The sequence below is a fragment of the Siniperca chuatsi genome, linkage group LG18 (genome assembly GCF_020085105.1).
Source record: "Siniperca chuatsi isolate FFG_IHB_CAS linkage group LG18, ASM2008510v1, whole genome shotgun sequence".
Taxonomy (NCBI): Eukaryota; Metazoa; Chordata; class Actinopteri; order Centrarchiformes; family Sinipercidae; genus Siniperca; species Siniperca chuatsi.
The window spans coordinates 7919446-8041341 of record NC_058059.1 but is presented as its reverse complement, the minus strand read 5'-3'; the positions used below and the strand labels follow the sequence as shown (position 1 = coordinate 8041341).

At 40.6% G+C, this 121896-nt stretch overlaps 4 protein-coding genes and 1 long non-coding RNA gene across 7 annotated transcripts in view; 2 read left to right on the top strand and 3 right to left on the bottom strand.

Annotated features, from left to right (window-relative positions):
- Positions 1–968: 968 nt before the first annotated feature.
- On the bottom strand, positions 969–15767 carry lrrc8aa (leucine rich repeat containing 8 VRAC subunit Aa). 3 transcript variants are annotated; one of them, XM_044174473.1, is made up of 4 exons: positions 15611–15767; positions 13778–13894; positions 7362–9489; positions 969–5570 (listed from the first exon to the last, which is right to left on the bottom strand). In XM_044174473.1, the coding sequence occupies exons 3-4, from the start codon at positions 9477–9479 to the stop codon at positions 5295–5297; spliced, it is 2394 nt and encodes a 797-aa protein (XP_044030408.1). In that variant the 5' UTR covers positions 9480–9489; positions 13778–13894; positions 15611–15767; the 3' UTR covers positions 969–5294. The 3 variants fall into 3 exon arrangements, with proteins under 3 accessions (XP_044030408.1, XP_044030409.1, XP_044030407.1); XM_044174474.1 differs by having other exon boundaries at positions 13778–13888; positions 15611–15766; XM_044174472.1 differs by lacking the exon at positions 13778–13894.
- Positions 15768–19877: 4110 nt separating this feature from the next.
- On the top strand, positions 19878–21918 carry dnlz (DNL-type zinc finger). Its single transcript, XM_044174479.1, has 3 exons — positions 19878–20291; positions 20472–20611; positions 21705–21918. Exons 1-3 carry the CDS (start codon positions 19974–19976, stop codon positions 21847–21849), a joined length of 603 nt encoding a protein of 200 aa, XP_044030414.1. The 5' UTR covers positions 19878–19973; the 3' UTR covers positions 21850–21918.
- A 349-nt stretch (positions 21919–22267) lies between these two features.
- uck1 (uridine-cytidine kinase 1) lies at positions 22268–25999 on the top strand. The gene is made up of 7 exons (XM_044174478.1): positions 22268–22461; positions 22915–23074; positions 23888–23984; positions 24102–24244; positions 24321–24415; positions 24540–24588; positions 24673–25999. The coding sequence occupies exons 1-7, from the start codon at positions 22372–22374 to the stop codon at positions 24864–24866; spliced, it is 828 nt and encodes a 275-aa protein (XP_044030413.1). The 5' UTR covers positions 22268–22371; the 3' UTR covers positions 24867–25999.
- A 58-nt stretch (positions 26000–26057) lies between these two features.
- On the bottom strand, positions 26058–65248 carry rapgef1b (Rap guanine nucleotide exchange factor (GEF) 1b). Its single transcript, XM_044174470.1, is given in 28 exon segments — positions 26058–27261; positions 27518–27646; positions 27738–27835; positions 27994–28095; positions 28185–28263; positions 28379–28473; positions 28587–28671; positions 29380–29565; positions 30415–30507; positions 31848–31932; positions 32322–32397; positions 33119–33224; positions 33471–33556; positions 34571–34663; positions 35172–35318; positions 37171–37332; positions 39896–40098; positions 41075–41599; positions 42678–42864; positions 42971–43085; positions 43634–43684; positions 44517–44543; positions 44545–44673; positions 44764–44852; positions 44965–45121; positions 47152–47330; positions 47923–48068; positions 65126–65248. Coding segments are annotated over 28 exon segments (3663 nt in total). The 5' UTR covers positions 65208–65248; the 3' UTR covers positions 26058–27110.
- A 54196-nt stretch (positions 65249–119444) lies between these two features.
- LOC122865641 overlaps positions 119445–121896 on the bottom strand; it is a 117624-nt gene continuing 115172 nt past the window's right edge. Inside the window, exons 2-3 of the long non-coding RNA XR_006375511.1 lie at positions 121285–121333; positions 119445–120408 (exon numbers count right to left, since the gene is read on the bottom strand). This is a non-coding gene — a long non-coding RNA (uncharacterized LOC122865641). The remainder of the gene's footprint in view (positions 120409–121284; positions 121334–121896) is intronic.

The following is a 121896-nucleotide window of genomic DNA, read 5'->3' as shown; positions in this document are numbered from 1 at the left end:
TACTTTAAGTACATTTCGCTAATCTTACTCATACTTTTACTTAAATGACATTCTCAATACAGACTTTTAGTTGCAAATGTAGTAATGAGTACTCTTATATTGCAGCAGATGTATAGATGTATAATAGAACCAGCCCTGGTTAGGATTAATAACATGCTAATTTCAGTCATTTAAGTAGAGTTAATTTTTTTTAGAAACTTTTTTTTCATTCTGACCCTCTAAGTATCTGACCACCAGGTACCAGTTACACTCTGGAGACAGCCTTTTAGAGATATGTATTATAAAGTGAATAAGTAGTAAAACTATTACCCATTGATTTCTTATTAAATAGAAGAAAGCATAATCGTAAACTGAGTTATACATCAGTGGTTCCCAAACGGGGTCAGGATAACTCTAAAGTGTCACAAGGTGATTAACAGGACAGGAAAGTAGAAACAAATCATATTGCTTCTATACAATATTATGTTTAGAAACTTTGCTCTATTCTTTGCTTTTTTCTTGCAAATTACTATGAATTTAACCTTTACAATTTATTCAAAAAACAATCACAACAGGGAAAATCACCATTCAGTTGAATTGGTCACGCCCTGTAGATGTAGACGAACTGTGAGGAGGGGTCCCGAATAAGTGCCAGCTCAACCTCTCTTAGATTTTGTACACGAAGACTTGAGTACACAAGGTGGAGGGTCCAGAATTTCACACTAAGAAACTTGTGCACTCTCATAATAACACTGTGCTGGTGAGAAACAGAAAAATAATTTGCCATCATTTGGATACCCTGACTGTTTCTGAGGAGGAAGAGTGTAATCAATACATCTCCTGTGAGAAAGAAATAATGCTACAGATCTATTTTACAGCAGACATTTTGATATTAATAACATAACGACTGGATAAAAATTAGGCATGCCTAATTTCCCTGAAAGGAGAACCATCCACAAGATGAGGAATTAACACTCTTTGCAACAGTGTTTAGTGTTAAGTGTTTATTTTATTATCATGTCAGAATGGTACAAAAAATTAGGAAATCGAAGTTCAGTTGTCCATTGTTACAGACATCCTGCTTAAAAAGCCAGTGTTCAGTCTACTTGGCAACAATTCATTAATAAAGGCCTTGTCACAACACAGACGGTGCTGATTAAAACAAGTCTGTCCATCCAGTTTACAGTTTATATTCATATATTCAACAATGACTGTTGCTAGGGGGTTAAGTGGGCGGCTTTCCATATGGCTATAATGCACATAAGTTCAGCATCAACAAACTTATGCTGCAAGATGTAATGGATGTGAACCCTGAAAAAAGGAAACCAACAAACTGTTCATATATCCCTGATCTACAGGCACCAGAATACAGAGATGATTTAATTGTACTTAGTAAATACAATCATGTTTTTAAAAAAAGTTTTATACATAGGTAGAGATTAGATGTCAATGCAAGCATGGTGGTTTTTTGATTAATGTTAGTTTTGGGTTCAAGTGAAATGGTATGTGACCGTCCAAAAATGTTCACACTTCAGAAATATTGCAGATATTAACAGATTATGTGTAGTGTTACACACAATGCCCACACTGGAGGGTGAGCTCACCTCCATTTACAGTATGTTAGATTGTCAAGAGTTGAAATGCTGTTTTGCTTTTGGGGAAAATGAGCCAAAGTGTCCAAAGAAATCAGAAAACTCACTGTCTGCTGAGAAAACCCTCTGTGGATCCAAATGAGTTAATTCTGTGTAAGAATAAACTGATCAATCATGCGGTTTCACACAACTTAAGGCATACATAACATACAAACAGAAGCACATTTTATATATTTCATACTTTAACATAAATTCAGGAGAGAGAACAAAAAAGTTAAAAACAAAACTATTTTGGCGTATTTGCACAGAACGAAAAAAAAAAAAGCTTTAAAATGTATTGATTGAAGTTATTTAACGTGTTTAGATGAGAACGGCCGCTTCTTACAGTAATTTAAGCGCTGGCATAAGTGTTTTCACGTAACCAAGGGGAATTATATTAGTCACTAAAACTTCCTCCTTTTGGTGCTCCACAAATGGCTGACTGACTCTTCTCAGACCACTAACACTGGTGTGCAGGAAAGGGAGTGGGGCTTCAAATTAAATGTGCTCATCTTGTGACTCAGAGGGAAGTGACTGTTGAGGACTGTATGGCCGTAGTCACAGCTCCGGAGGTCAGAAAAAATGACTGAGGCGATTCCTGGCCAAAATATTTGTGGATATAAATGGTAATGTTAGCAGGAAAAAGTGAGACCTAGAAACATTTGGCTGACTACAGATGTGTCATGATGCTGACGTAGACTGACCATGACAAAGCTGAAATGGAGAAAGGCCAGATATATGAATATATCACTGAGAACTTGAACTTCAAAAGTAATATAGACTACAACTGCTGTATCAAGAATGAATTTAGAGTTAGATAAAACGTCAGAACTTTTTTATGAAAAAAGTATATTTAGCTGCGACTATCCAAACTCTAATGACATGACCACCAAGTCAAGGCAAAAACACACTTAATAACAGACATTGTTTGAACATCCTAATTTGACACTGTGGTGCACTGCAGGAGGGAGATTTTTAGCGTCAGCAACTGCACTGCACCACTATAATGAACCATGTTACTCTATCAAATTTACTTTGGAGTGACGTTGTCCTACAATTTGTCCCTGTATCTATGGCCAGCTACTGCACTATAAGATATATATTCTTTGCAGTTGCCTATTTGCATTTGTTTATTGGCATCCAACAGGTCAACGGTCACTTCCTACAAAATGTAGTGAAAAAACTTGTTTTAGCTGTTACTTGGCACCACAAAAATTTAACCAGAGCAAACATAACAAAGTGGACATGCCACTTAACACAATTTTTATGTTTAAAAACGTTATACATGCTGAGATTTCCTTTGACTTACTGCCTTCTCTGGTGTCATCTGTTCTTTTTTACTCTCATCTTTGTCTGTGACCTTTGCTTCCAGTTTTAAAACTGGTTGCTAGTCAACACATTTAAGACTGAGGCTCTTCTTTCAGAACAGGACTGTGTAGGAGCACTTTACTAATGACCCCTCGAAGGGCATTTGGATTTAGCCAAGGCCTCAGTGAAACAAAATTTACTGTGAACAAAGGTGCAATTGTATTATTACAGTGAAACTTCCCTTAAATCTCTTAAAAAGCTAAAATCAAAAAGAAACAGCTGGTAACAATTAGACCACGTACCTTATGACCGATATGTATGAAACAAAAGACGTTAAACATTTCAGCTATACATTTTACAACACATGAAAAAACATGAACATGAACGTGATGTTTGTGATCATTAACAGGGCATACAGCTTGTAAAAGATAAGGCCATATTAGCAACGAGATGCCTGGCTGGAGCAAACATAGCAGGGTTACTCCAAATTATGCTATTAAATCCAAGGTCTTAACAAGAAAAGTGTTTCAAGCAGACAAAGCACGTTGCACTAATTTGGACCATGGATGTGGAAATCACATATTCTGCATACTCTCTCGGCGAATAAATGTTCCCCTTGTGTAGGTCGGTCAAAACCAGTTTCCTTCACTCTGTAATTTCCTGTTTGTCCTCATTTTGCTCTTGAATGGATAAACAATGCGCTGACAAATGTACAGTTTTCCCTGGAGTAAACTGAGCATTATAAATAGAAGGCCTAGCATACAAACAGCTGGGCACTTGAGTCACCAACAACACTTTTCTTTTAGAGACTGGCAGTACACCTGGCAGCTAGTTAAGATGCTCCTGACTAACATCCACTTGGAGGTGCCATATAGGTAATAATCACCTAAGATCTCATAATTGCTTGCATATGTTTTAATTTAATAAAGACAAAGAAATCAACTGTGACCAGGGGTTTTCTGAGTGTTTGTGACCCTGTAACTTTAATACAGAGACAGCAAACTTCACGTTAGAGGAGGGGGACACCTTGTGTCATTGCAATCTAGTCAGTGAAGCAACATACAATATATCAGTCTTCAGCTGAACAAAGGTCACTTAAGATCTTTGACTACTGGTTCCATAAGAAGCTTAAAATAAATCAATGTCTGTGTAGAATGGGCATTCAGTCACTCACTGGATTTTGAGTACATATTACTTGAATCACAATACAGCCGGTTTCACAGGCCCAAACATACCAATGTATGGTAGCATTTGACAAGTACCAAATTATCTTGACCTTGTTTCAAGAGGCCAATCACAATCAATCTCACATACCTTAATCAGACACACCAGTAATGCATGTGATGTTTAGTCATGCAAAATAAGGTAAATCCTGTTTCACATGCCTAATTAAGACATGTTTAGTGAAGCAAAATGAAGAGTAGAATGGTGCATTTCTCCACCACAGCTCCCATACAGCTCAGAAATCTCCTGCCACACAGGCTGACGTTATAAATAACCAACTGCAGGGTATTTAGACATTGTACTGTAGAGTTTGTTCCCATTTGTTTCCGGTGAATATTTGACAGCTTTTCTTTGATGTTGTTTAATCAGTCCTCTGCATTAAGGCTTAAGCTGTGGGATGATCTGTTGATCTTCATCACAGTCATGTTGTTCACATAAAAAGATGCCTCCAAGCATGTTGAGAGTACAAGGAGCCTGAAGAAAACAACAGGACCAAACCTTCTTGCCTCAACATGCTGTCAGTTGCACTATAATTAATTTTTCTGCCAGTTTTCTGAGCCACAGTACACCGCAACTGAATATGTAACTGTAAAAATTTAAAAAGTAAAATTCTGAGTCTCAAGGCCAGAGGAAGGTCAGGCAAACACTGCTTTGAGCATGTTCAATTTGTGCATGTATCCCATGATCAGCAAAGAAGTGAGAGTCAGCACATTTAGCTCACTGGCAAGGCTGAATCGTGCAAAGTGTTTCCTGTTTTTTTATGTTTGGCTCTCTCTAATTAAACAGGTTTTCTTTAGCAAGGTCCTACTGTGGCATGCATATTCAACATCACCTGCTTGCATCCTTGCAGCTTTTTATTCAGGATGATATTACAGAAAAGCCACATTACTGAACCCCCTTTCATCATCACCAAGCTTGGTTATGAGATTTTTCCTTGGCGACCATGAAACTAGTGATTTCCAAAAAGACATCCTTGGAGGTCTTGAAATTTGACATCCATGCTTTTACAGGTCCTGCCAGCGAAGCCCCAAGCACCAACGAAACAAGCTCACTTTTCTGAGCCCATATGGCCAACACTGCTGCCAACTCCTCAAGGTTCGCCTGCCTTTATGAACAAAATCATCTTGTTTATTTCTCAAATCAAACTTTGGTTCAAGCTTGCTCCTTATCAGCCCTCCAAAGCTGCTCTTTGACTTCCGTTGGCAGCGTGTTGAACAGGTCCTCCTCCACCACCAGACTGCTCCTCTTCAAGAGCCGACACTCACCGAGCTCCACTGGGAGACACTCCAGACGGTTCCCTCTCAGCTCCAGCTGGGTCAACCCGGTGAGCTCTCCAAAGCGCGATGGCAGCGTCTGCAGGCAGTTGTTTCCCAGATTCAGAGTACGCAGCTTCTTGCACTTGAACAGCTCTGGGGGCAAAGTCTCGATCTGAAGTGGAGAGGATAAAAGGCAGAATAATGAGGGGTGTAAGTTAACAGTAAACAGAAAAGCTGAGTTGTTCAATTTTTAATCCATATGCCTTGGCCAGATGAAGCAGGGATCTGAGATGTGAGCAAAGGGTATTAAGAAAATGAGGAAGCTGTTTCCACTGTAGTGACTGGAGTCTGGTTTAGTTCTAGATCCTGTTTATTTCAGATGTTACCCAATTAAACGACTAACACGACTCAGACCTCAGCACAGGAAACAAATCAAAATAAGATTAAAGGGCACTCAAAATTTGCTGTCAGACTTTAGGTATAAAGTCTCATAATATATTTAGGATACTGAAAAAAGAAAATTCTGGGGAAAAAATGGCTTCAAAAGGTGTCAACGAATAATTTAAAACCAACAACCAGTTATATACTCTTGTAGTCTGTGTGCTTATGTTCCATGAACTCCTCGTCCTATTTGTAATTCCTCGTTTGTCTAAAAACAAAATTTCTATTCACTGATGTCCACAGAAATCACATTCTAATAAAACACCTACATGGACACAATATTCACAATTACACAACTCATTTGAAATGATAATGTGCCAGTAATGTGCCTGTAAAGAGGATTTAGGCAAGAGAGGACTTAAAAACACGAGACACCAGAAGGGTCCCATTTAATGGAGCTATTTTTAGCTGTATACAAACCTGCTGGAACCTATTTTCAGTGTGCAACCACACAAGCAAACACGGCAGTAATAGTAGCCTTTACTGAAAACACATGATCCTATACGCTATTTTTTGTGTGAAAAAGCCTTTTCAGGAGGACGCTGTTGTTCTAATTTCTCACAGTGAACAGAATGAAATTCCTACATCACAAATCAAATAAACAGCAAGACTGAAATTATCTACTTCAACCAAAGCCAAATGGACTAACCCAGCCATGACTGTAATGGCAGGATTTGGCACGGCCCTCAAAGAATTTAAGTTAATGATCTTTGCAACTGAAATAAACAACATCCTGAATAAAGACCATTTGTGATTGTTTACTTGAAAAGTAATAGTTTACTTCTCAGGAAGTATACAGGAGGCGGACATTTTTTATCAGCCATTTTCTCTTATGAAGGGGAGGGGCTGGATTACACTGTGAAAATGGCAAGGAGTACATCATACTCAAAGAATCATAATGTGATCTGTTTGTGTTTTTACACCGTAAATGTGACTAAGATTTGAAATCCCTAATTGTTGCTATTTATTATTTATTAAAGAAGAAAAGAAATGGACCTGGCAGTAAAAACCTGGGCTTCATTACAGACAGGAGAATTTTTATCTAACATGCCTGACAGCAGTTAGCACAAATTTGAATGCTGTGTACAGAACAGGACGGCATTTACAACATCCCACTGACTCACATCTTGTCAGCACTGGAAAATGGATAAACAGGCCAAGATTATATCAGTGTTTTCAACCTTTTTGGACTTGACTTCTACATGGACCTAAAATCTGAACTTCTAAGGACACTTTTAAAACTTGGGAATATAAATTAACGTATCTGTTGACAATACACAACTGCAAAACTGCCAAAGCCTCAGTCATGTGGTTATCTTTTGAACCATAATTCCCAACCTGTCTATGAATATCTTGGAATTTATAAGTGTTGACCTTTGTAAATACCTTATCTGGCCTTTGAGCTAATCTTAGATAGAGGGGTGGAGACAGATTACCTTTCTAAGAACATAGGAATAGAGACAACCTTTCAGTAAAACGAAAACATGGACTGGACAAGTTTATGGGAATTTTTGCCTCTCACCCTGTTGGCTGTCACAGCGAAGTACTGCAGATTCTGGAGGAAGCCTACATCAGCGTGAATGCTGATCAGATTGTTGTGACTTAGGTCTAAGAAGCGCAGCTTGCGGCAGAAGAAAAGCTGGCTGGGGATTTTCTCTATCTTGTTCCTGTTTAGATACAGCCTCTCCAGGTTGGTAAGTGTTCCGATCTGAATGGGGATGTATGCGATCTGGTTGTACCACAGCTTCAAGCACACGAGCCGGTGCAGGTGCTGGAAGCTGATGATCTCCTCTATTGTCTTCAGATTGTTGTCTTTCAGGTCAATCTCCTGCAGGTTGTGCAAACTAAAGATGGAGTGTGGAATGCGTTCGAGATCGCAGCGAACAAGCTCAAGCTCTGTCAGGTTGACCATTTTCTTCAGGCTGTTGAGCACCATCAGCTTGGTACCCTCGTTATTGATGGAGAGCTTCTGGAGGTGCACGCCCACATCCGTCACCACCTGCGGCAGCTTGGTCAGGTTGCTTTTCAGACGTAGCACTTTGAGCCTTTTGAGCTCCCGAAGCCCATCGATGACGATGTAACGATTGTTCTCAGCACTCAGGTTCCCGGTTAGGTGCAGCTCACTGAGGTTCTTCAGGCTGTAGATCCACAGTGGGATCTCCTTGATGTCTGTGAACTTGATGTGGAGAGACTTCAGGTTCTCTCTCAGGAAAGCAAGAGCTGGAGCCTCAATCTTAGCTGGTGTGTGATAGAGCCACATCTCCCTCAGATTGGAAAGCTGGGCGATGATTGGTGGGATAGTTACATCGGGGATAAGCTCCAGCTTGAGCACTTCCAGCTCAATCAGATCAAACACCGTGTCTGGGATCCCACTGAGCATGAACAGATGCAGCTCCAGCTTATCCTGGGAGTTCTTGGTGATGCGCTGCCTCAGCTTCTCCAACGTCCACTCGTTGTTCAGGTTCAGCTGCCTCAGCTTGTTCTCGCTCACCTCTGACAGAAATACAGCAAAGCGCTTGGAGTAGAGAGGGTCATACTGATCTATCATGTGTAACATGAAGGCAAAGTCGTTCTTCAAGTCAGGGATGTCACTATAGCTGCTTTCCTCGCGGATTGATTCAAAGGAGTATCGTTTGAGGGAGCGGCTGAGCATCCAACAAAGAGTGTACATGCAGATAAGACCATAAACCACCACCAAGCTTATGTAAAAACAGGCCAAAATCTTGAAAAGAGTTGCTAATGGGTGAGCACAATAGTACGTGCTGTAGCCTGTTAATTTCTGAATGTTTACTGAGCACACTACACTGAACCTGATGTAGCGTACATAGTAGGCTGTGTAGCTAATTATCAGTATAAACTTGATTACTTTGATGATGGTCTGACGTATGTAAAGACTGTACACTATATCACCCTCCTCTACATGAATCCTGAACTTCTTCACCTTCTCAAAAAGAGCCTTGGCCTGCTCCCCTTCCTTTTTATCTAAAACCCCAGTTTCAGAGCGATCAACAATTCCTTGTTCAATTCTGGACTTCGTTGTTCGTTGAAGCATGGGCACACTAGCCTCAACATCCTCGCTCACACATGAGGCCTTCTTGTCCATCGAACCGTTCATTTTTCCCAGAGGCTTGGGGTCGCTCTCCTCCACCACGGTCTCAGACAAAGCCCTTGTTGTCCACGGGGAGTCAAAGCACTTGAGGAGGATGGAGACAAAGTGTTCCAGTTTAGAGCTTGTGCGGGGGAACTTGAACCAGAAGTTGCTGCAGGCCAGGAAGATAAGGGTGTGGAGTAGCACCAGATAGGGGAAATATTTGGCAAACCAGTGTAGTTTGTTCTCATAGCACACAGCATCGACATAGTTATACTGATGACGGTCAAGATCATACTGAATGCCTTTGGGTTCCGGTGCATGGATGGTGGTCACATTTGGGACAGGCATGGTCTCGCATGACTTGTTGACCACCCACTTGCAAGGCAGGCAGATCATCTTGTCCTGTGTGACCTGCAGTGTACCACCGAACACCGCAATCATCAGCATGACGATTGAGATGTAGTCGGTGAAAACGTCCCACCATGGCTTCAGGATACGGTATGCTGGCTGGGTGTCAGCAAAGTACCGGAGCTCTGTGATGGGAATCATGATGGTTTATCTAAAAAGACAGAGAAAACAGGGAGTTAGCTAGAGTCAAGATGAGTCAAGTTTAAAAAAATAATGGACTGTATTTTGGAAACCTTAATGTGTTGGGGTAAATCTTAGCATATCATAATGTTATTAAACAGTGGAGAAACCTGCTGTATGGTTGCATTGCATTCATTTGTTGATTCTGGCTCCTCAAATGTGAATATTTTCTGTTTTTTTAGTCCTCTGTGATAGTAAACTGAATATCTTTGGGGCTGTTGGATTGTTGGTCAGACAAAAAGCATTTGTGCATTTATGCGGGTATTTTAATCACACAACTTGAGATGCAACTCATTTTAAGATTATTTTCATTATCAATTAATCAGATTTTTTCTCAATTAAATCGATTGTTTTGTCCATAAAATGCCAGAATAGTGAAAAATCCCCATCAAAATTTCCCAGAGCCCAAGGTGACATCTTCAAATTACTTGTTTGGCCTGACCAACACTCCAACATTTTAAGATATTCAATTTACAGTTATATAAAACAGAGAAACACAGCAAAACATCACAGTTGAGAAGCTGAAACAGGCAAATGTTTTAAGTTTTTGCTTGAAAAATGACTCAAACTATTAGCCTAATTGATTGTCAAAATAGCTGCCAATTACTTTTCTTATGATTGACTAATCGACACCCAACACCCTAGTATATCACCAGCCTCTTTATGTATAGAGCAACAATGCAAAACTACATTTCCCACGGGATCCAAACAATCTTACCTTTGTGTCCAATATAACATCACAAGTCACACTTTTTACTGTAGAGTTTCAAATGTGTTTAAGTATCGTATAGTTACCTCTAAACTTATGACTAACTACAAATGGATACCATATCAATATCACCATTTCATGCCCAAGTAGAAAGACATTCCCTCTTCTGTTCTTTGGTTCAGGCAAATCAATAAATCCTCTTTACAATCAGGGACTGAACTCCAATTCAGTTATCATCATCATCATCATCATACATGCAGCCCCGTCGGCATGTTTGAGGCCAAGTGTGGAGGATACCTGACTGTAGCACATAAAGAGTAGCAGTCATTATATTTGCTGTAGAGTCTGCTGTGCATCAGGGTTATACTGGGCATCATGCATGTGCCGACAGCACACTGTGTTCAGAGACTGCAGAGCAAGCCAGAAGCAAAAGGACCACAGATCTTGACACAGCACACATGTTCACACAAGTCTTTGTTCCTCCTCTCCTGATGTGCGGCGAATTCTCAGCACAAACACGTTCACAGCAAGATGAAGTTTTAACAGCGTCTTTAGGATAATGGTTGTAAGTTTAATCTTTAGCAGCTAGGTGTCAAATCACACCTAAACAAAAAAAACAAAAAACATGAATGACTACTTCTAATTTCCTGATGTTAGTTCTTGCAGCGCTTTGAGTAGTCAGAAAGACTAGAAAGGCACTATATAAGTACAGTCCATTTACCATGAGCTTTGTCAAATTGGTTGTTCTATTATCAGAATGAGTGGGGATATTGAAATCAAGTCAAGAACAACAACTTGAACTTTGACTGGAAAACTCTCTCAGCAAAATGTAAGCGATACCAAGTGAGATTGGTTTGCTGACCACGTAACAAATAAACCCCCAAACCAAAAGACTCTCCCAGGCGTCCATTTACACTTGAGTGTATCTGTTCAACCACAACTAGGCTACTTCCTCACAGTAAATGTGTGAGTAATGCAAGACAAAGAGCAATCTAAGCAGTTTTTTCTTATTCAAATTGTTTCAAAGCTTCACGTTAACCCTAGACTAAGCTGTTAGATGGAATAAAAGTTTGGTGCGGACAAGCACCAGCTTGCAGTATATCTAAGAGAATATCCAAATATCATGATCTTAACACTTCTGATTCCTATTTTAATAGTTGGGAGGAATTGATCCACAATTGTATCTCCCTGTCCGCTCAACTTGGCCTTTACTTAAAGGAAAAGGGTGAAAGAGGATAGCTTGTCAAGCAGTCACATAAAAAAGCCTTGTTTTATCCAGCTCAAACCAGAATGGCAGTACAGTCGTTGTGGGCCTCCTCTGTTAGGTTGCTGCTTTACTTCAACTCAGAAATTACAGCACACACAGTGACCCCAACAGCTGCCAAAACACCTCTAATTGTGATAGTTCACATGGTATTAAACATAACAAGAGGCAATCTTTAATCTGTTTTCCATTCCACTGTATGGCAACAGATTCATTACACATCCAAAACCAGAAATGTACATTAAATATATTTAGGCTGAAAGTGTGACATATGAAAATCATGGTTTTACAACACAAAGAACAAAAATCTGCTCACTTTCACTGTTTCCTGTTGCAAAACACAGATGGCAGCGAAACTTGGAAACCGTAGGCGCGTTCCCTAATTCAAACTATAGATAATGGCCTGTCACATGACTGCAATGATAAGGTCAAAAGTAAAATAAACTGTAACAACAAAGATTAATGTAGCAAGTCTTAAATAAAGAGCTTCACTCTAGCATCCAATTCCAGATCCAGTAAACTCACAGTGTGACATAATCACAGTCACTGATATCTTTAGTTTAAAAGAACATCCAAGATTTGTTTCACATTATTCTGGCACAGGAAAATAAGCAAGAGTCTGCAAGCAGCTTATCTTGTCTATGTATCACACTGCCCGTCTTCCCAAACCACTCCTCCAGAATTTCAACCAAGGACTTCTCCTTTGAGGAACTGAAGCTATCTGATCACTCTCACCACCATAAACAGGACCAGAGCAATATGTTGTCCTAATCCTAAAATCAAAACTGTATTAAAAAAGAAAAGGTAAAGACTAGATTATATAGCGATTCTGCTCTTGGCTGTTTGTAGCCTTACCCCAGTGCATTTTTCCTGAATTTGTTCCTGGAACAGAGCTGCTTTTGTGTAAGCAGTCTTTGTCAATGAGGCTCTGACACAAGGGCTAAGAGAGGTACAGGTGAACCTGGCCGATGTGAGAGCCAATGTATTACATATCCAACTCAAGGACACTAGTGCCTCTCAACTGAAGCTACAGTCAAACAGAAAAATAAGAGAAAGAAAATCTAATATGTCTCTTTGCAATTTATACTGTATCTCAGTCTGAAAAGAATGTAAAGTGAACCTGAGGTTGATTGTCTTTAAACTGAATTATTTGTATTTGACAGCAAACATTAACAAACTGAATTTATAAATGACAGATAAACACCTCAGAGGAAGAAGGTCCAGGTTCTGAATCTGGCAGCCAGCTGAGGTCTTTCTATGCGGAGTCTGAATTTTCTCTTCATGTACACACGTGGGTTCCCTTTGGGTCTAAAGCATAGATTGTATAAAACATGGACGTAGTTTCTGTGACGTCACCCATAGGTCTCAGAAGAGCCATTGTGAAGCTCAAAGTGGGCGGCTCCCGGCAGCCCCAGCCATTGCCATCTTGGCAGTCCCTGGCTAATCCAAAAATGGGCAAAGAGGTGGAGCTGCGGCAGGCCGAATGAAGCCTGGTTGCTGAACCACCTAGCGGCAAGCCACCTGATAGGGCACACACCTGTCACTCAAAGTGGCCACGTCCTTAATTATGCTTAACTTTAAGCTTTAATATAATTTTAATAATAATTTAATTTAATTTAATTATAAATTAAACGGGTGAGTTATAACCCCCCTCCCCTCACAGTTGTCATGAAGGGGAAAATTAGCTATAGAGACCAAAACCGTTTTTTGTACCAGGCTGTAATTGGGGATTGACTCGAGTCAATCCCCACGGAGGAGGCCTCAAGTGGCCATTCGAGGAACTGCAGTTTTTGGCACGTGTTGGCTTCATTTTTCTACACCAGAGGTTTCTGCTTGGTCTAAAGACATGCAGGTTAGGTAGATTTAAAACTCAAGTTTAGCCATGCTAGCGCCATGGCTCTGGGGATGGCAATGTCGGTCAGTTAGTCCACCACTTGGTCCAGACTGGAATTAAACTGACATGAAATTTTGTATAGAGATTCATGATTCCCAGACGATGTATCCTAATAACTTGGTGATCCCCTGTTCACATCTAGCACCATCATCAGGTGATTTTTTTTAAATTGTCCAATACTTTGGTTTATGACAAACTACCAGCAAAACTAATGACATTCCCATCAGCTTCAGTTGGACTTTGTGTTTAGTGCTAATTAGCAAATGTTAATATGCTAAACTAAGATGATGAGCATGGTAAACATTACACTTGCTAAACATCACCATTTTAGGATTGTCATTTTGCGCATGTTAGCATGCTGACGTTAGCATTTAGCTCAAAGCCCCACTTGCCTGGCGGTTGACTCTTATGCTGGCAGTAGGCTTCATCAGAAGTGCTTGTCAGATAGACGACCCCCCACACCTTTCAGACGTCGGAATTGGGGGGGCTGTGTCCGGCCATTTCTGTAACTTTCAGAAAACGACAATCCAACATTCACACCCACTTCACATCCTGGCCAACCGTGCGGAGGTGAGGAAAGAGTCAAGGTTTGAACTCTCTCTAGCTCTCTTTCTTCATTCTTGTTGCAACTATTTGTGTCACTTTTCATGCGAGTGCATCACCCTGGATGTCTTCCAGGAGAGACTGTGCGGCATTATCCCCATATTCAAACGATATTGCCTCTCCCTCCTCTCTATAACAGTTGCTTGTGTTAGACTGGCAACCTGTCCTGGGTGTACACCGCCTCTCACCCAACCCATGCTGGGATAGAACCCAGCCCCAGATAAGTGCTTTAGGAAATAGATGAAGCATTATTATCACTAATAGTTGGCTTGAACTTTTATTACATTCCATTAGATTGATAAGCGCATTTTGTGTTTGATATATCTCTCAATATTATCCCTGAAACATCTTCACGAATTTCCATCTCAGGACTAGAATACACCCAAAGGACCTTCAAAGTCCTAGCAACAGAGAGCCTCACACATTTACTGACTTCTTCTCTTTGCTTTACACATACTGGACTAGATGTAAGTCCAGCATGTGTTGATACGTGATCCTGAAACCCTTTTATACCTACAGTACACTTTTAACATCCACACCTCAAAAAATACACCCAATCAGAATGGGCTTTAGCTAAACCCAACAACAGGCAGAAGAATAAAAATCACAGACACCCACAGATCCTTCCAAAACATGAGATTTTTCTTATTGCTCAAAAACTAAATCATTCTTGTCGGGCAGCTGTTAATGCAGCTTCTGTTCTCAATCCATCTGGCTGACCATGGCAATGGTAGACTTGCGACATCAAGAGATGGAGCAGACAGGGCAGTGTTTTCAGTCCTAACCGGGTCTAACTGGTTCTTGTTCAGAAAAAGCTACTTTCCTTTGCATGACAGCACCGGTGTGTCATATTCACACATACATGCCCACAACACACATCTAAGACAAGGGCCATTGAAAACCATTTTGTAAAAAGCACATGTTGATGATATAATTTGAGTAATGTGACTAGTTATTTAGCCAATATTGCACAGCCAGCCTTACCAGAAAGGACTACAATATTGCCATAAAAGATCTTACACGGACATAATACAAATATCACAACCATATAAGCTCTTACATGCATGTTACAGTGACACTACCTCCTGTAGTATCACTGCAATATTCGTGTCATAGTGACAACACCGCGAGGCAAGATTAATTCACTATGAACTCAACAATATACCACAAAAACACTGTACTTCACAATGGAAATACTACAGAAAAGACATTGTATTGTTTTTCAGGGCCTACAGTTACAGACATAGATCAGAATTTATATGAAAATTCAAATAGTTTACAACCTCAGTGTTTAATCGGCAATATCGTTTGTGCCATAACACCAGAATAACGGTAACGGTAACGTTCTGATCCTCAACTGCTGATTAGACGTTTCTCATATGATCGATAATATTTAATTGGCTATTAATCTGGGATTAAGAGTCTGATTGTAATGTAGTCTGATGAAATAACATGTAATCTAACCCAGAGAGCAACCTTTCATTAGGTGGGCTTCTCCTCAACTGCAGTCAGTCGAGCGACGACGGGAAACGATGCCCATTTAGCAAACTGCGGCAGTGAAAACACTCTGACCCACACAGCTAGCTAGTTAAAACACATTAGAAAATTAAGAAAATACTCACCTGTTTTATTAAATCTGGTGTCTCTCGCCACCTCTGCACACGGGTGACACATTTCTCAAACGTTTCTCAGCTGCTGTTGCTGGTCTGATACCGGACCGGAGCCCCGTACGTTAATGACGGAGGAGAAAACCACACGAGACTGGCGGAAGTACTTGGCGGAAGTACTAACACACAGCCGCTATCAAGATAAAAGCACAGCGGTAGTTCGACAAATTATATATATATATGTGTGTGTGTTTGTGTGTATATATATGTGAATATATACATATGTATATATATGTACACACACATATATATATATATATATACACACACATACATACATACATACACCGATCAGCCATAACGTTATGACCACCTGCCTAATATTGTATAGGTCCCCCTTTTACAGCCAAAACAGCCCTGACCCGTCGAGGCATGGATTCCACTAGACCTCTCAAGGTGTGGTATCTGGCACCAAGACGTTAGCAGCAGATCCTGTAAGTCCTGTAAGTTGCGAGGTGGGGCCTCCATGGATCGGACTTGTTTGTCCAGCACATCCCACAGATGCTCGGTTGGATTGAGATCTGGGGAATTTTGGAGGCCAAGTCAACACCTTGAACTCGTTGTGTGTTCTTCAAAGCATTCCTGAACCATGTTTGCTTTGTGGCAGGGTGCATTATCCTGCTGAAAGAGACCAATGCCATCAGGGAATACCGTTTCCATAAAAGGGTGTACATAGTCTGCAACAATGCTTAAGTAGGTGGTACGTGTCAAGTAACACATGAATGGCAGGACCCAAGGTTTCCCAGCAGACAGTGCCCAAAGCATCATACTGCCTCCGCCGGCTTGCCATCATCCCATAGTGCATCCTGTTGCCATGTGTTCCTCAGATAAATGACACACACGCACCATCCACATGCTGTAAAAGAAAACGTGATTCATCAGATCAGGCCACCTTCTTCAACTGCTCCGTGATGCAGTTCTGATGGCCCATTATAGGCTTTTGGCAGTGGACAGGGAACAACATACACATTAATGTAGCAGTAATAATAATGCAAAAACATTATATATAATAGTAAAACACTGACAGGGAGCATATGCAGAATGAGTTCTTTTACTTTTGACACTTTAAAGTAAACTTTTCTGATGATACCTCAAAACTTTTACTTTAGGAAGGTTTTGAATGCAGGACTTTTACTCATTGTGGAGTATTTTTACACTGTCGTATTGCTACTTTTACTTAAGTAAAGAACCTGACTACTTCTTCCACCACCAGGAAGTACAATGAAGTATTGTGAGGTCACTTACAGTTTAAAAACTAAATTGGCAAATATGTGTCTGCACGTAATACCAGCAAATAAGAATTTGGCTATTAATAGGTTTACTTGTTAGACAAATGAAATACAGTTTCAAAGAAAAGTCTCCCACACTGCAAATTAATTCCAGCACTCATAATAGTTACTGAAACAGTCAATCTGTTTAGACAACATTAGCATAAGCACAAGAGAAAACGTGCAACAAGGTAATGAAGCTAGCACATGGGTCGTAAGTGGTGACTAGGGAAACAACATTAACAAACAAAATATGGAAATTGATAAGTGGATTGTTCAAAAGGTAAGTGGGCTAGGCTTCAAGATTAATGACTACTGACAGGTATGCCATGTACCCACACACTGAGGCAGGAGAAACGTCTGCACTCAGCTACAGCAATTAACCACTGTGTGCAGCAGTGACTGATTGGTTCTGACCTACTTACCAGTTAAGGGGCTGCAGCACAGGCTTTCATACACCTTTGTTTTCAGTGTTTTCTTTTCTTTCTTTCCTTCTTTTTCAGTGATGTGGGGGTTGTTTTGTTTTTGGATTAATGTCTTGCTACACTACAGTTTTTTTATTTAATGTTGCAGCTCAGTTTTATGCAATGGTTATAGTGTTACACCTGATGTTTGGTTATACTGCAATTCCATAAATTGCTGTACAGTCGCGGTTTATAAAAAGTATATTTTCAAGACTTGCTCATGGTGGGATTTGTTGGGCCTCTGTAATTAATATTATAAAGAGTATGGTCTAGACCTGCTCTATAGGAAAAGCGCAATGAGATAACGTCTATTATGAATTGGCGCTATATAAATAAAATTGAATTGAATTGAATTGAAGACTGTATTTGAGTGCCGTTGTATTGACTTCATACTGGCCTTATAGCTACTTGACATCTGTAAATATTTTACTGTTAATCAAATTAAATGAGCTATATTGGCATGACCATAAATCAGTACCGTATTGATATATCAGAATGTAAGAAAAAAAGCTTAAATCTTGAATCTCTGTGATTTCACTGAATTAAACCAACACAAGGTGTCTGATATTAACACTCTAAATCATAATCTGAAATAAATATACATATTATTGAGATAATTGAGGAGACTGTAAGTCAAAAGCCACACAGGGCATGGAATGAAGTGAAAAATAGCCAAACTTTAACTCCCCAGCTATTTCAAAAACACATTTCAAAAAGTTCATCCTCATGACCAAAAGTATTGTGGCAAAATTGTGTGAAACTTCATTTCAAACATCATATGCCCACGTCTGAACATATGCATATCAAAAAGCCAACACTCAAACTTTCAGAGAGGACTGTTCCTATTAAATAATACATGTTGGCTTAAAGTGAGGTCTTATAAATAAGAAATGAAAGCTTGCTGTAAAAATGAGTTGCGCACAATATCAGATAGCAAGTAGTGTGATATTAAACCAGCGGCATTTGGGGATCATGTTTTTTAAGGTAGACAACCCCACCTCTTGTCATTTGTGATTAGGCTCTTGTATAAAGAAATGGATATTTATTCTGTCCTGGTTTTATCATAAGTGATACATGTTAACGTGAGATCCCTTTTTTCAGGTTGTAAGGATTTGTTTTCAGTCAGTAACAGAGGAAAATAGCACACAAAAACGGCACGTGGACTGGCCACAGAGGCAGTGTCTCAGCACTGGGAGGCCTCCCAGTTTCAGACTGACTGCAGTTTCCTCCAAACAAGCTCCCCCTTCCTTTCCAAGCAGGATTAAGCAACACAACCCTTCAGTCCCCACCAGCTCACTAAATTTGTCATTTGGGAACATCAGCTGTACGCTCCTGGAGCAGCCTTGGCCTTAGCCAGGGACAATGGCAAACATTCTTTTGTTATAAATGCATAATATGCCCATACTTCTCCTTTTCCCTCTAAAGCATTGGCAAACAATGAGGTGATGATAACTGTCCCTGATTTGGACCACACTGGCCTTCCCAGAAGTATTTTGGAGATTGGAAGGAAAATCTGAATCTGAGAGGTGATATCAAAGTCTTTATGTTACCCTCTGGTGGTTGTGTTCAAAGAAATGACTTGACTTCTCCACACTAGGATGTGTACTTAACCAAAACTTAAATTGGATTTTGTCTTTGAATTTAAATTGAAAGATTTCAGATGCACTGATGGGGGACAGTCTGAAAATAACAATGGCCAATGAGCATGAACAAGACTGTCACTCGTAATAGCACAGTTGCATATTAACAATATACATCACTCCTTAAAATGGCTCTTCACTACAATGCCTAAAAATCATGTGTATTGCAAGCCTGGTGATATGAACATAAGATGAAGACTTTTTAACTATCATTATTTAACCGTAATTTGAATATTGAGGCAGATACAGGATTAGCTGTACTGTTTCCTCTTCTTCCCTTTGCATCGCCTTTTTTCCCTTCGTTTGGTGGCCTTAATTCTGGCCACACATGCTTTCTGTGGCTCGTCCTTTTGGCATTTTATGAACCTGTGAGTAGGTTTGTGTAACATTTGGCTTTAATGCATTTAGTACATCTGATGGAGCTTGTTTTACCTAATTAAATGTACATAAGTAATATCAGTAAAATCAACTTAAAGTATTAAAAGTAAAAGTACTCACAAGCCAGATGGCCCCTTTCAAACTTAATATTATATTGTATCACAGGATTACTTTTATTGGTGATGCCTGAATGTGTAAGCAGCATTTTAAGGTAAAGAGTGCCTCAAAATTGTACTTAATTACAGTACTTGACTGAAATATTTCTCACCTATTGGTAATACTACATTCACAGAAACTTTATCACACTTAATTTCACTTCCAAGTTGATTAATCTATAACAAATCTATTTCAAATTCATGTAATGCTCGTTTTTCCTTTTATTTGTCTGATATTGATATTAGTTTGCTGAAATATCATGTCAATGCTAATCACTTTTGATTTGTTGTAAAACAATTTGATAATAAAGTTTGGTTTGAAAATGCCGATGTGATGTCATCAGACCGCGACAAACCAAACGTTGATGAAATCACTTGTAACGTTTATGTCCTTAAATACTTAATCACTTGTCATGTTGGTTTTACATACATGTTTTGCTATTTTACGTTCACCAGATTCTTCAAGGACGATGCTGACTGTCAGCCGGTTGTTCCGGTGTTATCACAGTGGTGGACTCCGTGCTGTGTTTTACTGTCGTCCTCAAGGACCAGCGACGACCACAGCCGGGACGGGGCATCTCACCTCACAGGACCAGCGCAGTTTTCATATTTTGTTACCTGCTGACAGATGTGAAGCTCGTCTTAGAGGATTCTCAACTTCACCCAGTATCAGAAGTGACGATATTGGAAAGATCCAGTCAAAACATTATCAACTCATTTACACATGCAAGGTACCAGTACCAGTGTTGGGACATTACTTCTGCTGTTGATTTATTTAATCAGATGTTAAAAGTTTTTCATCTTGAAATCCCCAAACATTTTCTTGGTCTAATTTTTTTTTGTGTGTTGTGACCTGTGTCTGAGTTTTTAAAATTAATTTATGTGACATGCAGGCTGTATCATGTTTGCAGGTTTGCTCTACCAGGTCCACGCAGAAGATCTCCAAGCAGGCTTATCACAAAGGTGTTGTGATAGTGACATGTCCAGGATGTAAGAACCACCATATCATCGCTGATAACCTCAACTGGTTCTCTGACCTGGAAGGAAAGAGGTTGGTGGTGCTTTGGTCTTCTGAGCATAACCCAGCAGTGGTGGAATGTAACTAAGTACATTTACCCAAGTGCTGTACTTAAGTACAATTTTGAGGTATTTGTACTATCTTGAATATTTTATGCTATTTTATACTTCTACTCCACTACATTTTAGCGGCAAATATTGTACTTTTTACTCTACCACATTTATGTGACAGCTTTAGTTACTAGTTACTTTGCACATTTAGATTATTAATACTAAATATATGTCAACTCAAAATGTATGCTATATTATAGGTTAAGTATATAAAGTAATAAAAATTATCCCCAGCTCTACCAGCTGCAACATTAAAGTGATGTACACATTAATGCATTAATAATTATAATCCAGTGATATACAGGGTTCCCACGGGTCCTTGAAATCCTTGAAAGTTTGTGAATTTGAGGGGGGGGAGACAAGGGCTTTAAAGTATTTGAAAAAAGACATGGGTCATTGCAAGTGCTTGAATTTATATATTTTGTGCAAGAATAGAAATTTAAGTTCTTTTGATATTTTTTTTACTTATAGTAACATCACTGTAACACAGCACAACTGAGCAGTGTTCACACATTCAAGCCTCTCTCTCTTTTTAATTGTTGTCTGTGAGCTTCTATAAAGCCTGCTAGTTCTCATAAAAAAAATGATCAGTGTTGTAACAGTAATTAACCTTGATCCGTGTCTCAACTATGCTGTGTTAGGTCCTTGAATTTGAGGGAATCTGGCCTGGAAAGTCCTTGAATTTGATGTTTAGGAAGGTGTGGGAACCATGAATATAATAGACATTATTTAGAAATGGGCCATTCTACATAATGAGTACTTTTACTTTTTGTACTTAAGGTATATTTTGATGCTAATACTTTTACTTAAGTAAGATTTTGAATGCAATACTTTTACTTGTAACAGTATTTTTACACTTTAGTATTGCTACTTTTACTCAAGTAAAATATCTGAATACTTCTTCCACCTCTGTAAACCAGAATGTCACGGATTCATAACAACATCCAAACCATAACCATTAAAAGTGGTGTAGTTGCATTTCTGAATGACTTGTGCTGTGTTGCTTTACACTTTAGAAACATCGAGGAAATCCTTGCTGCCAAAGGAGAGACTGTGAAGAGGATTGAAGGAAGTGCTGCTTTTGAGATAGTGGTGGATGAATCCAAGTCACAATGTGAGGAAGACACAGAGAAATCAGACAATGACCCAGAAAAACAATAATGCTGTGTTTATACTGTATATGTATATTGTATATTTAATTCCATAATAAACAAAAATCTTTTTTTATTACTGATGTATTTTTCGTCATGTATCCTGAGCAAGTAATAGGGAAATGAGTGAGACTAGCTTTTAATAGCAGGGGCTAGAATTATAATCCCAGCTAACTGGTTGCAAATGAAACAGTAAAAGGCATGGATTCAATTAAAACTATCAATACTAAAATTTTAACTAACCCCAACCAAAGGTATTTAGAAACATTAGATAGTATATGTAAATTACGATAATGTATACAGGTAGTAATTTAACATATTTTAGCTAAATATTTAATGCAGTTCCGCTGCAAATATGTATAGGTAGTGATTAATCTTATTTTATGTAAATACAGAATTCAATTCCGCTCCGAACTGTCCTGTGAGCGTTAGTTCTCGCGAGAACAGCACGTTGTTGTTGCTACAGATAGCATAGCTAGCACTCAGCCAAGCTATCTAGATTTCTGCAGTTTTTCTTAACTGTTGGACTGCGATGGATGCTCTAGGAGCCCTAGACGAGGCAGAGAGGCCACGGAATAGCCCTTTCCTAATAGGGGTCAGCGGAGGAACCGCCAGTGGCAAGGTCAGTCCCTTTTTCAGCAAAAGGAACTCCCGACGACGGAAATTAGCATCCCGAGTACCTTAGCTTAGTTTGCTAGCAGCGCCGACATTAGCATCAGGCAAACTGTCAAACCAGCTGGCACGCCCCCTTGCTCAGTTTATATTTTCCTTATATTTTTTCATTAACATGCTAGAAAAGCCATTACATGCTAGAATAGCCATTACATGCTCTGTTCATTTTTATTACTAGCCGCTGTAATAAATTTGTCAATTCCCTCGCAATGCCTGACCGAGAGTCAGCTGATAAACTACATTGAGAAGGTCAATGATACACTTCATTTCATACTTACGGACTTACGGACTTTGCTCCCTCTATTCCTCAGGACACTGCGACAAACTTGCTATTTTAACCTAATAAAGCATTATGACAGGTCATAAATAACAGTAGTTGACTGAAAGAAGTTTTCTGCTACAGTCAACAGTTTGCGCCAAAATCATGGAGCTCCTGGGCCAGAACAAGGTGGACCACCGTCAGAGGAAGGTGGCTATTATAAGCCAGGACAGCTTCTACAGAGTCCTTACTCCGGAGCAAAAGGGGAAAGCGCTGAAGGGCCAGTACAACTTTGATCACCCAGGTAGGCCCAGGCTAACAGAGTGGCCTTTTTCCTGTCCAGTTTCAGTTTTATACACTCTATGGTTTCTTCACAACAGCACACGCCTCACTGCCTCTATTCAAAAGTCAGTACCTGATAGGGGTGCACTGCTATATTTTTAAACTTATAACAATACCAGTATTTTCCCACCTGTAATGTTCAACCATCACCAATCCTAATGTGGATTTATTTGTGTTTTGCATGCTGTTATAATGTAACTGTGTCTACTTTTTTAAAGGTTATTCTGTTGTGGATTAAACATTTTTATTACACACCTGGAATAAGAGATCACAAAATCAGCTGCAAAAATTATATTGGACTGGACTAACTTGCTTTGATAAACTGATACTGGCCAATAGAGATGTTATACTCCAGACCCTGAAATGGTGCCCAGTTTTCCCCTCCCATCAGTGTTAAACTGCAACAAGAGTTTTATGTACAGTCTGTGGTATATAATCAAACTGTCACATATTTTTAGCAAGGAACCTGCAATTTTGGTTGTCAAATCGCAGTGACAAAGATATTTCACGACAGGGAATTCTGCAGTTAAAAAATGTGTTCTTAACAGACTCTGCACTAACATCTATTTAGCTGTTATGTGCTACTCTACTTCTAAATTATGTACTGTATATGTATTTATTTATGAATTAATTTATTTTTTCCTCATATGCACCAGCATGTGAGATAAGCCTGCATCGGCTGATTATATTGGCTTTCTTATATGGTATATTGTTTACATGCTGCATTATTTGCCTTGATTTTAAAATTCTACTGTGTCTGTTTAATGTCTTGCAGAGGCTTTTGACAATGAGTTAATGTACAAAACCTTGAAGGACATTGTGGAGGGAAGGGTGGTTGAAGTGCCAACATATGACTTTGTCACCCATTCCAGGTATGAAGCAAGCATTTCTCAGATTCAGCCCTAATGAGAAATCTTTTATCAGTTTTTTCACAGAACTAATAGTTGTCATCTCATGCCTCTACATAAAAACTGTGTGCATATTTCCAGGTTGGAAGACAGGATCACAGTTTACCCAGCAGATGTGGTCCTCTTTGAGGGGATCCTGGTCTTCTACCCCCAGAAAGTGCGTGATATGTTTCACATGAAACTCTTTGTGGACACAGATTCAGATGTCAGGCTGTCTCGCAGAGGTATTGATGTCTCCCTCACACAATATTCCAGATGTTGCCACAGTATGTCAGTAGTTTGACCTAATTTTCCCTGTAGTTCTGCGAGACATGAGCAGAGGGAGAGACCTGGAGCAGATTCTCACTCAGTATACAACATTTGTCAAGCCTGCTTTTGAAGAGTTTTGTTTGCCTGTAAGTATAATAGTTATCACTGATTGTGTGCGTATTTTCCACTGTGTTATTCTGTCAACAAACCTTGTTTGAGCAGCCACTATCAAGCATTACCTCATTTTATTTCTAAATATCTCGCTCTCAGACAAAGAAGTATGCAGATGTCATCATTCCAAGGGGAGTTGACAATATGGGTAAGTGTGTTTTTTTCAAATAAGGATGCTTTTCCGCAAATTCCTCCAGCATGAATGTTTAACAAATCATCTGTCTGTCACCAGTGGCCATCAACCTCATCGTACAGCACATCCAAGACATACTGAACGGTGACATCTGCAAATGGCACCGCGGGTCCATTAACGGCCATGGGCGGGGCTTCAAAAGGGCCAATCCTGAGCAGGGTGATCTGCAGAACGGAGCCGCTAATCCTGCAGGAAAGAGGGTCCTGCTGGAGCCCAGTTGTCGGCCTCACTGAGACTGTGTGGATGCATGGGGTGGACGGATGTGTCCAGACTGTGAATATGAGCTTTGAATTGGGATTGCTGCTACTGATTTGTGCTGGATGGGTCAGCAACTGTGATGCCAGTCTCACCCTGTGCAGCCTAAAAAAAAAAAAAAAAAAAAAAAAAAAAAAAAAAATTCTCCACAATCCCACGGCACTTGACACCTCTTCATAATTTTACAGTAATTATTGGTGCATGACCAATATGCTAATAGATTATGCTTTTCACATGTAACAGTCTTCCATGATACAGTTAGATTTTTCATTGTTTACTGTGGTAAGATGACCTGTCACTGATATGGATACAGTTAGGAACAGGGTAGGAAGTGTTATTTAAATGGTTTAATTTCAGTCATGCTTTTGCACTGAGTTTGATCTTATACCTGCTTCTTTGTTGCTTTAATTGAGATTATATTTAAATTATATTAATACTTATCAGTTGTAGATGTCTTGTTGCTTTCCCTGTTTGTTTTAACTTATTTAAAGATCCCCTCCACTAAAAAAAAAAAAAGTTTTTCTTGTTCCTACAGTTGAATGTTTGTTTCACTGTGCAGAATTATGTATGTGCAGAGTTTAGAAGGATGTTTTCACATTTATCTGCTGAAAGTGGAAAGTTTCTATGTGCTCATTGAAAATCTCATTTTCAGCAAGTGGGCCTACAAGCATGATTTGTGACATCACAAATAGTTCGGAAGCCAATCCTGGTCCAAAAATGTTATGTGGAAACTTGAAGCCTCCAGCGCACACACCCTGAGAATGGACTTTACAATGAAGTAGGAAACACCTGTTGTCCAGCAGTTCAACTTATATTTATAGATTCTGGACTTTTAATGAAGGGGAAGGAGTAGATGTAATTTCAAAGATTTTAACTTAAAGATAAGTGAACTTTTTTTCTGAAAAGTAGAGCAATTTTTATACCATGTTATAACATGTCTGAAGGGGATCTTTAAATCAAGTTATGCCAGATAGCTGTGTGGTTTAGTAGTGTCACACTTAGATTGGTAATGAGTGCTTCCTTCTGATTATTTAAAGTTGAATATATGCCTTAATTTTCCACTGACCATTCTGTACAACGATAAATGGAAATTCTATTGTGAAGTTTTAAAGTGTTAGTCTTATTTGAATTTTGACAATGAAAATGAGGCTTCTGGCCAACACAGTGTGTATAGAAACAGAGCTGTTTGTTTTATTGGAGTTTGATAGCACAGTGTGATGTGTTGGTTTTGACCATTATCCCAAAAAGGAATCAAAATGATTTACCACAGCACATTTTTGAAATGACAAACACACAAGTCACGGAGGACTTCAGTCACACACAAACACTCTTTCACGCAACGACATGACTGGGACATGATTGTGATTGCCTGATGGTTCTCTACACCTGAACACGGCACACAATGATTCAGTATGACACATAGATCACAGCATCTTTAGTAATTTATCTTTTTGTGTTTTTGCTTTGCTTTTTTTAGTGCACATATGTATGGCACTTGGGAGAAGCTAAGCTCTTCTCATAAGCATAAACATCCTTTTTAAGAACAAAAGGAGCACTGTATATAATACATTTCATAACCATACATGATTCTTACACAAAATGTTTCAAAACAAACTCAGTCTCTAATAGTCATCCTCTCACATCCCCCAACAGATTCTCAGGTCTGCAGCCTGCATGTTTATGTCATAGTTCAGGGCAGGCAGCTCTCGAGGTTCTGCCGTTTGAGGGCAACTCATGAGTCAAGGAGAGGGTTGTTGCAGAAGATGACCAGCAAATGGCACATACATATAGGAAGAGGAAGGAGCAACTCGGAGAGCAATGGACCATTCAGCTCAATCTCACGCACACGCAACAGCTCCACTCTAAAACAGAGAGTCCAGGAAGCAGACTTTGGTTAATTCCGTAGCGTCTCCCTGTCCGCTCTGTGTGATTCTTCACTCCTCCTTGGCATCAGGCTTCCTCCCATTTCATCATAGTCACTGAATCTCTCCCCGTCCAAACGCCAGAGCAACAGTAATCCCAATTATAATCTCCCAGAGCAGCAGAGCTCTTTGTAAACCTCGGCCACGCTTTAGTTGTCTGTAGTTTGTTTTGCATTCCCCACAATGAGTCTCCCATTAGCTCCAGCGGATAGCTTCCATTCGTCTTTCTTTCAGTCTGTAGTAAAGTGGAGTTAGTGTCACGAAGCACAGTTGGAGGTCAGTCTCGGAGGCCAACAAGCCCTAGGTCTTCTCCTCGCGGTCCGTCTTGCGCCTGGTGATGTTCCTGGGCTTGATCTTCAGCGACAGCTCCCACAGAGCCTCCTCTGCCAGGTGGTCACTGAAGTCGTTGAAGAAAGAGACGATGTCTTCATTGCGCTTCAGCTCGTAATGCCTGAGATGAGAAGTGGTCGAGGTTTTGATTAATGCAGTGATTCATTAGTGAGAGAACAAATAGCCCGTGTGGAGATGATAGCAATGTTTTATGATATTAAAATTTAATGAAAAACAAAGTAGGCATACATTGTATTTCCTGCCAGTGGCAAAGAAATGATGACATTTATTACTGTGATGGATGTTTACAAGGTTCTAATAATATATCAAGGTTACGTGCAGTTTTTCATCCTATAACTTCATCCCAGTGTACTTACACTTGCTGGAAGCGCCGCATGCTGTCCAGGATGTTGAACTGCTGCCAGCGTTTGGAGAAGTTGACCTTCCCGTCAATGAGGTCAGGGTTCCCCAGGTGGACGAAAGTCAAGTCCTGGAGAATGAGACCCCTGGACGAGAGGAGGAGTCATGTCAAGTTCTGACTCAGCTAAAAAAAAAAGTTATGAGTTCAAACGTGCGCGTAAACATTCATTCACTTACAGGTACGGGATGCATGGTGGCTCCACTTCAGCCAGAGCAGCTCTGTATGCTCTGAAGGAGGAGGAGCTGTCAATCAACGTGCAATACTCCTCCAATCCCTGAGAGAAGAACAAGGAGGAAGTGTTATATGAGAGCAAAGTGACAAACATCATAAGACAGAGATCTTGACAACTACACCATCTTTGGACATGACACCTCTCTTTTTTTAACATGCTGATACGTAACTCCTCTCATCGTAACCTCACAATCCTCTCACCTCCGACGTCTGTTTCTGCCACTCCAATCTCCTGATGGGGGCAGAGTCTAGGGCGGACAATATCGCCAGGTAGGAGTTGAAATTATTCAACTTTCTTAAGTGCTGTAAGAAGAAATTTGTATAAATATTATAGTGTTGAACAACAAGGAAATTACATGACAAATAGGATATTTAAGTCTATGGTGATTAACCTTCATTATTTTGATGAACTTGAGAAGCAGCTTCTCTCTGTCTTGGGCTTTCTCCTGCTGGATTATCAAAGAGCGGACCCTGTGTGGTGTCAACATTTATGAGAGCAAGATGGTATAAGAGGAAAGCCGGGAATACCAATGACAGACAGCTGTGACACATGTGAGGGCATGAAGTTTGTAGTTTTTGGTCTTACCAATAGCTCATGTTGTTAAAGTGCTCTGTGAACTGAGTCAGGTTTGGACTCTTCTCCTCATTCTGCTCCTTGGCCCAAAGCAGCACCTCGGGAATCTGAAGGAAAATGGGAAGAGTAAAAGCTGGGGTTGACTCTGTGGAGCTCAGTGTCAAAACACAATCAATGTCAACAAATGCTGAGAGGATTAACACAAAAGACGCCACTGTACCTCAATTTTATAGAAGAGCTCAGCATCAAGAAGAGTGAGCTGATCGGCAATCTCGTGACTGCGAAAGTCATGGAGAGTTCCAGGCCTGTTAGGACACACAAACTATTAGGTGATGTTTTCAGCTTTAACTTTTACATTGCAAATGGGTTGTAGCCACAGGACTGAAAAGAATACAAATGAGTCTTTCCAGTCTATCATGGTAATTCCTTGTGGTGCAGCTAACTTGCTTTACATATAGTCTGGTCATGTTGTAAAAGGAAAATGAACCTCAGAGTTTGAAGCTCATTTTGTTATGGAATACAAACTAAGTTAAACTGTTTTTAAACTAAATTAGTTATCCATAAATATTAAGAGATGGAAATTATTTGAGAATTCTTTCTTTTGAAAAATTTGGTTAAGAGTGTGCAAAATGTGCTGCTTTGTAATGAAAAATGGCGATTCAACCCTTTAAAAAGGCACAAAACCGGAAACAACCTCAGACAGACACCGCCCTGATGAAGGCAAGAAAGCTAAAAATGTTCGCAAGCATGTGTACTAGAGAAGAGTTATGCAGTGTGTCTCAATATTGGAAACATCATCAAACATTTGAGGGGAGCCATTATATGAGTCTCATCTGGGATCACAATCAATTTAAGTAATCTTGTGGTTTCTGATTGTCATAAACAATACACTGCCTGGTATCCTTAAGGCTACTGAGCCATAAGAATGGCTTAAGAGTAGCGTTACACTGCATTTACTGTCAACACATCCCATACCAGTCTCAGATAAAGTTGACCCCTGACCCCCACAGTACCTTGCAGAGACCCCTCGGGCAGCGAGCGGCTTGAGGGAGTTTGTGTAGCGCAGCAGCTTCTTCTGCTCCACCTTATCCAGAATGTTCTTGCGGAGCACACGGGCGAGGCTGAGCTCGCCATTGCACACGAGCGTGAACACCAGGTCCATCAGCTGTTTCAAGATGTCCTCTGTCAGCTCCACCAAGCTGGAGGACAGAGGAAGAGAATAAGGAAATGATTAAAATTTGTGAGCCGAAAGAAGAAAGTAATTCAATTGGTTGTTGATGATCGGATGTGCATGTTTATGACCATAAGAGCTCTCCGGATGCTCTTGCTGAATAAGGGACATATTTTCTGATTATAGCTGTCAGCAGAACAATAAATTAAGCTCTTAGGATGACTGAGTTCGAATAAACATTATATGAGGCTGCAATTCATCGTTAGTAGCGTAATATGACTGAGGAATTACTTTTATTGTTATATCCCAGCATCAAATCAATCATTCATGAGTTTACATGATGTAGTTTGCCTACAGGTGTCAATAACCAGCTTCTCTTAGTACGCTGGTTCCCAACATTTTTGTCCCAACATGAACATTTAAAGCGAAGCAACCCCTTTTTTAGAAGTCTAACTTTAAGAGTGTCGTTTGAATTATTTTTATAGACCTGAAGAAGTAGTACTATCAACTGTTTCACAATTAAAGCAAAATTAGACTATGTTTATTTTTCTGACCATGTGTGCAACAGGGGGATCCTGAACCCCAGGTTGAGAACCATGGTCTTGGTAGATACTAGTAGATAGTGTGGTCATAGAGTACATTTCTTTACAAACCTTGCTTACATGCAAAACCAGAATAATGCCATACACAGTCCTATTTAAAGTACCAGCAATATCCATGCATCGAAACGTACACATGCTTTTATTCATTAATTCACTAAGAGACAAATTTTCCATAGTCCACATCTATTTGGAAACATGTTTCCCTATGGAGGTGCAGCACACACTATGAAAAGGTCTTCCCCAGATTCAGGACAAAAATAACGAGTCCTACTCACCACAGCTCATCCACCACACGAACCAGCACAAAGAATGTGTTCTTGCTGACTCGCTTCTTGAAGGTGTCCGGACTGTGGCAGAACCTGGTGTATGTGCTTTGTGGTCAAGGACAATGTAAATAATATATGTGGATTAAAAAGTACAATAACGTTTAGCTAACAGTTTACAAACTCTTGCATGTTTGTGATGCTTCATCAAGTGATGAGACAAGATGTGTGAAGTTTGGCTCTTTTAAAATACATACAGACATTTTGTGGTTCTACAAATCAATTCAATAATTATTTACCTTTTATCCCAACAAATGTACTTATTTTCAATATTATTTTAGGGTATAAAATATACTCCAATTTAGGGAACAAAACACACAAAAACTGTGGTTTCTTGTAAACAATCTAGTTCTACATACATCATTACATAGCAATCATTGCATAACAAGACTAAGAGTCTACAGCCAGGCTAGCTGCTCTGTGAGGCTGTACTTACAGCGCTGCTTTGAGCGTAATGCTAACATGCTCACTTCTGTCATTGTGAGCATGTTAGCATGCTGATGTTTAGCAGGTATAATGTTAACCATGTTCATCATCTTAGTTTAGCGTATCACCATCCTAACATTTGCTAGAACAATTATTTTCTGAAATTTTGAGATGTATAGTCAGAGGTCACCAAAGTGATTAAAATTCATCCTGGAGGGGATGCAAATGTCTGAACCAAATTTCATGGCAATCCATTCAACAGTTGTTGAGACATTTCACTTAAATGTCAACTTCATGGTGGCGCTGGAGGATAGGTCAGGGGATCAAGTAATTAGTATACACTGTCTGGGCACCATGGATATCTGTACCAAATTTTGTGCCAATTCATCTTGTAGATATTGAGATATTTCACAGGTTAAGTAAAAACTTTGACCTGCTGGTGGCGCTAGAAGAAACTTCAGGGGATTACCAAAGTCATTCATACTCTGAGCACCATGAATGTCTGTACCAAGTTTCATGGCAATCCATCTAGTTGTTGAGACCGACCAAGCCACTTCTAGAGCTATGCTGCTAGCATGGCTAACAACAGTGACAAAACATTACACCTGGAAGTTGGCTAATGGAGAGCCAGCTTTTTAGATCATATCAGGGAAAATCTTGGAGGGAAAAGTTCACTTGCTCTCTTGAGGTGCCATTTAAGCAAGGCACACAATCACAAAAAGTCCCAATATTTTCAGTAGTAATTCAGACTTCAGTATCCATCAGGAGAGGATTACGGTTGTTCTTGAGGTCTCCATCTATGAATGCTTGTAATTGAAAGAGCTGAATGAGAGCAAACAAGAAAAAAAAAGTCTGTCCTTGATAAATAAGGATTTTTTAAAAAATCACTTGGCAAGAAAAACAGTCTTCTGCCAACAAAACAGCTCAGAGTGACACGTTGAGTGATCTGAAAAGGATATCTGTAGTGTAGTTTCTTAATGAGGTCCTCTGGGGTTATAAAAGTCCTATATGTAGTCAGAAAGGCTTCACAGTACAAAACAAGATCTGTCAAGAAAAAACAGAGGAAAAAAGCAGTATATTTCAGTTGAAGTGCAGCCAGAGTTCCCAATTAACTAACTAAAGCTGAAAACGCATCGTCAAACGTGAAGGCTACATACCCAGACTGACACATCACAAATTACTGAACCAGAGAGAGACTGAGGCTATTTAAAATGCTACTCAGATGAGGAGAGTATTAACACATCAGTCAAACTAAAGAATCACACTTTACTAGAATAAAAATAAATCGATTTAATTTAATATAAAAATGATTGCAGGTCTGACAAGCTAGTAAAACAAAGCTGTACCAGTGACCCCGAAGCCCAGTAACACACTGTACTATACATAACAAATGTATGAGGTGAGTAAGAGTCTTAATGTGTTCTGTACTGTACCTTTGCGGTCTGTTTCTGTAGCGTGGACTAATAGAATATCTCCTGATCCAGCACGAACGTCTGGCCCATCATCATTCTGGGATAATTAAGGAGAGCAAGCGATGCGCAAAGAATAAGAGAAAATGAACAATAGAGAGAAAGATGGAGAGAGAGTGGATGAGATTGAAAGCAGGAGAGGAAAAGAGTGGTTAGAGTTGATGTGGAGTGATGCAGGCTAGCCCAAAATGTAGCTTGCACCTTTTCTTCTTCTGCCTGTTTTTTTTTTTTTGCTTCCACCCCTCTGAAAGGCCCCCACCTCTCCCTGTCCTGCACCAGCCCCTCTGATGACGAAGAAAAAGTCAGACATGTATATGATAAAAGCACCACCACTGCAATATGTCTTCTGTAACAGCTGTATATGTCATCTCAGGCTATGAATCTTTCCTCCTTCCATTTCTGATCTCCCCCTATTTCCTTCTGTAAATCATTTCTGTCACATTGCCCCTAACCTTGCAGAGTGGCGAGCAGCATTTTCACACATCTGTCTATCACACTGCACCACACAGGACAAAGGAGGAGGCGGCGTAGGAAGAGGGCGGTTTGTCAATTTCAGCTCTGCAATTTCAGAGACTTAACTCCAGAGGGCAGCAATGGCTATCAGTGGTGCATCTCAGGATTTGATTTCACATCTGAGTGACTCAGAGTGACCTTTAGCCTGCGCTGGACTAACAGGATAAAATGTGTTTTGTATGCTGGTGCTGCACAGTTCTATCACAGCAGATTCCTAAAAACAGCATCAGCAATGGTGGTTGTCTTACTTCTTGTTTTAGTGTTATCCTGTTCATTATCTCCTTGTGGTCTATGAGGGAGAGCTCGTCCACGTCTTCCTCATCACTGCCAGCCGACTCTGTTGACTTCTGCCTCCTAAAACAAAAAACACACACATGACTTTCATACGCACAGAAACACACAACTTTCTGAGACACCAATGACTTTATCTGTGTCCCTAAGCTGTACTGCTTACTCAAGCAAAAATGGAACACATTCGTTGGTTTCAGCTTCTCAAATGTGAGGATTTAATGTTTTTCTTTCACAAATTTCCAACATTTTAGAGAAAAAAACAATTAATCAATTATTTCAATTATAGGATGTTGACATTATGACCCTTACCTTTCCTTGTCCAAAGCCTCTTTGCTGTTGGTGGATGCCATCTGAGGGGTGGGGTCTTGAAGTACATCGTCAGCTGTGATTGTTTCCTAATCAGTTGATGGAAAAGCAATAATCAACGCCTGTGCTGTGGGTTACATGGAACATCACTGATGAATGGTTTTATGCAGTGACAGAAGGCTGGCTATTGATGAGATCGTATGAACCACCAATGCATGCACCACTTTTGGTGGAGGGGAGGATGGATGCTTTGTACAAATGCCTACATCACTAAGTTTACAAAAGGATGTTATCCCTATTAATGTTTAGTTGGATTAGGTTTAAAGCTTTTCTTCAGTATGAACAGGAAAAACCCAACAGATGAGACCCAAAACAGAAAGACACCAGGATGGTAGAACTCATACACACTGAAACTGCACCAAATGTAAAACTACAAATACAGTCGCACATCCATACATTATCTCTTTTTCTGTCACTCTCACTTACATTTACACACACGCACACAACCCAAACATGCCTGAAATACACCTCGAACGCACACGCTGGCCCAAGGGAATACAAACACAACCACACACACACACACACACACACACAAACGTACGCTGTCACACATGCACAGGTGCACATAAGCTGTTATGGGGAATGTTATTGGAAAATTGAAAAACGGTGAACCACTAAGAATCCCTTTTGGAGCAGCCACATGTCATGTGTTAGATCTGAACAAGGTTAAATGCTCGTTACAGTTGAAGCGCAGCCAGAGAGACAGCAATCACCGGCCAGGCAGTCAGAACAACATACAAATGGACATCTTTTCCACAGACACCAACCACAAAACATAAGTCCCTTGCAGGCAAACCCGTGAACCTGAAGTCATGCTCAGTCAGGTTTGGCTACATTCAACATTCCATTTCAGCGCCATCAGTTCAACAGATGAATCAATAAGAGCTGCTCACTACAACAGATGACTGGTGCGGGCTATATCTGCCAGTCAAACAGGCCTTCTTTCTTCAAATCCCTCAACGCATTTCAAATTGATTCATCTCCTGAAGTGATGGGACGTGTAAATGGAATTGACCTTTCACTCGTGGCGGTCAGCTACTTACTCTGAGGGAGAGAGGCAGCTCCCCATTGGCCTGGCTGGACGAGTACAAGTTGACGTACTCCCCCTCCCCGCCCTCGTCATTTGCGCACTCGCTCTACGGGAAAAGATGAGGGACACAAACCAAGGCGTAAAGGAGCGGAGAGGGGCACAGAGCGTTTGCTAACAGACGTCAAGTGTGAATATGTGGCTAAGGAGGAGAGATAGCGGCTAGCCGAGGTTTGGTATTGTACAGTGAGCGGTGTGTTTTCCAGCTCAGTATCATCATGACCACCAGATGGCACTGGAGTGCATCATTTGTAAAGGTAATAGTATTTACTGGCAAAAAAGAACATGCAGTGCAACATGCTCTACTGGGATTCTTGTAAGACCAATAATCAGACAGCAGACAGTTTGTGGGCAGTGATAATGACAACAAGATGCCACTAAGTCAATGAGTCACTATATTATCATCTGAGCAACAATACTGTACACCAAACTGTTGTAATCTCACACCAATCTGCCAAGGGAAGGGGTCCAGGATCACATTTTATTATCGGTCTTAGAGAGCTGGTTCATATAAGTATCCTGCTTGTGCTTCTGACATCTATCCTTTGTAAGCTCACCGCTGAGGTGTGGAGAGAGTCAGTGAGAGAAGACTCAGAAGGAAGACAGACAGCCACAGAGCCCATTGAGCCAGCCAGGGAACCGTTGGGCCCACCCCCGCTACCATCCAGAATGGTGGCATTGGTCAAGGCAACCTGGTCCAAGCTCTGTGATTGGTGGAAAGAATGAAAGCAGGAAAGAAAAAATAAATAAAATAAAAGACAGGACTAAAGGATCAGAGAGGTAAAGCCAGAGCAGATAGAAAAAGAAGCTGAACAATAGGAAGCAGAAGGGGGGAAAAAAGTGTTCACCTCATTCTCCAACACCTCCATTAAGCTTGGACTATGAGAGTGATGTGCCTGAACATGAAATGCACTGCACACACACACCCAAAAAAATTCAAAACAGGAATCAGTGGCAACAGAAACCTCTCCAGTGAGATACCATGGAAGGTGGCAAGACAGAAATGTTTAACAGGGAAATACCTATATAAGCTAGCATTAACTCTGAGTATGTATATGTGTTAAGACAAGTGAGGTCTTAACAATGTGTGTGTGGCCAGCTGAGGAGATGCCTGTCTGCAGGGAGGTAGTGGTAACCTGTTTTAACACGTTAGCTCATATCAGCCCTGTTTCAGCATACCAGCATAGAGCGGTGCATACACAGATCACTGATACACACTGCACACACTCAGCTGACATACAAATGCATGCATGTGTTCATGCACAGACACGCAGGATCAGCTAGAAATGAAGGCCTCTCATTCTCCCCTTTTTTTGTAGCAGCAGTCTTAAAAATACTGATGAAGTTGGGAAATCTTGTGTGTACTCAGAAGCAACACACTCAGTGGGAGAGATACGTCCACATTAAAATTAACTACTAAGTATTTCTTTCTCTTTCCACTCAACATATGCGAAGCAGCTTTCCTGGCTTGCCTTACCTCCACCATGACATCCCCAATGAGTTGAGGAATGCAAACATTCCACAGAAACAGAAAAATGGGAGGTGTGGAAGTGTGTGTGCATTTGGGTGGGGAGGAGGTTACAGCATGGCAGTGAAGGGTAGACTAGACCAGATAGGAGAAAATTATAAAAAGGATAGAGACTGACGCTGGAGGTTAAAAAAAGATGAGGAGGAGAGCGGAAAGGAAGGAAGAGGAGCAGAAACAGGAGGAATGTGTTTTCCATCAGGTCCATCTGGTGCTGCATAAACCGGAGATATCCTGAGGGAGATCCACACTGTGTCTTAGGGTGCCTCGCACACCACAGGGTCATCATGGGTCATCATGGGTCATCATGGGTCATCATGGGTCATCATGGGTCAACCCCCCCCCCCCCCCCACAATACTGACAAACCACTGTACCACATAACCAGGTCCGCTATGGGGTCAGTATAGCATTGATTAACCGCAAGCTAATTCATTAACAAGAACCTGTTGATGGTTGAAACATTCCAGTTACACCAACAAAGGGCTACTTTGTTATTTATAATCCCCAAACCAAAGGCCTGACAGTCTCTTGTGATATTTGCATGAACTGCTCCAGACACACAACTCACTCACTGCAACTCTAAGGCAAACTGAAAAGAGGGAAAGGGGCAAATAATTACCTGTCATGTGGAGGAATGCTTCAGTGCAACACACAAACTTGGCTGCATAGAACCACAACAAATAACTGCACACACTCATGACCACACAAAGCACACATTAATAACACCATATCTAATGCCTCAGCTAAAAAACACACAACAAAACAACAAATTCACACTGTCAAAACAAATGCACACATGGATGGGTGGATGAACAAAAGGACCACACAGCAACCAAACCACGACACTTGAGGGAGGGCCCCATCAGAAACCTCAAAGAGGCAGGGGTAGGCAAACAGACTGGATCACATATGGAGCACACACACAGGTCAAGCCGCCCCTGGACCAGTCCAGGACCACACAGCACCCACACCGGCGTGGAGATATGGAAGTGGAGGGATGGGGATTAAGTGGGGGGGACGAACGACTCACCGTGGGTGTGGTCAAGGATGCTTGGCCAATCAGGTAGGAGTTAGAAACAGACATGCTGAGGCCCAGCCCAGAGCCTGCCTCCTCCATGGCCGCTACAGACGGCTGGAGGTGGCAGGAGAGAGAAGAGGAGGAGGAGGAAGAGGGGGAGGAAGAGTGGGAGGCCTAAGAAGGAAACAAAGAGGAAGAAAGAAAGGTAGAAAAGATAGAAAAGAAAGGGAGTGAGAGTAATGGGGGATGAGAAAGGCAAAGGGGGAAAACAGGGTGTTAAGGGAGAAAAAAGAAAAAAAGGGGACAGTTGATTAAACTAGTAAGCAAGACTGAATTAGAGCAGATTTAATCAAAGTTCAGCAGCAGAGAAGTGAAGTCAAAGTGGTGAAAGCTGAGGAGGATTCTGACTATGTTTATGTCTAAGTTAGAGTGCTTCCTAGAAAGCCCCAATTACTACAGGGTCATGTAAAATGTACAGGTTACACACATTTATGTCTACTGTGACAGTCCAATGAACTTTCTTTTAATGTCCTGAGCTTTAGAGGCTTTACAGAAACCAGGCCAACTACAACACGTTCTAAACAGGGCCAATATTATCCGCTCTGTCCCCCCCCACTCATTTCCTTATCCACACAGCAGCTGAAATGACTTTTTTTTTTTTTTTTTGCAAAGCCGTGTAAAGTCGCCAAAGCGTGTAAGCCTGGAACATGGGTTTATGGAGGAGGCAAACAGGCTTATTCCACTGGGCCACAAGCTCATCAAGTCCAAAACATGAGGCCAGATTAGGCCTTGCGGCAGGAGCAGAGATGAGTCCATTTCAACTGTATGTTCAGACAAAAGAATGATAAAAATAAAAGCTGGGCACAGGGCTCCAAATACACAGTTGTGGTGGCAGAGAGAGGACAATGGACAAAGAGAAAGAAGAAAGACTCTTTGAGGTGGCCACAAAGTCTATTTTCTTCACTGGGATATGACACTGTACATCTAGCTATACCCTGGAGAGGAGTGTCATCTGTTTACTGTCCACAAATGTACTTTCTTCATTGCTTCAAAGCTTTGGGCCAACCACAGATCAATTTATCACCTTCAAAAATGTATGGCAGGCATTAGTAAGGGAAAATAGGACACCATGTCTCATATGTGACAATCTGGCAAACCATGGGCCATCTACTGAACATGCAATGTTTTGCTGGTTTTGTAGCTCTACAGTGATGATTATTAAAAGGGAAATTATGGTATATTTCCCATAAATGTGGCCGTTGTGACTATGGGTTGTTGCCTGTCCATTAGCCAACATGGCTATTCTAGGGAGCTAATTTCTGTGTTTACTTTCAGTTGGACTCACAGAAAAGCATTTGAAATGATTACTTTAAGTTGTAGGAGGTTTGTGCAGCTTCCCTAATATACAGTAGGTTGTTTTTTGCAAGTTCTCATATCCCAGAGTCTCTACAATGGAGGTGGGCTGCACGACCCATAGAGTCACAATGGACACATTTATGGGAAATACACCAGGTACATTAAAGCCCCTAAAAAGTAATTTTTCCGTAACATTAAGTATTCAGGACTACATAAGCAACAATCAAGGTTAAAAAACATCTTTAGGTAGTACTTATTAAAAGTTTAACACTCACAAACTCAGCTAATCTGCTTCATCAGGACTGTGTGGTTTGAACAGCTGTCATCAGATTCCGATTCAATTTCTGCTGTGATTGGTGCACGGAAGTAGTGACATCACCATTTTCTAACTGAGCCCCTCCCACTTCAAACCAGTGAGCAGAGCATTGAGAGAAAAAAAAAAAAGAGATGCACAAATATCTAACGGAAAGTAACAACCAAAATTGTTCTAATTCTGGCCGAAAATAGTGTGTTTGTGTAGGACCTCATCACTCATACTGTAGTATGAAGAAGAATTTTTCAGGGTCTTTAAAGGTTTAATTTCAAACTCACATGGCCCATCACAGTGTGCCCTCCCCTGCTATGACCTATCCTATTGTGTCTCTTCCTCTCCTCACTGACTCTGTGTCAGACAGTTGTCTCAATTAACCCAGACACCGACCCAGATTAAGATAAGTGGACTGGAACTGATGTGGGGCTGATAAAGGCTGGTCTTATCTCCCACTAACAACCAAACACCTCCTTGTACGCACAGGCGCCTGCTTTGGTAACAAAAACGGCGCGGAGGGGAGATAGAGAGAGTAAGGAGGAGGAGCTGAATAGGTGAGAGAGATAACAAGATACGAAGAGGCTTGAGAGAAAACTGATGAGGATTACCGTTGGAATGTACTTTAGCCCCAGAAAATGCAATCTGAATTCTTTCCCACTCTTTCCTTCCCAGCCAGCATAAAGCATGAAGACATTTGGACCAGCACTGATCTCTACTGCAGAGGGTTGTTTATATTGTTCCCATGTGCCAGTATCCCTGTCCTCACAACACTCTTTGTCATGTGATTTTAGGTATAATCTCTGAATAGTGCAATCAATGAAGGCTCCACAGCCTCAAAGTTTTGGTCTAAATTTGAGGAAAATGAACTGAACAGTTTCAGGAATTTAAATTACAGCTTTGCTCACACAGTCCAAATTAGTTAACCCAACTATTTATTTTTACCCACTTGCAGAAGACACTTATTTACTTTAAGCCTGGTAGTTTATGAGAAATGGCACAATATCAAAGTAACTGGTTTTGGTTCTTCAAAAGTGTCACAGTCATCATATTTGTACACATGGAGAGGTTTCTTACCAGTTGCCTTTGTTTTGGGGGCAATGCTGGAGGCTGCAGCGGCTCGTGGACTGAGTCGGTGCTGCTGAAGGAGTCGTTGAAGCCGTAGACCTCCTGGAAGCGCTTGTTGCGCTGCTCGTAGATGCTCTCGCTCTGTGGCATCTGGTAGAACACAGAGGGCTGCGGCTCGGAGTAGTCTTCTACAAACTGCATGTACTGGAGGACTGAAGGAGGGAGATGGATAATATTATAAAACATTTATTTGTTGTTTTTTTTGCTGAGAGTTTTGACGTTAAACTAAACTGAGTCAAGAATGGACTTTTTCCAACAGTAAATATTGTCCTCTGAAGATTCATATATCCCATTTTGGATTAAATTACCCCTCACTTTTCATTAAAGGGGCAATCCAATAATTTAGCATTGCACATTCACAAAGTTGGGAGACTTACAAGAGACATATTTTTAAAAGAACGGTACAAATCGAAGCAACAATGGACGAGATATCTTGACTTTTTGTCCATAGTATGGGTCAAACTCCAAAAAGACTTGATCCCACTTTTTCCACAATGCAATGTAAATACCCATGTCTTTCAAGCTCCACATGCCCAGTGTGTAAAGCAGGCTTTCTGCAAAAAATTCTAAAAACTATTTTCACAGGCCCGAGTAGTATTCACCAGTAAACCATGACCAGTACACTGAACTGAAAATCTGTTGTGTCCCTTTAAACTGACTTCAAGGCAGTTGAACACTTGAAATCATACATGCATGTAGTCATACATTGTGATATGTAATTTAAATAACTGAAGAAAGGGCTGACTGTATGGAATGACATAATACAGTAGCTTGAGAGGAAGTGATGTAGCAGGTGTGTCAGGAAATGACCAAATGTTGCCCTCCGTGCCCCTGGAGCCGGACCCATTGTAGCACATCCTGGTATTCACTTCCTGCCTCTATTCACAGTGGAATATTTCCTTGACATAAGCTATGCTTCAATGAACTGATGACGAAGTGCAGCTAATGTCCCACTGTCCCTTCCTAAATCAACATCACCCCTTCCCTTATTCTTCCCTACATTAGCCTCTTTGTCCCTCCCTTTGCCTCTGTGCCCTCCACTCAGTCATCTCATTTAAAGGTCTTTCTTCTTCCTTGCCTTCATTGCTCCCACATTACGTCCCCATCCCCTCAGTTTCCTTCACTTACTGTGTCTGCTTTTCTTTTCTGGCAGTGGTGGTGGGCTGGCGGGGACATCTGCATTCTCGCTGGCTATGTATTGGGTGACAAACACACCCCCATTTGTCTGGGGCATGGGTGAGATGGGTGTGAAAAGGGGGAATGGCGGTGTAGGGTGCAGCTCCTCTTCAGACAAGTTGTCATATTGGGAGGGGTAGCGCTCATACAGCACCCTGGACCCGCCGTCCGGAAAAGGCGATGTTTGGGTGCTGCGTCTCTTCTTCTGGGGCAGGGCAGGGGGCGCGCTGATGCGGGAGGACTGTAAGGGATTGGTTTGATTGGGTTGCGGGGTCCAGTATTCTGGTGGCTGCTGTGGTGGAGGAGCACTGAAGCGGGGATGTGAGGGATGCTGACCAGGGACTGGGGAAGAAGACTCGCTGTGAGACTCAGGCAGGGGGCTCAGGCACCCTCCTACCGGTATTGGGGGCAGGTTATCCCCAGCTGACAAGTCCTGGTGGAGGAAGTCATAATCTGGGTCGTAATTCTCTGTGTTGTCTGAAAAGGTAGAGAAAAGGGTACAGATTACATTTTGATCATCATACGTTCAGATTGAACCCTCTACTGGAGTGTAGCTTTTAACTTTAATAGTTTTCATTTCACCTGTTGTGAAGGTGCTAATGACCCAATGGACATTAGCAAAGGTTTTTTAAGGGTTGGGTTCAGATAGTTTTTTCCATTTTGGATCTGGTTCCCTGTTGGTAAAATACCTAGATTCAATAAGTTCTGACACTAACAAATCTCCTATCGAACCTTTTATCTCTCCTCCCTCTTTTTTTCTGAATAGCAAAGAGCCATATAGAAAACATTTGGGTAACATAAGTAGCCTTCTTATTTATAACCAGCACGGACTACAGCGTTTAAAATCACACCAGCGGTAGACTATATTAGCTGGAGCTAACTAACGTTAATTCCATTACGGTTACAGTATACGGAAACTTTTAGGTATTGTCTGGTCATCAAGCCGGTGTCTGTGTGTGGTTTGTGAGTGAAAAGAAACATCACTCTGTAATGCCAATGTAAGACCGCAAATGGACTGTGTGTTTTTGTAGTTCAACAAGATCAACAGAGTGATGATTCCTCTCTAGAGAAATTATCAACTGATCGTGGCACTTCAAATGCAGGAGAGTCTCTTTAACTTTAATGCTTATCATATCAATATTTGAAACTTATCAAGTAAATAGTTATGCATTGGGATCTTTAGTATTTAGAACAAGTAGCTCACGAAAAATAAGGTGTAAAAGTAAGCAGGCTACACCTTTTATTTAAATATGTCAGATATTTTTAATCAACATTTCAAATTTTATGTAGCTTAACTCCATGTTGTGAACATTAATTAGGCTACCAATAAAAGATGTAGTGTGTCCATCTTCTCAGCCAACAAAAGCTTATTACAGCTCTAAAGTGAATCTTTGATATTAGTCATTTAGAACTTAGTTGAAAATGATGAAAGCTACACCTAATTAAATTCTAATAAAAAAAAATGGTTTGGATTAAATAAGCAGGTTCAATGCTAAATTCAGATTTGATAAAATGCTATCAAACCCCAACCCTCAGTTTGTCTTTGGTGTCTTACCAAGCGTCTCACAGCTGGTGTTACGAGAGCACTGACCACTGTCTTGCTCCATGGAGGAGAGCTGTTCATCAGACTTGCTAAGTTTCCCCATGCTGCTGCATGGTGACAGGCGTGGAGAGTCGCCCCCATAGGACTGGCTCCCCCCGGAGAAACGCCTCTGAAGGAACTCCTGCTCATAGTCCTGTTGCTGCACGACAAAGAAAGACCATTTGCTGGTTAGTTCCTGTACATTATGTTGATATGGTCTTAAACTGAAACTGAAGGTACCCCATAATGGATCATAATCTCCTCACCTGTCTGTGGACGCTGCAGGGCAGGCTGGAACCGCGGCTCATTGGGGCAACCACTGCAACCCGTGTAGGCGAAGGGGCTGACTGACGCTTCTTAGGGGGAAGAGCTGGTGGAGGGCTATTGAAAGATAAACAGAAACAGCTGAATAAAATAACAGGAATGTTGGATGTTTTTGTCCCAAAGGAAAAGTCATTACGGACAATCAAGCAAGCACGCAAAACACGGCTTTCTCAAACATGTATGCACACACAAATCCATGTATGAATACATGAACACACACATTATCATCCCTTCTGTGGAATAGTGAGGTGAAAGTGAGGGTGTTTCATGTTAGCCTCTCTCAGGTATGACATGAAGCTGCCCTGCTTGTCAATCCTAAACTCTCTTTTCTGAGTTAATACCAGATCAAAATTGGGCAAAGAGCAGAACATAAGGCACCATGATATGGAGGCCAGCGAAAAGACACTGCATAGGTCAGTCACACACTCTCATGCACTGGGTGATCTTCTGATTGGATGAATTCTTCAGGGAATGCCCAGGGTAACACATACTTTGGGATAATGCAACCATGCAAGTCAAAGACACTTTCATCCAATCCAGAAGCTTTATGGGGGTCTATGGTGGGATGTTATAATGGAGACAGATGATCCATTGGGCTAACATACTTCTCCTTCTGAGAGGGTCTCCTTTGGCCAGCGTCAGCACTCAACTGTGCTCTGTTCCCAGAATCCAAAGGGAAACCAAAGATGAAACAAATTGAGAGAGACAGCAGAAGGAGTAAGACAGGAAGAGACAGAGCAACAAACAAACCAAAGTGCCATATTTAAAGCCTAAAGTGTGAAAGTAATAATGAAAGATTTTAAGGAGTGTGGAATTTTGAGCACCTGGATTGCATGGGAAAATACAAAATCAAACTACATCAGAAAATACACTATACACCATAATCTTTGGGATTTTCAAACTCAAAAAAGGTCTACATTAGTGAAATGAAAGAAATATACAGAAATACCCCTTACATACCCACATCCTAAAGCCTTCTTTATTCCTCATTTGATATTTTCAGAAAATGTTCTAAAAATAAGTTTAACTAAAAATGAAACTGCTGTGATGAATAAATGTAGAATGGCCACTTCTGCTTTTGTGATTACAGTGCAAAAGGTCACAAAGCTTCTGTGGCCACATCACCATCAAGCCTCATCTTTGCTTCGCAATGGATGGAGACAAAATGGAAACCTTGAAATGAGAAAGAATTTCATACTCAGTCTTGCAAAGATCTGAAACCTTTAAGACCCTATGATGTCAACAAATAGAGCTCCATGAAGTACCAGTACTTCCGCAGCACTGTTTGGCCAACGTGGAAGCTTCAGCGAGAACCGTTGGCTGAGAAATTCCTACAGAATTAATATTTTGGCCCATTATTAACTTTCACTTTGACCAAACCAACACCTGAATTTCAGAGTTGGATTCATTAATTGCAAAAAAAGCATCTCTCTATAGAGAGGATGCAGAATATTACAGTTGCAGTTGTAGTATGTGCGTCATCCTCACCTGAGCTCTGCCATTTTGGCTTCAGGAAGGGGGTTTGGGAGGGGCTACGTCCTCATCTGGTATGTCAGAGGCAGCCTCTGCGGGAGGAGCTGCCGGAGCCGTCTTCTTCGAGACCTCCTTCTCCCGATCTATCAAGGGCATCTCCGATGACACGCTGCTACACAGATTAAAGCTGTCTGAGTGAATGAACTACTGTGAGTGTCTGTATGAGTATGTTTGTATTCTGGAGAGTACGCTTTGTACTGACCTCTCTGCTGTGGTTGCAGGTGGTGCTGGTTTGTTAGGGGTGGTGGGTGACGGCTGCTCCTGTTTCTCTATGGTCAGCTTCACCAATTCCTGTTCATAGAAAGACAACAAAGTCAGCTTCAGTGGCTCCTCCAATGACAACACCACAGGAGAATGTAGAAAACACTATCCACAACGTTTCCTTTATCAGCAAAGGGCCTACCTTTACTCCATCCAGCACTGCTTTGATGACATTGGTGACAGATGCCACATTTTCCTTGTCCTCCAAGTCGATGCCATCCAGCATTACCTGGTCTGCCCAACGGATAAGGTTGGCCAGACTCTGATACACACGGTTATGGCAGGAAGACAGCGCCGAACTGTTGAAAGGGTATGAGAATAGAGTTGGAGTGAGGGTAAGAGTAGAATAAAGCATTGGGGGGAAAAAGGCAAAAAGAATTCAGGAAGGAGAAAAAGAAAAGTGCCATATGGAAGAGATGCGGAAAGGAGAATGAGTCAAGGAAACGCAACAGAGGGGTGTGAAAAAAGCACAGGGACAAGCACATGTTAGACTGGAAGTGACAAAAATCACGTAGAAACAAGAACACTTCCATCTATCTATTAAACTACATATTTAGGGGGCTTTTGTTGAGGAAGTGCAGGTATGCCTGACTACAAGCTTGGAGGTTGAAATAAGCTAGCTAGTGCTGACAGAAGAATGTGTAACCACATGGCGAAGCAGGGTGTTGTTTCTGCCTGTAGTGAATGGTACGTTCAGACCTAACACTAAGGTGTGGCACAGGCCTGTTCCAACATGCTGCAGCTGATTCACAGTGCTGGAGTATACATCCACTTTGTCTACACAGCTTAGCCCTACAGTGAGTAGGAGACGACTGTAGCTATGGGGGTTAGCAGAAAGATTTGAAGGACAGTGGAGCAGTCGGAAGGGTGGAGAGGTTTGACCAAGAAAGACTATGCAAGCTAAGGGCTGTAGATTACAGTGAACTAAGTAGGAATAGTGCAAAGTCTGCAGCTATGAGTGACCAGTCAGTATGTCTAGAATTTGCAGATAGATACACTAACCTTTTGGCAAATAAGCACTTTAATCAACTAACACTGTGTGCCAAGACAGTGGGTAGGAGTTACACCAACTGTTGACCTACTTATTTGACCAATATTGATTTAAATCACTGCTGACAATCTAACACTGTAGTAGACTGCATATTTAGCAGATGGCAAAACTAACACACAATAGTAACCTGATGTACAGTAATTTATTTGCCAAAAAACATAAACATGAAACTTCTATTGTGACCTATTGGGGTTTGACTCATTAGACTGAGGTCAAATCCCCAGAGATGGCTGCCTCTCAATGTTGTAGCAACAATCCATCAATAGCTTTTAAACACAGGGCTGTGAGATACAAAATCTGTCACCTCTGACCTCCATACCTTCATCTGTACTAACAGATGGGGAAAGGCACAAAGACAATGGCAGAGAAGTTCTAACATGTCTTGACAGTCCAACAAAACAGCTGGGCTTACTTTCACAGAAAGGGTTTACTTTACCTAGAGAGGAAGTAAAATTCACTCATTGTATCAGTTAATAGATCTGAAAGGTGACATTCATTTTTCTTCCTCCAAGGTAACATTTCTGATGACATGCCACATCAAAAGTGAGTAACACATGAATGGAATTTTAAAGGCTTCAGGCATCAAGTCCAGGAAGCTTTGAGGTGAGGGATGTCATCTGTCACAACATATTATCAATCTTTACAAGCTGCTCAGCGAGTGGTAGCCTACATCATGCTAGTTCTAACATGTTCTGCATGCATAATAGCTATGTTAAAAGTTACATCAAGAGGCAAGAATGATAAGAATTAATCAACAAATGGTTTGTTGTGAATTAGTACATCTATAGCGGGAAAAGAACAGCAAGCAGAGGGCAAGAGTTTAGGTTACACTTTACTTGGATAGTACAGTACTACTAGTTACTAGTACTAGTAGTTGAGATTCAACAATTCAACTGTTTCACAAAAAAAACATCTCGGTTAGAGTATGTTTATGACTTATCACAAATACTATATTGATGATCTGTTAAACATCTACAGACAACAGCGAAACAGCTGAAATGTTACAAATACTCTATAACCTATCTGTAGGCGGAATATCCAAGTAAAGTGTTACCAGAGCTTAATGACTATTTTCTAATTCAATTTTGGAAAATAAAAGTTTGAAGGTTCTAGTCTGTGCAAAAGACACCACTGTGTCAAAAAAAGGATTATTTAAATATTTTATATGCATTAACATACATAAATATTCTCAATCTTGTGCTATAAATCAAGGGGCGAGTAGGAAAGAAAGTTTTCAAATATTTCTATCTAATGTTTTATTAAAAACATGTGACTCACCTGTGCTGTATCCGGGCCTCTACCTGAACCAGAGGCAGGATGGCTTCAAGCACTTTGCTGGCCGAGCCTGGAAGCATCTCCAGGACCTTCTTCTCCACGACCATTTTGTCCACAATTGTCTTAAAGTAGCGCAGGGCACTGACCACCTCCTTCTCATGCTCCTCGAGCCGACTAACCTTCTACAAGAAAAAAGCAAAAGAATTGTACTACAAAACTACTTATCATTTTCATGATGATGATGAACATGTTACAAGCTTTTTAAAAACACCATAAACTAAGTATGCAGTGAAGTACTTATCACTAAACAAATTTAGTATTTGGACCATCACAACAGTCTAGGCTCTCTACTGTGGTTCTACTATTCCCATGGTTTGCTCGCAGTTGGCTTGGAGCCATCTTGGTACTACAGCAAAAGGCTCTTTCAGCTTCTCCAGTCTTTCGCAGCAGGGCTGCTGGGGAATATACTCATTACACCAAAAGCCTTAAGAGGGAGCGGAGGAGTTCATTCAGGAAGTGGCCCAGTTCCATTCATGTCTTTATAGGTTTAGACACCTGCTGTAGTGTAGCCAGTCACCGCAGTGAGTGGGAAGCTGTGGGAACCAGCAGGGAAACTCACGCACACACACACAGACACAATGGAGTATGGGAGCACAAAACATAAGACAGGAAAACAATTGTTTAACAAATAGGCAAACAAACACACAGAAAAAAGGTGGGAAAGAGAAGAATTTCCCACAACACACATATTTTCTGGCACATGACGGCGCACACCTTATTAGCAGGTTTCTCAGTACTCTTGGCTGCTGGCTCGGGCTGCAGTTGCTTGCCCTTCTTGGATGGAGTCCTCTTGATCTTGGGAGAATGGAACTTGTCCATCAGTTTCATGGTGAAAGAGGACAGATGGGACCGTTGCGAGTCTATGGACAGAGGGAAAATAGAGAAAGTTGCGTGGTCAGTCGAGTGGGAGAGATTCTCAGGGGTTAAAAGACATTAGTTAAAAACAGACGGCACATGCACACTAAAGTGTTGATGTCACTATCACACAATGCCACTGCTCAAGTGAAGAGCTCAACACCAGCGAGATACAAGAACAAGACTGATATTTTTAAGGAAAGGAGAACATTAAAGATACATTTGTAAATATTTGTAACATCCGCATTTTATATGCAGTTTTTGTTCCCAAAGATAAATCTGCAGGACAGGCCCAGTCATAGAGCCTCGTCCATTATGTGCACAGATGTATGCACACACATGTGAGTGCTCACAAAGAGAGACAAGGACAGAGAAGAAGAGTGTGGTTATAATAAAATACTCTGGTTAGTGCTGAGATAAAAATTTCTTTATGGTACATAATTGAGAGAGGCTTCATAATAGCAGAGTAATTTTGCAGAATTCCACTTGTTCACTGTAGAGAGTGCTGATTGTATCTAAGGAGAGAGGAGTCACCCACTCCGTTAATCCCAGGAGAATTGACTGCTCACTCGCTGTCTCTCTTCACCTTTCTGACCCCTCCCTCTATCTCCACACCAAACTGAATCAGGAGATAATAACAGTGGTGGGAGTTGGCAGGAAGCGTGGGTTTTATCAGCGACAAAATTACACCTCTATCTGGTGTAATCTCCCCTCAGCTCAATGACAGTGGGATCTGGCATTCCACGACCATCAGCGTAAAAACACTGAATGCTGAATAGCAATCACCAGCAGGAACACACCACAAACTAGGCTTCCAGCCGGGCAGTGCTTTCATCTGCATAATCGATCCACATGCTGCACACATATCCACCCTTCTGTTCTTTCTCTCCATCCCTAATCCTCATCATCCCTTACGCCGAGCAAAAGCCAAAGTTTGCTGAGGCAGCCAAGGACGACTGTGTGTCTCATTAAAAATGTTGATGACAACGTTTCCAGTGGATTTTCCCCCCCGATACAAAGGCATGCGTGATCCCTAGGGCTCTTGTTTTACACAGCATTTTTAAAAAACGTTATCTCGATGTTGTGCAAAAATCAACACCGGCTGTTCTGCAATGGTGTGTGGCTGATTCAGTAAACTACTCAGTTACTGGAAATTTATCTCATAAATGTTGTCTCACCTTTAATCTGTGTTTCACCTAGTTCCTAAGATCCAAACAGGTCAGGTCAAGTCCTCTCTCTCTCTCTCTCTCTCTCTCTCTCTCTCTCTCTCTCTCTCCTCTCTCTCTCTCTCTCTCTCCCTCCACAAATACGTCAGCTTTGTTAAAATACAACTCTAATGTTAGAAGACATGTGCAAGACCGATATAGAATTTTTGTAAACTTCCTTAGTAGCCTAGTTGTGTCACTACAGAGGCAAAACCACAGTGTAACAGAGATGGCAGCCTCTTCATGGGGGTGTTATAAATTGCATGTGTGTTCTGCCTCTTCAATTCACACCATCAGTGGAGTAAAGAGACAAAACTTAGTCAGCCAGGCAGGATAGAGGGAGAGAGAAGAAAGACAAAGTGTTCAAGCTTGTCAGAGAGTCAGACTAGTGACTAGACACAGTGAAAGGCGACAATCCTGCTCATCTCAACAGCTGTCTGGATCAATACTATGTAGCTTAGCCACCGGGGATGCTGTGCTGCTACAGTGCACCTAAATAAGGTCTGAATAGCATAGCTAGGGCTGACAGTATGTGAGGAGTTTTTTTGTACCCTGAGGCTATACATACCTGTGCTAGCCAGTTTTGCTGCAAGCCAGGGTGCTATCCTGGCAAGGTTTCACCTTATGGCAGTGTGTAGAGCGGACCATATGCTTTTGATTGCACTGCAGCCTCCACATGAATTTAGTCTCACATAATCCTATCTGTTTGACCTTGTTCCCTCCATATTCCTGGCACAAGCGCAGGGACTGTGGCTAACATCACAATATGCTGGGCCCTCTCGCTCAATCCCAGCTCGAACAGGCCCAGAAGGACTATGTGTGAGTTTACAGCTGCAACCCAGAGTCCCAGCCCAGAGTTAAGAAGCAGTGACATCAGCACAATGAGTCACTGCCATGATCGATACAGCTGGTCCCTCAGACACCATCGCAGCCCCCGTGGCTCAGCTGTTTATCATGCACACGGGGCTGGTTCCCCGTCTCCTCTGCTCCCTATTCAGTTCTCTGCCCCCTCCCTCTCCCTCTCTCTTCAGTTCTGAGAGCAGAAAGCTACCCCCTACCCCCCTTCCTTCTAGAGTTCGCTGGAAGTCTGGCTCTGCATGGAAATGACATCATCAACAGAAAGAAATGAACAGGGAGAAAGACAGAAAGTCAGCGAGAGAGAATACAGTGAAGTGCTCTGTTATAGCCATGTACGCCTCTCGGCGCCCACCCTCCACTCCTCCACCAGAAACGAGCCAGCCATTCCTCCTGCTTTCCCCAGCTGCCTGCCTGCTGCTGTCCAGAGTTATGAGGTAGTGATGTCATTGGTTGTAATGTCTCTTACACTGAATCTGACTAGTCATGGATTCAGTGAAAGACTGAAAGAAACCTCACAGTAAAAACATTTTTTCAGTTGCCCAGGCCACAACACGCCTTTATGCTGGTGTGCCTCCTAAACTCTGTGTACTCTAGTATACCTGCGAAAGATTTTTGTACACAATTTCAAGTTTCTTTATATTTTCAATTATTTCTTTGTTATTCCTGCTAGTGGCTCCCAAATGTATTCCGTACTCCCTTTAAAATACAGTGCAATACAGCAGCAGAGCCAGTGTGGTTACACTTCCATCAAGGGTGAGGTTTGTCTCCTCTGTTGTAAACTGCACCAGTCCCACAGAGAACTGAACACACACACACACACACAATTCCCCTGAGCCTCGCTATGTTACACTGCAACCTCACTGTCACTTGCAGAGTACAGTGTGATGACTTTACAGTTCTGTAATTAAAGTTACTATGAATATCACAGTAATAAAACATTAAATGATAAACAGTTTGTGTTTGTTATTCTTTCTAATTTCACAAAAGTCTATCAAATCAGTGAAATTTTATTTCATGATGCTATGAAGGTTATATGAAATAGAAGAATAAATCAGGGAATCACTAAAATCAGATAAATAGTGAATGATTTAGGAATTAAACATCTTTTGGAGGCATTTAAATTGCTTAAACACTTTGCTGCTTTGAAAGGCCTTGGGGACATTTAAAACAAACACTCCAGCCTGAACGGCTCTTGAACAAAGCCTGGGAGAGTTCTCACACAACTCTGTGGTATAGTAGAGTCCCCAGGAGCCCTCTAGTAGCTGGATTGTCTCAAAGATTAATTACACAGTAAGTAAATACAAACTTAGATAAACACTAGGGTTGGAAATTTATGGGTGCTTCTGCAATATACCTTATAGATTGTTTTGTGTATATTTCACCATGCTCACAATTTCTCATTTGCCGAGTTAACTGTGGGCCCACATTTTATTCTGTTTTGCTGAAACGTTATATATCAGCCATTCAGGTACATCAAGTATCTTCCATGGAAATTCAACCAGTCTGGGGTTTTCCCTACCACAACACAGACCCACCAGCGCAAGTACTATCCTTCCAGGCTTCCATCATAATTCTAAATCATTAATGTATAACATCTCTAAAAAAAGAACTTACTTTCTAAACATGAACAAGGATTTCCCTGCCTAACTGTGTGGCCAAAGTAAATGAAAACAGCCAAAATCCTAACTGCAAAAGTTATGCCAAAAGCCATTATAAACATTTTTATGGTACAATTTGTGCTTAAGGCAAATATGATCATGTTTTCACAAAGGTGTAATGAATAAATAAAGCATTTGCATCCCTGGGGCTGTCAGACAGTGTGAACAGTCTGTTTTTTTTCTATTCATAGAACAGCAAGCATGAGAGGGTTGATTTCTCTGTTGATATAAATGGCGCAAAATTGGTTATAGTTTAATGGACAACACAGACCAGGAGGGACTGACACACATCTATATATCCAGTCAGCATCAAAACCTTGGATTTATCCACCACCTGGTTGGTCCAACTTTTACATGGGATTTGCTTTAAATGATTTGTTTCGGAACATACTTAAACAATGCAAAGGAACCACATATTTAGATTAATACAATATGTACTTTGCTTGCTGCCAGTTACTGGTAGTGATCCTTATTTCACCGGTGACATATGAGCTTGTCCAGATCTCACTGAAGAACTGACAGGCAGGCAGATTGATCTGGTTCTTGTTCAGTACAGGTGTGATCTATACAGGACAGCTGGTCGGTCCCTCACTGGCCCCCCACTCTAGGAATAGGATGAAAACTGTGTGGAGGGATACAGGGGAGGCTGTGCTTAAGGTTACACACACAGCTGTCACCTCCTGCTGAACTCCCACAGTGAGAACTGCTCAATGAAAGTGAGCAAGCCCTGCGTATATGGACTTGATGAGCCCGCTAAGACTGAAACAAGAGTCAGAAAGGTCACTGTGCCAGCTGTTGAAGAGGGAAGAAGGCAAGGGTAGAAACACTCATCTGAAAGTGTGTGTACAGAAGATAGTTAGTAAAATTAAATGTAAATAGTAAATAATAGTAAAATTATGTCTGAAAGAATCTTCTAAACAAAGCAGGACAGGACAGTTAACATTATCTGAAATGGTTTGTAGAATGATGAGAATGAATGGACCACCTAAACAAAATTTTGTAATGTGTGCTCTGACTGACTGGAAAATAAAAGCGTTTTCTGGAATTAAACTAAATGCTAACATCAGCATGCTAACATGCTCACAATGACAATGCTAACATGATAATGTAGGTATAATATTTGCCATGTTCACCATCTGAGTTTAGTGTGTTGGCATGCTAACATTTGTTAACTAGCACTAAACACAACAAGTATAGCTGAGGCTGAAGGGTATGTCAGGGGTCATTAATCTGCATCAATTTATATATCCACTTTGTACTTAATTTATCTTACCTGTATTATAGTGTATTATATTTTGATTTGCTTAGAACTTCTATTCCTTCTATTCTCAAGTGTGCATCGACGTGACAGTGAGCAGCTGTGATGAAAGAGTTTCCCCTCGGGGATCAATAAAGTATTTCTGATTCTGATTTATAACTGGTGTTATATATTATTTACTGTACTTTTAAAAACACAAAATACATTCATTCCTGACACAAGTAGAACTTGTGAAAATGAGAAACCCTACCTTGGGATACATGTAAATAGACAGTGCATTGTTTATAAGCAACTTTGCCTGCAATGAGGCCTTATTTGTCTATAAAAATGACAACATAGTGAGTGAATTACTGTTTGCTACACTGTAAAACAAAAACTGCAGAGTATCATATCTCCACAGGCAAGACCTGCTGTGGAGCAAGAGTGTGGAATGCAAGCCTGAGGCACGTGAGATGAACAGCAGGGAGAAAAATGGAGAGGAAAGAAGAGGAAAATTCAACAGGAAATAGTTAAGTGCTTAGTGAATTATTTATTCTCTCCATTGTAGTGGTTGGCTTCCTACTGGTTGTGTTAAATTTTCAATAGGAATCCTCATTATGTCCTCGGTTATCAACAAGCAGCACTACAGGATACAGCAGGATCTGTGTGTGTGTGTGTGTATGTGTGTGTGTGTGTGTGTGTGTGTGTGTGTGTGTGTGTGTGTGTGTGTGTGTGTGTACTGCAAGCAAAGCTACAGTCCAAGGATGGCAGGCAAGGGAGGAAGCTCTAGTATGAAACGTGGCCTTGGTTAATGGTTGATTTCAGGACTAATGGAGGAAAAAGTCCAGTGGTGGGTTTTACAGTTTTCCAGCTGTGCTGTTTGAGTATGCCGTTCAACGATGAGCCACAAGAAGACTGAGAGCATACAGTCCACTTACTGAGTAAGTAAATGAGATACAGTGGATGCTAAGTGTTCAGTCCACTTACCATCTATTGTATTTCACTTAACAAATCAGTAAATGAGACACACAAGATGGTTTCCATTTGGAAAATCAAATTATCAATGCAAACTGACACATCCAAATACTGGATTTCTTCAGCCACTCACTTCCCAATGACTTCTGAAGTCCTAAAATAAACATAATGGGCAAATAATCTTGACTTCATCTGAGCAATTACATCAGGGAGTACAATAAACTATAAGCCATTTCTAACAGAAAGAATGATGAGCCACTTGAGATGATATTTTAAAGCAGTACTTCACTAAAGTAATAGAAAATAGCTCTTAGCTCGTTTATATTATAACATACAATTCATTTTTTTAATTAGAAACCCAAATTTGTTTTTCAAACACTTAAGTTTTGTAGACTGGTTTTATTACATGGTCTGTTTTGCCAAAATTAACACTTTTAGCATTATTTAAATTACTGTATATAAGAAAAGGCTACATGCCTTTTTTATGTGAGAAAGACATTGTTGTTTTGCTTCTATAAAATCCACCCCAGCCAATATTTTATGCTATTAATAACATGCCTCTCAGTATGTCAATGAGTAAATTAGCCCCACCAACCATGGGTCTATGGCCAGGAGCAAATATCAATGAGGTGACGGAGGCGCTGTGCGTGCTGGGTTGCATGGGAACAGACGACATGGTCAACCATGGCTAACAGAGCGTGGCAACACAATACAGGCGATCTATAACGCAGATCCATATTACAAAACAACAAACCAGATCCATAACTGCTTAGTGAGATCGAGTTCGGTCATCCATGGTCAGCCTGTGTGCAATATGAAGATGAGAAAGTGAATGAAAGACAGTATGACAGTAAAGAAAAGTCTTTCTTTTTGAGTGTTAGTGCCATCTGCTTTCAAATCTAACCTCAGAGGTGGCACAGTAGACTAAGTGGCTGATGACTGAGAATACATCTATACAGGGAAACTCCTGCTCTGTGAAGGAGACATTATTACCCATATGAGTCATGAGATTGCACTCTGAGATAAAGAATATCAAAAGTACCCTCATGTACTTTCTCACCATTCTGGAAAGCTTAGAAAAGGGGAAGAATAAAATTCAACATGCAAATGTGAGCTTATTCCTGATTGAACAAACAATCTGATAAAAAAAGTATCCTCACTCAACACTGTGTGACACATCTAAGTGAACAGAAACTAGAATTATCCGTGGGGATGAAAATATGTTGCATTAAGCCATAATAAGCAACAAGCAGCATGTAGAGGCACATAACAAAAAAAATCCAGCCTAATCTCTTTGTGACACACCTTGCATTCTTGAGTCTGTATATTTGTAATGGTGTGTTCTTATTACTCAGGATAAATGGCTCAAGTCAGACAACACAACATCACATGCAAATATTTCCATCACATCTAGAGGGGAGTTTGAGCGGACAAAAGTCATTAATTTACACCAAAATAAACATTTTATTCACGCTACTATCTATGAAACCAACTACACTGCCCTGCAGTTCTGCTTTGTTGCATGCTTGCACCATTTTGTTTCTATAGTAGTTGGCAATCGCATTTGGCGCAACAGGTGGGTCACCAAGATCGAGGTCACTTGCTTCAGTTTAAAAGGCCCACTGACATGAAATGTGTATTTTCATGGCACTTTAAAAAAAAAAACACATACAGTGATCTGACGATGCACAATCTGTCATCTGAATTTGCAACATGTACAACAATAAAACAGTGGCTTAAAACAATGTTTTGCAACCATATTTTGTCACGTAGTTATACTGTACTAGCAACATGAAGAACAGTGAAGTGAAACAAACAATGTTTTACAGTCATAATATAGCTTCAAATAAACTACTAAGCTTAACTCAAGGCTACTGAGGTTAGAACAGACTATGCCCAGTTGCATAATTACGCAGCTTGCACATGAGATGTGGTGGATGATGTGTAGATATTGGGGGTAGTGGGTTAGTATGAAGCCTTGAAGTACTTGAAGTTGACTTTGAAAGTTAAGTTGTCTAAATGAAAGAAGTTTCACTGACATTTGACCTTTTGTAGCAGGAGGAATGATGTCTCCTCAAGTATAAATACTGGTGTGCTGCTATTCATCAAGTTCTTGAGCATAGTGCTTTTTGATCAAATACTGTCTATTATATACAGCATAGGCCTTATACTGTCTCATTAAATGCAATCTAAAAAGTTTACAATGAAACAAAACAAGTCTGAGAAAAATGTTATATATTCTGGTCTGTTTTATAGTAGGTTGTCTTATATTGCTAGTCATTTACCATCATTTTGTTAAGGACTACTATACAAGGGACGTTGGATAATTTCATAAAATTAAGTAAGGAATTTCACTGAGGCACTTTGTACTTATACATCAACTAAATCAGTTCTCAATAATATGAGGCAGTATTTACTGCTTTTGGTGTTTAATAATCCAGATAGGAGACCTTTAATTCCAGAAAACTCTTGCATATATTTAATTAATTAACCTCAACCTAATGGTGAGCTGTGTCAATATATAAATGTTATTTGCAAAGTAAGGGGGTGTGTTCCAGCACACAGTCAAATAAGGGACAGGTTAACTACTGATGCATGAGCAACAGAAATAAACAGTAAATCCTGGCAGGGACTTTCTGCAATACCACACAAGGGAAGCTGACTTTACGTGCTGTGGTTGTATTCAAAGCTCACAAAGAGAAGGTTTGCCTTTTCAGTAGGTAATTTGATAATATTACAGTATTCATCCAAAGTGAATCATTCCATGAACTGTTCTGGTCAAGCAGTTAATTGGTGAGAAATTTCTTGAGGAAAGTTAAAATTTTCTCTGGAATAAAAACCACCCTCTCAGATCGGTACATTCTCAATCCAGTAAAACATATGGTATGACTCTGACGCAGAGCTCTATATTGTGTCAAATGTACGCCAGTAGCCTGGAAGGTGGTGTTTTGGAAGAGGGTGGGACCATTAGGCCTGTGTATTGTGTGGTGGCATAAACATTTACAAGTCTCTAGTCTCAATGCCTCCTCTGTTTAACTATGAAGCCAACAAAACTCCTTCTTCCAAAGCTCTCTTAGACCAGAGTTAACTGCATCTTTTCTCCCGTCTGTATTTCTCTATGTCCCTCTGTGCCTTCCTACCCCTGCTGCTGCTCTAACTGGTGGTTCATTCTTACTGGTACCATTGCTGGTAGTTAGCCCACACATTTCCTCCTTTGTAGTTAGTGTGTGATGACGGTAGAGACCACACTGTTTGTCAACATTTGCACATCACTGTGCAGGTTTGGGAAAAAAAATGTTTGTCCAAATATACTGTTGAGACGGCTGGTGGCTATATTATATTATATATATATATATATATATATATATACATAACACCCACCCCAAACTTATTTTTATCATTATTATTATTATTACTCATTCATCATTCCTCTGCTTCACTTTTGACAACCACTCTTTCGCACCCTCCCTTTTATGTTAGTATGTCTGTGTGTAACTGCAACTAAATTAACAGCAATTTATTAGGGATCCTGCATGTGGAAGCTTTAGTATTGCAATGAGCACATGCATTATACGCTGCATTATACCATGCTGCATTGACTGATCTTTAAAGTTATTATAATCCTCACTCTCTGGCAGTAGCTGTAACTCTTTTTGTATGGTTTCAATATAGGTTGAGGTCTGATAGTGGGCACTGGAAGAGCTAATGGAGCTAGGTAATGGGAGCTCTTGGCACAGCAGTTCAGTGGGGTTGTATTGAATGCTATGGAGGGAGCCCTGAGGCCTAGAGGTCACTCAATTGTCCTATGTACAACAGACACACACACACACACACACACACACACACACACACACACACACACACACAATGCACATCCCCAGACAAACAAATGAGCACACAAAGAGCCCTTATAAACTATGGAACCTCAAGCAAAAGGTTGCAGTGGGGATGCCACAGGGCCTGGTTTTCAAAATCATCGACAACAAATACAACATAGTCTACAGCAGTCTACAGCACACACGCAGGAAACCCTTTAATTCCACAATTGTAAAATAAACTATAAAACTGCTCACACACACCACTTGGCACAGTGACAATGGGATTGCATAAACAACAAAGTGAAATAGGAAAGGTCCAGAGTCGAACTTGTATCACAATAGATATAAGCTATAAAGTCTATTAGCCTCCAGAAAGATGTGTATCACTGCAGAAAGGGAAGAAAAACTGGAATCACACTATGTCAAATAATGCTCACATCATCTTCATGTTCAAATGGGCAAATTTACTGTATTTTCTTTCTAAATTAGTTTACCTACAGAATTGGTATCCCTGTCATTGGGATGATAATAAAATGTGGGAAGACTAGAGCAGATCAGCACATCATATAAATCAAGCAATAGTTCAAAGCTTCATTCATAACATTGACATTCAAATTCTAAATCAACAATTGAATGCTGCGCAGCTTTTTTTGTTTTTTGTTTGCATGTCTATTCATTTTGTTTAAACCCAGTATTTCTGCACAGTTGCAGATAAAGATTAGGCTACACTAATATATTATACTATTTGTATAATTAGGGTCCAGTGGTGGCTGCGTAGGATTGTTTCCAACACGTGTGATACAAACATTCCCAATAACTCTAGAGCGTTGTAAAGTCCAAAAGTCAAAATTTATTGAAAAAAATTAGATCATTTCCAAAATTCACAACATGTTTTTATCTAACAAAATATGCTGCTTCAATTCAGATTTGTTGGCATTTAGCATTTAACATTTTCATTTGCTCTCCCGTACACACCTGTATTAACAGGGTGGTCTTGTAGCAATCTAACAACACTATAAACTTCATTTATATAACGACAAAAACAAAAAAATCTCTAACACTATCATAGTAAATTACTGAAGTCGTTCCAAAAAAAAGGATGATATTATGTACCTGCATACGCTAGGCGCTCCATCAAGATGTCATCACTTTCATACTAACGACGACTGTAGAAAGATGTCGAAGAAATCGGCAGTTTGGAAGCATTTTAAGATTGCTGATGATGAGTTACGCAAAGTGAAATTGGTGTACCATCATACTACTATGAATTTGGCAAATCATTTGATTTGTCAGTGTCAGTTCTCTGAATTTTCTCTGCTTGGATAATGTTAGCTTAAATAACGTTAGCTCAGTTGGTTAACTAGCTAAAATAGCTATGATGAATAAATAACACAGCCAAAGATTTTGAGGAAAGAGTAGTATGAGAGCGAAAGATATTAAACTTTTTAGGGTGATGATGTGATAAAATATATGATGACAGACTTTCAAAGATTCGTTCAAAAACCTCAATAGAAGCTTTGAATGTAAAAAAACAAAACAAAACCCCCCCAAAACATTCGGTACAGCACTAGCACACACACGTACACACCATCCTGGGTACCCCTCCTGTTCCTTCCCCCCTGACGCCGAGGCCACTGGCACAATTTCCTGTCCCTTGTCGCCCTCATTGAGAGCCGCTCCCTCTTTTCTGGACAAACTTCACAGTCCAAAGAAGCCTGGACTCAGAACCTCTGCTTCTACAGCTCCCCTGTATAACAACTTACCTCACCTAAACAGGCATGGCCTAATAGCACAGTGCACACACACCCAGACAGAAACTCACACAAGACAAAGAACTGCTCAAAGCAGTCTGATCCTTCAAGTGACCTTCTGGCTACAGTGGTTTACTGCATTTTCTAGCATTCCATTTAAAGCTCACTTACTGAACCGAGTGTTTCAGCAGAGTGAGAGCAGATCGGCTGGCAGGCAGCAGGTTCACCTTGGGTGAAACCAATAGACTACAGAACCACAAAGTGCTATAAATACCCAGCTTGTCAGTATCTGTAACATCAAGCAGCACCAGAACAGAGACGCTGCGACAGCTAAAAACCCTCTGATCTACTGAGATGAATTCAGAGTTCTCAGTGAGCGGCAGCTGTTTGGCAAGAGAGCATGAGGCACACAGGCACTATAAAGCACTTGAGATAGGAGACTGATCCTACACACTGTCTTCTCAGGCTGTGAAGCGATTGGTTCTCTTGTGGCTGTTTGTCTGAGACAGATAAAGAGAGACAGAGAAGCATAAGCAGCAGCGTTCTTGTGAGTAAAGGGCCTCGAGCAGCGAGGAATGGTACCACTCTCCCCGCGTTCGAGTGCTGTACAAAGCTGATCTTGTCTGTACAGCGGGCTACTTGTCATCCTCTTGACACTTTGTGCACAAACACTGCATTGGACAAAACTGACTGACAGATGCCAAATAATACATCTCATCTTGCACTTCAATTGCACTGTGGCAAACCAAGCTCTTTGCATGTGGATTGTTTCACAGCTTCTTAAAAATAGGCTTGGATGACAGATGTGTCCGCCACAAAGAACAAGACTTGCCCTCGCACAGCCACTTATAATTAGGCAGTGGTTGTTTAAACTATGTCAGCGACGAATAATCCAACATGCACTAAAATAACTTTACTGTAAAAAAAAAAAAAAGGAGAAAGAAAGAAATGATCATGAACACAAAGATAACAATGAACATGTTTCACTCTCTGTGCTGTTGTAGAAAGTACATGAATATAACTCAAGTGCTTCCATTTCCCCATTTTGGGATTTAAAATGTGTGTTGTAAATTTCTTTCATTAAAAACGTGTGTGTTACTGTATAAACAGCTCTATATTCATGGTAATCTATCACTTCTGAGCTGAGTCTATTGTGGTGTCATATATTTTTGAAAAAAGGTCACAAACAGCTTTGAGATCGTAAGTTTCTTTTGTAGTTTCACATTTTTCCACATGAATTAGCGTGTTGGGGCAGGACAAAGTTTGGAAGAACTTGATTTAAGAGTCAAAAGAAGGCGGGACAAAGACCGCAAGAGCTCTATTGTTGTTGATAGTAAGTCTAAATCTCTTAAGCTTTAATGTATAAAAAAATAGATGTAGTCTTTTTTTTGTTTTTTACAGTTTTATTAAAATCATCAAATCCAATCAATGGCAGCAGATTTATTTTCGATGTTATAACAATGATATCTAAAAAAGGCGACACATTACATTATGCAGCAGTCTTACTGTGAAAAAATGAATGAAATAAGTTGCGTCTACATAATTGCATATAATCTTCCAGCGATTTATTGATCGGCTGACATTTTGTCCTCCGGCCATCCTCTGAATGCAGACACTGTAGCAGACATGCTGAACAAAAGAGATGGACCCAAAAAAAATTGCTTTTTATCATAACTGCACAAAGTGTGCGGTAAAAGACTCACACACTCAACACAAGGTTGTGCATTTACATTTATACCAAAGCGATCCAAAATAATTATAAGGTGGGCCCTTTAAAACACATCAGGTACTATAAAATCATCCATTCAGTGTATTCAAGTTGCCTCACTTCTACAGTATGTTTTAATGAAGAAAAACTCATTGTGCATGATGTGATTGAAAACAGTGATACGTCTTTCACTGCTACAGGTGAAATCATTAAAAGGTCTATAAAGAAAAAGTCCTTTAGAAAAGCATTGTCTATAGAAAAACATTGTGAAGATGAGGTAACTGCAACGTCCTACCCACATCTTTTGCTCCAGCTCCAGCTGTAAGTGAATAACATAAGATGCTGTTGGAGATCATTCTCAGATTATGGAAACAAGCTGGGGTTCCTACAGTGAAGCAGTGGCTTGCGGAAATGACCAATACACTACATCTGGAAAAAATCTGATATGCTTTGAAAGATAAACAGGACAACTTTGCTGAAACTTGGTATCCCTTACTCACTTAATTGGAAAGAGATCATACACACTCTTAACAGTTTTTATTAGTCCTGGCACATTCACAAATTGCCTAATTTTTAGTTGGTAGCCCTAACGGGGGTTTGAGGGGCGGGGCGGGTTTTCCTTTATTACAGTTGTTTGGTCTTGCTTATTTTTGGGCATTTTTCCTTTTATCCATTTGTTTCAGTTTGTCTGTATAAAATACGTTGTGATGCTTGTTATAATGGCTATGTGTATGTAAACTGGATGTCCCATTGTGTTGCCTCACAACTGTAATAATAAAAATATATAATGAAACAAAGCAACAACAACCAAAAAAAAAACAACAGCCTGAGCATGTGCTTGCTCGGCCTGACTTTACTCACATTTGTTACTTTCAGTTCAAGATTTAAGAGCAAAGTTCTTTCATTCATTAATTTCAACTGGAATAGAAGATATATGAGGAGCACAAAGTCAAAATGTGTGCTGGATTAAGGCCTTGAGAGGATATGTTTTCTGTGTTCCAAAATTCACTGATTGCAGGAGCGAACTTAATTCACTCTGCAATTTCCTTGGAAGGTCATAAATCCACAGTGTTGCATGTTTTATTGCTATTTTAAAAACATATTCTCTCATTCAGATTGTATGAGGAGGAACATCCAAGAGGAAGTGGGTCAGTGAAGGCAGACACACTCAACATCAAGTCCACACTCTGCCCACAGGGCTACAGGCTTGGTCATAGTCACTGACGGAATAAACATTGTGTGTGTCTGCATGAAAGTATGTCATATATTGTTTGGGTATGATAAAAAATTATCAAACCAACGATTCAGAATAATTTACGTACCCAGACAAGCACACACACATACATACACAAGCCCACATCTGCCTTGACAACAACGGTGACTTGTTTGCAAGCAATGTCAACGTCTCTCTCCATTCCTGATTTAGACTGGTATCGGAAACTGGCAGCAACTGTGGGACATCCCCTTCATTGTATGCCAGCTCCCTGACCCAGCCATGCCACCCTGGGGTCTGAATGATCTGACACACTCAATACGAGCATACAAACAAGCACGACTTGACATATAACCCTTTTTCAGGATCTCCACATTTTCCCTCAGCCATTGAAATTGTTACTCTCAGTCACACCAAGGCCACTCACTATTTCTGACTCTCTCCCTGCTGCTCACTTTACTTTGGCTGCTTAGAAAATTGCATGCAGGCAGATATTTCCTTTCTTCATTCTTAGTGGTGGCCATTACTGTATCTGTAATGTATGCATGGTAGTCAGCAAGTGCATTAAATAACCATGTAATACACTGGGTTTCTTCATTCAAATTGACATGCTATCACAGGTTGATGTGATTCACAGGAATAATGGAAATACTCTGTCTTCCTTTGGACAAAATACATTACCAAAGCTGGCTCTGGTTTAAAATGGAAATATATTATGTATCCATAACTTGTAGTTTTGCAAGAAATGTTAAAAAACAAATCTTAGCAAGCAGAAACACAAACTCAATTGAAATCACTGCAAAACAAGAACTGAAAGAAAATGGCATAGGACACATTAGGAGTTTCAGTAGTGATTTTCAGCCCTCCTAGTTTTAGTTCTAGCATCTAGTCAAGAATTACTTTACACCTATACCACCAGGTGCTTTCAATTGATCCAGTTAACTTATTGCAGGATAAAAATAAACAAACACCATGAGCATGTCTAGGTCTTAGTCCCTTAGATGAACTTTATACTGTATCAGAATGAATGCTGTGGAGACTTGGGGTTTGGTAAAGTGATTCTTCAATCTGGAAAAAACTTAAGAGATACGGCAGAAGGTGTAATTAGTTAACACAACTGCATTCTTGTGCAGCTATAAATCTGCACTGAGTATCAGCTGCTTCTGCTTATAAGAGACTGGAAAATGGAATTGTCCTCTTGATGATCCTTACTGTGGATCTTCACTACAGTCAAGCCAACTGTGGTGTAAGACTATTTACAGTAGTTCAAAACAATCGGTAGCAACTCAGCTGTTGCTGAACTGAGACCTCCTCATCTGTACCACCATGCAGTCTGTCTGTTTGAAACACATCACTCACTCTACCCGTCCCCAATGAGGGCCATCACAGCTATGGAGACTGGACAGGCCAGGGTAGACATACAAGATACACACACCCACCCAAACACTGACTCTTACTGCCTGCTGGGCTGAAGTGTACAGATTTATTAGGCCGAGCGCACCACGGACTGTTTTCAAAACAAGGTATTATGGCACTCTGCACTGTGTAATTACACAATGATGGACTCAACTACCTTAATTATGGAGCCGCTATGTGCTACCGGCTCACCAGGGTGGATCTGTTCACACAGCTTAACAAGAGAAGCACAAACTCACTATAAACATTAATAAATCAAACAGTGTTAACCCCAACACGTGGGTCAACAAACAGGCTAAGCTACCATAGAGAAGCAGGCAGGTTGGATTTAAGATGCCAAGTCTACAGCCCCATAGTTAACCAATACCAATTTGTTGTATTGTGTAACTGGATTAAGACCACAGCATCTAGTCACGCTGGCAGATCCTCACCTGATCAGCCAAGATTAAAGAAGCAATGGCTTTGGTCTACTAACTTTGGAGGTGATAAGGCAGAGAGGCAGTCTGTGATGGACGGCTATGGCCCAGCAGGGCAGCCTCCTTAGGCTGGGTCCACCCAAGACTTCAGCAGAGCAAATGAGCACCTTCTATAAAGCCACACGACACAAAAAGCACAGAGAGGAATGTCCCCTGCATTTCATTCTGCCAGTGCGCCTATTTTACATTAAAGCTCCAAAACTGGCGACAGCATGCAACAGCAGCCTTAAACAAAGAAGTACACATCCCAAAAAAAAAAAACAATACAACTATGCATTTATTTAACAAAAAATCTGTTGAATAAATGCATAGTATCCATGAAACTTTATCCAGCTACTCCAGTATCTGTGCAAGTCAAACAGAACCTTGTGCTTGAGAATATTTTTTAGCACCGAATAGAGTCTGCATTCCAGCCTGTTCATTTACATTTCAATGCATGCCTGTTCTTCTGACTTGTTTAGGCTGTCTGCCGTTTGAATTGTGGAGAAAACAGATTATTAAAATGTTATATCCAGTTTCTTCATTGTTATTATCATTTAAATACCCAAAATAAAATGCAAAAGATTTAACTATTTTGGGGAAACTCACTGTCAACAGTCCCATTTCTCCAGTGCTTGGACTCTGTATACACCATAGCAATAGACTAATGTCAGCATTAATGAGAAAACAGCAAGTGTAGAATTGATCTTCTTACAGTCCACCATGCATGCATCAGGAGAAGAACTGTATATATTTGTGTGTCTTTACCTGTGTCCTCATCTAGATCCCCCTGTAGAGAGGAATCTGTGTCCTCTGAGGAGGCCTGGCTCCTCCAGTTTATATTGCCCATCCAAGAGGCCTGAGTCCACACAGCTACTGGTCCAGGAGTGATAATGATGGTTATACTTTTTGTACACTGATGACTTGTTGGTCAGGCTGTCATTTTTACAGCTATCACTCAATGGCACTGCTGAGAGTTAGTCACAAAATAACCGGTCGGCATGATCATTCTCTCTTGAGTCAGCTGCGACACACAGCACTTCAGAGGAAAGATCCACAAATAGCACTGAGAGAAGGCCAGAGGAATGGAAAAGCAATGTGCTTTTCCTGAGTCGATTGTTTATTAAATAATTCTTCTTGTAATGTCTTGTAAATAGGACTAGAATCACATAATCCTGGACGTCTGAGTGAAGCGGTCTAAGCTGTCATCAGCGGTCCTGGAGAAGGTCCAACCCACAGTTATCTGAAAAGGGGACCTACTGAACAGACACAAGGAACTGAGCAAGGCTACCTGTGGGAATAATTGACCTGCTCTCTGGCATGTACACCAACACACAGAAGAGAAATCAAGTGAAGCATCATCTTATAAGACGAACCCCTCTGAGAAAGAAGTCTCAAGAGCAGAGATGGAAGTAGAGAGGATGAATACGAACTGTAAATGGACGTTGTATTGAATTACATGTGAGCTCTCTGAAAACAATCTTAACTGCCGTTTAGCTCCTTGGAAGATGTTGAAGGCAGAATGGCCTTGAAAATATTCATGTTACAAAGACCTGATTGCTTTCAAAGACATAGCCTTCCATTGCTCATCGATAGCCTTGGTCCAGTCACTACACAACATGTAATCCATCCATTTCTCTCCCGGATTCTCTCTGTGTGCAGAGACTCGATTCCCATTAAGGCTCAACCTTTTCTCCACCCGCTTTCTTTCTCTCCTTAAGCTCTATTCCCTCCCTCTTTCTGCTTTCCCATACACAGCACACACACAAAAAAAACAACTAATTACAACACAGCTAAACCTATATGGGAACAGCAAGCCTCTCATTCTGTGGGAGAGGGAGGGTGAAATGCTTTCTGCCATCAAACCTCAAAATTGCAGCATGTCAAACCAAGACCCATAGCTTGCTCTGTGCAACAGTGGGATCACTCATCAGCAATGTGCATAAACCTAATCATCCGGGGAACCCTTTTGTAATCACGACTGCTTTAGCTCTTGCTCAGAGTTTTAGTGACTAAGGCATGTGGGGATTGCTATTTATGAACATCAGACAAGAAGATATTTCAGTTTGAAGAGATGCAGTAACCACTTAGCAAACACAAAGCCATCAAAACGACTTACACTTCAGTGTTAACTCTAGGAATGCTTGAGAGTGAACTCTTTGCATTAGAGCTAACCCCTGTCAAAGGCAAATACACAGATACACACTCCCACACTATGCAGGGGGGGAGAGGAGCCTAAAATAAGGAACTGATGGATCAGTTCCGCTGTGGCTGGCTACTACCATTGACTGTCCAGTAGGAGAGAAGTCTACAGGCTAATTATAAAACACTGTGCTACTCCCACAATGTTGTTACCAACAGTGACATGCCAAAACTGTTGTGTCACAGTCCCAGTCTCTGTGGGGAAAATAAAGACATACAAATTTCGCAACGGCAAAAATACAAATATAGCCTCAATTAAGGCTTGTTTCTTTTAGTCATGAAGTTGTGTGTTTATACATGTGTTTCTTGCTGTAAAGTTTGTCAGACGAAGATACAAAAACAACACTCAAAGGCTTATTTATTTGATGGAAATGTAACTGTTAACACCAGTACAAACATCCTAATAAGTGGCAAACATGTTCACAAGATCCATGCATAAGCCATAAGCATAATGCCACTACTAGGGTCACAGTACAGTTCTTTTTCAACACAGCATGGACAAAGGCACAAGATATTTGAGCTTTCAAGCTTCTACTTATCTTCAGAATAAAACAAATTTCATAGTCTGTAAAATGAACACAGTGCACATATTCTGGCAACAAGGAGCAACTTTAAATGATATAAGTCGTAGTCAAGCCATTCAATTTTAGAATTATTCATGTGAATGAAGACTTCATACACAGGATGACACCAGATGTGCATCTCTACCATATTTTTCTACAGGAATGTTTTCCTGAAAAGTGGATGCAGGGTTTATTCTGCAACATGAAGCTGAAGGTGTTCGCATTACTTAAATTCTGTGTCACTTTTCCCAAAAATCTGACCATGTCAACAATGATAAATCCTGTTTCAGGGGTGTTGCATTAAATGTATCAGTGCCAACTATAACTGCAACAGTGGAGTCATTCCAATGAGTCTAATTAGGTCATTAAAAGCATTACAATAGACAAATACACATACTAAACATTCAATGAGCAATTAATCACTAATTTCAGAAAGCATTCACAAAGAGAGTATCACAGTACAGCACGTCAGAATGCCTCAACTAAGTCCCTACACCAAAATATGGAATAGAAAGTATTTCTTATTTCATGAACAATATAAGCCCATCCAAACCATTTTATATCACTCATCATTAGCTAGTTTTGTACCAGGGAGAAAATTATAATTTACCCAATTCTGGATCAAAGTCAGTTACACAGAGAAAGAGACCTGTGGATGAATGGACATAATAAACTGGATTGTTATTTAAAAACACAATATGTACATGTGTAAAGGCAGATTTAAAACCTCCTCAGGTTTGAGTACCTTTATTCTTTTCATTTTACAATCCAATTACCCTGACAGCCCCCTTTTCTGAGTCAATTTAAACAAGTCCAACACCAAGTGTGAACTTAAAAAACATAATACCTACACTCCCACATTTTCAGTCTTCTCTGAGGTAAGCACTGAGATGAGTTCTCTGCTGCAACTGGCTTTTGGGCAACAACACCGTCACAGCCAATGAATCTGTTTATGGATTACAGTTTGGGCTGCCTGAGTGATGAAGTCATGTGGGTGCGTATACAGAGAATGGGGTTCAGTGTTGAAACTGACACAAGAACCACCCATGTGATTCCCTAGGAGGTGACATCCTAAGCTCAACACAACTGGGTGCAGAGACAACCCTATCAGGTAACCGTGTACTGTTTACCCCCAAGAGAGGACAAGTCAGTGACAGCAGGGCACTGTCTCCATGGTGATTAGGGAGTATGTTGATGCAGCTAGTGACTCTGGAAGAAATGCTGGCTATAAGTCTCCTGCTGGAGCTTGGTATCCATGTGTGCATTGATAGTCCTACTTGGTCGTCTGCTATGGTAACCATTTGCATGGTACAGCATATCACTATTTAAACCATAACCTTATCCATGTGCAGGGATCCCTACTTATAGGGGGGAACTTTATTTTGCTTTCTACAAATCGTTTCCCTTTTAAATTTTCTCCTCGAGGCACCAGTGAATTAATCTCCTTCTTTCAAGGTCTAAAACGGGTCCCCTTTCTGCAGAGTCTCCACAGCCTAAGCCCACATAGACAACAGTCTCCTTTTAACACCAGCTATTTTCTCCAATCCTTACACACATTCTCTCTCTCTGAGGAAAAGGCTTAACAGGCTGACACTGAAGCTATGCCTGCTGCACAGTTTTTCAGTGCTACCATGAGTCCCCCAGCCTTGCCCCCTCTTTCCATTTCAGTGGCATCCAGCATAGTGTGTCCTCTGGGGACATATTTGGGATCAATGAGTACATGTCGAAGAGAGCAGAGACAGCAGACCAACAACTGACCCAGTAAACACAACTAGGAATCCTGGGGAAGCGGGAGAGAAGTGATGGATTGGGCTCATAGTGACTAATATCAAAATACACTGTAACCTGTATTTCCTTTTAATGTATCATTGAGCCAGAATCTCCCAAAACTACGCTGCCTCTGAGTTTTCAGTTAGCTGTGACCATATGTAGTCATCTGTCTGCAAGACATGAAATGAATCGGAAACTTTTACGCCTATGAAGAATGACTGAGCTAGTGGTGGATGACACTCCCTCCCCGCCTGTTACTGAGAGCTGTGTGCGTGTGTGTGTGTGTGTGTGTGTGTGCCATTCACTGCAGGCATCACCGGGCAGGACTGTATGTGTGGAGCGAAGCAGGGAGACAGCTGGTGGAGTGGGATGCAAGTGTAGCTGGCGGGTATAAAGTTTCCTTCCAAAGGCATAACTACCCGAGACCACCCTGTTTCCTCTCATACTAAGTGTGCGCTGCTGTGCTTTGTCTTTAAAGCTGCATACAAAATGAACGGCTAGTAGACACAAGGAGGGTCAAAGCAACGAGAAATGCCACGTGCACAATATTGAAATCAACAACACAATTACACACGACAGCCTTGGGCGTGAACGCATTACAACTCCAGTGTACTAGGTAACAACGTAGCTAGCGTTGGCTAGTGAAAAGCTAACGTTAACCTTTAGCTGTTGCTAGCCACCGATACAAACCAGTCTTAAAATGTTTGCTAACGGGCAACTATGGAGCAGAAAAGGAATTTCAAACACTATATGCTCATTTATTTAATGGTCTTAAAATGTTTCTTCCCGGGTGAAAAGCAGAAATTTATTTTTGAATGTTATCGATGACATCAAACAATCAAACCACGGTATATTTACGACCGTTGAGCTGAGAGTGAATGGTGAAATGCCGGTGAAGTACCATGAAAGCTATAGAATGATAGCACATTTAAATGGTATTCTCTAAGCTAGCTAGCCCACGACATCCATCTGGCTGACTTGCTGGAGTAGTAACAACGTTAATCATTTACTGGTCAGTTAACCAGCTAGTTATCTCTAGTCAGCATGAGGTTGAAACGGTGCAGAAAAGCCATTTGCTCCAGCGAGTAACATTAGCTAATACCAGCTAGCAGATATGGTGACGCTTTATTTTAACTGTATAGCCGTGAAAAGAACAATCCATAAGGCCCAATTAAACCACCATTTACACTGAATAAATTCGTCCAACGTTATTTGGAGCCCCATTTAAGCGTATGTATTGCTTAACAGACCCTACATTTGATCCATCCGTGCCCCGTGTGAGGAATACCGTTATACAGTATCCCGAATGTGGAGCAGTGTGGTTAGGTCTAGCCGGGCAGGACTTACCTTGCTTGCTCTCTATTTTTCCCGACATTTTCGTAGCCAGCAGCTGTGATCCCACTCGCAGTTCAACAAAACGTTAGCTACAGACGAGCCTCGCCGTGTGTCTCCTCCGATTATTCCCTCATTTTCGATATACTGTTGAGTCCATGAGATGATTCCGCCGGGGTTAGTATAATATATTTATAGGCTACACACATTGGTACGGTCAAAAACTGTCTCAGTCCGTCTCCGGGTAATTTTCACTGGAAATACACACACACCACACACACGTTAATGTCTTGAACCTAGACTCGGGCTGGGAGACCTCATCCAGTATAACAGCGCCCCCTTGCGTGAGGAATTAGCCATGTCAATCTGTCAACAAGAGGATGGGCGTGTTTCAATTTCAATTCAGAGTTGACAAACCAGTGTTTGTCTGTTTCCAGGGTTAGATAGATAGACTCACACACAGAGCTGGCAAGTGTGCCACATGGAGTCATAAACTAAATCCTCCGTCTTTTGCATGCATACAGTGACAGTATGGAAATTCACTAATCATTAAAATTGAGTAGTTTGTGCAGAATGCAGTTCCGACATAGACAGTGGTGGAAGAAGTACTCAGATCATTTAATTAAGTAAAAGTAGCAATAGCCTACCAGAGTGTAGAAAAACTCAGTTACAAGTAAAAGTCCTTCATTCAAAAACTAACTTTAGAAAAAGTATAAAAGTGTTAGCATTAAAATATACTTAAAGTACCAACTCATTATGCAGCATGAACCATTTCAGAATCATGTATATTATATTATTGGATTATAGTTATTGATGCATTAATGTGTACATAACTTTAATGTTGCAGCTAGTAAAGGGATGCTTAACACTACTGGTTTGAAATGGTGCATTAGCAATTAAGAATATGTATGTAGGCTATGTATCAACAATAAGTCTCACAATAAAGTTAAAAGATGACATTCTCTATTAATGTAATGTTAATTAAGGTACATTGGTTACGTTAATGTGTCTCTGCTTCTCCATTTCCTCATTAAACAAAGTATGTCTCTCCATGGCAGACATCTACAAAATAGTGTATTCCTCTCATTATTTCAGTATAGTCTCATTTTAAGTCACTGACATTTGCCTTAATTCGCGTGTTTTTTGATGTCTGAGTTGTTGATACTGTCATATCCACCTTCTTCATGTATATAAAGTAACCTGTTACATTAATCATTCTATATTTATTCCAGCACTCTTTGCACTCTGCCCCATTGTCTTATTGTTTACACATTTCAATGTTGTTTTGTTATATATATACTTTTTATATATATTTATATCTTTTCTCACCTACTTGTATGTACATAATAGTTAACGGTTATTTTGTTCAGCTTTGTTGTCCTTGTTTTTAGCTGTATGTCTATTTCTGTGTAAGTACATCGAGAACAACAAAAAAAGAGAGAGTCAAATTCCTTGTATGTGTACACATACTTGGCCAATAAAGCTGATTCTGATTCTGATGTTTTTGGAACATGTGACTGAACTGAACTTATAATTTTTTATGCGTCTTTTTTCTTTCTTGAAAAAACACATCTTGATCTAAACAAGACTACCTGATTAAATAAGGGACTCATTCAAACAGACTGCTGAGTGTTGGAGTGCAACAGACCCAGGTTGATTCTGTTGGATGGAGATTGTGAGCAATTCTGTCTTCCAAGTATTCCTGCGTATTTCCCTAAACCTGTGGGTACTCATCAGCACATATAGAGGACGTACAGTATGAGAACATTAGCCAGTCACATGTTGAGGTTTTTGCTTGTCATCATACTTTGTCTTTGGTTGTTCCACTGAAGGTATTCTTAGTGTCAATATTCCAACATTTTTTAAAAAATTCTTTCTTTCTGCACATAACAAGTTAGAGTATCTTTCCTCAGAAAATGCCTTGGCACACTGTGCGGCTTCTTCCCAGCAATGTAATTGCTCCACTACATCTTCTTTCTAAGATTATTATTTTTGTCTATACAGTTTTTCTTGAGCCAGGTCCAGGCCCTTCATAGTTCTCCAGCACCTTCCACGGGTTAGCATCAAGGCTAGTCTACTTTTGTGCACATGCATTCCTCAGGTTAGGCCAGGTTAAGGTATTTCCTAATTCTGTCCTTACACTGATAAGAGAGCATGAGACCTTCAGACATTTCAGATTTTAATCTTCAGTATGTGCAGAGTTTCCCTCAGGAAATTGTTTAGCCGAGGTGGTAAGATCTTGGATTGCATCTCGTCTTGTAATCAGTTAATAGATGACTGCCTGAACAATAGCCAAACTGATTAAATATATGCTATCACCTCTGTGAAATAGCACCTTTGCTCTTTTCACATAAATGTTAATGTTTTATTTCATAAAAATGTTTTATGAAAAGTGTTTAATTTTTATGATGTTAGCAGACAGAAAAATTTATATTCTTTTCATTTTCCCCCACCTGATCTTAACCAGGCCACTGAAAAAGCTTAGCAATAAATAATTAAATAAATGTACAATCTGTTCGTGCCTGCACAATGAGTTCAGGTGTGAAGCCATCACATTTTGTAACTTATGGACCTTTGTGACTGAAAAGGTTAGTTGCAAATATTGATATTTTAAGTATTTCAAACCATATACAGCTTAAATAGAAGCACAGAGCCCCCTGTTGGGCATACTGAAACCTTGACTTGATGCATGGGATACAGCAGCTTTTTAGTTTTTGTCATATCTACCATTCCCCTACTACAACATGTTCTTATGACAGGGAAATTAAAGGAACGAAGCAGAAGAGAGGGGGAAGAATGACTCTTGATTTAAAAGTGGGGCATGCGATTCTAATCCAATACATGTCTTTTTTATCAGATTCAGCAAATAACTCCTCAGTCCGCTAGCTGTCCGTTCAGTGTATGCACTGAAAAAAAACTCCAGTGTTTGTACACAGCCCTGGCTCTGTGAATGGGAAATAAACAAATTGGCTCGGATTGAGCCACACAACATTATTCCAGCCATGATTTGTGTGTCAGGTAACGTTAAGTGACTTGCCCGCAGACATTCAGTTTACTTTCTAGTTTGCCAAGATATGCTGTTGTTGTAATGTTTGCTATAGTAGCAGAAGAGTTGTGAGTATCGCTGTCTGGAGCTGGTTTGCTGGCTCTGGGAAACAGTCTCATCCTCTCTGGCTCTTAGCGTCGCTGCATCAACTGTAGTGACAGTTTGCTAACCCACAACCTAGTGAACGTTAGTTACATTCATTACTTGCTGTGTCGTTGTTCGCTCTATATCATGGTATTGGTCATGGTATTGGATTTCTCCAGAATAGCATACCCCACCTTTAACCCTGATTTCAGTAAACTAGGCTTTTGCCTATTTAGTGATGTACATTATCCCGGCCATTAAGGTGCAACCATCTAGATTATGTCTCTGGCATGTCAAGTCGAAGCAAGCACGTCCTGTCATATTTTTATGAATAATTGATCTGACTGAAATGCTCTACATTCTCTGAGTGATCTGGGTCAGCTTGTACGCTTGCGATGCACTCGTGAAAGCACAGGCATATATTAAAATACTGACATAAGGAGTTCATTACATATTGTTAAAGGTTTCTTCCAAGCCTTGTGCAGCTTACCTCATCATCAAATGTATTTAATCAGTTATCAAACTGAGGCCTTGAGAGTCAAGGGTTCATATTTACACTGGCTGTCATAATGCCTGCTCCCATATGTGTTCTTGCTTGCACAGCAGAATCCACACCCATATAACAAGTGCGAAGTGTTTTCTGTATGCGTGTGAGCACTAGTCAGAATGTGTGGGCGTGTGTGGTGGAGGGGAAGGAGTGGAATACCTTCCCTGAGGCTATGATAAAGTCACACAGGGAAGACAATGAACTCCTAAGCGGTGGCAGACTTGTCAGGACAGGATAGGCCACACGGCACAATCAGAGTAGGTCTGTTTTGCGTGTCTTAGCTTCCTAGAGAGGCTACATTCAGTCTGTCAGTAGTATAATTTGAATCAGCCTAGCAGTTGTCTAACTCAAAGGTCATTTACACAATTTGGTTTCAAAATATTGGCTTCAAAAGGCAGTGCAAACATCTCTGTTATTGAAGACAACAGATTGTTAGCTCTCATAAGGAGGTGGAATGAAAATTAACCCAGTAATGATGAGAGGTTTTTGCACTAGTAGATGTCACATGTGACAGCATTCAGTCTGGCAGATGATTGACATCTATCAGTTGTCATGTCAAGTTTAATTTTGTCATTCAGGTCACACAGGTATCATGGTCATGCCATGTAGCTCTTTGCTGCTGTCTATTGGCTACACAGCACAGTGCAAACGCTGCCATTATACTTTGTGCCACAGAGTGGTGCTCATGAACTACTGATTGTTTTTGTATCCTGGAGCTCAGCTTTGTGCACCCTGTAACAGTATATTTGTTGCAAGGTATGGGCAGGTAGAGGGAGTGCTGATGAACTGTAATTTGAGAGGGATTAGCTTAATGTAAAGGAATCTGGCATTATAATGATGAAATTGCTGTTTCCTTGATGAGATTCACTGAAACACTAAGCAGGAATTTAGATTAGATTAGACAAGGCCTACAAGGAAAGTCAATAACAAACACATGCACTAAATCCTTATATGATTAATAAGTTGTCATATACTTTATAATAACTTCATACTGCTGCCTAAGTGATAACTATTCTAAACTGAAACAGATTATCGAAACAGGCATCAATCAATCACCATGCTCAAATATTCAGGATCAAAATGTATGATGAATGTGGGAAGGTTCATACTGGTTAACACTAGGAAGATTCACACTGGGCTTAAAGTCTGATCGGGTCTGCTGTGGGCTGGATATGGTTCACGGTAGACAGGGCAAAGAAAGGAGAAGCGAGACAGTTTTGTTAGCTGAGAGTTGTCAGTGGGAGCTGGGAGAAGAACAGTGTTTGATCTCTGCGATGGTGGGCGTGTGATGCAGAGCTCAAACACAGTTTAAGGCTCTGTTAACCTTGGCCAGCGGTCAGGCCCTTCCGTCTGTCTCACATCTGAGAGTTGGGTTAAGAAGAAGGGGATCAGCGAGGCTTAAATGACGGAATACATTTAACTGAGAAAGAGGGGGAAAATACCTCCACAACAATCTCTATCTTTGGCCCCTTTGTTAACATACAATAGAAGTATTTTTAAAGTGAGCTTTTCATGGTGGAATTAAGATGGACGGCTAGAGGTATCAATAAGGGGTTAGACACAAGTCAGTGGAGACTGAAGATGGAGAGGCGTTGGACGAAGAGGACAAGATGTCTAGGTCATAACCTACTCAATACTGCATGAGAACAGAACAGTCTGTCACTGCCACAAACAAACGCATGGAGACACATGTTGACAAGGTCGGGAAAATTAGATCGTTGACAAGAAGTATGGAAAAACAAACAGAGCTGCATGCTCTTTCCAATACGCACATAAAATAAACAAAGCATGTAAACCAACCACAAGTTTCCCCACAGTGTTGAAGGTATATATACGGTAATCTTTATATGAGACAGAGCACACACATACTGTAATTGTGTGCACACATTTGTGGATGCATACATACTCTAAAACGTAAGAATTATTTATGTGCTGAGGCAGGCATTGTTGCGCTGCTCTTTGGAGCGCTACAGGGCGGCGGCCCTGGCTTTTGGAAAGCACAGCTGCTTGCCTTTCAAGAATGCTCCGTCCTATCACCATGACAGTGAAGGTCTCACTCCCTAAACTCTCCCCTCTCTCTTTTGCTTTCTCCCTCCTCTCTATTTCTCATGGCGCTTTCAAACGGCAGGGTCAACCGGTCTTCGTGGTGGGACCCTCCAATCCACTGTGCCGGTCCTTCCAGTCTCCTGATTGACATTTAACTCTGAGGCCAGGGTAAAGAGGGCCAAAGAGCATGAAATGAGACTGGCCACAGGGGTGCACAGTCAGACTTGACCACTCCCTATCTCGCACCTCCACCTCCATTAGCCGCTGGAGTCCCTGGTGTCTGCAGGCGCCCTCAGCCAGAGAGGTGAGCTCACGGCTCTTGGTGTAAAAGCACAAAGAGCACAGGAGGGTATAGGCCAACCCTGTGATGTAGTGACACAGAGAACAATTACACTTCTTTAGATTACCATTTTAGCACTAAGCCTCAGCTTCCTTTCGACCTTCTACTTTCCACTTTAGATTTGCTAAATGTCAGTGTTCATCCTTTCCTTTATTCTGCCCAGCAGGAGGCATTTAATGGGTGTTTGAGGGTATTGATTTGCTTCAGTGACACTAAACTTTTTTTTAGGTACTTACCTGTACGTGTTTCATACTTTAGTGTTTCAGTAACATTTCAATTTTATCATGCAAATTTTTTGTGTTTTAAATCCCACTCTGTAAAATCTGCCCTCTGGGTGACTGCCACTTCACACAACTCATCGCACTATTTCAGTGTGATGTAATACTGGTCAGTTGTACTGGTAGGTGTTATCAGTGGATATGGCAGTTGACCAGGATGCTTCACTGTCTATTCACACTTCCAGCCCAGTTTTGACAGAAGCATGTTATTATGAACTAGGTGCGGAGTGAGACAGTCTGGTCCGTGGGTGTCACACTTAAGTTCATGCCAGCTCCTGGGTGAGGGGGTTACTGTACTGCTGGCCTGAAAAGTCCTGCAACATGGCTCGGCTGCCTAGCTATCCAACTTACAATCCACACAAGGGCCATTTAACAAGATCAGTAATTAAGGCTGTGAGTAATTGAATTAGGATTATGCGGCCCGAAGCTAAAGCTGCCTACCTTGGACGGAATAAGATGAGGAAGTTTGTGGGTAGAGTAAAAGAGGTGAGATGAACTAATGATTACATTTTTGAGTCATCAGTCATCAGTCACACACCACAAAGTGATAGAAACTTTTTAAAAAGCACTTAAACCCAATTTTACAGTTCTTTGATGGACATAGCAGCTTGAATTTGTCTGTGTATATGTACAGTATGTGTGCGATGATCCAGATAGTGTGCTCATTCAAATACATGAGGTGCTACAATGGAAAATGAAAGCAGGAATTTTTTTGCATTATTGCATGTGTAGCCCAGGCTGTCACATGCTGAGAGCAAAGCTGTGTCCCAATTCCATACTACATATAATTTCTGACCAAGATTTAAGTATGTAGTGCGTTCACACTGGAAAATTATACACAAAGATGTCAGTATGCATGCTAAATTTGCTTGATTATTGAGTATCATGTTGGGGAAAGATCTGCTCACAGAAATTCTGGATGGTATTGAGACAGCTACATGAGTATTAAATAAGTATTAAATGCTTGGAAAAACAGTTTGCTTTCTCTTTGTTATGTTTCCAAAATTGAAATTGGCAGCAGTGTTCCAAAATCAGTGTCTGATTGATGTTTGTTGGCGCAGGTTTCATTGTCAGTACAAAACAGCAAAGTGCATGAATTTCTTGAACATTAACTGCCAAAACAGTGTACTATGAAGTTTAGTACATAGTGAAAATTGTATTAGTATATAGTGTGGAAGTGGGACACAGTTTAAGTCAGATCTAATCGCTCGCACTGCCTCAAAAAATACACAGTGACAGGCCATTATTAATGTAGAACTGCCCTACTTACCTACACACACATGCAAACACACACACATGCATGCGCCTATTGCTTGCAGTGAACCACTCACTGGCAATTTTCACCATATTACTTTGACACAAGTTTTGTTTCTCAGGACAAAAAAGAGGTGCTGTCTTTTCTCACTTATTTCTTTCCAGGCTAATAATAATGGGGAAGGGGTGGGACATATACCAGCACACACTCTGCAGAAGGCAGGGAAAGCCCTGGACATGTTGCCAGTCTATCACAGAGCTAACACAGATTGACAGATAAACACACACACACACACACACACACACACACACACACACACACACACATTTGTTCCTGTGGGAAATTTAGAATCTCTAATCCACCTGACTGTATGTCTGTGGGTTGTGGGAAGAAGCCAGGGTATCTAGAAGAAAGAAACCCATATGTACATAGGGAGAACAAACAGAATGCACAAGTGGCTGTGGATCAAACCTAGGACCTTGTAGCTGTGTCACACTCTGTCATTGATTCCTTTTCACTTGACCTCCTTTAACCTCTAGCTCAACCTTCATTCAACCCTCATTTATATGCCTATTTTAATATTTTTATGCCTGTCACCCATTAAGAACATGTTGAGACAAGATTTATTTCTAATTACAAAAGCTGGATGATAGTATGGCTTGTTTTTACATAGGACACCCAAATGTTTACAACATCATTACAAAAAGGAAAAATAGTTTTCTCAAGAAACAGTTCTGACAGTGTTTTAATTTTAATATTGCATTAATACTTTTCCATGTATCTAATTTGCACAGAAGCACCTTTCTGTACAGTTTATTCACTGTTTGTGATTTGTAACATTGTACCCGTACCGCAATTTTCATTCATATGTAGCACCATGATTACGTACTATTACTATTACGATTTAATTTAGTTTCTCCTTTGACTTCATTCTATGTATGTATATTTTATTTATGTATGTACAGTATATTCATATCATGTATGTATCCATTTTATTATGTATACCAGGCATCTTGGGCACACAATTTGCCTTCAGGATGAATATGAATGAAGTTCTAGCTTATTTTATCTTATCTTAAAGCTGCCCTAATCAATATTTCTGTATTACCAATTAGTAAAATTACTTTGTGTAATGTGAAAGGTGTTACTTGCAGTGTACCCACAGAGAATTATCAACCAACTCTGCAGTTCCCTGCACTTCCCTGCAGCTCTATTGAGCTTTTTAGAGTCATTCAACTCATTGTTTTGGTTTTATGGACCGCAACTTTATTGTTTTTTTTATCAACCTCGTTTCCAGCTGCAACAGGCAGCTGTTTTCAGTGAAAAAGCTCTGATAAACCCACTGAACACTACCTGCCCAGCACCAAATTGCAGACAGACAAAGTTACCAACTAACTTGTGAATATAGTGGAGCATTTAGCTGCTAAAAGCCAGATATTTTACTCAAGAGTTGGTGAAGTCCAGGCCAAAGCTAAAAGGAGAGTGAATATTGAACTTAGATACAGAAACATGATTTCAAATGAATGCTAATGTTGCTCCGAGTCTGCTGGATTTCTTGCTGGAAGTCTTTTTTAACATGTTAGCCGTATCAGCTTTAAAAAGTGATGTGAATGTGTTAGTGTTGTGATAACAGCTTGTTCCGCTGCCACCAAGTGGTCAAAAAATCTATTAATAAAGTGTTTAAACTTCAAACACAGTTTTACAGTTTTTTAAATTAAAATTTCATGGATACCCCATACACGCACACATATAGACACATACGCTATACAAACATACTATATAGTGATTCTGGGATGTATGAATGTGTGTGGCAATGCAAAAGCAGGACATGGGGACAAAAAGAAAGAACACCCTCCTCATTATCTCTCTCACCATCAGTCAGCAAACACTAAACACTGAGGCAAAGAGAAAAAAGGCAACTATAACAGACAAGAAGAAGAGAAGCAGCAGTTCTGGCAGAACTGTGTTGACAACTTTCCAGGAGCTGATTTAGCGAAGGAAGTCCTATCTGTTGAGCTCCAACGAGTTGAGCTCCATTGGGGTGTTCGGGCTGCTTTAGCTCTGATGTGCTGCAATCAACTTTTTTATGTAGACGGAGTAACCTAGTTTGCTCTGCACACTGCGAAGATAGCAACCTGGAACCCCCTCAGCTCAGGCATTGTGACGGATATTAGTGTCTGTTTAATTGGCAAAAAACAAATCCTGCAATGAAACATCCCGCTCTCCTGCAGCAAAGCACACAATCGGCTGACATGAACACACCAAATCACATAGACACATACTCACTCCCTTTCCCTCTCCCTTCTCTCACCCACTCAGTTTCAGTCTCTCTGAAGTATAAATCAGTAGTGTGAGTGTTGCTTTTAGAAGAAGCCAGGTACCACACGAAAGCAGAAAAAAATGAGAAAGGCCTTCAAAGGCAGAAATGTTTGGACAGCTTATGAGAGCAAAAATGCTTGCTCCAGGGAACGGGTCACTGCCCTGTTCTGGTATGTTTATGACATGAATAAGGGGACATGTACGAGTGGAAAGGCTATATAGGTATAATGTAAAATATGTGTAGAGAGGTCACTACAGTGTGACACTGTCAGTCACACATTGTCCCTTATGGCTCATCCATCATAGACCAGCTTCTGTTAGACTCCTGCTTTGCACATTTTCTCTACCCTTGTCCTGTGTGATGTGGGCACTATAAGCCCAAGGAATAGAAAGGTTTTAAAGGTTTTAAATACTGTCCCTGTGTTCCCTAGTCTGTGTATTCAGGGAGAACAGAGTTGCACTAAGTAAATGAGATCCACAGTTCACCTGTCTTCACAGTATTGTTTGACTTGGTTGTGCAATGTCATCGTTAAACAACTACAAAAGCAGACAGATCGCTTACTCATCACCTGCTCATCACCTGCTCTGGGCTGTCTGAGGTCATTCATTGATGTAAGTGAATGAACATGTGTGTTTAAGCCCATGTATGCTTGCAGGTGTGTTTGTCTGTAGACTATAAAAGCAGGGAAAAGGTTGAGACAGGATATGTATTGTTAGTCTGTCCGTTTTCATCCTCAGCTCAATCAAGTTCCCACTTAGCATCTAGTCTGAGGCAGAGAGAACTAGCATAGACAAAGCAGTTCCAGCTGAAAAAGCAGACTGGAAACACAACCACACAGTCTGTATTAAACGGGAACTCCACTGATTTTACACATTAAATTGAGTTTACTAGTTACCAGCCTGTGAAAACAGTTGTATAATGTCTTATGTGGTTCTGGAGGAGCATAAATAAACATATATATATATATATATATATATATATATATATATATATATATATATATATATATATATATATATATATATATATATATATATATATATATAATAAAGAAACACCGCTCTGTATAACGCAATACAGTTCAACAGCAACACAAAACCACATCCTCCAAAATGATCATACTGTTAAATCAACACCTTTCTAAAACAGTTTCTACCAAAACTGAACATTACAACCTTCATAAAGGTTGGATTTATTGGAGCGCTGTTGTATTATTGTACAACTGTATTATTAGTTTTAGCTAGGTTTGCCTCATAAACTGGCAACGGCAAAGTTTCCTTCGGGATGAATAAAATTCTATCTTATGTTATATTATGTTTATCTTATTAGAACATACATACGGAAATAAATCCTGTCTTTGGCACATTTAACATTTCTGTGCTCTCTGTCTGATTTTCCTCCATTGTTGCTATTTTAATATCACAAATGTTGCATAATGTAGTTTCAAAATTTAGCAGGAAGGGTATTAACCAAACCAAACAAACCACTGAACTTGGAGAAAAGCAGATACACAACTACAAATTGACAACTACAAAATATATAAATGTATTTCTGATTCTGGTTCTGAAATGCCCAACAATTTATAAATTCAGGAATAATCCTCATGCTATTTCAACATTTGATAATATCTGGAACTGTGACATGTTTCTGTATATATCACACGAAGCATTTCAATGCCCTTTAAACTTTATAATACTTTGTAAAATTAGCACAGCCTCAACATTTAGGTCTAATATGGACATGGTTATAGCTGTTCATTACTCAAACTTGTGAATAAGCTTTTCATGTGTAGGCCAGCATTTGTTGGAAACAGGCATTCAGTTCAGAGAACTCTTGGTGTATGGCTGCTGATGGATGTCACCAAAATGGCATGATTACAGAGGAAAGTTGTGGTGCGATCTGGATGCAGATCACCTCCAGTGAGAGCCAAAATAGCCGTATGAGTGATAAATAGATGGAAATAGCCCACAGTGTCCAGTTCACAGGCTGGCTGCCCCACTCTTTGATCTCTGGTCCTAATGAGCTTTCAGAACAGAGCCAGAGATGAGAAGACAGGCTTTTTCAAAAGGACCCTTGATTCTGGGGGAGACCTGGGGTAAGAACTCCTATAAGCAGGACTAAGATGTTGCCTCAACTAACATTAGTATTCCCTCAAGTTTTCCCAGCTACATTAATAAAACCTGCCCACCCAACTCTCTAGAGCAAGGTCATTTTCATCATTATGAGCTAAGTCATAGCCTACAGAGGGCTTATAGGGATTGAAACCATACATTTGTTTGTGATACAAAATGCTTTTTCTACTGTAAACAGATAGCTTAATAATGTCAATAATTCCCTTTGTAGAGATGGCAACTCCCCGCCCACCCCTGGGTGAATCTAGTAACCGAATTTGTTGGGAAGGATTAAGTACTAAACCACCGGTGGGCTGAGACATTGCCAGGGGAAAAATATTTGTTAAACTGCAAAGTGCTTGTGTACAGCACATTCAGTTAAAAGCAAAATCCCTCAGTGAGAATATGCAGCTGGATATGCAATCAAAAAGAATATTTAATGTCTTCCCCCTCGTTCAAATTCAGCATGCGGTGCACTCATGCTCATGCTCTCCTTTACTGGTGGCAGGCATATATTAACTCTCCACATATTAGCCTCACATCAGTCACATACGATGGATACCTGCACATCATTATGAACCACATACCAGACATTGCTGTGATGAAGCAGCTCTAAAAAAAGAGAGAGGGCAGTGATAGATTTTCTAACAACGATAAAAGAATATCATTTGGCTAATCACAGGCAGGTTATTTATGGACAAATGAATGAATTAAAGTTGATTGAAGTTCCCAGTTAAAGGAGAGACAGACTCCTTTTTATTGATGATGAAAAACTTTTGGGATCCAGTCATCTTTCTACGTGGGACTCATTGGAAGTGCTTAATGATACCGAAGCCCTCTCAAAAGCTACAGAAGCAGCAGGACATCAAAGAGTGGTTGACAGACAGACAGATTCTGAGTTGCATGTTAAAAGCCCATTCCTCTTTAAAATGAAAATAAAACTGAAACACAGACACACTGACACACACACATCGCCACCTCACGAAAAGATCCCATCATCTTCTCCATCTCTCAGTGGTGAAATACTACCTCCATCTGAAGACATACGTTGCTACATCCATCTTTCTTCAACCCTTTTTATTTCATTTTTTTTCATACTCTTCAAACGGCTCATGCTCAGGCATAGCCAGGCATGTTTTTACATCATTAGAGCTAGTGGGTGTATTTGAAGACAGACTAATGACAGCTCGGCTTTCCGGCTCAAACGAGAGCTATTGCTCATTTACCTGAATAGATACATAGATAGACAGGGGGGTTTGTAATGATGTAGCCTTATCAAATATTCTCCAACACAAGCCAAATGACATGACATCAGACTTGAGCCATTTAATTTACAGTCACGGGTTTGGTATGTGACAACTGTTAGGCATGTTAATGTGTATTTTTCAGAACAGTAAATCAATTGGACATCAACATGTACATGCTGCTGTCTCACAGGATGAATGGTTGGAATGATCAAGAGGAGCAATGAAATAGAACAAGGAGTTTTGTATGCTGTGATGTGATAAATTTATTGGCATTTGTGATTCACAATGGACGGCCTCAGAGAGATGCCGTCCTCCCAAGGCTTGAGATTCTGGCATGGTCCTTTGCGATCTATCTTTCTCTCCATTTATTTCTCCCCAATCTGCCTCTGTTCTCCTTCCAAATTCTGATACAGTTCGCACACCAATGCAATCTCACTAACACACTCCATAAGAGCATCGATATGGACCTCTGCCAGGAATCAACACTTATATCTTTTTCTCTATTTGCTTACCTACTTCTCACTACTTTACCGTATCATCCCCCTACAGCTACTTGCTGCTGCCCTCAGGTCACATCCTATTTGGGTGGCCAGATAAGGCAGCCAAATAATGTGTCCTTTTGTCAAATGTTCAGAACTAGACACCACAGTGTCTGCACTGACCTGGCCTGTTATAGAATATTAACAACCAAATGCAGTGGCCCTATTTTCCGGGGCCAGCTCCAGTTGGAATCACAACTTGTTGACACTTCATAAGGTCCCCCAAAACCCTGCGTCTGCGGCAGCTCAGGGCGATACAGATTAGACCGTAATATGGATTGATCCCTGCTCCCTCTCCCTCCCACCTCTCATCTTCACGCATACTGGATGTGTGGGTGTGCGTATATATGTGTGCACGCATATACCTTGTGCTGCAGAATTTGTGTACAATTTGTGAGCAGACCTCGCCTGCCCCCACATTCACCAAACACACAGCTTGTTTCTGCACCGTCCCCCACCTTCTTTTTCTGCCCCCCCCCTTTTATTCTGCATCTTTCTGTGAGATTAATTCCTCTCTTCCCATTTTTGGGCTGTCAACTCAGGGTATGGAGTCATTTTTAAAGGGCGCTGTTCCCGAGGACGGGAGACTGATTGAGTTGTGGCCTTTTTCTGAGTGGGTAAAGAGCAGGATTAATGCGTAACTTTTGAAACCAACATGCTGGAAAAAAGAAAAAAAAAAGGTGAGAAAATGTCCTATGTGAGAGGGTTAAATAATGAAAGTTTATGAACAAGAGCATTATGTACTATGTTATGAATTCTGTATGAAAGACATGTGTGATCTGTTGATGGGAATGCAAGTGCATGAAAAGAACTGTTTTTGACAAGTAGTGTAGGTGTTAAACAACCTTTTAAAATAAATGAATGATCATTCCAACAACTTTTTTTTAATGAATAAGTGCTCAATAGCACAAAACAATACCAAACTACTTATCTGTGCAACTGATCGTTCACTAAACCCCTCCCCTGAACAGTGATTGACCAATCATATTTAGCAACTGTAACTAGACATGGCAAGCCTGTTAAGCTTTGGATTTCTCTTCATGTCGAAGCGGTGTGAATGGGACTGTAGTAAAAGTGATACTGGTGTCTTTTTTAGCCTCTCCAAAACAAAAAAACACAAGAGCTAAAGTGTAAGGAACAGATTAAACAGTGTCTTTATCTGCTCTAATGTAAGCTGCGACCGTTAGCATGTCCGGCTAATTAGCTTACTACCCATAGTAGTAACAGAGCATAACTTCCCAGGCCAAGGAGCATATTATTATATTAGTTGGTGGGGTTACAGGTTACGTTAAAAAAAGCCCAGTTCACAACTCACATGTCCACTGTGTTATACTTTATTTCCCCACTATGTGGAAGTCGGTCCTGGATTCTATCAGAGAGGAGGGTAACGTTAGCATCTCTGCCCTGCTCTTTATTGGATTTGGGGAAGTTTACACTCCAGCAAACCCAGCAGCATTACCCGATACAGCATTACGTTTGCCAAACACATTAGTTAGTCCTTGTGCTAAAAGCCATTTTCTCTTGTAACGTTAAAGGTGAAAATAATAACAAATATGTAAGCTAAGCAGTATTTTCAATCAATTCATGGAGATAACATTAGTTTAAACAGTTAGCTAGCTACAGCAAATAAAATCTGCCAGCAACAGTTGTCCTTTCAGCTGTAAAAAGACAGTTGCTGGCTAGAAATGAAAAATCTGCTTTTGTCTACCTCGTGCTGAAATCAAAGACAGATTGTTTCAGAAATTTCGATAATAAATCTGCCACTGGTATCATTGTAAATTGCATATCTGCTGTGCCAGAACGGTGAGCTTTCCAGGCATAGCGAAAGTAACTAAGGGGGGTAGGGCTTAGCAAATGCCTAATTTAGTGATAAATATACTGTTGTTTGGCTGATAGAAGAATTTACTTCATTATAATGGGAATTGGTTTGTATGGTGGATCATCTTAAGCAAGAATGAAGACCGACAGGTTGACTCATTTCCTGCATCATTCTGCAAAATCAGAACAGACTACACCCTTGTGTGGATGCACATTTTGTCTGTAAAAGTGCTTCCTCCCTAATAGATATATTAGATAATATTTTATATGTGTGTATTCAACAGTCACAAATCATGAAGTCACCATCGTTTACACTGCATATCATCAAGTTATTTTCCAGAGGAGTGAAGCAGCAGAACAGCTGCTCATTCAGAAAGCCAACAACACACTGGGTGCTTCACTGTCTGAAGGAAAGTAAATCTGCATTCATCAAGGGGTTCCTGAGAACCAATGTTCTCAACAAAGGGAGTGAATCAGAGGTTGGGCCTGCACTTTCTCATGAACTCCTCCCAACACTCTCTCACCGCTCCCTCCTTCTCGTGGCCACTCAGAGCTGAATAGCTGATTAAGCACACATTGATTAGCGCAGACTCATTAGCATCCTGTTTGCGTTGACCCCACCACTCCACCATTTCCAAGCAGCACACACACACACACACAGACTCTCTGCCTCTTTCACTGAGCCCCCTTGCTGCTCTGACTCAAATGGATTAACAAGCACAATATTTCTGTCAGGGACAGGAAATCACTGAACACTTGTCAGGAAGCCTGCGATCGATGGAATTCACATCATTGACCTCCTCTCACCGCATGCGCCCCCAAACCCACCCCTGCCCCCTGTGTCCCAACCTTTCCACGCAACCCACAGCAACTCTCTCGGTTGTGAGCCTGCACCAGCATCCTATCACTGATTTTATATTTGCATTTCTTTACATATCAAATCAGGCAGATATCGACCTCCAACATTACCGCCTCACACACACAGACACAGACGCACACATGAACACCTGCACACATTTATGCACACACATACATGTCAAAAATGATCTCACTTTTTCTCTGAAGTTAAACTCTAGTTGTTAGCGTATCTTTTTTCCTTCTGTCTTCTCATCTTCTCATTCCCTGCAGAGATTAAGGCATCGTTGCCAGCCCTAGCTAAAGCACCATAGGGTGTCTCCAAGGTTAACTTAATACATTACAAGCAGTAAAGCACAGAGCTCTGAGGCTGCGTGTGTCTGTACTTTTTGTGTGTGTGTGATGATTATGCATAGCATTTTATGCACGTTTGCATATTTTTTGTTTACACAAAAACTAAATCTTTAACTGTTGTTGGTGAAAAGCGACTTATTCCCAGAGGCACGCATATTCAGTTCACTGGATGATGTAAGATGAAAATATCTCCGCTGGAACAGAATCAATGTATACTAAAATATGTGTGTTCGGGTAGCCATCCAATTATGACACAGTTTTGTTAAAATAAAGGCCAGAGAAAATAAACGTGTTGCTGATTTCTCCATCGGCCATCTGTTGCTGGAAGATTCACACAGAGAGAGAAAGAGAGGAGGGGAGGGCTGCTTTGACTATTGAGCTTAATGCATTTTGCACCTGTTTTTGATTGAATTCTGAGCAAATAGCCACATTTCATTTGGGGTTTGGTTGAATTTAGTACTTTCAAAAGACAACTATGGAGTATCAGCTAATGTGCTGGGAGTCCAGGAGCATTTTGCAGAAGAAAGAGAACATAAGAGACATATTTTAGGCTATACAAATGATACTAAAAGATACAAAACAGCAACAATAAAACAACATGATTCCAATGTTGTAGTTATAAAAGGATTTTTTTCTTATCATCTGAAGAAGCAACGCTCTGTACTGTGTAAGCTCTCGCCCTTTCATGGAGGTTTCTTTTCTGGCTGCTGTGAGCTTTCTGGAGTGTGACAAATAACCCAGCAGGCCTGGAGCCCACAGCTCAGTAAGCATTCCAACAATGCCATATTACTGCATTAATATTTAAGGTCTAATGTTTCCCTAACTGGCATTCAGACAGCTGGCTAAGGGCCTCTCTCTAAAATGATGTCAAGCTCGGTGCTCAGTGGAATGTCATATATGTTGTTAGTGTGTTAAATGTTTTGTAAAAAAATAAAAACAAATACTTAATTGTGGGGAATTTTCAATGACTTTTAAAGTATCCTCTCTAAATGCCATGGCTTATATGTATGAAGCTAGTCAAAGATTGTACTTACATGCACAGAAATAAAAGGTTACTTTAAACAGGCTTAAAATGTGTTGCTAAATGTTGTACTATTACTATTACAATTTCATTTTGTTTCTCCTTTGACTTCACAATGTTAAATTATTTTACTTCGTAGAAAAGGTTTCAGTCGTAGTCATCTGGACACTGTTTTCAGAATCAAGACGTTTCGGCTCCCATCCGGAAGTCATTCTCAATTGTGAAAATGGTCTGAGAACTCAGAAATTTAAGCTAAAATTTAGCTTAAATTTGAATTCTCAGACCACTTTCACAATGACTACCCGATGACTACGACTGAAACCTTTTCTACGATGGAACACTCCTGGATGAATGAGGGACTACACCGTCAAATTATTTGACTATTTATCAAGAATAAGGCATGATGTCATGCAGTCTGGTCTGAAGCATGTGACTTAAACGTCCACTGAAGTTTCCACTCCACTAAAGAGATGAAAAATGGCGGCAGACGAAAACATCACATCTGTGTGGAGCGATGAGGAGACTGTAACCTTCCTCAAATTAATACATGAAACAAACATAAATGCTATATTTTCATCATGTTTTCCACTGTTTGAGGTTTGAATGGTGCTCTTTTAATTACGTCATCTCATTGCACCCTCCTCTGCAATAGTTTAATGGCACCTGACTGGAGAATTAGCGCCAGCTCAACTCCTAATATTCACATAACAGTAGTGGATAGATATGCACGTTAATTTGCGTTTTCTTTGGTCGATTTTCTGGAAATTCAGTCAAAATAGTTACATTTGGATGGGAACTTAGCTATAGATATACATTTCAATGGTTTTATCACATAAGTAAAACAAGAAGAAAACACACAAAACATGTTTGTTTCCTGCTTGTAGTCTTGTTCTCAGTAAATTCACCTAAGAACGATGTCTTTAAAGCAAATGAATCAAGGTAACCTTGGGAAATGAAGAAAAATTCAATGCGCCATTATCGTGTAAGTGGCACTTGTGGCTACAGTGGCTGCTGTTTCGAAAAATGTACATAGTCTCACTTTAATTTCTCAGCTTCCTTTTGTTCAAAAGGAGAAAAGAGACAAGGGAGGAGACAGGTAGAGTAGATTTGGGTGTGCATAGATGTGGTAACTGGTGGCATAGATGGAGTCCAGGTGTGGCTTGCCTCCTGTGTGAGAACTCAAATATGGAACTTGTAATATTTGTAGTCGCATTAGCAGTGAAAAATAGCCCTCAGTGTCACCTCACAGCAACATTACAGTTTGTTTCTTGGTCCTTTCTGTTTGGAGTTTGCATTTTCTCCCCATTTTTATGTGGATTTCCACCAGCTGCTCAGATTTCCTTCCACATACAAGCCACATTGACTCCAAATGTCCTGCACTTATGTATGAACATGATCGGAAGTGTATTTTTTTTGAAACTGTAATAGTGTGACAACCTGTTCAGGGGTGTTTCTCTGCTGTTCACACAGTGCAATCTGGAATAGGGAAAACCAGAGGAAGACATTTTACTGTTTACTGACTCACCACTTACACGCATTTTTCATCTGAGCGCAGATAAAAACGTTTAAAACATTTGATGACCACAAAGCAATCCAGGCTGCGAAATGAAGAAAAACATCTTGTTCTCTGCCTCCATCTGACCTTGACTCACCAACAGCCTTTTGACCGTGACTCTTATGTCACCTTCCCATTCAAGTCATTATCACTCTGAGTGCTGCATGTGTGTTAGCACGTTTATTACCAGATTGATTATGAAAACATTTATGATTTGAGAAAAAAAATTCTCCAGAGACATGCATCACTCACAGAAACACATCATCCTGCGGCATACATTACAGACCTTATGGCAGCATGTTTTTCTGTTGTTTACAACCTCGCCAATTTTTTTCTTTTTTCCCTTCTGGCTTTGGTCTGTGGATCTACTTGCTCCCCCCTACCCTTTTACCCCTCACAGGTGACAGCAGAGCAATTAAATCCCTGGTGCCAGCATTACTTTACAGCAAAGGTTGCGGCCATCGACAAGTATGTGTGGGAGTTATCTAATATTATGTAGGATAACACAAATGGTCGAGCAGGAGAGCTTAAGTGTTTCAGTAAGAGATACAGTCAGCGTGACACAAAATGGGAGCGGAAGCTGGTGGGATCTAGTCAAACCTGGAGGCTAATTTTATAAGATGGGGAGGAGGAATGTTGGGGGAAGAGCTGCTGGTGCACTGCAACTGAACCCAAAACTGCATATTAGCAGGGGGCAGTCTCTGACGTATGTGTGTGTATGCGAATGCATGTGTATGTTTGCCTGTGTAAATTTTTGTGTGTGTACAGGAACGATTGCCATAGCTGCGATAGAAGGAACAGATGGGCGGGGGAAGTGGACTCCTGTGCCTGAGGACTACTGTGGCGCTTAGGATCAGAGTGCCGCCTACGTTCCACCCTGGGCCCCAGTTACCCACTACAGCACATGGAGCCTGTCCAGCACCAGCCAATCATGGACCAGCCCCCCGCGCCATCTGTCTCCTAGGACAGACAACCCCCCTCCTTCCTCCTCCTTCTCAGCGCTGTGTCCTCGCCAGCCCCGCTCCTCCGCCACGCCACCCCCATCCCGAAACCAAGAAAACAGGCACAACAGTTACACGGGCGTTACGTGTTGCTTTTTGGAGCTCTGGGAAGACAGAAGGAATTTGGAGAGATGATTCAAGGAGGAGATGGAGAGCCAAGTGCATTTAAACCCATACATCAAGAAGATGGAGTGATGATTTATTTATGACAAACCTGCTTCTACACAATTTTCTTTGGATGATTTGGTCTTATAGCATCTTTCGAAAAGTTTGCAGGTAGCACATAAGAGGGGAAAGGCAGAACTTAAACATGTTAACATAATCTGGGACAAACCACTTTTCATGCTCAATAACAAAATTGAATTACATAATATGGATGATTTCGTTTCAGATTTTTGTCCAGCACACCTCACGGTTACATTGCTTCTTGGTGTCACCTCAGCACCATCTGTTAATATGGAATGAACCTGATGAATTTATTCAGTGTCATGGGTGTCATTTGATAGAAGCAAAAGCCAGAATGATGAATTTGCATCTAAACTTGGTCTGCTTAAAACCCCGGGCTTCTTTTGACAACACAGATCCGATCGAAGCAAAGTCAAGCCAGCGTTTCCTCATATTAACTTGGAACCTTTTAGTTTGTTGGTTGGATGTTGTGTAGAAATATTTTACAAATGTGAATGTAATGTTTAGGCACAGCAATTTATGTAGAGAGTAGAGCTGAAACTAACAGAAATAACAGAAAAGCAAGAGCAAAAGTTCTTGCAAATCGACCAAATACCGCAGTCTTCACAGTTGTTATGAATTGAATCCAATCAAGCACCACATCTATTTAAAATTTTTCTATAGTATCTCTTGTTTTATTGTCCTTGTTTGTTTCCTTTGGGTGTTTGGTAAAAGAAATTTCAAACATTGTGACCTAATTTGACTCGACTTGCGCAAACCCAGAGGGAAAAAAAAAATACATTTAGCATCTCCAGTTTGTATTTTTTTCTCAGAAATGTTGGTTTGAAGCAAGAACAACTGTTCCCTTTGTGCGTTCATTTTGACTGCTCACTCGTTTTATGCTAATAATGGATTGCAAAAATGGAAGAGAGTGGTCAGCGTGTAGTTTAGCTGCACAGATATGGCCCGATAAAACATTTGGCCTGTCTTAATCACCTGTCAGCTCTGTCAGTAGCCTCGAGCCCTCTAACCGAGTGGGAGTGTCTGATGTCTTATAATGCCCTGCCTCTCTGGTGTCTGCGGAGATAATGAGACAATACTGTACTGAAGCTATGACACCATGCTGGGTGGGAAGGTTGGTTGGGGTGCAGTAAGGACCGATAATGAGGGACAAACTCTTGCAGGCATGGGAGTAGTGGCAGTGGGTAGATGGTGTTTGGAGGCAAACTGCAGCAGGAGGTTCAACATGAGCCGGGAGGGAGGTGGAGGAAGAGGAGACATAGAGAACAAAGACTGGCAACAAAATGCCGCGGACAAGTAAAGAAAAACCACTGCTTACAACAGATTAATGAAGACACTGAACAGCTGGACATTTGGTACACTGTACACTTATATGTATTTGTGTGTGTGTGTGTATTTGCTTGGCTGTGCATCTCAAACTTACTCTTATACCAAAGGATTGACAGAGTGAAAGAAACCTCAAACTCTGTACCTCACTAACAACTCTATAGTCTCATCTGCTAATTTATTTGCAGGGAGTAAACCCAGCTCATTAAGTGGAGGGGAAAACATTGACATAAACACTCTTCAGGCTCACCCTCCTCCTATAATGACATGACTATTATGATGGCAAGGGGGTGTTAATTTAGCCCAAGACAAACAAAGCTTCTCTAACTACCCCCTCTGTGTTATATTAATATAGCTGTGAACACTCTCCCTTAGGAGTCACCAACTGAGCTCTGCGCTTCCCCCCCTGCCTGTACCAAATCTCCCACACACTGCCTTCATTTGAGCCTCTGTTACTTTCTCTACTAATCTAATTTCTTGAGCCTGCTTTCCTTTTTTACTTTACTCCTTGTTTCCCATTTATTCTTTAATTTCTGCTGTCTTTCTCCCTCTCTGATTTGTCTTTCAGGTAAGGAGAGATCTTTTTTTTTTCTTAATCACATATAGACAGACAGATTTTTTACATTTTTTGAATATTGTCAGTTTCAAAATGTTTTGTTGGAGCTGTATGTGTGCTGCAGTAAACACACGCACAGACTTGCAGGGCAGCAGAGTTACATGAATTCCTTGGCCCTCGAGAGAGTAGTGTATTGATTGGGCCTCGGTGTGGTTTGTCACAGGTGATCACAGTGATTGGAACACTGCTCAAGCGTGTTATCCAGCTCTGCCCTGGAGGACAGCACCATAAGGACTTAAACAGCACAAACTAACTGGCACTAATGGAGAGCACCACTCTTATTATATGAGTCACTTGTCTGCACTGTCAAGCGGAGCGAGAAAATAACTGACACACAGAGAAATGGCATATCAACTGAATGGATTTGGGTCTGTGGACAGTGAGTAGTTGTGTCAGTTGGGGACACATAACAGGTGAAATCTGTGCCTTTCAGTGCACAACCTTGGCTTGAAGTCAAAGGGAAAGTCTGTACTCAAAGTGTTTTGTCTGCACAATAATGGAGGATTGCTTTCCTTCAGTGCTCACCTACATCCTGCAACCCTGTCCCTGCCTTCCTGACATTCTTACCCTCTAGTCCCAAGACCTGCAGGTATGAATCCTACTGGACTAACACCCCTGACACTCCCTGTTTCTCTACCTCTCTTTCTCTCAAGCACACAAATAAATCCATTCCATGTCCATTCTCACCTCTCTCAGCCCTTGTCCTTGTCACATGTCACCCCTCAAGACCCCTGTTTCACTCCCTCAACAGACCTATACTGCCCTGGTGGTTCTGCATGTTTCCACCCCTTTACTTCAAAGCCTTTATACTCTCTTTTACTTGATTTCAAAGCATAATACATTTTTACATTTATTTCCTACATGTGTTCAGTTATATTTACTACCATATGAAAATCAAGAGGCTTGAAAAAGGTAATCTATCACAATAAACCAAATTGTATTATCATCTTGTGGTAATGCCTAACAGGCCATGTTATGAAAGCTCTTCCTGTTGGTGTGTTCAAGGACACTCCCATATCTATGATTTCAGAGTGGGTTTGTCAAACTGTAGCTACTCAAAATATATATATATATATATATATATATATATATATATATATATATATATATATATATATATATATATATATATATATGTGAATATATGTATGTATATATTATAACAATATTATTATATATAAAATTACCAAATTTTGTGTTATTCTTTTCACAGCATTTATCTTAGGTTGTTGCTTGTGTTTTCCTACTTCAAGTGTGTATCCAGGGCTTTATAGCTACCATTGAGGACACTGAGGTCACATCCTGAGTTTTTAGCATCTTAGGTGGAGTTACATTTTACAATTTTCCAGTATCCCATGGTGGGTGTTTTATAGCCTGATTCCAGTATCTTTAGACACAATATATTTAAATTTGACATTGGGTGGACATGCGACTCATGACCTCAGTACATGTAGCCCTGAAATGAATAGAAACCAGTTGCTGCTGCCAACACAGGATATCAGGATAAAGACTTATGGCATGCTTTGGAAAATGAGCAGCAATTAAGTTAAGTGTACAGTTTTATAATTTTTTATATTGTAATTAATAGTCTAAAACAGTGATTTCCAACCAGGTCAAATAGTTGGCTAAAATAGATAGATAAAAGTAATGAATAACATTTCAAATTGTTAGCTAAAAGTAATGAATAAGAGTTAAAATAATGAAGTAATGGATAAATTCTTGAAATAGTTAGCTAAAATTATGAATAAGAGTTCAAATAGTTATTTAAAAATAATGGATAAATAGATAGCTAAAAGTCTTGAATAACATAAAATTGTTGGCTAAATGTAATGGATAAATTGTTGAAATAGTTAGCTAAAGGTAATAGATTAATAATTGATATAGTTAGCTAAAGGTAATGGATTAACAGTTGATATAGTTAGCTAAAAGTAATGGATAAATGGTTGCAATGTCCAGCTTCTGCCACTCCAAGTGTTAGTAGTACAAACTTGACCAAACCACCTAAACATTGACAATTCATTTGTATGAAAACATTATTGCAACAACATTGATATAATTAAAATCTAATTGAAAATCAATTCAAAGGAACACATTTGGAACATGACGGGCAGTGGTCATCTGACCATCTGTGGTGGTCTGACAAAAAAGGATGGGAATTACAGGTCTAAAAAAATGGAAAAATATCACTACAGTCCTTTAATTTTCACCTTTCTCACATTTGATGAAGATCACCTCCATTAAATCTAGTAACTTTTACAAATTTTTTGCCATCTGAAATGTGACGAGAGCAAGAAAAAAAGTGAAAATATCATGGCTGGTATACCAGAGGTGGTAAGTATATTTCCATGCATTACTTTAAGTAGAGGGAAAAGAGTCTCTCTTCTGGATTAACACCTAAAAATAACTCAAGATGCTCATCAGTTACTAGAATAGGAAGAGACTGCAGATTCTTTGCCCAGTGGTCACAATTAACGCTGAACCCTCAATATTGCCAGGCGGCCTCCAGAGATCTATTAGAATTACCATAAGCAAACTGGTCAACAACTAGACATATCCCACATGTGGGGTTAGCAGAGTATGACCCTACCCAGTCTCCCTGCTGACTGACACTGTTCCCTCTCGACCTTTGGCACAGTCAGCTGATCGACCACACCACCTCAGAGCTGGAGTAAGCATTGTATAGGAGCGGGGGGAAAAACCCCGCCGTCTGCATTACATCAAACATTCATAACCTGACCTGGCATAAGAGCGGAAACTCTTAAAAACCCTTGAAACTGTATTAGAGGGTACACATTAATGTAAGGAGGGTGGAAAAGTGTAACAGCTTTAAAATATTAACCTCTTTATAACAGTTTGATGGCTTAATCGCCAATCAATAGCATTGTGCAACGGCAGTGGCTGGGTGGGAACTGGATGGTGGTGATGAAAAATGCATGAGGCTGGGGTTGAGGTGGGGGGCCAGAAAATTAAACCTCGCCTGCCACATTTGCTGAGTTGCAGTGGTGGAGCTAGGAAAAGTTTGAGTAGGGAGGTTTGTGTGTGTGTGTGTGTGTGTGTGTGTGTGTGCATGTAGGGGTGTGGTGTCCCTGTGGTGTGTTTTGCACCCCAGTGAAACAAATAAAGACACTCTGGCGACGGAAAACGTGACAAACAAACCACACAGACAAACACACCAGTGTTCTGCAGAACGCTATTGTTTTTCCCCTGCAAGTTTAAAGGGAAGTCATTTTAGACTTAACTCCTGCTTCATTTCAGTCATCCATCCCATAAAAACATAAAAATACTCAACAGGAAAATGCTTAACTATCACTGGGGAAGGAGCACAAAACTAAAACTAGGATGGGAGATGATGATGAGCTGAAACTTGGTCACTGTACTGTAGGGCTCCTGCTGGCAAACAAATGTTAGCTATGACCCTAAAATCCAGTCTATTTTTAGTGTACCCTTAATTCCTATCTTGTTTGGACCAGAAGTCATTAGCTTCCCCTGGGATATGAAAGATTAAAGACGCTCTCTGTACAAATTAAACTGACAAAATCAGATTTACACCCAAAACAGCTTGTACCTCATGCCTGAACATCAGTTAAAACAAGAATGTAGATTTGTATATAAAATAAGTAGGCTAAATTTGATAATTTTATATTATACTCTAAATGACATACTGTCCCACCCAAGATCATTCAAACTCATTAAATGACACCCACTTCTTTAATGGTATAGTTCATGCTTGTGTTATGAGGGTATACCTTTAATGAAAGTCATTATCTTTTATTAAAACTAAATGAACTCCTTTTAAAAGTGACTCCAGTGACTATCTGGCCCACAACTTGCAGCCTGTCCAGCTGAAAGACCTTATCATTTCTATCGAATGGAAAGACTACAGTCAGACCAGACTTGTAACCCATGAGATGTTTCACTATTAACCATCTTGCTGCGTCAAGCTGCAGTGCAGAGGTAGGTCCTACGAGGCTGAGCTGCTACACCCACATGCTTCTCGCCTCTCTGTCGGGTGCCGTACCCCGCTACGAGGCTGTGATCTCACCTGTCAGAGTGAATTAAGCGGCAGGTGTGCTCAGCCGGTGGCTACCTGCAGACTAGTCTTGTTTTACGCTCCAGTTGGCTGATGCTGGAGAAAAATGGACAATGACACCCCGACCTCCAGTTCCAAGTCAATGCAGGAGAAAGCCTCTGTTCGAGGAAGGGCAGGGGTAGAGAGTGGTTGAAGAAAGACTAGAGAAAGAGAGGGAGAAAAGGGACAAGAGGGGGCACATGTAACACTTTAGCTAGGGTTTCCTGGAAGTGTTTTTATAAAGTGGTAGAACAGTGGGTGGCACGTTGTAATCTGACAGTGATGTAATTGTCCCTGCTGGTAATGTGTGTGACATAGAGCACGCGAAATCTCTCAAAATTAATTCACTATCAACACTTTCAGAACAGGAGACTATTCAGGGGAGAGAAGGGAGGAGTTCTGTGGCATTGAACGGTCCATCAGCCAAGCTTTTTTTTCTCATTCTGCCTGAAGCAAACTGGGCCCTGCCCTCGACACAAAAAATAGCTTTGTCATTGATCAGAATGCATCCTGGCAAACAGGCATAACCAAAATAGCGTCACCATTGATCTTGAACAGAACACTAATCAATCTTTATTAGTTCTGAGCAAAGGGCTTCAAGCAACAACAGAAATACAGCAACACCAGCATTATATTGAAGAGGCTTCCAGAAAGTCCATTTCTCCAACGATCAAACATGCTCATTCATACCGTACACACTCACAGCTCAGACAGAGGGCCTGAGTAACCTCTTCGCTCACACATTGAGCCTGCGAGAACACAGTCAGACAAGCAGACAGAAGCGTGCAGGGAAGTGTTTCAGTCAGCAGGAACAGGCTGTGTTGAACAGCGGCACCTGGCTTAAAGGATAACACTTCCCCTGATCCCCTGTATCTACAGGGGCAGACCAGCTGAATACACCATCTCATAACCACGGAATGGGGTTACCTACAGCAATAGCAGCCGGCATAATTTTTCTGAAAGTGGATGGCACAAAAAAAAATACATCAATACTTTTCATGATATAAGCTGCCCTCTCTGAGGGATTGGGGACCCATCTGCATCTGATTACAAGCTGTAAATCTGGCTGACCCTTTTTTTACTGTCTGCACATATAGCTCAGCATGTTTATTGATCTTAGTGGACATTGTGATACCTTGTACAAACACCCATAAAAAATGCCAGCACTACTTTTAGCTCCTAATGTGAGAAGTTTCCATGAGCACGCAGAAGAACTTGTCTCTCCTCAACATGTTTACACCTAAAACCCAAGGCTAGGAGGAGAAGATAATTACTGAAAATAAAAAAGCCAGATATATTTGTAAGTGACTGCTGAGATGCAAAGCACAGAGGAATTCCAAAAATCTTGTCTCCCTCATTATACATACAGGGAAACAATTATCTAAAAAAGCTCAAAACAGAAAACAAAGCAGTCTGGGAGAATGCATGACACCCTGAGGGTGAAGAGAAGACCTGGGAAGTGACAAAGAGGCGGAGAGAGACATGAAGGGGGAGGAGGGTGCCGCATTTAGTTTGATTCCTATCTAATGTATGGGAAAGTTTTGGCGGCAGAAATAAAGAGAGTGAGAGGTAGAGAAGGAGGGAAGGAGAGAAAGTGAGAGGGGAGTTAATGGGGTAAACAGAAATGCCTTTGATCCTTGCAGACAGATGTTGAAGAGAAGCAGTCTTTTCTGTGTAAAGGCCCACCTGAGCTGGCAGGTAGCCATGCCCAGATGGCTCTTTGTTCCAAACCCAGCACTAATGAGTAGATAGAAAGACGGAAAAGGAGGGGAGGGACTCTGGCAGGGGCAATGAGGAGGGGCGAGAGATTTGGGAGTAGCATGATAGGGTGTTTTTCGGCTGGCACAGATACAGGAGTATTAGTACTGATGTACTGATTACATCTCATTTAAAAGCCTCTAGTGTCCTGACTGGACAGCAGGAACCTAACACCTGTGACTTGGAGATGATTTCATCGATAGCCAATTGCTTGGATGTGCAGCAGTGCACTGCAGTTTTGCATATTCATTACACAATCCCATGCATCAATAGATCAATGGTGATGCATGCTTCCATATGCATACAAACCATCGTGGTATATGATACATCAATCACCAGAATAATCAGATACCATGATCCTCCCCTGGGTCAGTGAATACTGTGGATGTGGGGCAAGAAGTTGACACCGCAGGTGTTATCTCCTTACATCCACTTTGATGTGCAGCCGTGCGTTTGAGTGTGTGAGGGGGGTGAGTTGAAGGTATGTGAAAATGTGCAGGTATAAATAAACGTATGAATGTGTGTAGTATAACCACAAATATGAATTCACATACTCAGAGTTGATTTATTCTGGATGTTTTAGCTAGCTGATTAACATCACTTGAATTCAGAGTTTTCTGTTTAAAACCAGGACAAGAGACATTTTAGAGAGAGAGATTTTAGGTTTGATGGTCATCACTGACATCCAGCAGGCATCAGCGTACATGTATTTTTATTTTATTTAAGTCCATTTATGAGTCCATCGTTGAGTTCAAAACTAACAGCCATGACACCAGATCACAGAATGGGTTGCCTTTAAAAGCTCCTCATACCAACTCTTAACTGGGGAAGGCTGGTTTCCAGTATATCTTCTGGCAGTGACAAGCCCTTAGCCAACAAGTCATTATATTTGTCATTATAGTTGAGGTTTGATTAGGTCTAGGCACAACAACTGCTTGGTTAATATTAGGAAAAGCTCATGGTTTGGGCTAAAAAAACGTGTTTTTGGGGGGCACGATCCTGGTCATGGTTAAAAGAAAATGTCATTGTTGTCACTGTTGGTAGGACACGGTTGATCTCTTGTGTCTAATTCACACGATTTGCTGACCCATCCATCCGTCCACCCCAGTTTCCAGGTTTGACGGCACTAATAACATCATACATGTTTTGAGGACAGTCTCCCATTTGCACGCCTGACAATCCTGTAAGCTTTTGTACTATTACTTTTATTAAATCATTGAACTGCACCTGCCCTGGCTGAGTGTCTGCCTTTGGGTCCTACTCCGGCTTTCCTGGTTCGCTGGCTTGACTACCATTGTGACAGAAGTAAGAGATACTCATTCCTCTGACGGAAAAGTATCTCAAATTTCATGACAAACATAGCCTCTTTTTTAAATTTCACATATAATTTGACCTTCATTTAAGCATGGTGGTGCATTGAGATGAATATCTCTTTTTTCAAGAGAAATCTGGACAAAATGGCAGCATAATTATGTCACACAAACCAACACAGAACCAACATTAACAATAGGAAAAATAGTGAAGAAAAGAGGGGGAAAGGGCATTAATAACACACAATTTCTCAACAAAGAACTAAAAAGTATAAATTAAAAATGTACACTTTCACTCCTTAAAATGTCTGTGACTTTGTGTTTAAAATAGTTTTTGTTTGCGGTTCAATTCAAGCAGATGGAGCTGCCCACATAAAAGCCCTTTTACCAAGCTCTGTATGTACCCTTGGTAAAGACATGAGCAGGGCTGTAGTTTGACATTGGTGGTGTAAGTAAATATGAGGACAGATGTAATGGAAGCTGTTAAGGGATGGCCTTATAAATTAGAGAGTACCCACAGATTTATGTACATAGGATGTAATGAGTCAAACAACGTGCCAAATCCAAACAACACAAATGTTAAAGAAAAATGAAGCTCAAACTGGCCTGAATCTTCTGAAAGAATTGAGTCCTGAAAGGTTTCGGTTGTAAGACTCTAATCTGCTGTGTTGTGCTAATGTTAGTTTACTAATTACATTTCAGTTGGAGATTTTTATGTGTGTGTTGTGTGTTATCTGTTAAATAGATGTAGATAATTATACTAACACTTTGTCTGGTGTAATCCTGTATCTTTTTGTTCTTTCTCGCACAAAGAGGAGAGCTAAAGCCAAGTACCCACTAAGCAATGGGACCAAGTCCAGACAAGCTCCAGACAATATGTCAGAATTCACATGTCGGCATCCTGCTGTGAAAAGGTACCGTGCCCTGCTGCTCTTACACTCACAACCTCTTCTGGGAGTTGTCCGGACATGACTGGGGCATGCTGATCATGTTCAAATACGCTAGATATGCTCCTCTTCAAGTGTGTATACTGTTCCAATGTCAAAATGAAAATTATGTGAAATGTTTCTGAAAAAAGGTGACACTAAGGCCTTTGTCAGAGGACAAAAAGTCTTGTCAGTGTGTGATATTGCATGATTACTAATTTTGTGATGTGTGCACCGCTAGGACTGACTTATGACAGACTGGAGCAAAATGTTCAAGTGGGTCAATCTAAATGTGCAGTTCTCAAAATGAAAACCCTGACAACAAACAATAAGCTATGAAAAGGATAAGATTTTGGTAGCTTCTTGTAGTGAAAAGCCCTTAGCCAACAAGTCCTCCAAACTAAATGACAAAATGTTTGTCATTATAGTTGAGGTTTGGTTAGGTCTAGGCACAACAACTGCTTGGTTAATATTAGGAAAAGCTCATGGTTTGGGTTAAAAAAAACTATTTGATTAAGGTGGGGTTTTTTTGGGCACGATCCTGGTAATGGTTAAAAGAAAATGTCATTGTTGTCACTGTTGCTAGGAAACGAGTGATCCCTTGTGTCTAATTCACACAATTTGCTGACCCATCCATCTGTCCACCCCAGTCTCCAGGTTTGACGGCACTAATAACATCATACATCTTGTGAGGACAGTCTTCCATTGCAGTGCGCATGCGCCAGCCCGCATGCTGCCTGTTGCCGTAGCTTTGGTACTTGACACTTAGTTTATCTTATACTTATACCGACAGGATACTTAATTTATTTCTGACCTGTTTATAGTGTTTATTTTTTCTAGTACTTTCTCCTGTGTGCACTGACGTAAAGACGAGCTACTGCAACAAAGAGTTTCCCTACGGGGATCAATAAAGTATTTCTGATTCTGATTCTGATTCTGATTTGCTTATCTCAGCCATTGTTTTCAAACCAGTGAAGGCTCACGTCGTGTCATGGGGGACGTGTCGCGTCTTAACCCTCACTGAAAAAAAATGTTTGCCTCCCCTACTCAATGTTTTGACAAGAATGTACTTGAAGTTTTCATTGCACCAAAGACCTCCAAACTGCAAGCATAGATCCACTTCCAGAAAACTCCCAAAAGTGTGCCAATATGCAAAGCTGCAGCTGTGAACTATCCTGATAGAAATGCTATTCTGACAACCCCTGAGTTCCCTCTTCCCCTATTCACCTGCAGTCTGTGGTAGGTATCAAAATGTTCCTCCCTGCTGCTCACTAACCCTGCATGGTCAGAAAACGACCACTGAATATTTCATCGACATCAGGGTCATTAAAATGTGAAGATCATTCAGTCTTTAAGTTTTATCTTAATTATATCTTAATCTTTTTTAAGTTCATTGATATATGTGTATAAGTGAATTAGAACTGTTGAGTCACGTTGTATTGAACCACATTGCTTCAGCACAGGTCTGACTCTAATCAAACTGACTTATTGGCTACTTAAAATGTTTTTTTTAAGGTGCATTGAGTTGTGGATAGTTGTGGTATATTGATCACATAATTGTTGTATGGTAATTGTGTTTACTTATGCTTTGTGGACCTCTGTGAACACGGTCGAGTTCAAGGGTTGTTATTGGCGCATGTGCATTGATCTGTTGAGAGAGTTACGGCCTAGTAAAGTAAATGAACGCTACCTCTGCATCCGCCTCATCAATACACCACAATAGTGTAGTAAGGTGTGCAGAATGGGTCTCAACAGAGAGACAGACAAAGAGTCAGACAGAGAGACTCCTAATCAATAGCTCCTTAATGGTCATTTTTATAGCTGGACAACTGTCCTACCAGCCTGGTGCTCTTTGCTCTCCTCTCTTGCATTTGGGGTGTGGTGGTAGTCAGCCTGCCTCTCTGAAGGACATCCGAAGAGTTTCAAAGGCGATAACAAATCAAACTGTTCCCTGAATCTAATATCAAACAGGCCTGGTGTCAGCATTTATTAGAGAAATCAGATTCTCCCCCTCCTCCCTCCCCTGGTCCCCTGGTTCCCCACTCTCCCACTTGCAGTACTCCAACACACAGCGGCCCTTTGAAGTCGAAAGAATGCAGGATCGCAAATTACCCAGGAGACGCAGCTGATAGTCTTTGAAGCTCTCCTTTGATAGTGTTGTTTTTTGTGCTCCCCCTGCATCTCTCTCCCTCTTTCTCACTTGCTTTTCCATTCTTTCCACACACAATGTAGCATGCAAACATTAATCTGCACAATGGTGAGATCACACACACATACTATAACACTTTGATTCAGTCAGAGCAGTAACCACGACCTGCTGGAAATGGACAGGAACATTTTAAAGGAAGAAAACAGGAATCCTGATGCCTAAAGTTTCTTGTTTGGATTTATTCATTTAATTTTACAATAGTGGTGGACCACTCCCCTTGGTTTGTTTAAACAGAGAAGACAAGGAGAAAAGCCTCTGGTTTTGATCCATCTGCCAGCATGAGGATCTGAGCGCTGCCTTAACTCAAACTTTGGGACTGTGGCATAGTTAGCTCCCTCCTTCCCCAAAGAATGACAGATGGGAAGTCCATGGACATGATGTAATTCTCCCTTAGCCATAGTCTATTTACATCTTCCTTCAGCATCCTCTGCGCAGATACAAGTTGTCATGGAGCATTTCTGTTTACTCTGGTCTCTCCTCAATACATCTTAGGGGAATAAATGTAAAGGCAACCAGAAGTTATTTCTCTATATCAGACAGCCTGACAGCAAATGCAAGGACATATCTGCTGAGGAAAAGTGACAACAAACTCCCACTTGTTAAATGTCTGTTATTCAGTTTGGGCTGACAGAAAGAAAGCAAGATTTTTATTTTCCACAGACGACAAGGAGAAAACATTACTATAAGCTGAAAAACTGAAGGGAAGATTTTGTTAAACATATAGGCAAATCAGCTGTCTACTCTCTGATATCCAAAGGTACCTAAGACCTTTGGTATGAGGTTTCATTTGTGCCAAAAATACATTGACCACTTTATACAATACTTTATCTGTCAATGTCAACTTTCAAATAACTTTCTGTTGTGTCGTCCCTGTTATTTAAACATCTGCAAGGCATCTGCTTTTCTGACCAATTAACAGCACTTCTCTTGCCTTTAACAGTTAACAGTGTTCTGGGTTAAGTCAGTGTTGCACATTGATTCCACTGTAACTTTCTGCATAAGCTTATTATGACTTCTAAAGCCAGTTAAAGGAATAGTTTGACATTTTGGGAAATATGCTTATTCACTCTCTTGCTGAGAGTTAGATGAAAAGATTAATACTCATGTCTGTGCATTAAGTATGGAGCTGGAGCCAGGAGGTGCTTAGCCTAGCTTAGCATAAAGACTGAAAGCAGGGGGAAACAGCTAGCCTGGTTCGCTCTAAAGTTAAAAAATGCTCACTAATTAATGAGTTGTATCAGTTTTTTTTTTTTTTACTATGTCCCAAATAGTAATGTAAAAAAAGTTATGATTTTACTTGCTCTAACTATTTCTTGGTGAACACTGTCTGGGTGCAAGCTAACTGTTTCCCCTTACTTAATAAGGCATTAAAGTAATGCGATTTCTTTTTTGAAAACGTTATTAAAGATAATTTCTTTCACTGAGGATGAGACTCAAAGTTGCAGTCAGTCACTGAGGCTAAGCTAATGGTCAGTAAATACCTCCAAACTGTAGGCTGGCTGCTTGTTGAAAACATAATGTCTTGTTTTCTATTTCCACACCTATTAAATACAGAATACGAGTGGGTGTACAGAGGATTTAGAGATGTTTAAAGCCACCTTTGACAGAGCTGGGCTGAGTAACCAAAGTGAAATAACATGTAATATAACTAATTACTTTTGCTGTAGAGTAGATAGTACTTTTTCAGTGAGTAATATGTAATGAGTAATTGAATTCATTTTTCAAATGACTTGCCCAACACTGATCTTCTCATCTGTTAGCAAGAAAGTGAATAAGCAGACTTCCCAAAATGTCACACTATTCCTTTTAAGGTAAATAGTTTATTATGAATTTATTCATGAACTGTCTAGAGGACTTAAAGGTTAAAAACTGCAGACGTCATGTTACAGGGAGAACACCACTGTGCGACAACAATGACAAAACAAATACGCATCAATAGGTGTTTTAGCCACAAATGAAGGCACCAACCAAAGACAGCAACAAACATATTTCACACAGCCAGTCGGCATATTTATAGTACAAATGAAACCACCCACAGGTTGCTGGTTTCATGTGCAAAACAGGCCATTATTTCTTATGTTATAGGCAGATTCCCTCACATGAGAAACAGTAGGATTAGATCTGCTGTTAGTGTTGTCAATTAGATCAGCAGTATGTTGTCCACTGATCCAGTTGATACTTCCAAGGACACTTTCATCATCTATGTTCTAATCTCTGGCTTTTTCAGTGGGCACTACAGTGACTAGACCTTCATGACTCATTAACACACAACCCTGACTCATTATGTACACCGGACTGAGAACACTTTTAAAGTTGACGTGAAGAGACTTTTCTTTTTGGTAAAATGTCAAATTTCTTAAGTGTTTTTCCTTTTCATGTCACAAGATCTAAAAGTTTAGTAATAGTTCTGAACAAATAAAAAACTGATACCGCACTCCCTCTGTTCTTTACTCTTATTCACCAGGGAATTCAATGCATCATCTCCACAATCCAAGTACAGATCATTTCCTAAAAGATGATGCAACCATTTTGAATTCAAGTGTAATGACAGTCCATTGTAGTTGGGTTGTAAAACTCTTTCATAAATCTTAAATGCCCTCTGCTTCATTAAAGACATGTTACTCAAGAGCTCCTTAGTGTGCTTTTGTGTTTGATAGGTTTGACAAAGTCTGCCTTACTTTTGATTGATGTTCAGAAAAATGATTGCCTTCCTGTGAACATGACATACACTTGAAGGGCAATATGTCATATGGTGATGATGATGGCAACACACAAATGCACACAAACATGTGAGTGCACCCACACAAAGTGTCAGTGTGAGACACTTTGTGTGGGTGCACTCGCATGTTTGTGTGCATTTGTGTGTTGCCATCATCATCATTTTTCATTGTTTGAAAGCACATATGCACAGACCCTCCCTGATGTAGAGCGCTAGCTGCATTGCTCTGGTCGTTTGGGAACCTCACGTCCACTTAGATAATTAACAGTGATCAAGGGTCGTTCTGCCTGTCATAGTTGCCTCATGTTACCGCCTGTTCAAAAGGACTCAAACTCACCGGCCTGAGCTGAAAGGAAAGCTACACACAGGCTCATATTCACATCCAATAAGCCCCAGTGTAAATGTGAGTATAGGTTTTTGAGGTGAGGGTTGGAATCTGACTTATTTAATATGAACAAGGGAAGATCAAGAGCCTTCCACCCACATCCATGGAAGGCTTTCAAAAGGGACCCAAATTATAAAACGCACCCGAACCGTGATATTCATTATAGCATTACTTACTTAAACCCCGTTTGAGATTACGAGATTTATAGCTCTACATTTTTTTCTCAGTCCATTTGTCCATTCTGGCATTGTTTGGTTTGATAAACTTGCAGAAATACACTACTGTATACATATTCAAAACATGCATGCTTGCTGTTCATGTATAAACACACACACACACACACATACATATATATTAACACATTCAAAAACAAATACAAAGACCCTCACCAGCTGTTTATTTTGGAAGGTTACTCTCTACCATAGTGGAAGTGCAACCTGTCAACACCACAGTGGCTTTTAGCACTTCTCCACTAATTCTCCAAGGAAAAGAAAACCAACTGGAGAAAGAAAGTGAGGAAAGAAAAAAAGATGATCAAGAGGGCATACCAAATTCTATGTCAGTGGTTCCCAACCTTTTTTGTCAGCCCTATCAGATGAGCTCAAGCATCCCTTTATCACCCGTCATATTTCAAATGTGTTCTTCTGAATGCATAATAAACAGGATGTTATTTAACACTAATAAATATATTAAGTGGACAGTGTTACAATATTTTTTTTCATACAAATAGGCTTGGTTGCCAGTTGGAGTGGCCGTAGCTGGACGTTTCGACCATTTATCCATCACTTTTAGCGATCTATTTCGTCCTCTCTGTTCACTTGCTAAATCGTTTTCTGGCACTCTCAATCACAGCACATGGTGTTAAAACTGTCTCAGGTTGGTGGGAGGCGTGTCTTTTGCAGCCATCTTATCACAGCTGGTAGTCTGAGACTGTCATCCCAAGAAAAATGACCTTGTCAATCGGAAGCAAAGGAGGAAGTTGGGCGACATTATTATTATCCCAACAAAACATGGGACTTTGACACGGGAGACCGCTGTATGTTTCCCATTTCCTTCTGTCAGTCAGCGTTGGTTTCTTTGAACCATGCCATGATAATTTTTGAACTTTAACCACATTATTTTAACCATTTTAACGACAAAGGTCCACAAACCTTAAACGCACAGTATGTGATTTCTGCTGCTAGGGGTCTCTCACATCAAAACAATAATAATAAAAGATTTAGTTTGATGACATTGTGATATGGCATGGAATCATGGGAGTTGTTGTCTTCATTGTTAAACAACCACCATTGCCGATGAAAATCTGATTCAGGCAGAAATCATGTTCACGGACGAGGTAACGTTTAAATGTTTTATTCACTTCCTTCCTCACTCTCTGACATATCGCATATTTCCCCCGGAAGTTATAGCAACTAGAGGGGGTAAAAGAGATACGACGCCATTGACAGGCGACCAAATGAAACACACCGTTACCTTGAATAAAATTACAGATATCTCTGGGTTTGAACATTGTTGGAAACATTTGGGATAATGTAAGTACACAACTCAATAAAATATATAACATAGGTTTTGTCGTTTTTAGACATTTTAATGTGGAAATGTTACATATTATACCTTTAACCAAGTATAACCATATCTTTCACTAACTCTAACCAAGTTGTTTTTGAGCTTACCCAAACCTTAATCATAGATGTGTAAGATCAGAAAATGGTTGTATTTTTGCAACAGTGATTTGGAAGCAATGGTGTCAGATCAGAAAATGCTTCGTTCTGGATGGCAATTACAAACTGTATTTTGTCGTTTAATTCAGAGGACTTGTTGGAGAGTTTATTGGTTATTGTGACAATAACTACAGTAAAGATCAGCCTCACACCAACTTTTAGTTCTATTTGTGTGTATATTTTCCCCCTAAACACAAATATGTGGAGATATTTTTTTTTACCAAATCATAATTTCTCTTTTTTCAAATTAGCTGAGCTCCTCAACAATGTTTCCTTGTACCTCCTGAAAACTGTAAAATTACCCTTGGTGTCCACATAAACCTGGTTGGGAATCCCTGCATCTTCCAACCCTGCTACCTACTAGACTGGTTTGTAATAAGATGACTTGACTTTGAAAATACACTGGACTGGTTCAGGGGCTCCACGCCACATTCATCATGTTTGAACATTATGTGCTTGAAACCACTGAGCCACTGGGACGCCCTGTCTTTTTGAAAGTTTTAATTAAATTTTTTAAGGGTATTTTGTATAGTGAGGTTGTAATGCCACATGTGTTGGGACACAAGACAGTGTCAGCAGACTCTTTTCTGCCTCATTAAATGATTATTTAATTGAAGCCACACGTGCGCCTGGTGGCATATTGTGTGCCTCTTGCCCTTTACACAGCCAGAGAAAAGACACTGATGTTGGTTTTTCCCCCCAAAAAACCCTAATAAATAATTGTGAAATTATGCACCCACATTGTCTATTTTTGGGTAATACTTGGAGTTTAGAGCTAGTCAATTAATCAATTAGTCGATGTCGATTGACAGAAAATTAATAAGCAACTATTTTGATGATTCACTAACTGTGTAATTATTCAAGCAAAAAAAGCTAAATATTATCTGGTTCCTGCTTCTCAATTGTGAGGATTTACTGCTTTTCTTGATCTTAAACTGTAAACTGAATATCTTGTTTGCCATTTGAAGATGTCTCCTTTGGCTTTAGGAAATTGGAATTTTTCATATTTTCTTGACATTTTATACACCAAACAATTGATTGATTAATCGAGAAAATAATCAGGCTAACGAAAACACACACACATATATATATAATTTATTTCTGCTTTATTTGATAGACACACTAGAGACAGGGGAGAGAGAAAGGGGATGACATGCAGCAAAGGGCTGAACTGGATTTTAACCCAGGCTGCTGCTGCAAGGACTCAGACTTGATACATGCTACGGGGAGCCCCAGTAAAAAATAAAATAAAATAAATATGTAGATTGGTTAATAGCAATAATATAACCATTCACAAAGGCGGACACAGCATTCATGAATTCAGCCGCTCAACCCTGTTGTCAGTCATTCACTGTTCTAAAGGAAACAAAAGTATTGGCTTGGCCCTGGCTCGACTGGAAATGCTCTCTTCCCTTCACAAAGCAAGTTAAAACAATGCCATAAGCACTGCTGTGTCTCTCAAGGCTTCAGCAGTACAGTAATGCATATTGTAAGCTCATAGAAAACAGCACAGCACACACATGGGTGCAGCATCTTTTCATCTCCACATTATCAGTGTGAGACTGCTAATGAGAGCTGGTGTATGTGCCTGTAACCCCATTAGTTTCATCTATTCTATTAAGCCTAGTGAGCTTGCAGCCAGTTCTCAGCTACTATGGGACTTGTAAAAAGTGTGTGTGTGTGGGTATGATTGTGTAATTAGGGTTGAAGAAAAGGGATGGAGGGGTTAAACTGAACACTATGGAGAACCATGGCATCGGGGAGTATGGATGAGGTAAGACGTCTCTCTCTGCACAGTGATGTGCAGAAACAGAGGCTGAATTATTTTCCTTTACGCCTTTCTTTCGCATTTCATCATCCTTTTAGTGTTATAGGCCGGGGTGGGGGGGTGACTGCTCTGTTGGGACGAAAGGAATCTAATCTTAAGATTGAGGGGGTGGAATTAATATACATTAGAAATAGAGAATAGAAGAAGAAAACAAAGACAGTTAATTGTCTGGTGACCTTGTTTGCCTTTATTTCACTTTTGTGGAGAAAGTGTTTAAAGACAAACTCCGGGTGGTTACTTATTAAAACTTAGGCCAACCTCTGTGTTACTGTGTCAGTGTGTCTAAAAATGTTTTATCATACTATGCTATTCTACACTGTAAATCACATTTGGATTCGTATTAATGTGACCACTTGTAAGCACGCCCAAAGCTTCTGAAAGCCAACAGGTTGCTTGAATGTTTGATATCTACTTAGTCTTTAGGCCTCAGGCTAAATCAAGCAGAGCGTTTAGCTATTTTATTAGCCTACCAGATAAACAATACAACCAACACTGGTGCTTAATCTATATGAAGCCACACAATCTTTCCCATCATTGTTTGTTTGATGTGTTACTGCTTACTGTATCTGCTCTTGAGACTGGTTTGGTTCCTAAATTGTATTCTGAGCTGTAAAAGACTGCTTTACCTCTGTGGTTTGCACACTCAGTTTGAACTGCAGAGCATCCTGAAAATATTTTTCAACTTATGTTTTCTTGTATTAATGTTTCTGTTTCTCTGTAGTTTCCCAGCACCACTGAAAAAGTGAGGCCTCCTTTGGTGTATTTCTGAACTTTTGAATAAATATTCAGTCAATAAAAGATCTCACTGAATAGAACCAAGCGGTTGGAAGGACAGTGAGGCATTATGCAGGACTGTTGTTGTTGTCTACAGTAAAACTAAAGCCTATTATCTCTATCTGTAGAAATTATAACAAACCATTGGCGCCTGGGACCTCTATGATGGACTCCATCTACACAGAGAGTGGGGCGCAATGCCCCCACCCCCTCCTCAATTAGCAGCTTTAGAGACCATCCCAGACCTCCTCTTCGCCATTACCATCCCAGGATTCCCCCCACCCACCCGCTTCGAAGAGACACATAGCCTGGACAGCTCAGCCTGGACCTCCAATTCATCACGAGTTAACATTCAAAAGAGAGTGCACACATTTTTTAATCACCTTAAATCCAGCCCCCTAGACACCCTCCATTCCAAAGCTCTCCAAACCCAAGAGCTGAGCCCAAAAAAGAGTCCCCTATGTCAGTTGGTGCTGAGACTAACTGGCCCCTCTCAGACACACTCTCACCAGTCTCACAACAGCACTGCTTTCCAAACACCAATCAGAGTAAACCAAATTATAACGCAATGTAAAGAAGCCTATTTGGAACATTGGAAAGAAGACACTAAAGTCAAAGTAGACACAAAAAATCCTGGCAACCAAAAGAAAACAGAAAATGTGGTCACTGTTCGACAGGTGAGGTTGAGACAGAGATGCACTTCCTCCTACAATGCACAACATTCAATGAAATAAGGAACATTTACTTTAACAAGTTCAACTCTGTAATCTCAGATTTCAAAGAACTAAATTACCTCTAAAAATACTTCTAGGAGAAGGAGACAGGGCATATTTTGCTGCCCAATATATATCAACATGCCACAACCTGAGGGAGAGTGAATGACCTATACACACACACACACACACACACACACACACACACACACTCATAAAAAAATGTTGAAGTGTTTAGTTTTCACTTTTTGTATTTTAACTGGAAGTCTACAAGAGAGAGAGAAAGAGAAAGCGAGAGAGAGAGAGAGAGAGAGTCCACCTGGTCCTCCACCCAACCATTGTTATTAAATTAAATGAAATTATTACAGTTCAGTGTGAAAATAGGCATCGTCTTGCAGTACTGCAATCTAAAACCTTATCCATATTATATAAGGCTCCATTTAGAAACACATTCAGGAACAAATAACTTATTAAAGTCTGGGTTCTTTTTAAGCTACAAACTTGATTATCATATGTTACAAAACTTATCAGATTATAGTAATGTATTCTGCATCTAAAAGGGGATTTAAACAACAATTTTGCCAATGCTAATGTTAAATATTGGTTTCCTTTTTCAAATTTCAAACGTTTTCATAAGCAAATGCTTCCAGCCTAACCAGGAATAATACTTGAATTTACACATTAATGTATGTTTATTTGTCATGGGGAGAAATACTCAGCCTTTGAAAGTAATGTCGTTCGTGGCTCTGGAGAAGCTTTGTCAAGTCTGAGGAAATAACACTGATTATGTCATCAAGCTTGGGCTTATGCTGGGTTCACATCATATGGGATGGATGGAAGAGATGGGAAAGATTCTAATGTTAATGACTTACGAGTGTTTACATCATCAAGACAGTTGTATGATTACATTGGTTGTGTGATGATTAAAATACACTGACAATATAACAACATATCCATTAAATTGGGGTTTAATTACACTGAAAGGTGGTGTTATGCTGATGTGAGGAATCCATATTTGTTTGGTTTCAGTCACTTTGTACCTGCTCGTGACGGCAACACTCGAAGGCGGGAAGAAAAGTTTGCCGTCACAGAGACAGGCGAGACGCAATGAATCATACAAATGGGGATAAAAAAACACTTTCCCAGTCACTCTTCCAAGGCATTCATAACGTTGTGCTTGGTTGTACACATGAAATATGATGGAAATATTTGGGTGAAGAATGAAAAAAAGAGAGCTTAAGGTAGGAGTTCAAATCCACACACCTGGCCAATAGCTGCATCAAGTCAGCGTGATCGTCTGTTTCGGAAAATTAAAAAAATTGTCTTATTCAGTCCCCTAATTTGACAATCCGACAAGCACTTAGTCTGAAGCATACTGATGCCTTGTATGTCAGACTATCTCAATTTGATTTTTACCATTGTTTTTTAATCTGTCTTGCAAATTTATGGAAATGCAATACCAAATTGCTTAAGTACCCCTTTAATTGTACAGATATTTCAGTGATCTGAAATTGGTTATCAACAATGTTGTATCTACTGTTTGTCGTCTGTTTGATGGTCTGTTCATGTGTCATAAAAGTGATCCAGAAGACACTAAGAATCCTGTGGACAAACCAAAGATAGATTTAGTTAAGATGAGATTCACATTTCTCACACTTTGATCTTTCCTTAAAAATTGATAGATAGTCCTGGACATTTTCTGATCAGAGAGTAATGATCTGAGGGAACTTTTGGTCAATGTTCTACTGCTTAGAAATAGTCAACTATGGATGCACTCTTTGGTTTACATATACAAGAAAAAAATACTTTTGATTGATTAATAAGCTTTGTGAAAGTTGTGGTACAGTGCAAAGTACAGACACATCATCTGATTTACCTTGCTTTAATGTGTAGGTTATCAAACTGAGACAAAATGTGAAACATAAACTTAAAGAGCTACGTCACTTAGTATTGGTGACTGACTGCTCATGCAGCAGGGGGATGCATGCTAAAATGTAAAAATCTTCCCCTAAAGAGAAATATCGCTTTAAGTTAAGATATGACACTGCCTATTAAAACTCTGTGCAGCTCAGTTTGACAAGTTGAAGAAAGATATCTATATACAGTACAACATCCCCTCTCACAAGACTGCTGGACTGTGCATCCTGTTCTAAGCAGAGCAGGGGAATTGCAAACCAGAGATGATATCAAGCCGGCTGAAGAAGATGCAGAAACAGTCATTCATATTTCATAAGCGGAGCCCTATGCATACCCCTCCCTGCCTCCTACCTTTAACGTTTACTTATTAAATTCACAGCTGTCAAAGCATACCTCAGAGCCTTAGCGCACACACACAAGCATGCACACAAACACATGCAATTATTCTCAAAATCCTGGGTGTGCAGTTACACACTCACACAAGGTGCAAGAAACACACACACACACACACACACACACACACACACACACACACACACACACACACACACACACACACACACAGTCTCTCTGTTTCTATTCCCTCCCTGAGACAGGTACCCTGACTTTAAACTCATTACTTTAGACAAGGTTTTTAATGGAGGCTAGAGCCAGGCACACCAAGGTACAGAAATGAATGAGATGGCGACAGAGAGAGAGAAAGGGAGTGAGGTGAGAGTAAACTTTTATTCTTAATTCACACCACACCCTCACCTCACTTGACCATAGACCTGACTTTTGTGAGGAAGTGAAGGAACAAACCATTTAAACCATTTAACCACAGCAAGCTGGCTGAGGAGAGCCTGAAGGCCACAGACAAACACGCAGACTGATTCTCTCCAGTTTGGTTTTCCACCGTAAATCAAACTTTGGCTGACCGACTTGTGCTTCTGTAACGCAGCAGACATTTGCCACCAGGGAGTCATTGAGCAACACAGACGCCTGGGGTGTCATAACGACAATATTGCACCAGCAAAGCGCTAAACGACAGTGAGCTCACAGACAGTGGTAGAAGTGGTGGAGATGCACTGATCAATGAACAATCAATACGACCCTGCCAGGTAATCACAAACCGTGGTGATTAATAGCAACCAATCAATTGCTATTAACCCCTGCATGTACCAGTTAAGGAGACAATGAGTGTCAATGTGCGTGATAAACGCCAGAAATGATTGGAGGATCTTTAACATCCTTCTGTCTCTGTAAATGTTTCCAAGCAGAAAGCTTAGATCTGTGATTCACAGCATTTAACCCTACTCCCATGTCTGGCCTGACTAATAGCACATAATAACTGTCAACACATTTTGGTGCTATACAAAACTTCACTGCAGTGAGTAAGACTCTCTCGAGTATTAAAAAAGACTTGATTTTTGCTTCAAAAAGTCTCCTTGTTGGTCATGTTTTTGTACATATTTCACATGCGGTCTGACATATACCTGTCTGTCTGATTAAAGTGGAAACAAAAGAGATGATTGAAGTGCCACAGAAAGACAAATATAACGAAACAAGTGAATTTGAATTTGTGTTGCGATACTGTAGTTTCCACTGTTTCTTCCTTCACACCCTCACACCCCCATACAGACATGTAAGCACACACCCACACATGGACACACACAGTTGCTCGACCACTCTCACACTCGTGGGTGTGACAAAGCTACATGCAACATACTAATCCCATGTTTTCACATGTAATCCGACAGAATCAAGGTGATCAGGAAAAATTGAGATCTTTGCCACAGATAAGAGACATTTGGGTGTCTCTGAACCATTTCCTGCAATAACAGTCACTAACAGCTTTCGTCTGTTTTGGTATGGAAAACCAAAATTCACTCTGACAGCTGTTGTTAACAGGCAAAGTGATGGATGCGCATGTTCAGACGCAAGCAATTGGTTAAAAGCTGAGTTTTATTGCAACTAATGATGAATGAAAACACTTAATAGAGCTAGTTTCTGGGTGTATTACATATTTTGTACCAGAAGAGGGAGCTGCTAGTGGGGAAGCTGGGGCCAAGCAACATCCAAACTCTTTTAAAATAGGTCAGAGAAGTCTTTCTCCCCATCACACCTGGCTGTACCCTGTGCTCACTTCCTCTTCACTTCCTTTAAATCCAGTAACACAACAACACCCTTTGCTTTCTCTTTTCCCTCTTCATCCTCCTTACCCTCCCCAAACCACCACACTCACTTTACCGAGCACTTTGGACACGCTCCCACACATCCCTCCTTCTTGCTCCCTTCTTTCTCTCGCTCACACTCCATTTTTCCCTTCCTCCACCTTCTTCTCCTCTTGTCTCTCCTGACGGCCCCTCCCGCCTTTATTGCACGGCTCAGCACAACTCCCAAACTCCAGCCATCACAGAACTCTGACAAATATTCTACACCACGAAGCACTCTAACTTGCTGCTTACTTTGCTACTACACTAACCTTGAGCTTGTGAAGGATGCATAAGGCAGGATGGATGGGTGTGTGTCTCTCTGTGTGAAAGTGTGCGTGTGTGTTTCATCAAATGAAGATCAATATCACTGCAAGGTCACTTTAAAATTCAATTAATAAGAAAGTGAACAACCCACGGGCCGTCGCCACCCTTGGGAGGCCAAACCCAACATGACCCAATCCCAGGGCACACAAGTGAAGAAATAGAGGAGAGATATGGATAAATTCATATCTGTATTATTAAGCACAAAGCCATGTTTGGAGATGGGTTTGTCTGGAATGAATGTCTCACCAACTCAATGTTTTATTAACGGTCGTAGAGCAAGCCAGCAAAAGCATATTGTGTCTTGCGCCACCATCTGTGTGTATTTTTCTTTGCATGTGTTTGTGTGCAACTAAATGTGTGTTTATGTGTGTGAGTATCTATTTCTGTCATGCACAATATTTTCTGGCTCATTAAGGTCAGGTAAGTGCATGCAATCTGACTGGTTCACATCATGATAGTTAAGTTGGAGTGTGAAGTTTTGCTGTGTTGAATGACCAGTAATGTGCCACTTCTTGCATCCACACAAGGGCTGCATTAAAATATGCATGTTGAGCCACCACTCAGTCTTAATATTTAAACCAGCCCGGAGGTGAGGCCCACTCTAACACAGCCTGACAGACCGTGTGTACAAAACACTGGCTGCCTCCCATATAAACTCGCTTAGCGTGCACACACATGCAGCAGAGCAGTTCTGAAGCAGCGACAAACAAACACATACACAAGAAAATAAACACAAGCTGGTTTAGACAGAACCATAGATAAATCCATAAAATGTGTGTCCCATATGGAAAGAATGCTTTTATTAGCTGAGTCTGAGCCACAGGGGCTGCTAGGAGGTCTGCAGAGCTGGACCACAAGGATGTGACTGGCGCTTGTTTGTAGTGAGGTGTGGATGTGGAGTGGCGGAGAGAGGGAATGTGACCCACAGAGACCCAGGTGATCCGAGCGTTAATTACCGTCTGCTAATTACGAGAGAGACGCATCATTAAGCAGAGTGAGCCACCGGAGGGCTTGAGGACTCCCTGTCTCTCCTCTACTCCTCTTCCCTTCTCCTTTCTTCCTGACCCCGATCTTCTGTCCCAATTAGCACTGCCCTGCTCCCCCTCCCCTGTGTGTTTCCATCAACACTACTGCAGCCGCTGTCTAAACACAGGCAGCATTGGCAGGACGCACCATAGGTTGTGTGCACCGCACTTCCTCAAACACACACACAGCCATTAGAGGAGACAGCGCTAAAGAGGCCGTGTAGACACCTCTGTCTTCTTGCACAATGACTAATGTGGCATCACAAGCTGTCATCCATGCCTCGCTGAGTCTTCCTTTCCATTCTCCCTCCCTCATTGTCTTGAATTCTCTCTCACATTTCTGTCTGTAATATGATATGTATCTTATTTTCCCAATTCCCTCCCTCTACTATTCAAGTCAGTTTTTTTTGTTACACAGCGCTTGAGTGAAAGGAAAGTGTGTGTGCTTGTGCTTCAAACAACTCTGAAGTGCAGGCACTTTGAAAGAAACAGCCTCAGACTGTTTGAGGATGAGATGCAGTAAATGACAGGTTCGGCTGTTATGCAATTCTCCCCCAGCCCCCGGTCCCTCTCCTGTCCTTTGCCTCTCATCTTGTTTGAGATACGTGTTCCCTCCCGGACCCCCTGGGGTTTGAGGTAGGACAGGATCAGCTGCCGAGGGGTCAGTTCTGAATCTTCTGCCAGCCAGACCATCTGGAACCCCACAACCACTAGGTCTGGGCCACGGCTTCACCACCAGGAAGGCAGCGAGGAAATGTAGGTAGAACGAAAGAGCAAAAGATCCAGATGAGAGAGAGAAGCAGCTAAGAGGGAGGGGGATAATGAAGATGAGGCAAAGAGGAAAGTGAGAGAGAAAGATGGTAATAGATGAGAAATGATAGGGATGAAGGGAAATAAGGGAGGAACGACTTTATGTAACAAGGCTGAGAGTACACTTTGTTGTGACATGAAGGGGATGGTCTTTGACTAAACACTGATGACTGACTTCACTGCAAATTATTTAGTGTGAATGTTTGTGAGTATAATTCTATGTATCTCACCATTTAGGTCTCCATTATTTAGTGCTAATCTTCATATATCCAAGACCAATTGAAAGGAGCAGCCATTTAGCATACAACCTGAGGTGTTGGAGAGTGCATATAAAACATTTAACAATAATTTCAATAATTGTAAACATAGGAATCTGTTGGATAATTTAACAATATTGTAGAGTTATTTTAAACCAGTCAGTTAAATGTTTTACTTTTGTCCCCGACAAAGTGTTTCTCTATAAGTTTGACGTGTTAAAGGGCACTAAATGCTACCAAACCCATAAATCTCATCAGCCATTACAAGTGCTGCACAAACATGGAAATTCAGACATCTACCAAAGTCAGAATACTTTGTTCTAGCAGACACCCAACTGTTGCTAAATTCACCATAAATGGATTTTAAATTGATAGAATTATCCACTAATTATCATCTGAATTAGTGAGACAGATGACATAATTTAAAGCTTGCTGATTCATTTCTGCATCACTCTTTGGGATTTGTAGTCGACATGTCTCCTAAAGTTGTTAAAGCTGCTATAATCAATCTTTTGATAAAAGCAATGGATTAAATTACTGTACTGTGAATGGAGTCGCTCATGGTGACAAACACATAAATAACTATCAACCGATTCTGCAGTTCCACTCTGCTCTATGAAGCATCTGAGCATCCTTCAGCTTATTATTTTGGTTTTACAGCCCACAAGTTTACTGTTTTGGTTCACTCTCACCGCTCTCATCAGTGTTGTTTTCAGATGCAGCATGCAGCTGTTTTCAGCTAAAAAGCTCTAAAAACCCACTGTACACTACCTACCCAGCATAAGACAGCAGACAGACAAAGTTAGCGACTAGCTGGTGAACACAGTGGTGCATTTAGCTGCTAAAGAGACAGATATTTCCCACAGGAGTTGGTGGAGACCAAAACAGAGCTAAAGCGAGAGTGAATATTGGATTACAGTCACAGGTAGCCAGAAACACGACTCCAAATGAATTCTAATACTGCTCTGTGTCTGCTGGATGTGTAAATAACCAACTTTTTGCTGACAAGCTAGCCGTATCACCTTTTGCAATGTTTTACTTTGGTATAGTTTGTCATACTATCTGCAATTTCAGACATTTAATACAGCTTTAAGCAGCAGCTAAACTCTGATTTAATCAAACATTACTCATTTTTTTTTACATAATAGTTCTGACAGGTTGCTATTTACTGATGCTCACTTTCAGGCTTTTGTTTTCCACTGTATTACAAAAAATCATCAAATCATCATGAGAATTGAAAAGCTTCCCAGAGAGACATCACAGCACTTTGCGTGTATGTGTGTGTGAAAGCTGCCAAAAATAAGATAATAGTTACACAGATATTTCTGCAAAAAATATACAGTGTAAATTAATTGGTGAAAAATTACTCATGGACTTGTGTGATGTCCATTTGTCACATGTAGGAGAGAAAGAACAGAGAACAGAGACAGAAATAGAAGTGACCGGTGTCCCTATCACAGCTGTGACATCTGTCTAAAATGAGCCAGGGATCTGTTGACTGTCTCTACACATTTTCTCACTGATGCAGAATCTGTTGGAGATGTGAAGAGCTTAATTAATAAAATAAAATCCTTTATTTCAATGCATTATAAAATACTCAAAACGGACAATAAATATCCAAGAAAAGTTTGTGTTTATTGGAGGACACACTGTTAGCTAACTGTTTAGCTTTGGAATAAGGACTACTCATTGCGAGGACAGTATAATTACAATAAAAGCTAAGCCAGACCTCAAACTTGATTATCATGGAGGTGAAAAGAAAATGAACTGTTGACTTTAAATGCTTATCGTCTAAAGCACACAAGAAGTATTACAATGTTGCACAAATTGTACAGTAAAATGTGCAGGTGGATTTTACGAATCTAAGACGGTAATATATTTATTTTATTGATTCATGTGGATGATGCCAAACATTCAATGACAGGCGACTTTTAGTAGAGGACAAAACAAACTCAGTGTCGTTTGTTTATCGGAGAATGAGTGAGGGGATTGGAGCAGCAGTGGGGGGTGGAAGTAGCTGACCTGTTTGCCTTTTACTGCCCATATTTCTGTTTTTAAATGCATTAGCATCATATCACAATGCCACTTGCAAAACAATTTTATATCTGTTTCAAGTTACAGGCAGAATGATGCAAATGTATCCTCATATAAAACCATTTTTCTCAAGATGTATAGGACTGTGTTGACAGATGCTATGCTAATGGTTGTTCCGTAAATCGCATGCTGATGCATAAATTAGACTACAGCTCATGGTGATCAGGCTGAATCTGAGCTACAGAGAAGTGAGGTGAGGAGTTGGTCTGTTGATACTGCAGAGGCTCAGTACAGGTCAGTCAAGGATGGCTCAATAGCTGGCTTAATATTGCAACAGTGAACATGAATAAAACAAACCTGATACCGACAGTACCACTCCCTCCATCCATTACTTACAACAGCAGGATATCAGAGCAGTCTTCTGGCCTGGGAAACCAGACACCCTTACAGTTGAGGCAGTCGTTAGTCCCTGGAAGTTAGGATGCATGTCATGTAAACACAATGACTTAATGCAGATCTAACTTAAATGGAGCAGTCCTTGACCCTGGTTGGCTGATGAGGGTCCTCTTGAGGCCGGGCTTCCATAGATGTCCCCGGCTTGTTGGACAGTTGGCTGTCAGAGTTATGCTCATCAACAATGCCGCACCATTACCACCAGAGAACAGCTGGAACATCAGAAGAATGACATTGACAGATTAATGTGCGGGGGGGTACATTTATAAGTAGCCACATTTACAGCCAGATCAACTGTCAAAATAGTCAAAAGAGAGTCAGACGAGAGACGAGGAGGCTTAAGTTCTTGCAAGCTCGATCAGTTATCATATACTCTATCTGTGTATCGCGTGTGTGGGCAGACGGGTGGGAGCGCACGCACAGGCCTAATGATATTTAAGTGTTGACAGCATGCCTAGCACTCGTGTCCTCCGTTACTCTGTCTTCAATTCATCTCACTCCTCCAAACACACTGCATGAAATTAATGTGCATCAAGCCTACTCATGCTAAATGACACAACTGTGCACCAGCATTGTAATTTAAAATTACAATATTCATTTGATTCTTGGAAAACGCTCTCATTTGTGTAATTACAGTGTTCAGTACTCAGTACTTTTCCTGAGATGTAAAGGAGTGGCTAAATAACTGATAATATGTGAGTTGCACACTGACAGTTTTAGCTCCATTATAACCAATATCACTAACCATAATGCTATTATTAAACCATTATGTCACAGTTTATCCCCCTACTTGTCCTTTCACCTGACTCACTTCCTTTCAATATGCAATTCCCCTTGTCACCGATGTCCTTGTTGGTGTGTGTTTGAGTGAGGTGTCAGCATTTTATCAGGAATCGTTCAGCTGATGGCCTGTCACCTCACCTTAAGGACACGGCGAGGAGAGCAAGGGCGAGGCTCACCTTTGCCACCGCTGACATTTTAATTTGTCACTGTTGGCCGCCCTGCTTCCGTCAATATTACATCAATGCATCAGAACCAACGCCATGGGACACAAGGGGATTTCTGGGTTCGATATTATTGATACGCACCTCTGATTAAGGCTTCGCTGCTGCAGCTGCAGAGGTAGCCGGCCCGGGCCTATAGGTGTGTCAGGAGAGGAGAGAAGAATGGGAAGAGTGAGATGACAACAGATCACACCAGAGGACATCATAGAAAGGTCACATCTTCAAACATATAAATCTCCATTAAAGTACAGGCATGTGAGGTCATTAAGAGGCCAGCAAGAGAATTACAACAGTTTCCCAAAGCAATGCTTCATTTCAGTTGAACATTTTTATATTTCAGCATGCTCTACTCATATGAATTTGTGGACAGTTAACCGCAGTGAGTCACCTGCAACCATTTACCCAGTTCAAAAAGACAAAGTTCAAATAATTTACTCTGACTTGACTTGTAAATATTTCTGTGTATTCTGAAATTAAGTTTCCAGAGTTATTTTTGCTGTTTCACAAACACTAAAACAAATTGCCTGCACAGTAGGAGCAAGTTTCAATCACTGGGCTCCTCTGTCAAGAATTCAATTTATTATTAATTAATTATTGAGCTATTACTTTAGATAATGTTCTTCAACAAGACGAAGTGTCTACAGCCATACTAGCGGTTCTGTGAGACACAGCAGTGCTTTGAGCTAAATAATAACA

Coding starts and splice junctions, on each gene's coding strand:
- lrrc8aa (XM_044174473.1), bottom strand. CDS start 9,479: ATGATTCCCATCACAGAGCTCCGGTACTTTGCTGACACCCAGCCAGCA. Junction 5,571..7,361: donor TCGCTGTGACAGCCAACAGG/GTGAGAGGCAAA, acceptor TCTCCACTTCAG/ATCGAGACTTTGCCCCCAGA.
- dnlz (XM_044174479.1), top strand. CDS start 19,974: ATGTTGGTTTTACATACATGTTTTGCTATTTTACGTTCACCAGATTCT. Junction 20,292..20,471: donor AACTCATTTACACATGCAAG/GTACCAGTACCA, acceptor TCATGTTTGCAG/GTTTGCTCTACCAGGTCCAC. Junction 20,612..21,704: donor TCTGACCTGGAAGGAAAGAG/GTTGGTGGTGCT, acceptor TTTACACTTTAG/AAACATCGAGGAAATCCTTG.
- uck1 (XM_044174478.1), top strand. CDS start 22,372: ATGGATGCTCTAGGAGCCCTAGACGAGGCAGAGAGGCCACGGAATAGC. Junction 23,075..23,887: donor GTACAACTTTGATCACCCAG/GTAGGCCCAGGC, acceptor AATGTCTTGCAG/AGGCTTTTGACAATGAGTTA. Junction 24,589..24,672: donor AAGGGGAGTTGACAATATGG/GTAAGTGTGTTT, acceptor GTCTGTCACCAG/TGGCCATCAACCTCATCGTA.